The sequence below is a fragment of the Artemia franciscana genome, chromosome 9, assembly GCF_032884065.1.
Source record: "Artemia franciscana chromosome 9, ASM3288406v1, whole genome shotgun sequence".
NCBI lineage: Eukaryota > Metazoa > Arthropoda > Branchiopoda > Anostraca > Artemiidae > Artemia > Artemia franciscana.
In genome coordinates, this window is record NC_088871.1 from 18991428 (window position 1) to 19093872 (window position 102445).

Consider the following 102445-nt stretch of genomic DNA (forward strand, 5'->3'; position numbering starts at 1 on the left):
CTCTCTCTTTGTGTCTAACAGGATGTTTGCTTATTTTTATGTCTGTCTTTGTGCGTTTTTATATGTGTTTTTGTCTCTATCTGTGCCTGCATGTCTGAGCGAGTTTTTGCCTGTTTCTTTCTCTCTCTCTCCCTGTACCTATATATCTGAGCTGGATGTTTAAGTGTCTCTGTTTGTGTCTTTGTGTGTTTGTGGGTCTGACTTGTTTGTTTGTATGTGTTTCCCTCTCTCTTTCTCTCTCTCTCTCTCTCTCTCTCTCTCTCTTTGTCTCTCTCCCTCTCTCTATACTTGTGTGTCTGAGTGGCTGTTTGCTTGTTTCTTTGTCTGTCTTTGTGTGTTTGTATGTCTGACTCTATGTGCCTTTTAGGTGTTTTTGTCTTTCTCGTTCTCTGTGCCTCTCTCTCTGTCTCCTTCTGTCTTTTTGTGTTTGTGGGTCTGACTTTGTGGGTTTGTAGGCGTTACTCCCTCTCATTCTCTCACTCTCTCTCGCTCTCTCTCTTTATCTTTATCTCTCTCTCTCTCTCTCTCTCTCTCTCTCTCTCTCTCTCTCTCTCTCTCTCTCTCTCTTTCTGTATCTTCATCGAGCTATGTGCAGAACAGAGTACAAAACATTTTGAGCCACACATTTGACTCAAAGAAGCGTATCTTCATTGGGTTTTGTGCAAATCAGAGCAAAAATATTTGAACCACGCATTTCATTCAAAGAAGTGTATCTTCATCGAGCTTTAGGAAAACAGATCAAAAAACATCTTGAACCATACATCTGATTCAAAGAACCATCTTTATCGAGCTTCGTATAAAAGAGGATAGAAAACCCTTTGAGCCACATATTTTATTCAAAGAAGTGTGTTTCATCGAGCTCTAGTCAAGACAGAGCACAAAACATTTAATTTAAAGAAGCGTATCTTCATCGAGCTTTGTGCAAAACAAATGTGTGCAGAACCATACATTTGTTTCAATGAAGTCTATCTTCATTTGGCCTTGTGCAAAACAGAGTACAAAACATTTCGAACCACATTTTTGATTCTAAGAAGCGTATCTTCATCGAGCTTCGGGTAAAACAGAGCACAAAACATTTTGAAAGTGTCCAGTCAAATAAAATATCACAAGATGATTTTTTCAAGCCAATAGCAAAAGAAATTCACTTGTGATATTTTTGAAATACAAAATGAAAATGGTATACAAATGTTATTCGTGGTTTTTCGTATTAAAAAAGTAATATTTGTATTGGAATTTTCTTACTTAGTATTTTATTTATTTTTTCATTAATTTTTGGATTTATTTTTTATTTTTGTATTTCAGTGTTATTAAAATTCTATTCTCGGTGCCTTCTAATATAATACATTTAAAATTTCGCTTTATATTCACTTAATGTATGATTCTTATAAAAATGTAAACCGGTTTCATTCAACCCAAATAAAAAACTTATTTATATAACTGTCATTGGATTAACCTTGTTAATCATGCCCAGGCAGGAATATGTAAATGAGATGCCGACTGGATTATACTAATGATGAATATCTTTGGTAGTATGGTTGTGTAAGTTGATAAATGACCCATCTATAGGTAATCTTTAGAGCCTCAGGCGTGACTTCAGTAGCGTTACTTCAGTGGTGCCTATAGCAATACAACTGTAATTATAATAATATGAAGAATAACAAGAAGAAAAAAAGTCAAACTTGGAGGTTTTGTCCTCAAAAATCTTTTCTTATTGTTTTAACCGAAAGTATAACTAATATTAAAAAATGATTAACACAGGATAATTGGTTGCTTCCAAGCTTTCCACAGGAAGGCTTGGCTGCAAAATGTCAGATAACGGTATTGTCGTGAACCCTCGAATCAATAAAAATAATAGTGGTACGAGTAAAACAGATATAACAAGAATATAATTATGATAATAAAATCAACAATGATAAGATCTTCGACAGTTTAAGGGGCATGACCATCGCGAGTAACATTTCCCTTATCACCGTGATAAGGCCGAAATTAAATACCCTTTTCATAACTATAGGCGTAAAGAAAAAAATGTTCTCATGATAGTAAGAACAGACAATCTAGAACTATAGACCAAATGGCCTATATAGAAATTATTACTGAAAAAGAGAAACATTTTACATTAAGGAGATACCAACTTGATCACTGAAGTCGAACTTGCAATGAACAGACTTTATCACAAATGAAGGTAATGTTGCCATCACTCAAACTGCTATAAACCCAGAGTCATCTGTGGTTAACTATAAATTAAAAAAATTGTTCGAATATAACATTTAATTTTAGACATTTATTTTCCCGGTTCTTCTTGAGATTTGACATATTTGTATGACCCTGATTTCAGCAATGCATGTAATGTCCACCCTTTTTAAAAACTGTATCAAAAAGGTGAGGTGGTTCTGGACCTCTTGATGCTGCCTAATTGGCCTCGGATCTCTATTCAGCAAGCTCAGAAGCCTTGCGTGACAAATTTTAATGATTAAGAGTGCTGGAGGGGTACGGGTCTAAGGACATAAGTTTATGCCCTTTAATACTACAGACTTGAGATCTATATATAACTGATTTCAATTAGACGCGTGTCCAATTTTCTATTTAAATATATATGTGAAGTCTCTGTTGTATAGAGGCTCCTTGCATTCATACTGGAAGTTCGAGGGACTTCTTCCTGTCCGGTTCTAAGCCGGCTTAAGTACTTTGGTGTACATTTGAGAAGATGTATATGTCCATCCTCCATCTTGCACTGGTATCTGGGACCATTGCTTTTCCCGAGGCAAAAATAATACAAATGATTTAAAGAATATGAAAATTGCAACTTGGAATGCTACGACGGAAAAAAAATAACTATCGTATCGATATTTTGACTTAGGAATACACAGGATTCAAGCTGGACGTACTAGGAATTTCAGAAAGTCATATACCAGGGGCATGAAGCTTGAAATTAGGTGAAACAGAATTTATTTACTCAGGCAGGAAAGATGGGGTAAAAAGACAGGGAGTAGGGCTCATGATGAATAGGAAGCTGCTAAGTATTGCTTAGGCAGGGAAGGTGTTAATAATAGAATACTAATTTCTCATTTTTTGACTATACAGTGGACGGTATCAGTTATAGTAATAAATACCCCTTTAGAGCCGACTGAAGGAGATAGTAGTGACTGAGATGAAGTTTACTTACAATTATAGGAACAAATATACAGGGGCCCAAGTAGAAATACGGAAAAGAAAACGGTAATGGATACGCCCTACTGCTATTTTGTAGGTATAGCTATCTAGTGATAACCAATACAGTATTTGGTCCATAAGTTAACATTGACTGTAAAATAACCCACAAGTTAACATGGCATTCACAAGATGGTAATACAGCTAATCTTATTGATTATGTTGTTGTAAACTGAAGATTGGCTGAGGAGTTCTGTTACTGTTGTTAAAGTTAATGATTTCACTGAAATTTCAGAAGGATAAGGCTGAAATTTTAGAAGGATAACGACCTTCTGGGAAGTTATGACGTTGGTAGACTCCAGAATAAGAATTTGAGAGAAGGTTTCCAGGAATAGTTAAATATTAAACTTGTGAGTTCAAAAACTGACAGTAAGTAGAAGATGGATGGAATAATCTTAGGTAAATAATTTATGAAAAGTACTGATGGTGTCTTAGGAAAGAAATTTAAGAACACAGCTAGGAATACTAGTGAAAAAGCTTTATGTTTAATTGATAGGAGAAAGGGCTTGTATAAGAATTATATAAGAGATAGATTTTATGAAAATAAGATGAATGTAAAGAAAACGGAGAAAGAATTAGAATAATGCCTCAGAGGGCGTGAAGTGGAGAACACGGAAAATTACTGATGGTCTTGAAGATGTAGCTAGACGGTATAATAGTAAAATATTGTACTGGCATGTTAATAAATTGAGAGGGAGTAGTCAATCCGGACTTGTCCTAGTTAAAGACAGGAACAGGGCCACAATTAGTGATAAGGAAAGAGTTGGGCAGAACATTTTGAGACTGAGCTTAACCTGGATAGAGTTGCAGGAAAAGATACAGAGGAAAATGGAGATGGGGCAGTACGTAGTGATTTTAAGAAAACCCTAATTATATCACTGCCTGTATAAGAAAGGTGATAAGAATGAGTGTGTTAATAATAGAGGAATTAGATGGGTCTCTGTAGGTAGCAAATTACTTAATAGTATGCTACTTTTTAGACTTAGAGATGCTGTAGACAAAGTTTTAAGAGAAAAACTGTTGAGTTTTAGGAAGGGTAGAGGATGTAATGACTAAATTTCCGCTGTTAGATTACTAATTGAAACATGCCTGAGATATCAAGCGCACTTAGTCTTCATTTTTATAGATTACGTGCAAGCGTTTGATTCTGCTGCTTGAAGAGCCTTAGCTCTACAAGGAGAGTCTTGTCCTTGTATGGTATACTAGACAAATACATTAAAGTGGTTAGTGCTATGTACGAGAATAATACTGCTGTGGTGAAGATAGGAAATGAGGTTAGCAGTTTCGTATCAAATCAGGATTTAAACAGGGTTGTGTTCTACCCCCCTCCCTCTCTTTATATAGATCATTTTGATGGACTTTGTCTTAAAAAGCACAGGAAATAAAATTGTGAAACATGGAATCAAACAGAGAGGAAAAACATTCCTGGACCTGAATTATGCTGATGATCAAGGCATCCTAGATGAAAGTGATAGCAAAATGAATAAACTGTTAGAGGTTTTGCGAGTTCAGAATGCTATAATGGGTTTGAAAATTAATGTTAATTTCTTAAGTTAAGTCACTTACTTCATTAAGTCGCTAAAGCTGGGACTAACTGAAGATGAAAAAGTAAATTGGGTAACGAAAAGATTGTTCAAGTTGAAAGCATAACTTACCTTGATAGTATTATTAGCAAAGACGGTGGGAGCAGTGAAGATGTTAAAAGTAGAATAGCCAAGACTCTGGGTGTTTTTTCGTAGTGGAAAAAAGTTTGGAACAATAGGAAGATAAGTTTGCGAACCCATATTAAATTATTGGAAGCTACAGTGATGACATTGGTCGAACGTGGCTCTGAAGCATTGGCATTCCAAAAAGTGAACGAAGATTTGCTATATGTTTTCCACAGAAATTACCTACGGATTGTTTTATATACCCAGCTGACTAATTCCAGCTGACTAATTGTATTTTAAACAGTAGGCTGTACAAAAAGGGTGGTTCAATTGCGCCTTTTAGGGCTACAGTGAGAAAAGGTTTAGATGGCTTGGGCACGTTCTGCAGATAAATGCAGATAAAGACAGGTTGTCGAAGATTGTCCTTTTCAGCCAAACGTCTCAGCCAACCGTCTAGGGATAAACGGAAAGCAGGTTATCCACAGTTGTGGTGGGGGCGTAGTATGTCGTAAGGAATGATTTAAGAGAAATGGGAAATTCCTGGGAGGATTTTCCCATTTCTCTGGGATTGAATAGACTGGGATGGAGGAGGAGCGTGCGCAACTGTGTTGGCCTCAGGCAGCTTGGTATTGTGGTGACTTGTTAGTAGTAGCAGTAGTAGTAGTAGTAGAGATCTCTATTTATTCAACGCCACTGCGTCGACTTCGCTTTTTCTTAGTGCAGTGCACATAAAAAGAATCCATGTGATAACTAATCCTCCCCACTGTTTATTCCGTAGGTTCTACCTTTCGTTTTAACTTTATTTTTAACAAACCAACAGAAGAGATTATACTGACTATGTTGTTTTTGTAACTTTTCAGAAGCTGACAAGCTCTTTCCCAACATAAAAACAGCCTCAAACTGAAACTGCCAATTAAAGTTTTAACTTGCACCACCAGCTTCCGCTTTATAACTTGGCCCCCTAACATCCTATGAAAATTTTTAATCAATTCCCCAAACCATTCATGATATATGCAGATCTGTTTATTTTGATAACCTTGGTCCACATGGCTTCTTTCGGTCTATCTTGCCACTGCACTGGAAATAATTTCTAGTCCGTCAACGCCTCCTAGTGTCAAAACTTTTAAACAAATTTTAGAACAAATCTTTAATCCCATACTCTTTACCATCTAAACGTAAGTCAAAGCTCTATTTTCATTTCTTTCCGTCACAAACCTCCCAGAAAGTTTCAACTTGATCCCAAAAGTCATTCACATGATGTTGCAGCTATGCCTTTTTAATCATCTGAGAACATACAGTGTCTTTTGATTTACCTCGCTACTTAACAGTGAGTAGATTGTAGGTCAAATCGAGGTTTATAGCGGGAAAACGTTTAGGCGGATCAAAAAAGCAGCCCCGTGCCCTCCCGTCTAATCTCTCCTCTGAAGGCAGAAATTGAGGTCCACTTAACCCCGTAACACTCTTTAAAAGGTTCAACTTATACTCCGAGTAATTTCAGTTATATTGTAATTATACTATTTTGATAACATTTCGCCACATGTTGTCTTTTGATTTACCTCCCTACTATGTAGTGAAACATTCAATTGACAAAGGGAACTATAGTTGAAACTGTTCACCTGGATCAGAGATATAGCATTTTTTAGCTGCTCCCACAAAGGACACGATTTTAAAGTCCCTCTGCCCATCTCCATTTTATTCATCTACACTACCTGAAAATTTCAACTCCATATTCTGATCTGTTTCCAAGACGTCTAAGATATGGTATTCAGAAAACCAAGATGCACACAGAGTCTTGTGATTTAGCTCAACCCTCTCCTCTAAGCCATACATAAGGTTTTGCCAACCTCCTCCCCAAAATTTCCTGAAAGTTTCAGCTTGACAACCCAAACCGCTCCCGAGAGATTTATTCAGTCACATCGTTTTTGATAACCTGAAAACGCATAGAGTCTTTTGATTTACATTGCTATGTTTCTGTGCAGATATTATAAGTCCCATAGGAGCTTATAGCGCAAAAGTGTTTTAGCGGATCAGGTGCAAAAATCTTTTACCCCATCTCCCTCTCCCTAACGGATAACAGTTCCCTAACACTACCATCCCCATTCTTTTTCCCAACAGTACCTGTATGTTTTAACTTTAAACCCCAGGCCCTTCTCAAAAAACCTCGGATATGCTGTTTTGATGATCTGGACACCTAAGTCATTAGTTCATTCTGAGTCATAATTTGGAATTGCCTTAACCCCTCTCCTCCAAAATTCACTGAAAGTTTCAACAAGATTCTCGAAGCAATTCCCAAGATAGCATCTACATCTAAACAATTATCAACCTGCATAATTCTTGATTCTTACCCCTGGAATTTTGATGGTCATGTCTTCGCTGGATCTCCATTTGTTGAACCTTTCGACTATTTTGACCAAAATAGCTATCTGAAAATTGTAATCAGATGTCTTGGGGGGTTGTGAGAGGGGGCGTAGCATAAGGTCACAAGTGAGGGGGATATTCAATCAATTTCGACTCATAAAAAGAGCACAAGAAATTTTAGTTACTTCCGCCCAGTCCTAATTGAATGTCAATTTGCCTCGTCAGCATTTCCTGAAAGTTTCAACTTAGTACTCTAGGGTTTTTCTAAGATATTACAGCTGCTCCATTTTGAGATCCTGGTAGGGTAAGTGCCTTGTTGATTTTGTTGCTACTTTACGGTGCATGAATTTTAAGTCCCATAGAAGCTTCGAGTGTGGAAACATAATTTTGGTGTTGATTGGAGATAAAATTTGTTAACCCCTTCCCCCAAAAGAAAACTGAGTTGTTCTTGCTCCACCATTCCTCCTTTCTTGTTGGAAAGATCCTGAAAGTTTCAGTTCCATCCCCCGAGGCGTTCTTAAGATATTGCAGACATTTTATAAACGATGAATGGATGCACATAGCGTTTTTTGGTTTACTTTTGTCCCCCACCAAAGTCAGAATTTAAAAATGGAAGGGACTGAGAGCGTTAAATCCAGGGAAGGTTACGGGGTTTGTCCCCTCGACCAAAATTTTTATCTGACTCGTAAAAACGTAACTAAATTGCACATAAACAAATTGTTGATGTAATTTTAAAGTTTTTTGCAACCCCCCCCCCCCCCAAAAAAAAAAATCTGAACATGCTCTTGGAAGCTTACATCTGATAGAAAAAATTTGTTGTTTTAGTAAAGCCCGAGATGGTAACACAGAGCCAATTTATTATAATACAGTTTTCTCTGTACGATAATACAGAAAAATACCCTACTTTACCCTGTGACAGCAGACTACTTCCATCTCATCAAATAATTTTATTTATCTGGTGCAAGTTTTTTTTTCATTTATGTTTTGACTATTTAATCGGTATTTTCTTTGTTTTTTTAATTTCCCTTTACAAAAGTCTCGATGTATTAAGCCGGCATACTCGGACATTTAATACTACGCATTCAAATTTCTCAATTTTAATTCTCTTGATGAAAAGTTTTACCGTTTATTGGACTTTTCCTGTAATTGAATAATAAATGGAAGACAGTGCAGGCATGTAAGGTTCCTAACCTAAAAATAAATTATAAAATGCTGAACATTATTCGAAAGCTCTATCAAAAATATTTCGTTTATTTGTTATATAAGCGTCAATGGCAATACGAAAGTATCAGCATACGGCTCTTCGACACTGATTCGTTTTATTTTTCTTCAGCATTGAGGTAGCTCCTTAAAAATCTATAATCCCACTAAAACATTGTAGCCTCTTCCAAACACTGCTATTTTTATAAGTCGTTTTCAAGCACTGGATTATCGTAAGTATATTTTTCTGGATTTACTGGTGCCTTTGTCTCTTCCTTGGGTGGAGGTGGTCGATAGAGCAGCGCCGCAGAAGTAAAGAAGAATATTGTTATGCCTTTAGTTATTAAAGTAATCAGCAACGTATTTCTGAAAAAAAATATTATTAGTTTCTTTTCAAAATACATTAAATTGGGACTTCAGCCCAAAAGCGATATCCTAGGGATCTACTCGTATTCAGAAAATTGTTATTAGTTGAATAATCAGGTCTATTAAAACTTAGAGAGGGATAATGACCAATAATTTTGAATAAGCTCAACTGTACCACAACACATAATCGCAATATGATAGCATAATACGACCACATCACCCAATTAGATCGTAATATATGAAATATTTAAGAGTTTAAAAGAATATAAAGTGAAATAATTCCAGATAGATCATGGCTAGACTCAGTCGGCTGCAGAGAATTTGGCAACTTTGCCTTAAGAGAGAGGGAAAGCTTGGTACTAAATTGCTCCAGTCATAGAACTTTTGGATATTCCAGCCCCTATAGAGGATAAACGGTATAAAGAACTACCCCTCATAAAGGGTTAGCATTTTTTTTTTTGTCGAACAATATTCGACATTTTTTGTCGAACAATGCACATTTTGCATGCGCATTTTACAACTTTAAATAGACTAGATTCCATAACTGACGGCTATGGACAAAGCGGCATCTGAAGGATTTCCGCAATGCTTATGGCTATCTAAACGGATTATTTCTAAGACTAGTGGCATATCACTCAGGAATTGATCAGGCCACAAATCCCGCTTTACGAAATACTGTAAACTGTCTTTTTATTTACCCACTTTTATTTGGTTTTATAGAGGGGAGGGAAAAATATAAAATTTGGAAAGGTTTTTATACTCTCAATTCCTGGAAAGAAGGGGAAATTTGCCCGAAGGCATTCATACACAGGACGCATACGCTTCGGGATATAGAAATGAAACTGAACGATTTTCCGTCCAGATGACTATTACCTTATAACTAAGCTACTACTGCCACATCTAAAAACTCATCGCAATGTTAAGGATCCTGAGAATGGCACAATTAGTAAAGAATCTCTCACTCTATTCGCAGTTATTATCAAATTCAGTTAAAATTAAATATAAGAGAAACAAAACTAAGAATGTACCTTCTTTTCAACCTTTTCTTCTTCTTTTTTTTGTAATTTCATATATTACAGCTGGATCAGTTTTCTAGTCAATTACCACTAAACTTCCCTTACTATTTAAATTAATACCTTCAAAATTTCAAATTGTCTTTCAAAATAGCAAAGAGCTTAATAATCCAAACATGTACGTCTGTGTCTCTTAAAATTTTGCGGTGAAAGTATCTAGACTTTCTGAAACAAAAAATTCCATGACAATGCATTGAAACAGCTTGTTATGACCAAAATTAAATTTGAAGTCCTATATACAGTGCATATTGGAGTTTTTCCTATTCATGGATTTTCATCTAAATAGGAACAAAACTGACTTTTTGTTTTTGAAAAAAGAATATTCTATAACTGTCTCGTGTTATGCCTGCTACTTTAAAACACTTTTTTTGTTATCTTCAACTTTTTCCAGATTGCTACTATTTTTCACGGATAGGGGGGATAAAACTGTAAATAGAACAAAAAAATAGACAAACTATACGGAAAATACAAGAAACATCAGGAAAGTCATACAGTCCAGGGATTTTGTGGGGTTTGAGTAGAACACAAGCCCCATCTGAGTATGTCCCTAGATTTGTATTCCAAATCAGAAAAATCTAAGAAATAAAATTAAAATAATGGACAGAAAAATGAAAATAAGATACAATAATTCAGCGTGTTGAAAACAAAATATCTTGAATGAAAATCGACAATCGGCCACTACATGTAAAAAAAATATGGATGTTAGCATAAGTAGGTACGTACGGGTGGTTTGATTTGAGGGAGGGAGCTCACAAAACTCGAAGAATTTATGTATCATGTGAAAACTTAAGAAGCTTTATTCTTTCAGGGTAATTCTTTCTCAAGCTAATTTTGTATTTTAGGTATAATTCTTTTAAACTAGATCACATTTTTAAGATACACATATGTCTAAAATCTAGTCTTAACTTACGAAGATAATCCGGCGTTGTCATACAGCAAACATGTAGATACATCACCACATCCTGAGTCCCAAAGGGTACATGACTGATCAATAGTCATACCATAAGCTAAGGGTCCTGGGATGGATCCTATTAATCGAATGGTCAACCATTGAAGTCCAAGTGCAAAACTCCTTTGATCTGCTTTAACGCATCTGTGAATAAATATGTTATGAAAATGTTAAATTAAAAACGCAAGTCTTTTCAAATAGAGTTGAACAACGACATTGAGTTTAAGAAGAAGAGAGATTATCGTATACATAAAGGGAGCCAACCTCCTTTTCTTTAAACTAATGTTTAGTTACCACTTTTCTGTAAGAATTCTAGAAAACAAGAATTGGTGCGACCTGGTATATAGTGAGATATATTTAAGAACGAAACGACATCAGACAACAAATACAACTACGGATCTTTAAAAGCTCCATGGCCTCTAATAGAGGGAGAAGTTTTGCATGCTTTTTAAACACTAGCTCATATACAAAAAAGGAGAAACAGGGAGAAAGAAAAGAGCCTGGGAAAAATATTCAGTGCTATTGTGCATTTGAATACAAAAAATTGGCTACAACATGTTTTACGGGTAAAAATGACAAAATGTCAAAAAATTGTTTTTTCTTTGGAAAATCCAACTGGAGACAAGCAAACATTAGGATGATCTCGGACAGGGGTCTAGGTTTCCTCCCTCCATAATATTCACTCCTCGTGGGAAATTTACCCTGTGGAAAAAGAATCGACTTTTCGGGGAAATTTCCCCGATAGATACATAAAAAGAATCGACTTATTATGCTGATTCCAAATACATAAGCTTTATTAAGTTTAGTGTTGCACATCAAAGGCTACAAGCCCGAGTAAATTTGCCTGATTTTCCAAAAAGGGAAAAATATCCCCCTAAAAGTCGAAGAAACTTAATGAAATCACACCATCAGATTTAGCGCATTAGAGAACCTTATTTCAGAGGTTTTAACCTCCATTCTGCAAAAATGGGGAATTTATATTCTTTTGCTGGAAGAAAGATCACGGAATTGTGCTTATTTTTTTTTCCACAGCTGATCGTATCGACCCAGTGGCCCTAGAATATCAAGATAGGGCTCATTCAAGCAAGAATTAAATGTCCTAGGGCCCTTTTATAGTGACCAATAATATTTGAGGGGGACTAGGCCCCCTCCCGTCCCTTTTTTCCCAAAACCGTCCGATCATGTTTTGAGATAGCCATTTTGTTCATTATAATTGAAACACCCGATAACTATGCCTTTGGATATAACATAAGGCCCCCCCCCATAACTCCAGGGAAAAGATCTTTAAGTTATAAGATTCGCCCATTGTTTACGCTTAGTATTTGTTATTGGGAAGTATGCATACATTTTGTGGGGGGGGGGTGAATTTTCTCCTAGGGGAATTTCCACGGTGGATTTTCCATTGGGAAGGAAGTTTCCATTGGGTGAGCTTGTCAAGGGATATTTTGCACTGGGGGAATTTTCCAGAATTCCTATACAAAGTTATTAATATTCGTATTGCTTCCTTTTTTCCGTCTCTGTTTAGCGCTTGGAGGGGTTAAGGGTAATTGTCCAGGGTAAATTTTTACCGGGCTTGAATTCCCCAAAAGATATTTCGTATGTGTATTTATTTCTGAAATGGGGATTTCTCCGTAGAGGTGGGGCCATATTTCTTAACATTGTTTAAAAAACGATCGGAAATTAAATAAGAAAAAACAAGTTTGTTTTATCCGAAAGTAAGAAGCAACATTAAAACTTAAAACGATCAGAAATTATTACGTATATGAACGGAGTTGCCCACACCTCAACACCTCGCTCTTTACGCTAAAGTTTGAATTTTGACCCTATTCTTTAAGAACAACTCCTGAAACCAAAGAGTCGTTTAATTAGAGCAATAAAAAGTTTCTTTTAAGAGTACTAAAAAACTTTAGTGTAAAGAGCGAAGGTTTGAGGAGGGGGCAATCCCCTTCATATAGTTAATAATTTCTGTTTGTTTTAAGTTTTAATGTTGCTCCTTACTTTGAGGTTAAAAAACTTGTTTCCTTATTCAATTTATCTGGAAGCTCAATGAGAGTTGGGATGTTTTGGTATTAAAATGCATCCTATGAGGTATATCCCTCCCTCTGTAACTAGACGAAATATTTCCAAAGTCTGACGAAATTTCACTGTCTTAGGTAAATTCCCTGTCGTTTTAAGATTAATTTAAATAAAATGAAAAAGAAACTTCTCAAAGAAAAGTAAAGGTCATATCAAATTGAAGATCAGAAGAAATACAAAACCTACAATAATTCAATTCAAAACGACCAGATATTACTATTTAAGAATAAATGAACCCAATACAATAAGAAATTAAAAAAAAACAGTCATAGCAAACAAACATACAACAGGTACTAATATAAATAAATAAATAAATCTTTAAATAAGTAAAACTTAAGTTGAATGTGCAAATCAAGCTTTAAAAAAAAAAGAAATACTACAAACAAGCGTTTGCGTACTTCCTCCTTCCCTAACTGTAAAAGTTCTAAACCTACTGTGTCATTGGCGCTTTACTGAATTAAATAAATAAAGAAAGCTTTTTTAACTGCAAGTAAGGAGTGACATTAAAACTTCAAACGAACATAAATTATTCCGTATATGAAAGGGTTTGTCCCCTCCTATACGCCACGCTCTTACGCTAAAGTTTGACTCTTTCCCACAACTCTACTTTTTAAAACAATAAATATATGATTTTGGCTCACCACATATGAACAATTAAAACAAAATTTACATGTTATTTTTTTTTTTAGCTAAATAGCCTTCTCAGAGTTTTGACCGGAGAGATTTCGATAAAAAAGAGGGCGGAGGAGCAGGCCTAGTTGCTCCCTAATTTCTGGTTACTTAAAAAGGCAACTGGAATTTGTTTTAACGAAAGTTTTTATTAGTTATAAATATATGTAATATACGAATTAACTTGTAACGAATTTCTATATTTGTATATTTTTATTACGTATATGAGGGGGTTTGTATCCTCGTCAATACCTTGCTCTTTGCACTCTTTGCACTAAAACTTGAATTTTGTCCCAATTCTTTGAGAATGACCCCTGAATCACAAAGCCGTAGAATAATAGTTGAAATTACTAAAAGTACGTTAGCGTAAAGAGCAAAGTATTACGGAAGAGAAGAACCCCCTAATATACTTAATAATTTCTGTTTGTTTTAGGATTTAATGGTGCTCCTTACTTCCAGCTGAAAAAACTTTTTTTCATTTATTTTCTCATTGTTTTTTTTTAAAATAATGCTACAAAATCCAAGGTCCACCTCATGGAAATTCTCTTTCCTCATTATAAATCCCTCCATGGAAAGATCCTCCCATGTAACCCCCTCTCCCAACCACCCCCTCAACGCGAAAAAGTTCCCCTGAAAACGTCTGTACACTTCCCAAAAAAATTACTATATGTAAACAATGGTCAAAGTTTGCAACTTGCAACCCCTCTCCCGGGAACTATGGGGGATTAGGTCGTCCCAAAAGACATAATTATTTATGTTATTCTACTTTGCTGAACAAAATGGCTTTCTCAAAATTTTGATCCGGTGATTTTTTGAAAAAATGAGCGTGGGAGGGGGCCTACGTGCCCTCCACTGTTTTGGTCACCTAAAAAGGGCACTAGAAAGTTTATTTCCGTTAGAATGAGCATTCTTGCGACATTCTAGGACTAATGGATCGATACGATCAACCCTGAAAAAAAACAAAAAAAAAAACAAACAAATAAACACACATCCGTGATCTGTCTTCTGGCAAAAAATACACAATTCCACATATTTGTAGATAGGAACTTGAAACTTCTAAAGTAGGGTTCTCTGATACTTTGAATCTAATGGTGTGATTTTCGCTAAGATTCTATGACTTTTACGGGGTGTTTCCCCCTTCTTTCTAAAATAAGGCAAATTTTCTCAGGCTCGTAACTTTTGATGGGTAAGACTAAACTTGATGAAACTTATATATTTAAAATCAGCATAAAATGCTATTTTTTTTATGTAACTATTGGTATCAAAATTCCATTTTTTTTTTTCGATTACTATTGAGCTGGGTCGCTTCGTTATCACGAACTGTTTGAAACGGTATGTGTCTTGAACAGGCTTGGAAACAACTAATAAAATCCAACTGAATATTTGATATATAATGATATTAATTGTTGAAAGAACTCGTCAATTCAAGATTTCGCTTCGCTGGAATTTTTATTTTCATGTTCAATGCTGCACTAGCTGGAAAAGAAAATATTTGTGATACAATCCGTTTTCAGTTTAGCTCCAGTTTAGCAAATTAAATATACTCTTTTTATATATAATGATATTAATATATGAAAGTTCATCAGTTAAAAAATTTAAATTTACCGTAATTTTTATTTTCAATGTTGTAATAAATACAAAAGAAAATATTTGCAATATAACTCGTTTTCAGTAAAGCACGATTGACAAAGTAAGTTTTAGATTTTTACAGTCAGGGAAAGAGGCAGCACCAAACTCTTGTTTGTAATGATTTTTGTTCTTTCTCAGCTTGATTTGCTTATTAAATTTGAGAATTACTTGTTAACATTTTTTTTCTTTTGTATTATTACATGTTGTATGTGTGTTTGATATGATTGTTTGTTTAATTTCTGAGGGTTAGGGTTTCATTTGTTCTTTATTAGTAATATATGGTCGTTTTGACTTTGAATTCTTGTAGGTTTCTATTTTTTTCGATCTTAGGCTTAATATGGCCTTTGCTTTTCCTTGAAAAACTTATTTTTTGGGAAGTTGTTTAATTGATATCCGTTCGTTTTTTATTGCCAACGTTTAAAGATTTTCAAAATTCCCAATGATCCAACCCATGATCCAACAATCCTGCATATTAAAAAGGGACAAAATTGGATAATTACAGTGATTGAGTGGAATGAGAAAAAGAAAGTCGATAAATATACCAGAGGGTTCGTAACTGTGATTCTTTGATTTAATCCACTTGTGACTTAGAAGGGAGAAGATCGCTTGGATTTGACCATTATTGGATTTATTGCTATATTGCCGAAACTATTTTAACATTTAGCGCAAATTAAGTATTTAGACTAATTTCAAGCATGGCTGTTGTACGAGAGACTAAGATTTTGAACTGATGAGCTGTTGGCAATGATTGCGCCTGTGCAATACCAAAACTTCCAAACAGTTTTTTGGTGCTAGACGTATTTCCCTCAGAAAACTCCCCTGGAATAGCCCCCCACGTTAAATCCCCACCTCATGAATAAATCCCCACATGAATCCCCCCGAAGAACTCCCGCGGATGAATCCACTCTGAAAAATCGCACTCCTTTATATGAATAAGTGAGCAGCCACAGAGAAAGTATTACTAATAAAAGTAATGAAAAAATGGCGAATTTTGGTATGTTCTACCAATATTCCAAAGTTAGGGTATGGTTTGGGCAATGGAGGGCCAGGGGTCAGCTCCCAGAAGTTTTGGAGTAAAATATAATCACACAAATTTTGGCGAGAAGGGGGCCGGGTCATGGAGGGCCAAGGGTAAGCTTCCATGAGTTTTGGTATAAAATATTGTTAATATTTTTTCAGGGGAAAGAAGGGGGGTCGGTCAGGCCAGGTCAGGTATGGCCAGGGGTTCACTCCCATAAGCTTGGAATAAGAGATCGTTGATATTTTTTAGGAGGAGGCCTACGGAGGGCCAAGAGTCAGCTCCCATAAGTTTTGGATTAAAATGCTGTTAATTTATTGGGAGGGGGACTCGGGCCGTAAAGGGCTAGGGACTAGCTCCCATAAGTTTCGGAATAAGATATCGTTAATATTTTAATTTCTTTGGGGTGCGGGCTATGGATGCTAGGGATCAGCTGGAATAAGTTCTGGAATAAAATACCGTTAAAAAAGTTCTTTTGGGGGTGGGATTGGGCCATGGAGAATCAGGGGTTAGCTCCAATAAGTTTTGGAATAAAATATCGTTGATATATTATCTTCCTTTTTTTCCAGGGGGGGGGGGTTGGGGATTGGGGGAACTGGGGTCAGCTTCAAGAGTTTATGGAAGCAAATTTCGTAAATATTTTTAGGGGAGGAGGGAGGTCGGGCCAGAGAGGGCTATGTGTCAGCTCCCAAAGATTTTAGAATTAATTATTGTTTATAATTAGTTTTGTCGAGGGGGGGATTGGACCTTGGAAGGCCGTGGTCAGCTTCCATACCTGATGGAATAAAATATTGCTAATAAGTTTTTTTTCTATGGGGGCATCGGGCGATGAAGGGCCAAGGGCCAGTTCCCATAAGTTTTGGATCAAAACATCGTTAATATTTTTTTGGGGGGCGGACCATTGAGGGAGGGCCAGGGGTTAGCTTCCTTAAGTTTTTGGAAAAACTATCGTTAATAAGTTTTTTAGTGGGAGGGAGGTAGGCCTTTTCTGATCTTTGAACTATTTTAAAACCCTTTCATAAAAACTTTATGCCCCGAAGCATAACTTACAACATCGACCCCCAGACTCTGGAGGGTTGTATGGACCCTAGTAGCCCTCCGATAACTTTTGACTCTTAAAAAAACTTTTGACTTTTTTTTACTCAAAAAATTAATGAGATATTAAAAATGTGAAATTGATACTTAATCCAAGATGTCTAGGATTGTTTTTGGTCTACGCTGTTATTAAGAAAACAAAGAGTAACATTAAACCCCAAAATCAGCAGAATTTATTTTGTATAGGAGGGGGCTGCCCCTTCCTCATCCCCACCTCCGCCTCGTGGTTGTAGAAAGTTCGGACGGTGCTCATTACGTCAGAAATTGAGGGTTCTAGTTCTTTTTTATAAGTCAAAAGGGATTGGAAACCAACCAGTTGCAGGGGGAGGGGTATTTTCTGAAGGAGTATTTTCGGGGATGGATATTTTTCGTGAGGGAGGGTATTTTCTGGGAAGGGGGGAGGCATTTTCCGCGGGGAGTATTTTCAACGGTGGATATTTTCCGGGAGTATTTTCGCAGGGAGTATTTTCTGGGGGGTTCCTGGCTTTTGTACTCTGTCTTTAGCTTCTTCATTTTGTGTGTGGGTGAATTTTTCTGGGGGAGAATTTTTCACGGGGAAACTGTTTGTGGGATGGAATTTTCCAGAAGAAATTTTCCAAGGGGAAAACACTAGCTGTCTCTTGGCAGGGTGAAGGAAGATACTAAGAGTGGAATCAAAGTAATTGGGAATTTTGTGGGAAAGGGAACAGAGTGAAGCTTTGATTAAAACGGTTTGGAGGAGAAACTTGTGCAGTTGTGTTGACCTCATATAAATTCATACTGCCATGATTTTTAGCAGCAATAAATTTCAAAAAAAAACACTAATAGAGAAAATAAGGATCAGAAGAAGCACTATACTAATAATTGACTAGTTACCTTAAAGTGGCTGAGAGTGCAGGCATGATGCTCATCACCGTAACAAAGAGGAGAAGGAACAAAATAGCCAGGAAAAAATCAAGTGAATCACAATCGTTGAAACATTTTCCAGCTTTAGCAATCCCTTGGATAGTAATATTTTCATTTATCGTGTAATTTCTTGGCGACGAAGTAACACAAGAACAGTCTGTGTAAATCTAAAAAACGGATATGCAGTAAACTAGCGTTTGGAATCGTGTTACAGATCACTAAATTTAAAATTAAACTAATGTATCCCTGGTAAAACTGAAGAATCGTACAAAAACCCAAACTAAACAGGGAATAATAACTTATGGATAAAACCCGTAGCAGTAAATATTTTAAAATATTAAAACTGTAAAATACCTATAGAATAGTTATTAGGGTATACAATCAGGCGCAACTGAACAGAAATTGAAATAAATTGAAAATACCAAATATTTTCAAGAAATTGAAAATTGAAAATACCTTAAAAGAAGTTTAATAACAATAAAAATATAAACAGTGGTAAACAAAGAGAACACTAAATTACAAATACAAACTGAAATTTGATTTTTCTTTTTTTTTAACTACAAAAGAAAAATGTAAACCATGATGTATGACCGAGCTCAAACTCTAAAGCTTTACGGATATTTTAGGTCCTTGAATGATGCACAAAAGCAGATCAAATTCGTTGAATTTAATATATATCAGACTTCATCTTATACTCCTATGTGTGAAACGGAACAAAACTGCGGTACTGGTTTTGTGCGTATGTGTGAATACATTTTTGCATTCACGGTTTTAACGGTTTTAATGGTTTTTATTAACGGTTTTGTGCAAGGACTTTCTTTATTTTATTTGTTTTTCTTAGGTTTTTCAGTTTTCACGCAAAAAAAGATCAAAGATGGCCGTTTAAGCACTCTCAGTGAGAGAAATATTATGGTTGCAAATGGAGAAAAAGCTTATGAATGTGCGTTGTATTTTAGAATTGAGCTAAAACATTTAATTTGTCCGGCTGTGTGGTAAGGTTTATAATTTAGTTGTGCATGCCCAGTTTCACAATGTGATTAATTGTTCTAGCATCTATAGTTTTCACATGATAAGCGGTGTGTTTCTGGATTTAAATAAGAGATTAAAATTTAAAACCTTTTTCTTATATGGGAACAGGATGCAGGAAAAATACTCTTAAGTTTAAAAGATTTATGGTGATTTTTTAGAAAGAGCCTTTTCTTGTAGCTTGTAGCGTAAAAAAAACAAACAAACCAAAACTGTTTAAGCTAACAGAAATTGCCAAACTCAAGTGGAAAAAATTTAATTATCTATTTTAGCATCTCAAAATGCGATTTTGTACCTCTTATAGATACACCCCAATTCATATATCATCGGAAAGGAGAGGCTTTCTCGGAATCTAATCATCGGCATAAGACAGAGGAAATTAGTTAGTCGGATTTTAATTAAACTTAATAGAATGTGAAAAATGGTATCTTATGTGCGCCTTTTTGGGGCCTTACTGGATCCTAACTCTGCGAATGATAGATGTCTAAATTTTTGTCACTGAGACAGCTGTCAGAGCTAGCTGTTGGATACCAATGGAAATGTGATGGAAATGCTAAGCTTCTGTTGAAAACAGTCTTCAATGTCTCTATTTGATTATTAGTTTTTGCAATTACCTAAATCATTGGCGTTTTAAGCATAATTTTGTAGTAATTTTTTACCCTTTTAAGGATAATTCCTAAAATAATTATTATAGCCCAAAATAAAAAACACCAAGTTTCGGCATCCAACACTAATTAGTATTTTCTAAGCCCAGTTTAATAAAGTTTGTACTAAAATATATTTTGATACATTTTTCATTGTCCAGCACATACCTCAAAATACTGATATTTTTATACCAAATGTTTGTTAAATTTTAATCTAATCTACAACTAAGGTTACTGTGTACTTTTTTCTTCTATTTTTTTTTTTTTTTTTTTTTTTTTTTTTTTTTTTTTTTTTTTAGAGTTACCCGACTCGGCTTCTTTAGATCACCAGTCATCTGAATAAATTCGGAAAAAGTCCTGAGAAGAACTGTTCAAGAGGAAATGACAAAGTTCTTTAGACTGCTTTCCCATCTCTCTCTCTCTCTCTCTCTCTCTTTCTTCTTTTTTACACTCTTTTTGTTACCACAGTGCAAGGTCGTATCCACGGGTGGGGAGTACTGAGTTTGACTCTCCTTCCCAAAATTTTTGTCCGACTCGTAAAAAAGTGACAAAATGCTTATAAACAAGTTTCTGATGTGCTGTTTAAGATTTTTTTGTTACCCCCCTCCCCCGAGAAAAGTCCTGGATGCAGCCCTATCACACTGCATATACAAATTTTTATTTTATTAGACATGTCTTTTTTCAAACAAAATCTTTAGAATCTGTCAGTTTAAAATAAAGTGTTTTTCACAATCTCTGTAGATATTTTATCATTATTTCTCTTACTTCCAGTGGGTCCTGGCTCCAAGGCTCCATCTCTTACGTATATGCCTTATAAAAGTAATAAAAAATAATAAACTTACACCTGATTCTGGAGAAGATGTACACCCAGCAAAACAAGGAGAAAAATATAGCACGTCATCAGAACTGCATATTGGATCATACAAAGCCGACGAGCAGGAACAGTCATTGTTGCACATAAAGTTGAACTGCGGCTCATCCAGAGTGTAAGCTCTTTAAAAAAACAGAACAAGAAGGTTAGTAAAAGAAGTCATAGTTTAAGAAGTGAAGGTATTCTAGAGCATCATCATGTGCGTACGCATGATTTAATTTGAGGAAGGGGGATGAGGAAATTAATTGACAACAAATCTTTTAAATTCTTAAAAATATTCTGTAAAGTCATATGAAAAAAAGCTGTGTTTACAGTCTTAGCCAAAATTATTATGGTTATTACAGTCTCTTTTATTATCTAGCCAGATCATTAGTTCCAGATTTCATCTTTTCGGAATATTAAATGAAAAAATGATGGCTCCACTGAAAGTAAGGAGCAAGATTCAAACTTAAATGAAAAGAAATTATTCCGTATATGAAGGGGATTGTCCCTTCCTCAATGCTCCTCTCTTCATGCTTCAATTTTTTAAGTACTTTTAAAAATGGTTCTGATTTTGATTAAACGACCCTTGTGTTTCAGGAGTCGTTCGTATAAAATTAGGACACACAAGGTGAAACTTTAGCATAAAGAGTGGGATACTGAGAAGGGGGCAGCTCACCTCATAATTATATGGAATAATTTCTGTTCGTTTTGAACTTTAATGTTGTTTCGTACTTTCAGTGGAAAAATCTATTTTAATTTGATTCCCGATCGTGTTTCAAATAGCCCCTTTGAATCCAGCCCCTCCTTTGAAAATTCTCCTTGAAAATTACCCCCCGACAATTCCATCTTTCCTGCGAATTCCTCCCGGAAAATTTCTTGCCTATGATTCCGGAGAAAAAATACTCTGTAGAATTCTTTCATTTGAAGATCATTTGAGGACCATTACTCAGGTCGTGGAGAAACCCGCCCCCCTCCTGCGTTGAAAATATTTCCTGGAAATTCCCCCAGTGGAAAGTTTCTACGGCGGAACATGTCCTTCCCAAGTAAAAATCACCCAGAAAATTTCTAAACCAATGAAAAATTTTCTCGGATACTTCCCCAAGAGCATCTCCACATATGATATGGGGTTACCAACAAAGAAGTAAGAGAAATAAAGCAAATTTCTCATATTAGTTCTGGCGACTTACTCCCTTGCAAAATTTTCCCTGGAAAGTGCACGCCCAAAAACTGCCATCCCTATTGAAAGATTTCCCCGTAGAAAATTTATCCCAAGACCCCCTCCCCCCTAAGAAATGTTGTTATACTTCACAATAACAAATACTATATTAAATTTCTTGCGATCCTTCTTCCGGTGACTCTGGGGGGCTGTGCCATACACAAAGACATACTTATTGGAACTTTCAACTATGCTGAGCAAAATGTTTATCTCGAAGTTTTAATCGGACAACTTTGAGGGAAAAATGGCGCGAAACGGGGGATAGTTACAGTTAAGTTATTGACTTACAAATGATCATTCACTGTGTTTTTTCTTTTTCGTTGTTGTTTTTGCCATTTTTCATGTAATCATATGATTTATCGACTCCAAAGTTCAATTTTGGCCCTCTGTGGGCTTGTGATAGTGATTTTAAAAAGAATAAATATCTTATCTATTTAATATGTTCTGTCACCTAAAAGGGCCACTAGACTTTTTATTTCGGTTAAAATAAACTCTCTCCCAGTCTTCTAGGACTAGTGGTTCGACACGATGGCCCCTGGGTAGAACAAAAAATAAAAAAATAATCGAACACACATCCGTGATCTTTCTTCTGGCAAAAAATACAAAGGTCCACACTTTTAAAGATAGGAGCTTGAAAACTCTATAGTAGGAGTTCACTGATATGCTGAACCTGAAGATGCAATTTTCAATAAGATTTCTTCACTTCTGGTGGGTGTTTCACCCCTTTTTGAGACCGGACATATTTTCTAAGGCTCGTAATTTTTGAGTGGTAGCATTAAACTTAATGAATGTTACAAATTTAAAATCAGCATAAACCGCGAAATCTTTTGATGTATCTATTGTTTATTCAAATTCTGTTTTTTTTTAGTTTTGGTCACATTGGGCCGAGTTACTCCTACTTACAGTTCGTTACCACGAACTATTTGACTCTCTTTTAGTTTGATAAAATTCCGGCTTTCTCCGTTTTACGTGCCTATCTGTATTGTCTTGGAGATAACATTCACGATGTATACAAAGAAGATACTACTTGACTTAGTTGGTATTTTGCATTTTCCGTTAAAAACTTTCGTTTATGAAGCTTCAATTTGTACTGTGAAGTTGTGAATTTATGAAGTTGTAAAAACTGTTAAGATGTGAAATATTATAATGTGAACTTTCGACTTTCATTCTTTTCATTCTCTTTGCTGGACTGTTGCTTAAATGGAATTGAAGAACACTTCTTAACTTTGCAGTGCAGGAGAGCATACAGTCTTTTTCACTTTGATATAACTGTGCCACTTCCCGATTTTCTAAGCTCTACATATTAAAGTGTCAATGAAATATTAATTCAAAGATGTATATTCTTGAAATGTTTTGTCTCTGGGTGCATTACAATTTACAAATTTATTTGTTTGTTGTGGCCCCTAGTTTCAATGCACTGATCTATCAACTTATACATATTTAATCTGCTTCACATAAGTTAAAATTTTAAAGGGATCAATAGCCTTAAATGTTGTTGAACTTCTGAGCATTAGATATTTTTGGCCATCTTACCGCAAAAAAAAAAATGGTTCTTACCCGTCTGGAAATCTGTTTAATCCAAACATGACTGGATTCGGGCATCTTAGAAGGAAAATGAAACAGCTACAAAATGCTATGACAGCAAGAATGATGCAGTAATTTAACATGCCACGACATTTTAACTTCAATTTCTTGACAATAAAACCACCTAGAAAAGTTCCAATGACGCCTGCCGGTACGAAAATGATACCTATAAAAAATAGAATTATTCAGAAAGGTCTAGATGTATTTCTCTATTTTAAAAAGAAGCTCAAATAAATAAGGAATAAAGATAAATCAACAAGATGCATTATGCTTGATAATGCATCTTTCAGCATAATGCTTTAGTCATCTTTCAGCGGGCTACAGTATTCCTCGTTCACACAAAAATGAATAATTTCCTAAGTGAGCGAAACATTTCCAAAGGCGTTTAATCACAGCCAAATCAAATGTTAGAAAGTCCCATGTCTATTTGTGACAGACTATTTGTAAAATAGTCTGAAACGCATAAAAAAAAAAAGATAATTTCAGATCGAAATGAAGTTTATCATTGGAATTGCCATGATTGAAAACCTTTTAGAGGAGAGTTACAGCACCTTACCTTGAATGACAAGGAAAATTACTTTTTGCATGCGAAGCGCCTCTTTTTTTATTCTTCTTCTTCTTTTTTTATCTTTCTTCACCACTAGTGGGGCACAGGTGGGCCTCATTATCATGTCAAACTAATCAGATACACACTGTTATTGTTACACATATTTTCTTGTTCAAATCATACAACAAAGTTGTCTAGGGTATTTAGTATTAGTCCAGACAATGTGTAACTATTATGACAATCTGTCACTTTTCATTTTTGCTTAGATTAAATCAGTATTACTATAAAAATAAGATTAGACAATATTTAGAATGATATGGCCTCATTTGAAAGATTTTTTTTATAGAATTCCAGGAACACTGGGAAATATTACACGCCATGCTATTTGAAATAACTTTTAAAAAACATGGTGCATAAACTGCGAAGTGGTAATTTATTCGTTTTTCAACTAGGTTTTGAATTTCATCAGAATTTTTTTTTCAATTAATTATTGAAAGATATTTTTTGACAACCTTCAAAAGCTATTTGGGGTTAAATAGGAATGATGCGTTATCACACCCACCGAGCTCCCCCGACATTGAAGGGTTAGAGAGCTTGTTTGATAACCGTCAAAAGCTATTTGGGGTTAAATAAGAATGATGTGTTATCACACTCACCGAGATCTTCTGACCTTGAACCGTAGGAGAGCTCGTTTGACAACCATCTAAAACTATTTGGGCTTAAATAAAAATGATAATGCTATCACATCCATCGAGCTCCCCTTACCTCGGACGGTCAGAGAGCTTGTTTGACAACCGTCAAAAGCTATTTGGGGTTACATAGGAATGATGCGTCATCACACCCACCGAGCTCCCCCGACATTGAACCGTCAGAGAGCTTGTTTGACAACCATCAATGGCTATTTGGGGTTAAATAAGAATGATGTGTTCTGTTCCCGACATTGAACCGTCAGAGAGCTTGTTTGACAACCGTCAAAAGCTATTTGAGGTTAAATAAGAATGATGTTTTATCACACTCACCGACATTTTCTTACCTTAAACCGTCAGAGAGCTCGTTTGACAACCATCTAAAGCTATTTGGGCTTAAATAAAATGGTAATGATATCACATCCACTGAGCTCCCCTTACCTCGAACGGTCAGAGAGCTTGTTTGACAACCGTCAAAAGCTATTTGGGGTTAAATAAGAATGATGTGTTCTGTTCCCGACATTGAACCGTCAGAGAGCTTGTTTGACAATCGTAAAAAGCTATTTGAGGTTAAATAAGAACGATGTTTTATCACACTCACCGACATTTTCTTACCTTAAACCGTCAGAGAGCTCGTTTGACAACCATCTAAAGCTATTTGGGCTTAAATAAAATGGTAATGCTATCACATCCACTGAGCTCCCCTTACCTCGAACGGTCAGAGAGCTTGTTTGACAACCGTCAAAAGCTATTTGGGGTTAAATAAGAATGATGTGTTCTGTTCCCGACATTGAACCGTCAGAGAGCTTGTTTGACAACCGTCAAAAGCTATTTGGGGTTAAATAAGAATGATGTGTTCTGTTCCCGACATTGAACCGTCAGAGAGCTTGTTTGACAACCGTCAAAAGCTATTTGAGGTTAAATAAGAATGATGTTTTATCACACTCACCGACATTTTCTTACCTTAAACCGTCAGAGAGCTCGTTTGACAACCATCTAAAGCTATTTGGGCTTAAATAAAATGGTAATGCTATCCCATCCACCGAGCTCCCCTAACCTCAAACGGTCCGAGAGCTTGTTTGACAACCGTCAAAAGCTATTTGGGGTTAAATAAGAATGATGTGTTCTGTTCCCGACATTGAACCGTCAGAGAGCTTGTTTGACAACCGTCAAAGCTATTTGAGGTTAAATAAGAATGATGTTTTATCACACTCACCGACATTTTCTTACCTTAAACCGTCAGAGAGCTCGTTTGACAACCATCTAAAGCTATTTTGGCTTAAATAAAATGGTAATGCTATCACATCCACTGAGCTCCCCTTACCTCGAACGGTCAGAGAGCTTGTTTGACAACCGTCAAAAGCTATTTGGGGTTAAATAAGAATGATGTTTTATCACACTCACCGAGGTCTTCTGACCTTGAACCGTCAGAGAGCTTGTTTGACAACCATCTAAAGCTATTTTGGCTTAAATTAAATGGTAATTCTATCACATCCACCGAGCTCCTATTACCTCGAACGGTCAGAGAGCTTGTTTGACAACCGTCAAATGCTAGTTTGGCTTAAATAAGAATGATGTGTTATTTTCCCTCCCCCTCCCCCCAAGCTCACCTGACCTTGTACCGTCAGATGTTATGCTTCTAACTTTGATAGCTATTTTGAAAGTTCTCTTGGTTTATAAAAAGTTTGCTTCATATTAGATTTCAAATCATCACCTGGTTCAGTTTTATCCTGACAAAGACATTTCTTTTTATGAACGAGTTATAAAAACAAATTATCAAAAATGGCGAAGCTATTGGGTTTGACCGAGGAGAAAAATCATTGATTGACAGGTAGTTCTTTTATGGCTAGCTAATCTTCTTTTAAATATGTACCTGTGATTCTTTTCAGTCCTATCCTTCTGGGCCTTTAACAAAATACTTATTGAAACATTTTTGAGGTGGATTTAAGTGTCTCCTGTTTTAGTAAGGCAGATTTTTTTTTTGTACTAAACTATTTAGAACAAGGAGGTTGGATATAGCTACTTTGGATGAAAGTTATTTTTATGTAGTTACATATACTTTTCTCTAGTATCATTTACTGGCATAATACTAGCGTGCCTCAAGCTATGTAGCATTTTTAAGCCTTTAAAATACGCTAAAAGTCTTAATTGACCTCTATGATATGTATACCATATGCAGGACCTACGAGACAAAAGCCTTAGTCCTCTTCAAAAATACCCCTACCATAATATGTTTGTCCTTTTTTTGCAGTCATAGGCAGTGGAAACGAATATGATAGGTCATACCATGAATATCAGGTATTGGAAGGAAAGGAGTAGCACTCCCCGACACTCTTCTCCAATTACTCAGTTGGATAATAAAGAGCTAATATTTTCACTGGTGGATCTAGGAATCGGAAAGACCCCAGGACCCCTACAAGATTTTTCTGGCGCCTTCATTCCTTCTTTTACTCTTTTATTAGAATAAATTTGTCTATTTGGTAAATTATTGGTCCCTTTGTCACATTACCCTCACCCGAAAAGATGCTCATTGACACCCATGTCACATTGGGCCTCTCCTAAGATTTTGCTCTAGATCCGCCCCTGGGCATTCTAAAATATTTAATAACAAATCCCAGTTGATTTTCAATTTACTATTAGGTAGATAAAAGTAGATATAAAAATTTATAAAATAGAATTTAAAAAAAACTAGTTCAATGAAAAAAAACTATTAAACTGGTACAGCAGCGTCCAACGCTATTCAGAATGGCGTTTCTGCACAGCAGCCCAGAATGGCGTTTCTTGATGGCTAGGGCCCCAAGAATTGTGCTCTTTTCTACCTTCCACTCTTAGCAGCCCATGGCATGTTTTAAACAGTTTTATCATAGTTCAAGTAAGCTTTTTACAATTCATATAAGCTCAAAAAGGAACAGGACAAGGAAAGCTCAGATTCTGGGTACTTCTGCTAAGAATGCTTCACCTTGACTCACAAGATGCTCAACTGGTTATATTAGTGTTTTATGCTGTACTATTGTAATTCTAAATATTGTCTAATCTTATTCTTATAGTAACACTGAAATAATCTAAGCAAAAATGAAAAGTGACAGATTGTCACAATAATTACATATTGTCTGGACCAATACTAAATACCCAAAACCACTTTGTTGTATGATTTGAACAAGAAAATATGTGCAACAATAACAGTTTATACCTATGTTGCATATTATTATAGTAAGGGTTTTGACACAGTCATAGTGTTGACCAAGCGCCACCGTTCCCATTCCCGGTCATCCCCATTCCCGTTGGATTAAATATCAAACAGTTCGTGGTAACGAACTGTAGTAAGGAGCGACCCGGCTCAATAGAAACTAAAACTCTAAAAAATGGAATTTTGAGAATAATAGCTACATCAAAAGAATCGCATTTTAATGCTGATTTTAAATATATAAGCTCATCAAGTTTAGTCTTACGCTCCAAAAGTTACGAGCCTGAGAAAATTTGTGTTATTTTAGAAAATAGGGGAAACACCCCCTAAAATTCATAGAATCTTAACGAAAATTACACCATCAGATTCAGCGTATCAGAGAACCCTACTGTAGAAGTATCAAGCTCCTATCTACAAAAATGTGGAATTTTGTATTTTTTGCCAGAAGGCAGATCACGGATGCGTGTTTATTTGTTTGTTGTTTTTTTTTGTTTTTTGTTTTTTTCTTTTTCCAAGGGGTGATCGTATCGACACAGTTGTCCTAGAATGTTGCGATAGGGCTCATTCTAACGGAAATGAAAAGTTCTAGTGCCCTTTTTAAGTGACCAAAAAAATTGGAGGGCACCTAGGCCCCCTCCCACGCTAATTATGTTCCCAAAGTCAACGGATCAAAATTCGGAGATAGCCATTTTATTCATCGTAGTCAAAAAACCTTATAACTATGTCTTTGGGGACGACTTACTCCTCCACAGTCCCCGCGGGAGGGGCTACAAGTTACAAACTTTGACCAGTGCTTACATATAGTAATGGTTATTGGGAAGTGTACAGGTGTTTTCAGGAGGATTTCAAAGAGGGGGATATACTGGGAGAACTTTCCATCGAGGAATTTGTCATGGGGAATAAAATTTCCATGAAGGGAGCGCAGGATTTACTAGCATTATTTTGAAAAAAAAAACAATGAAAAAATAAATAGGGAAAAGTTTTTTTCAGCTGGAAGTAAGGAGCAGCATTAAAACTTAAAACGAACAGAAATTATTACCCATATGAGAGGCTCACCTCCTCCTAATACCTCGCTCTTTGCGCTAAAGTATTTTTAGTAATGTCAACTATTTATTCTGCGGCTTTTGTGATTCAGGGGTCATTCTTAATGAATTGGGCCAAAATTTAAGATTTAGTGTAAAGAGAGAGGTACTGACGAGGGGGCCAACCCTCTCATATGTGTAATAAAAACATGAGAATAAAAAATTCTTTACGTAAGCTAGTTTATAAGTTACGTATATGTTTTACTAATAAAAAGATTCGTAAAAAATTAAAAGTTCTAGTTGCCTTTTTTATTAACCAAAAAATTGGAGGGCAACAAGGCTTCCTCTCCCGCTCTTTTTTTCTCAAAATCATTCGATCGAAATTATGAGAAAGCCATTTAGCCAAAAAAAAAAAATGCAAATTTCGTTTTAATTATTTCTCTGTGGAGAGCCAAAATCAAAACATGCATTGATTCAAAAACGTTCAGAAATTAAATAAAAAAACAAGTTTTTTCAACTGAAAGTAAGGAGCGACATTAAAACTTAAAACGAACAGAATTTACTTCGTATATGAAAGGGGCTGCTTCCTCATCAACGCCCCGCTCTTTACGCTAAAGTTTTTTACTGTTTTAAAAAGAAGAGTTGAGAGAAAGAGTCAAACTTTAGCGTAAAGAGCGGGACGTTGATGAGGAAGCAGCCCCTTTCATATACGAAGTAATTTCTGTTTGTTTTAAGTTTTAATGTCGCTCCTTACTTTCAGTTGAAAAAACTTGTTTTTTTTATTTAAGTGTCTCTAAAATACGACACCGGGTAAATAGAGGGATATTTCTTATTTTCAAGCATATAGATAAAAAGAAGACTAAAATGTATTCACTTTTTGGGGACATCAAAGCACTGGAAACAAAAATAAAGAAAACAATCTCTGGAGTCAAGAGTTAAACAAATAGATTAGTTAAAGAGGAGAGTTTTATCTATTTTTCGTTTTCTTCTTTTTTGTTTGAATGAAAAAGAAGTGTGGTTTAAAAATTTTTGATTGCGACCACAAGAAGTAGAGCATACAGAACACCTGAACAAGCTGTTCAGATGTTCGAAAAACCTTGTTAGAAAATGCTAGAAAAAACCTCTGAATCAGGAAAAGGATCTATAATAACTAAACAATATCAAAAATTTTAATTACCAATTAATAGTGCAGCCTGTCCAGCAGGAACAAGGTATTGACTTTCTAAAATCTTTTGAGCAAATCCTGATATTCCAGCAACAAGAAAGCCTTCACTTGCACCAGCCAGACTGATCGCTACGAAGGTTGGATTTGAAAATATTGCTATGACATTTTTGGGCAAGTCCTTCAAACCTCCTCCATCAGCTCCAACAGCATTGTCATCATCATCTTCGCAAACCTCCCCCTTTTTCTTTCTCTGATACGCCTGAGAAACTTTCTGAGCGGCAATCGCTTTCGCACCTGAAATAAAGTTTAACACAATTTTAGGACAATGGAAGACGTCTGCAATAGTTATCTTGGGTAATATCACCATAATTCTGAAATTGGCATCCATGGCACGTCTTGACATTACCTATATAAAGTTATATCTTACCTTCCCTTTTCCCAAATACTCCCAACATACATAGGCATCAATCTTTACAAATGTTGCAATCAACTTTTACCTTAGACAAAATGAATGAACAAGTACAAAACTAACCGTAAAAGCCTCACTTTAATGATGAAGGAAATCCCTTAAAGAGCAAACAAAAATGGCCAGCAGGATTAAGATCGTTTACCTTTATCTTCTAAAAAACGCCGTTCTTTTTAAATTCAATTACTTGACTAAAAATCAGTTCCTACTGCTGGTCCATAGAGTCTTATTTTCACAAAAGATTTTCTAAAACCTCTACTAATAAGTTTTGTGTTTCGAATTGATTTTTCTTATTAACACTGCAGCAAATACTACATCTCACAAAAACCCCAGTATATGTTTTTTTTAATCGCACAATAAATTTGAATGTGACTAGTAAGAAAAAAATAGTTTGGTTGATACCAATCATCTTTTGCGAAAAAATAAGTTATGTGTTCTTCGCAACAAACTAAAATAATATTGTGGTGAAAAAGTCCTCCATTTTCTTCTAGGCTGCTAATAAAGCTGGCCCACTAAGACAAACGAAAAATCGATGACAAAAATTAATAGTAAAAATTGTCTTTTTTATAAAGGCACCTAATCAGACAAAGAGGAAACAGAAATTCAACTGTTAAGAAAATTCAGGCAAAACTGAACATAACTAACGCCTAACTGAACACATCCATTATCAAGAAGAGCTGTGGAACGGGTCTCTCGAAAACGGGCCTAGCCGTTCATGGCATCCTTCAAAACAGGTTTCTTGCGGCCATGCCAATTTGATTAAAAAAGGTACAAATATGGAATCCAGGCACGTTTAAGACCTGACATCACAAAACTTGTTTTGCTTCATAAGCTTCCCTGTGGAACTAAGTATTTCGGATAGTTTTTAATCATTAGCCTACCCATTTTTGGAAAGTCACCAAAAAACCACTAGCTTACGAATAAAGGTATGTAGTAACACCTGTGGGAAAAAGGGACAAAATTGATACGGTATCAACCGTACCAATTAAAAAAAAAACATGCGATTAAAACAAATTTAAAAAATTTGTGAGATGCAATATTTGCTACAGTGTTAGCAAAAAAAAAAATTCAATTCGAATATAAAGTACTTATATAAAAATTGTATAAAAATAATTATTCTCACTTCTTGATGATTTTCTATCGTCCCAGGGAAGAACTGAGCAAATAGTCATTCAATAAGGATAATTTATATTGTCTGTCAGTTCTGTGAGCCGTTTGATGGCAATTGGAGACCAAAAATGATTCAAAGATTCATGACCCAAAAAATTCAGGCAAAACTGAATATATCTAACGCTTAACTGCACACATCAATTATCAAAAAGAGCTATGGAACTAGGGGCTTCGGCTGTTTTTTAATCATTGACCTATCTTTTTTTGAAAAGACACCAAATACCAATAGCTCATGAATAAAGTCAAATAGTAACACCTGTGGATGAAAAAAAAGGACAAAATTGATACGGTATGTACTTCTCTTTGATCTTAACACCATGTTACTAGTGTTCCTAGTAAGCGAGAAGCTGGTTTCAAAAATTGTGTCAACACTTGTTTGTCCTCGACTATTGTACTATTAAGTATGTTAACTAATTTGTACTATGACTTCATACCTTTTACCAGATTCATCTTAAGTATAGGGAAACTAATTTGTACTATGACTTTATACCGTTTACCAGATTCTTCTTAAGTATAGGGACACTAATTTGTACTATGACTTTATATCTTTTACCAGATTCATCTTAAGTATAGGGAAACATCTGTTCAAAAATTTCCAGCTTGTTTTAACTTCAACAAACTGTGACTTAAATCTTTGCTTATAGTGACGAATCACAAATATTACGCGTGTAATATAAAGAACGTTCAACTTGACAAATTATGAACAGGATACATAGCTGTAGCTATAGTCCTGCGTAATTTTGATTTTATCCAATATGAACATTATGTGGGTTGGGTATTGATTTTGCAGTATCCATATATAAGGAGCCTTACATCTGGAGAGTAAGATAAAACAAGATAGCAAATTGCTCAGAGATAACAAATCACCCAATAGCATGAGCCTGATTCGTGGATATACATATGGACCCTTAACAAATCTTCAAGAAACTGCATGAAAGCTTCAGTAAGAATTACCATTTTGAAGATCTCTTTAGAATTTTAGGGACCTAAATCTCTCCTGGCCCTTGAATTTAATAGAAATTACCACAAAAACTTAATTTTGAAATGTGCTAAAAAAAAATCGACCTGTGTTTGTGGTAATATATGTCCAAACACAAAAATTGTTTCATAGTTGTGACGAATGAATAAGCTATGTCATTTCTTTTTTTTCCTGTTATTTTAGTTATGGCTCCTGTAATTTCTTGGGCTCCCATTTAACTATGGGCACCTATACTGATTTTTACTAAGAGCAAACATCTTTGACCTTCCGTGTGGCAACGTTGCTGCAGGATTCTTCGCAGCAATCCTTGTAATACGAATTTGCTAGTATATTTTCTGCACAAACTATGTCATTTCTTTTTTTCCTGTTATTTTTTAGTTATTACTCCTGTAATTTCTTGTACTCCCATTTAACTATGGTCCCAACCTAGTATTGAGCACCTATACTGATTTTTACTAAGAGCATACAGCTTTGACCTTCCGTGTGGCAACGTTGCTGCAGGATTCTTCGCAGCAATCCTTGTAATACGAATTTGCTAGTATATTTTCTGCACAAACGTATTATGTCATTTCTTTTTTTCCTGTTATTTTTTAGTTATGACTCCTGTAATTTCTTGTACTCCCATTTAACTATGGTCCCAACCTAGTATTGAGCACCTATACTGATTTTTACCAAGAGCAAATTAGCTTTGACCTTCCGTGTGGCAACGTTGCTGCAGGATTCTTCGCAGTAATCCTTGTAATACGAATTTGCTAGCATATTTTCTGCACAAACGTATTATGTCATTTCTTTTTTTCCTGTTATTTTTTAGTTATGACTCCTGTAATTTCTTGTACTCCCATTTAACTATGGTCCCAACCTAGTATTGAGCACCTATACTGATTTTTACCAAGAGCAAATTTGCTTTGACCTTCCGTGTCGCAACGTTGCTGCAGGATTCTTCGCAGCAATCCTTGTAATACGAATTTGCTAGCATATTTTCTGCACAAACGTATTGAGAAACTGCTGCCAAATAATTACTTATGGTGGTGAAAACGCTCGAACTACTTTTTACCCGAAAGAAAGAAGAAAGTAAGAAAAAAACATTCACAGTACGCATTACATATCATTTCAACTATAAAACCAACCAAATCCAATAACTTGATGTAAAAAAAAACTTACCATTCTTGTCCATATTTCCTGCTATAACCCTGCTATAATTCGTGCCAATAAAGATGATGGCGCATTCTAATATCTTAACTAAATAGTTAAATACTTAAATAATTTAATAGTTAAAGCGATTTAAACTGATAGGTGAAAACTCATTAAACATTAAATTCATTATTCAGCGATAACGTTCAAGACCAAAATATTATTAGTTTGAATTATCTGTAGCTTATAATTATCATACCTGGTAATTTAGAAGGAAACGCGAGGAGAAGCCACCCAATTATCAGTGCAAATAAGCCGCAAAAAAGGAAGCCAATCCACCAAGCTCCAACAAAATTCGTTGCTACAACTTCGGGTGGAACCCTATAAATAAACAACATGTTAGCAATGGCGTCTTCAATCGCTATGTGAAACCTTTCTGAATGTCTTAAGTGCCTTAAATGACCTTTCAAACCAAAATTTTACGTTACGGTGATCTTACTCTAATCACCATATTACAGTAAACAGAGGATTGTGCAACTTACTGACTAAACTATGCTAAAATAAAGCATTTCAATACAAATTTACTACATTCAAGAAGCAATGTTCTGCTATTTACAATGAGAGACAAATGGTTTGCAAAAGAGTAAAAAAGAAACTGGAGTATTTACAGGAAGTGCCTACTTTGGAAATTCGAAAAAGATCCAAGATTTTTTTTTTTAATTTAAATACTGCTTGATTACTTTAGCTTCTATCTCTCTTCGGGATAGGCGTGGAGTGGGTGCCCGCTGTCTCCAATCATTTTTCAAATAGTATCTATTCATTGCCTCAGCTCAGTCCATCATTCTCAGTCAATTTCATTTTTCACTAATTTTTCATCTATAGTGACCTCCTCATATAAGGTCTGTGGATTATCGGCAGGGATTTCGGTTACAAATTTTTAATTTTAATTAATGAAAATTATCCTTTTTTTCCTCAGCTGCCTTCTCTGAGGTAATACCATTTTACTGTTTATCTGGGTATTTTTTTGGTAAAACTACCTGAGCTTGTGAAAAAGCCTAGACAGTCAAACCCAAGATACGAGCAAAAACAGTTGAATTTTTTGTCAGCCCAACTGTCTTAGCTTATAATTGCAAGTTCCATTGCACAATATTCGAGGCAGATAGGAGGCCTTTGTAGGCTTTGGACTCTTATTCCCCTTTGCAATTTTAGTCAACTTGTTGTTCAACTAACATTAAATTTTTTTTTATTAGTCTAGCAAATGTCTAAGTTTATAAATTGAATCAATTGCCTTGCCTGACACTCATTACAGAATGGCCCCATTTTGACTTTAGACCCTTGTTTGCCTCTGTTTCTAGGCATATTAACGGTCTCATGTTTCAATTCTAAATTCTTGGTTCAACCTGCCTAAGATCAGAGGTAAGCGTCCCTTGTTTACCTCTTATTCCAGGCAATCTAAAGGTCTCATGTCAATTTTAACTTCTTGGTCAACCTTCCTGAGACTGGCAGGCGTTACTTGCTATAAGATAACAAAACGTATATTGGTCCAATAAGAGAGGCACCCGCATACTCCCGCCGTTTATCCAAGCCAAATTAACCAAACACTTGGAAAACCTTAAGTTCTATCACTATCTTAGCTCTATGACTTATTTACCTTGGTTCTACAATCAGCCATGGCTTGATGCCCACAACTACTCCATTTTATTTCAATCGATAAAAGTAAAAACAATTTTCTCCTATTAAAATTAAAAAGACAAATCTTAAAACCATACGAGACATAAAAGAAAAAGTCATTTCTGAAGCATTGTTAAATGGCAAGTGAATAAAAACGCGATGTCATATGGCAGTTTGTTAGAATCAGGATCGAATCAGAGTTTTCAATCAGATTGTGAAATATGATAGTGTGAAAAATGCGAAAGATGATTAGCCAGTGTCGTTTCAGAAGTTATTTATTCCCATGATCTCTGCCTTTTAAACAAATTACTTTAAAATGTATTAGATCAGCAATTGCTAGATTATTCATTGATTCGTCTATTCAAAATATCGCTGTGGACTTACGTATTATGCGAGAAATACTCGAGGCATTATCCGGTTTTCATTCCTGTTAGTTTGCAATGTATGTCGACAAAATATATTGTCTGATCATGGATACCTATATTTCCATTAAGTATAGTTCGTATTATGGTTAGGTTATGTCAGACTAGGTTTGTTTAGGTTACGTATTTAATATACGCTATGCTCTACCCTTCACTCCCAAATGTGCAAATATGTAGCCCAAATTTATTTCTGAACTATTATATTTGATCTTACTTAGGATTCTTTCATTAGCATTAACCAAACTTCACTTCTCGAGTGTTTCTCCCATAATACTTAAGTTCTGAGTTCTTTATTTATCAATAAATTTCATAAATGAAAATTACTTCAAGACAATCTCGCCCATAAGGCTCCTTAGCCGGGAAAGAGCAGGGGAGAAAAAAATACTAACGCAAAAATTTTAACAGTCGCCCATCTTAATAATCCCCAAAAATGACAAGCTAGGCAGGGGGTAGCACATGATTTAAGCAACTCAATTAAATATCCAACTCAATCCAAAGGCATCAACTCCAAGGGAAACCAGAATACATAAAAATATTTACTAGCTAGAAAATCTCTAACATAATTTTTTAACATACCAAACGAGTGGCAGCTTCATACAAACTCTGGGAGTGTGCTCTAGATCCCTTTAACAAACTAGACAGATTTCTTCAAAAAAAAAAAGATGTATATTCATGATATTCACGATGCAATGCAGCAATTGCTAGATTATTTATTGATTTATCTATTTAAAATATCGCTTTAACAGAATAAACAGATTTCTTCAAAATTGCTGCTAAATATTCTATAAGCTTGATACCAGCTTAGATACCATTATTGGTATCTAAGCTGTGTTGAGAAGGCATATCATTTCTCAACTTGCGAATACAATAAACAAACGTAAATATTTTTGGCAGCTAAAGATTATTTTCAAGGCAGTAAATTAAGTTGACGAGCCCACAATTTTGTTAATCTAATAAATAGTTTTTTTTTTTACTTCCTGTAATGTCTTTTAAGCTGATTCTTCTTGCTTTTTTTTTATCTAATTTTTTACTGAAGCTGTTTGGGCAAATGAAAACTTCAATGTTAAAAATACGCATCCTTTTCAGTAGTAAGCGAATACCACTCCAGCCTTTAAAAGTATTTTAGGGGGGATAGGCAGTCAGACTCTTGATTGTGGTAGCTCTCATTTCTAACATTTATTATCCTTGTTATATTAATTTCTTGTTGTATTGTGTTGTTGTCGAGGCTACGACAAATGAAAAACCCGATGTCTAAAACACATGTCGTTTTCAAAAGAGCACATAATTGCTTCCTCTGGTATTTAGAAGGTTTCAGTGGTTGGTCGCTCTACTATTATTTGTGATAATTTCTGTTCATTTTAATTTGAATTGATTCATTTTAATTCCTATTCGCTTAATATATATATATATATATATATATATATATATATATATATATATATATATATATATATATATATATATATATATATATATATATATATATATATATATATATATATATATATATATCATTTATAGTAATATCTGCTCTCTTTTTGCCTAATGTCATAACTTGTTTAATTTATATTCGTTATAGCCTTGATTTTGTTCGTCTTTTTTATGTTTGTTTTACCTTTGGATTAACATATGACTTTATTTCTGCTCCTTTTAGGTTTTATTATGGCTCTTCACTTTTCTTTAAAAAGTATCTTTGTAGAATGAAATTTTTCTAATTAATTAAGTAAAGCAACAATATGCAACGACATTAGATTCATATGAGAATGACATTAGACTTTTCATTGAGTAAAATGAATGGGTAGTAACATCAGCAACAACAAATCAAAGCTCAAAGATCTCGATGAAAAGCAGTCTAAGCTAACGACGAAACAGAAATCCATAAATATAATTTAAGTGCCGGTATGATTTCAGAGGTATCCTTGAAATCGAACAGAAGTAATGACCTCTAGGGGATTAGAAAATAATGATTTGGAAAAAGTTCAGGCACATTGTTGAACTGTTGCTTGACCATTCATATTAAGTGATTATTGATCACTTTAACTGTCCTTTTTTGTTTTTTTCTTTTAGTTTTTCTCAATTATTTTTGATTATTTAGTGATCACTTGATATTTTCGCCACTGAGTCCTTTTTTAATTAAATTAAAAAAAAGTTTCTAGCTGAAAGTAAGGAGCGACATTAAAACTTAAAACGAACAGAAATTACTCTGTATATGAAAGGGGCATTTCCTCCTCAACGTCCCGCTCTTTACACTAAAGCTTGACTCTTTCTCTTAACTTTAATTTTTAAAACAGTAGAAACGTTTTAAAAAACTTGTTTTTTTTAATTTCTGAACGTTTTTTAATTATGCATGTTTTGATTTTGACTCCACGCACATATATAATTAAAATAAAATTTGCATATTATTTTTCTTTTGGCGTCATGGCTTTTTCATAGTTTTCATCGGAAGATTTTGAGAAAAAAGGAGCGGAAGAGGAGGCCTAGTTGCCCCCCAATTTTTTGATTGCTTAAACAGGCAACTAAAACTTAAATTTTTTACGAACGTTTTTATTGGTAAAAATATACGTAACTTATGAATTAACTTAAGTAACAAACTTCTATATTTGTATATTTTTATTACGTATATGAGGGGGGCTCACCCCCTGTTCAATACCTCGCTCTTTACACTAAAACTTAAATTTTCTCCCAATCCCTTAAGAATGACCCCTGAATCACAAACGCCGTAGAATAAATAGTTGAAATTACTAAGATACTTTAGCGTAAGGAGCAAGTATTACGAGGAGGTGAACCCCTCATATGCGTAATAATTTCTGTTCAATGAAATCATAAATGAAAAAAATTTTCATTTTTTTTTCATTGTTTTTTAAATAATGTTAGAAAGTCCTGCACCCCCTTCATTGAAATTTTCTTCCCCCATTATAAATTACTCCATGGAACGTCTGTACACTTCCCAAAAGCTGATGGTCAAAGTTTGTAACTTGCAGCCCCTCCCACAGGGACTCTGGGGGAGTAAGTAGTCCTCAAAGACAAAGTTATTAGGTTTTTCGACTGTGGTGAATAAAAATGGCAATCTTAGAATTTTGATCTTGTGACTTTGGGGGAAAATGAGCGTGGGAGGGGGCCTAGGCACCCTCCAATTTTTGGTCACTTAAAAAGGGAACTAGAGCTTTTAATTTGTGTTAGAATGAGCCTTCTCGCGACACTCTAGGTCTACTGAGTCAATACGATCACCCCTGGGAAAAAAACAACAAAATACCAAAAACAAATAAACGCAGATCCGTGATCTGTCTTCTGGCAAAAAAAAAAATGCGAAATTCCACATTTTTATAGATAAGAGCTTGAAACTACAACAATAGAGTTTTCTGCTACGTTGAGCCTGATGGTGCGATTTTCGTTAAGATTGTATTACTTTTAGGGGATGTTTCCCCTATTTCCTAAAGTAAGGAAAATTTTCTCAGGCTCGTAACTTTTGATGGGTAAGACTAAACTTGATGAAACATATATATATATATATATATATATATATATATATATATATATATATATATATATATATATATATATATATATATATATATATATATACATATATATATATATATATATATATATATATATGTATATATATATATATATATATATATATATATATATATATATATATATATATATATATATATATATATATATATATATATATCCCACATACCCCCGTCCCTCAACTTCTCCCCCCCCCAGACCAAAAAAATCCTCCTTAAAGCGTCTGTACACTTCCCAAAAGCCGATGGTCAAAGTTTGTAACTTGCAGCCCCTCCCACAGGGACCCTGGGGGAGTAAGTAGTCCTCAAAGACAAAGTTATTAGGTTTTTTGACTGTGGTGAATAAAAATGGCTATCTTAGATTTTGATCTTGTGACTTTGGGGGAAAATGAGCGTCGGAGGGGGCCTAGGTGCCCTCCAATTTTTGGTCACTTAAAAAGGGCATTAGAGCTTTTAATTTGTGTTAGAATGAGCCTTCTCGCGACACTCTAGGTCTACTGAGTCAATACGATCACCCCTGGGAAAAAAAACAACAAAATACCAAAAACAAATAAACGCAGATCCGTGATCTGTCTTCTGGCAAAAAAAAAATGCGAAATTCCACATTTTTATAGATAAGAGCTTGAAACTACAACAATAGAGTTTTCTGCTACGTTGAACCTGATGGTGCGATTTTCGTTAAGATTGTATTACTTTTAGGGGATGTTTCCCCTATTTCCTAAAATAAGGGAAATTTTCTCAGGCTCGTAACTTTTGATGGGTAAGTCTAAACTTGATGAAACATATATATATATATATATATATATATATATATATATATATATATATATATATATATATATATATATATATATATATATATATATATATATATATATATATATATATATATATATATATATATATATATATATATATATATATATATATATATATATATATATATATATATATATATATATATATATATATATATATATATATATATATATATATATATATATATATATATATATATATATATATATATATATATATATATATATATATTTAAAATCAACATTAAAATGCAGTTCTTACGATGTAAGAACTATTGGTATTAAAATTCCGTTTTTTAAAGTTTCAGTTACTATTGAGCCGGATCGCTCCTAACTACAGTTACCACAAACTGTTTGATCTGCTTTTACGCTTCACTAATTGGATGATCTGAAAAAATATGTAATCTTAAAAACCAATCAATACAAGAGCTAAGAGCTCATATGACACTTGTGACGAGGCGAGAAGAGCTAAGAGCCAAGAGATCATATGGTATGAGCTCTAACAAAATTCTATGAATCAATAGATTGATTTAAAAAGGAAAAAAGAGGCTTAATGCCGGTCAAGATTTAAAATAAGAGCTCTGAGTCACAAAGTCCTTCTAAATATCAAAATTCATTAAGATCCGATCACCCACTCGTAAGTTATAAATACCTAATTTTTTCTAATTTTGCCTCTCCCTTTTGCCCCCCAGATGGTCGAATCTAGGAAAACGACTTTACCAAGTCAAATTGTGCAGCTCCCTGAAACGCCTACCAATTTTCATCGCCCTAGGACGTCCAGAAGCACCGAACTCGCCAAATCACTGAACCCCTCCCCCCAACTCCCCCAAAGAGAGCGAATCCAGTACGATTCTCTCAATCACGTATCAAGGACGTTTGTTTATTCTATCCACCAAGCTTCATCCCGATTCCTCCACTCCAAGTGTTTTTCCAAGATTTCCCCCTCCAACTCCCCCAATGTCAAAAGATCTGGTCGGGATTTGAAATAAGAGCTCTGAGACATGGATTCCTTTTAAAAATCAAATTTCATTATGATCCGATCATCTATTCGTAAGATATAAATACCCCAATTTTCATGATTTCCAAGAATTCCGGTTTCCCCCTCCAACTCCCCCGAATGTCACGGGATCTGGTCGGAATTTGAAATTAAAACTTTAAAGCACAAGATCCTTCTAAATATTAAATTTCATTAGGATCTGGCCACCCTTTCGTAAGTTACAAATACCTCAATTTTCAAAATTACCCCCCCCCCAATTCCACCAAAGAGAGCAGATCCGGTCCAGTTATGCCAGTCGCGTATCTTAGACAGGTTTCTATTCTTCCTATCCAGTTTCATCCTGATCTCACCGCTTTAAGTATTTTCTAAGATTTCCGGCCCCCCAACTGCCCCCCCCCAATTACGCTTGATCCGGTTGAGATTTAAAATAAGATATCTGAGTTACGAGGTCCTTCTAAATATGAAGTTTCATGAATATCCGATCACTCCTTCGTAAGTTAAAAATACGTCATTTTTTCTTATTTTTCAGAATTATCCCCCCCCCCCACAATTGAGCGGATCCGTGACAATTATGTAAATCACGTATGCAAGGCTTCTATTTATTTTTCCAACCAAGTTTCATCCCAATCCCTCCAATCTAAGCGCTTTCCATCATTTTAGGTTTCCCCACCCCAAACTTCCCCCAATGTCTCCAGATCCGGTCAGGATTTAAAATAAGAGCTTTCAGACATAATATCCTTTTAAATATCAAATTTCATGGAGATCAGATCACCCGTTCGTAAGTTAGAAATACCTCATTTTTTTTTAATTTTTCAGAATTACCCCCCCCCCCCCCAAATACCCCAAAGAGAGCGGATCCGTTCTGGATATGTCAATCATGTATCTAAGACTCGTATTTTTTTTCACCAAGTTTCATCCCGATCCCTCCACTCTAAGTGTTTTCCAAGTTTTAGGTTTCCCCCTCCCAACTCCCCGCCCCCGTCACCAGATCCGGTCGGGATTTAAATAAGAGCTCTAAGACACGATATCCTTCTAAAAATCAAACTTCATTGAGATCCCATCACCCGTTCGTAAGTTGAAAATACCTCATTTTTTCTAATTTTTAAGAATTACTCCCCCCCAACTACCCCAAAGAGATCGAATCAGTTCCGATTATGTCAATCATGTATCTGGGACTTGCGCTTATTTTTCCCATCAAGTTTCATCCCGATCCCTCCACTCTAAGTGTTTTCCAAGATTTTAGGCTCCCCCCTCCAAATCCCCCCAATGTCATCAGATCCGGTCGGGATTCAAAATAAGAGCTCTGAGACACAATACCATTCCAAACATCAAATTTCATTAAGATCCAATCTGCCGCTCATAAGTTAAAAATGCTTCATTTTTTCTATTTTTTCCGAATTAACCGGCCCCCACTCCCCCCCCCCCCGATGGTCAAATCGGAAAAACGACTATTTCTAATTTAATCTGGCCCGATCCCTGATACGCTTGCAAAATTTCATCGTCTTAGCTTACCTGGAATTGCCTAAAGTAGCAAAACCGGGACTTTAGGTTTTCCCCCTCCAACTCCCCCCAATGTCATCAGATCCGGTCGGGATTTAAAATAAGGATTCTGAGACACAGTATAATTCCAAACATCAAATTTCATTAAGATTCACTATCACTGAACCCCTCCCCCCAACTCCCCCAAAGAGAGCGAATCCAGTACGATTCTCTCAATCACGTATCAAGGACGTTTGTTTATTCTATCCACCAAGCTTCATCCCGATTCCTCCACTCCAAGTGTTTTTCCACGATTTCCCCCTCCAACTCCCCCAATGTCAAAAGATCTGGTCGGGATTTGAAATAAGAGCTCTGAGACATGGATTCCTTTTAAAAATCAAATTTCATTATGATCCGATCATCTATTCGTAAGATATAAATACCCCAATTTTCATGATTTCCAAGAATTCCGGTTTCCCCCTCCAACTCCCCCGAATGTCACGGGATCTGGTCGGAATTTGAAATTAAAACTTTAAAGCACAAGATCCTTCTAAATATTAAATTTCATTAGGATCTGGCCACCCTTTCGTAAGTTACAAATACCTCAATTTTCAAAATTACCCCCCCCCCCCAATTCCACCAAAGAGAGCAGATCCGGTCCAGTTATGCCAGTCGCGTATCTTAGACAGGTTTCTATTCTTCCTATCCAGTTTCATCCTGATCTCACCGCTTTAAGTATTTTCTAAGATTTCCGGCCCCCCAACTGCCCCCCCCAATTACGCTTGATCCGGTTGAGATTTAAAATAAGATATCTGAGTTACGAGGTCCTTCTAAATATGAAGTTTCATGAATATCCGATCCCTCCTTCGTAAGTTAAAATACGTCATTTTTTCTTATTTTTCAGAATTATCCCTCCCCCCACAATTGAGCGGATCCGTGACAATTATGTAAATCACGTATGCAAGGCTTCTACTTATTTTTCCAACCAAGTTTCATCCCAATCCCTCCAATCTAAGCGTTTTCCATCATTTTAGGTTTCCCCACCCCAAACTTCCCCCAATGTCTCCAGATCCGGTCAGGATTTAAAATAAGAGCTTTCAGACATAATATCCTTTTAAATATCAAATTTCATGGAGATCAGATCACCCGTTCGTAAGTTAGAAATACCTCATTTTTTTTTAATTTTTCAGAATTATATATATATATATATATATATATATATATATATATATATATATATATATATATATATATATATATTATATATATATATATATATATATATATATATATATATATTTAAAATCAACATTAAAATGCAGTTCTTACGATGTAAGAACTATTGGTATTAAAATTCCGTTTTTTAAAGTTTCAGTTACTATTGAGCCGGATCGCTCCTAACTACAGTTACCACAAACTGTTTGATCTGCTTTTACGCTTCACTAATTGGATGATCTGAAAAAATATGTAATCTTAAAAACCAATCAATACAAGAGCTAAGAGCTCATATGACACTTGTGACGAGGCGAGAAGAGCTAAGAGCCAAGAGATCATATGGTATGAGCTCTAACAAAATTCTATGAATCAATAGATTGATTTAAAAAGGAAAAAAGAGGCTTAATGCCGGTCAAGATTTAAAATAAGAGCTCTGAGTCACAAAGTCCTTCTAAATATCAAAATTCATTAAGATCCGATCACCCACTCGTAAGTTATAAATACCTAATTTTTTCTAATTTTGCCTCTCCCTTTTGCCCCCCAGATGGTCGAATCTAGGAAAACGACTTTACCAAGTCAAATTGTGCAGCTCCCTGAAACGCCTACCAATTTTCATCGCCCTAGGACGTCCAGAAGCACCGAACTCGCCAAATCACTGAACCCCTCCCCCCAACTCCCCCAAAGAGAGCGAATCCAGTACGATTCTCTCAATCACGTATCAAGGACGTTTGTTTATTCTATCCACCAAGCTTCATCCCGATTCCTCCACTCCAAGTGTTTTTCCACGATTTCCCCCTCCAACTCCCCCAATGTCAAAAGATCTGGTCGGGATTTGAAATAGAGCTCTGAGACATGGATTCCTTTTAAAAATCAAATTTCATTATGATCCGATCATCTATTCGTAAGATATAAATACCCCAATTTTCATGATTTCCAAGAATTCCGGTTTCCCCCTCCAACTCCCCCGAATGTCACGGGATCTGGTCGGAATTTGAAATTAAAACTTTAAAGCACAAGATCCTTCTAAATATTAAATTTCATTAGGATCTGGTCACCCTTTCGTAAGTTACAAATACCTCAATTTTCAAAATTACCCCCCCCCCCCAATTCCACCAAAGAGAGCAGATCCGGTCCAGTTATGCCAGTCGCGTATCTTAGACAGGTTTCTATTCTTCCTATCCAGTTTCATCCTGATCTCACCGCTTTAAGTATTTTCTAAGATTTCCGGCCCCCCAACTGCCCCCCCCCCAATTACGCTTGATCCGGTTGAGATTTAAAATAAGATATCTGAGTTACGAGGTCCTTCTAAATATGAAGTTTCATGAATATCCGATCACTCCTTCGTAAGTTAAAAATACGTCATTTTTTCTTATTTTTCAGAATTATCCCCCCCCCCCCACAATTGAGCGGATCCGTGACAATTATGTAAATCACGTATGCAAGGCTTCTATTTATTTTTCCAACCAAGTTTCATCCCAATCCCTCCAATCTAAGCGCTTTCCATCATTTTAGGTTTCCCCACCCCAAACTTCCCCCAATGTCTCCAGATCCGGTCAGGATTTAAAATAAGAGCTTTCAGACATAATATCCTTTTAAATATCAAATTTCATGGAGATCAGATCACCCGTTCGTAAGTTAGAAATACCTCATTTTTTTTTAATTTTTCAGAATTACCCCCCCCCCCAAATACCCCAAAGAGAGCGGATCCGTTCTGGATATGTCAATCATGTATCTAAGACTCGTGTTTTTTTTTCACCAAGTTTCATCCCGATCCCTCCACTCTAAGTGTTTTCCAAGTTTTAGGTTTCCCCCTCCCAACTCCCCGCCCCCGTCACCAGATCCGGTCGGGATTTAAATAAGAGCTCTAAGACACGATATCCTTCTAAAAATCAAACTTCATTGAGATCCCATCACCCGTTCGTAAGTTGAAAATACCTCATTTTTTCTAATTTTTAAGAATTACTCCCCCCCAACTACCCCAAAGAGATCGAATCAGTTCCGATTATGTCAATCATGTATCTGGGACTTGCGCTTATTTTTCCCATCAAGTTTCATCCCGATCCCTCCACTCTAAGTGTTTTCCAAGATTTTAGGCTCCCCCCTCCAAATCCCCCCAATGTCATCAGATCCGGTCGGGATTCAAAATAAGAGCTCTGAGACACAATACCATTCCAAACATCAAATTTCATTAAGATCCAATCTGCCGCTCATAAGTTAAAAATGCTTCATTTTTTCTATTTTTTCCGAATTAACCGGCCCCCCACTCCCCCCCCCCGATGGTCAAATCGGAAAAACGACTATTTCTAATTTAATCTGGCCCGATCCCTGATACGCTTGCAAAATTTCATCGTCTTAGCTTACCTGGAATTGCCTAAAGTAGCAAAACCGGGACTTTAGGTTTTCCCCCTCCAACTCCCCCCAATGTCATCAGATCCGGTCGGGATTTAAAATAAGGATTCTGAGACACAGTATAATTCCAAACATCAAATTTCATTAAGATTCAATCACCCGCTCATAAGTTAAAAATACTTCATTTTTTCTATTTTTGCGAATTAACTGGCCCCCCACTCCGCCCCCCACCCCGGATGGTCAAATCGGGAAAACGGGGCTATACGAGGCTATTTGTAATTTAATATGGTCCGGTCCCTGATACGCTTGCCAAATTTCATCGTCCTAGCTTACCTGGAAGTGCCTAAAGTAGCAAAACCGGGACCGACTGACCGACAGACAGACAGACCGACAGAATTTGCGATTGTTATATGTCACTTGGTTAATACCAAGTGCCATAAAAATCTTTAAAGAACAAATATATTTTAAAAACTTACGGATCTGGATAATCGACAAAAATCCGAAGTAATTCACTACCGAGAAGATAACCAACTGCAGGACCAAGAGCAACGAACACATAAAAGATGCCTGAAAAATAATTTGGTGGTATCAATTCAAACCAACAAAGCTTACTTTTTGAGAGAGTTCCCAATGAATAACACTTTATTATTTTTACTCAAATGTTGTCTCAATTTGTATTTTTTTTTTTTTTTTGGCTTTTCTTATTATGGAAAAATCGCTCCTTACCTCTGTTAAATAAAAAAAAAAACAAGTTTTTTTATAATTTTCTAAATTTTTATTTTTTATTTTTCTATAGAAATTTTGCTCAAATAGACCCCAGATCATATAAAAATATTCCGGGGATAGTAGAGCCCCCAAACCTCGGGGACAGATATTGTAAATTTATCCGCCGGAGATGTATAAAGTTTGTATGGAAGGGATGGTAGTATAAACTTTGGTGGGGGCTCATTCAATTGCAATTTGAGTTTTAAAAGTCATAATTGATCGGAGTGCAAATAGCCCCCCCCCACCTCCAAAAGCCCTCTGTTCAACCAAAAGCATCAGACTAAAATTTTTAGATAGCCATTTTGTTTAAAATAGTATAAAGATCAAATAACAAGACTCTGGGATCGACCATACCTCCAAAACCTGGGAGCTAGTGTCGTAAGTTATGCCCCAGGGGCATATAAGGTTCCTATTATTATTATTAATTTATTACACGTCAAAAACGGAAAAGACGGAGTACAAGAAAAAATAATAAATACACTTCAACCACAAAAATTATAAAATAACACTAGTCCAGGGGTGGCTGGCTCTTAAAACATTGGCACTAAATTTGGAGGTTCTTCTCTCTATGGCCATAGAAGAGTTGGTGACCTTGTATTTCATGGAAATGTCGCCATTGCTGTGTCACAGAGGGAGACGCAGGAGAAATTTGGCATATCTGTAGAATGCTCTACAAATGGCTTTCTTTTCGGTAGCTGTGAATATTTTCCAGAAGGGAGCCAGGGCAAGCAGATGGGTTAAATACCTCGCTGAAGGGTTTGGAGCAGGATATGGCCATGGATGCCAGAATTGAAGGCTCTACTAACATCAAGCGCTCCAAAAGGAGAAAATCACCATTTTTATCTCCATCAACAAGAAGATTTGCACGAACACTGTGAACGTGTTTTCCGTCCTGAGTGCTTTTTGATCCCGAACTGGTCGTCCGGAGTAATGCCTCGAAGTACAATTTCCATCAAAAATAAGGGATTCAAATAGCTTACAAAAAGTAGTTGAAACAGTGATCGGACGATATGAACCACTCTGGCCAGCTGGTTTACCTTTTCTAAGAATAGGATGGACCAATCCAACACCAAAGCTGTCTGGAACGATGCCAGTAACAAAAACCACTTGCAATAGCAGAAAAAGGTGCTCGAGGAGAAGATTGCTGGCAAAGCCTAAATAGATGCCAGATATACCATCAATGCCCTTAGATTTCTTTTTTTTTTTTTAGCTTAACAATTTTAGAACGCATCAAAGACGGAGTGACCAGGAAGCCAATATCCTTAACTGCAAAATGGAGCTCCTTATCGAGGGCCTGGCAAAATGTGTTGTCTAGGTAGGAATTAGAGCCTGAAAATTAGTCTCTGAAGTAGTCGCACAAGTTTTTTTTTCTGGGATGTAGGGTGAGCCATTGGAAAATTTGTTCTTAGCTCGAAGACGCCATAAATAGGGCTGAAGTATAAACTTCAGATATTCCTCAATTGGATGGAAATTAAAATTTCTAGTTACCTTTTTAGTAGTCAAAAGTGATTGGAGGATATATACCCCTCCCCCGCCCACACAAAATCTCTTTTCCTCAAATGAGTCCAGTCAAAGTTTTGAGAAAGACATTGTGTTTAAGATAGGCCAAAGATAAGATAACAAAATCTTTGGGGACAGCATCACCCCCCTCAAGAGCCTTGGGTAGGTATTGCACCTTATTCTCCGGGGCTATAAAAGGTTCTTATAGAAGAGGACTTACATGATTAGAAATTGAAAGTTATAGTTTCCGGTTTAGGATTCAAAAGTGATCTGATGGCAACTATCCCCCCCCCCAACAAACCACTTTTCCCCCGATACATTTGATCGAATTTTAAAGATATTTATTATGTGTAAAACAGACAAAAGATCTTATTATAAAACTCGAGGCTTACACAATCCCCTAGAACCCGGGGCAAGTGTTATAAATTATGCCCCGGGGCCATATAAGGTTTTGTATGGAAGGGAGGGATGGTCCTATAAACTTCAGAAGGGGCTCATTGTATTGAAAAGTGAAACTTCTAGTTCCCTATTTAAGAGTCAAAAGAGAATAGAGGGCAACTCGCTCCTTCTGCCCTTTTTACTCCAATCTATCCGATAATATTTTTTTGATAGCTGTTTTGTTCAGAGTCCAAAGATCAGATAAAAAAAAGTCAACACAACCCTAAGACTCCGGGGGCAAGTGTTGTATGTTAGGCCCTGGGGGAATATAAGGTTATATGCGAGGGCTTTAAAATAGTTCAAAGATCAGACAAGCCCCATCCAAACCTAAGAAGCTTAACAACGATGTTTTTTGGTAGAACTAAAGGGAGTTAACCTCTGGTCCTCCCTGCATGGCACGACCCCCTCCTCCAAAAAACAGCTTATTAACAATATTTACTCAAAAATTTATAAGGCGTACCCTTTGATACTCTATAGTCCGATCCCCCCCGAAAATATATCAATTATAAATCCCGGAAGCTAATCCCTGGGCCACCCTTCATGGCCCGAAATCCCCTCCAAAAAATATATATATTTACGATAATTCATTCCTAAAATCATGGGAGCTGACCCTTGACTTCATCCATGGCCTAATCCCCCCCTCAAAAAAATCATCGACCATATTTTATTACAAAAATCATTGGAACTGATCCTTAGCCCTCCTTCCCTGGTATAACCTCCATCTTCCTCTGAAAAAATTACAAATAATCTATTCAAAAAATCGAAAGATCTGACCCTTGGCTCTCCCTCTTTGGTCGATCCCCCGTCCCCAAAAAGAAAATAGCGATATTTTATTTTGAAAAACATGGGAAATTACCTCCGTTCCTCTTTACATGATCCAACCCTCCCCCCCCCCAAAAAAAAAAACTTGTTAACGATATTCTGTTCCAAAAATTATTGGAGGTGACCCCTGACCCTCCCACCATTTCTCGACTCGGCCCCCTCTCCTCTACTAAAAAAAACATTAATTAACGATATTTTATTCTAATTACCATAAAAATTCAGTTTGATTCTGTTAGATCTCTCCAAAAGTGTTCAAGACACATATAGTCTACACTACAAACCAAAAGTTTGGCTTCTTCCCATTTCCTAGCGGATAAAACGTAAGGCCGACTGCGCATTCGGCACTTTATGATATTACAAGTATTTTCTTTTGCACTTATTACAACAAAAAATATAAAATGAAAATTGTAGCATAACCAGGCTAGGATTTACCCATAGACCCACTAGGCCCTGTGGGTTTCACTATCGTTGAATTTTAGGGTGTTTCCCCAAATATCTTGCAAGAATAGAGCGGTAAAAACGTTTGGGTTTAAACATCCTAGCTTTAAATTCGGCCCTGGTTGGAATAAATCCTGAGCTTATGAGCTTTCAGCAATTATTATCATATATAATATTCAGTTTAATTCTATTATTTCTTGCCAAGATTGTTAACTTATTTTGGAGTAAAAAATTGGTTGAAATAAGGAATTTTGAAAAACCTGAAACCTTGGCAATCAAAAAAGAACAGAAATGAATTTAAAAGAAAACCTTTCCGAGAAATTTTTTTAGAGAAAAGTAAAGGCCATATTAAACTTAAGATCAGAAAAAACAGAAGCCTAAGATAACTCAAAATCAAAATGACCAGGAATTATTATTAAAGAAATGACACCCAAAATCAACAAAAATTAAATAAACAATCCAAGCAAAAACGTACAACAGGTACTTTTGTAAGCGAATAAATAAATCTTAAAACGAGTACAGCTGAAATTGAATATGCAATTCAAGCTTAAAACGGACAAAAGTATTTTGCTATTGAAGTATAAGTGAAACCCAAAACGAACCGAAATTAGTAAGAATGGTTGTTGTACTTCCTGACACATCAGGCTATTCAGAACCTGCGATTCCTTCTTTGGCAGGTCCTTCCTGTGACAAATCCTATGGAAAACGTGGTGCGATTCCTTTTGGAAGGTACTTCCTGTGGCAAATCCTACTCAGAATGTGGTGTGATTCCTTTTAGGTAGGTCCTTTTTTGGATTCCTTTTTGGTTTGGTAGCGGACACATTACCCTTTTCAGAACCTAGTGCGATTTCTTTTTTGGTTGGTAGTTCCTGACACATTGAATAGGGAACATACAGACACGCTCCATTGAAAGATAGGGGGCACACTGGCGCATTCTATTGAGGGATAGGGAAATATGATGACACTCCATAAAGAGTTAGAGCATTCCTTGCAACATTATGCAGACTATCTCTTCGACACGGGATAGAGTATTCCTGAGAGGCAAAGCCTTGACGGTATCAGACCTTTAATCTAGTTCTAAGCCCACTTAAGTAGCATTCAAACTTCCCACAAACAAAATCAAATGGCTAGTACGTTCTTAAATTTTCCGTGATTTGTTTTTCTTAGAAATCCAGGAAATCAACCTTTGCCGGGTGCTTTGGGGGAGAGCGCTCCTGAAGGTTGTAATCGGCAGGGTCTTATCCACATTTTTTTATTGTTTGGGGAGGGAGGTTTTTTTTGGGGGGAGGAGGTACCAAAAAACCATTTCAAAATACAACAAAATTTGTCAACACTCAGAGTAATTTACAAGGTTTTCTCAAAGATTCTTGGCTATCTCTCAGTTTTAGAAGGCCTTTAAGGTCAAATATCCATGAATTAGGATCTTTGATTTATATTTCTGGGGGTTCAACTGGTTTTTTTTTAGATTTCTTTCATATTTTTATTATTTTCTCTGGTTCATGCATTTGATACACAGGGTATGTCACAGGTTCTTTTCGAGAGGCCTTCGCTGTAGGTCAGTTTCAAAAGGTTTTTAAGTTCATCTTTCTTTGAATTAGGCTAATTACTTTATATTTTCATGGTTTTAACCAAATCTTTTCTATATTCTTAAGATTTGTTTAATTAACTTATTATTTTCTCAGGTTTATGCACATGCCACAAAGGGTACTTCACGGGTTCTTTTTCGAGAAATCTTGGCTGTCACTCAATTTCAGTACGCTTTTAACCTGAGCTTTTTTTGAATTAAGCCAATTTACTTTGTATTTGTATATTTTTAACAAAATTTCTGATATGTCTTTCAAATTTTTTCATATTTTCATTATTTTCTTGGGTTTATGCTTATCTCACATAAGGTATTTCACAGGTTCTTTCTAAGAGCCCTTGACTCTCAGTCCCTTTCAGAAGGCTTTTAAGTTCAACCATCTTCGAATTAGGGCATGTTACTTCATATTTTAATGGTTTTAAAAGATTTTTTCATATCTTCGTAAGATTCGTTTTATATTTTTATTATTTTCTCTGGTTTATGCTTATCCCACACAGGGTATTTTACAGGTTCTTTTCGAGAGCCTTTCGCTGCAAGTCAATTTCAGAAGGCTTTTAAGTTCAACTTTCTTTGAATGAGTCCTTCTGCTTTATATTTCGATGGTTTCAACCAATTTGTTTTCTGTATTCTTAAGGTTTGTTTCGTATTTTATTATTTTCTTGGATTTTCGCACTACATTTCCAAAGGATTTGCCGCAGACTTACCAAAAGACCTACCAAAAAGTAATCGCACCACGTTTTCCGTAGGATTTGCCGCAGGAAGGACCTACGAAACAAGGAATTGCAAGTTTTGAATAGCCAGATGTGTGACGAACTGCAATAACCATCTCTACTGAAATTAAATAACCAATGATAGCAAACAAATATGCAACAAATACTAATATAAATGAATAAATAAATCTTGAAACGAGTGAAACTGAAATTAAACTTGCAAATCAAGCTTAAAACGAACAAAAATTGCTACAAACAAGAGCTAAGGTTTCGTCTCCTTCTCTCACGGTAAATGTCTAAAACCTACTGCAACATTGGCGATTCACTTACAACTACATGTGTCTTGAACAATCTTAGAAAGTTAAAATAAAATCAAACTGAATATTTGATATATAATGATGTTAATTTTTGAAAGATTTTCAGTTCAAGATTTTATTTCACTGTAATTTTATTTTTATTTTCAATCCACAATCTACAAAGAAAAAATTTGTAATATAATTCGTTTCCAGTGAAGCACCAATAACGCAGAAGACTTTGAAGTTCATCGCTAGTAAGCTTCCCTCCCCATGGAATATTATCTCCGTAGAAACTCCCCCTGCAGCACCCCACCCCCCTCTGAAAAATGTCTGTATACTTCCCAATAAGAAATATTATACGTAATCAATGGGTAAATTTCATGACTTACGTACCTTTCCATAAGGGCTGTAGGGGTTTACCTTATCCTCAAAGACATTATTACTTGACCTTTCAACTATGCTGAGCAAAATGGCTATCACACAATTTTTTATCAGATGACTCTTAGGAAAAAAGATGGGCAAAATGAAGGTAAGCTGCCTGCCAATCTTTCTTGTCACTTACGAAAGGCACTATATTCAAGGATTATTGGCTCGATACGATACTCTAGGACTATGGGTTCGATACGATATTATAGGACTATTGGTTCGATATGATAAAAAAAAACAAATAAAAAACAAATTAACACGCATCTGTGATCTTTCTTCTGGCAAAAAAAAATACAAAATTCCATATTTTTGCAGCTGGAAGCTTGAAGCTTTTATAATTGGGTTTTCGGATATGCTTAATCTGACGGTATAATTTTCATCAAGATTCCTTGACTCTAAGGGGTTTTCCCCACTTTTTTTAAAATCAGGCAAATTTTCTCAAGGCTCGTATTTTTTGATAAGAAGCACTAAACTTAATGAATTTTATATAATTGGAATTAACAACATAATATCAACTCTTTATATATGTACATTGATATCAAGAGTCTGATATTTAGAGTATCGGTTACTATTGAGCCACGTTACTCCTAATTTTCATTTGAAAAAAAAAAGATTGTAAAGGTCAATTGACTTGATTTCTGCTAAAATATTTCAATAGTCATATGTTATATATAACATCATATTTCGCATTAATATTTACTATGACTGATTAGGAGCGTGAATTTGCTAGACTTTTTATGGCTAAAAACTCTAAATCATTTTTAAGCACTTAAAAAATGATTCCCACCAAAACAAAATTAGATTTTGAGCTAATTCGGCATATGCCTACTTTTGTCGATTTTGGATGTGTTTCTCACCCCAGGTATATTCTTCATCTTCCAAAGTGCAAAGTGAGACTTTTGCTACTATTAAATATAGATACGGTTTGGAGTCATCAGAGGCAATGTTTTAGTGTTGCCTGCAGTAAAGAGCCAGAAGTTTTCAATGTATAATTATATTGATCGCAAAACTCTGGATTGGGCTTGTTTAAATGGAAATTAAAAGTTTTAGAGCCCGTTTTGTGAGTCAAAAGGATTCGGAAGGAAATCCTTGCCCTTTTTTGTTAGCCTGCCTTTTGTAATCTTAAAGACATTTTATCAAAATTACAAGATAATAATTTCGTCAAAATAGTAGAAAGACCCAATAAATATGTTTTTCTCGGATGGCATAGCCTCAACAGGTTCTGTGGTAATGACCGAGAATAATGTATATTGCATATAATTATAAACATGAATATTGTAAAACTGTAAAGCGGGCTTGTGCTATATCTCAGGGAAGGCTAAGGACATTTAGTTGAAGCTTTCAGGGGATGTTTGGGGTATATTTAACTAAATTTAAAGACACTAACCAAATTCTGGTTTTCAGAAGGTTGTATACTCATAGATTTAGGAAGTGGTATATATATTGCATTAAACCAGAAAAATTGGGCTTGAACAATATTTCAGGGAGGTCTAAGGACATTAAGTTGAAACTATCAAGGAATATTAACGGGAATAAAGAACTAGCTCGAAAAATGTAAGAGATTGTCAAAAGATGGTATTTCCTCAGCTTCGCTAACCTTGAATTTTAGTTCCTCAACTTTTTTGAACGTATCAGTTCAAATCAAAAAGTGTAACAGTTGACAAAGTATTATGGACTAATTTTAGATTTTATAGTGACTTGCGTTGGTTCTGACATAAATTGACACGTCATTGTCAAAGCCTGTGTATCAATATTTAAAGAAAAATCCAAGACAATATCTAAAAATAACCTGTGTAAAAAGGCTGATCCTGGGTATTAACATTTTCATCCAAATAAGTTATACCAAGTGAAAATACAGGGGAGGCACCGATGCCATGGAGAAAATGAGCCAGAAAAAAGATCCATTTATAGTTGCCAGCAGTCACAACAGAGCTATCAGTGTCAGATTCAGCTATGGAACATACATCTGTATCATTTAACCCGTTGCATTCTGTAGAGAATTGATTGCTCAGTGGCTGCAAATAGGAAAATAATATATTATAAAGTGTTTTGCCACTCTAATTCATATGTAATTTTCCTCAAGAGGATACTATTTCCCTTTTTGGGAATAGGAGACGGTCTTAGAAGGCAAAGGGCATGGGAATCGTCAATGAGCTTTACAGAACATACACATGAACTGCAATTTTTTTTAATTTAGCTGCAGGATTGCTAAGTACATTCAACTGCAGTTTATAATTATTATATTTTATTATGAAATTTCCTGCAACGTTAGATAAATTTCTGGGTACTTTCTGCTCCAATCAATCAACTTTTGACTTTTTTGTTGGAGCAGGTTGTCAGCAGGCTCATCGCGTACTAAATAATGTGCTGCTTGCTGCTACTAAGAAAGGATTTGAACTACATCTGTGCAATCTGGATCTCTCCAAGGTGTTTGATCCCACAACCCATTTTCAGGCTATTTCTTCACCTTTTTAGTCACAGTATCAATATTTCAGTAATGTGTCTTCTTAGATTTCGGTATTCAAAGTCTTTTTTGCAGATTGAAAAAAAATAGAAAAGTTTAAGAAAGTAAAATACAGTGCAATGGTCCGGCAAAGAGCAGTCCTTTCCCCCTTCCTAATTAAACTTTGTATTCTGTCTTTTTTTTTCTTCTACTTTCCTTTTTGATCTAGAAAATATTTCTCATCTAGCTCCTGCAGATAATACAATTTTGATTACCAGGACTAAAAAGTGGTTTTCTGTCTATTTGGACTGCGGGCTCCAAGCTCACTTGCAAACTTCCCCACTGTACCTAAAAGTATCTGCCCACCCATAATGTTCTTTCGAGTTTGTTTGTCTTTTTCTCCCATTGTTTGTTTATTGTCTTTTTATTTCTTTGCTTTATTTTTTGGGAGCAGGTTATAAAAAATTTTCAATTATTGCATTTTACGGTATGTGAATCTTTAAATTTTTGCTTACTACCCTAATGTTGTTCAATTAATGGAAATATTTTCCAAATCAAAGCAAAATTAACTTCTATAGTAAAGATAGAGAAGAGGAAGAAAAGAGAATAACCGATAAATAAAGAAGAGATATGAAGCAGAAGAGATAAGAAACAGGCAAATAATTACCTCGTATTTTCCAGTTATCCAGTGTGGCAAGGTAAACAAAAATGCTCCAATACCCATGATGATAGCTCCCCATCCCAGCCATCTTGGCTTAGAAGCTCCTACCCTGCCACCTAAGTATGTCACAGGTATTATACAAAGCAAAGAGGAAATCTCGTAGAAGCTCAAAACCAGCCCAGTTTCTGATGATTGGAGGCTATACCGTCTTTCAATGGAGGTGATTGAAACATTGACAAAGCCATTGACCAAACCACCTGAAATAACAATTTTTAGTTACTCCTAATCAGTTAAGAGCTACCATTGTCTACCTGAGAAAAGATTATCTTACTTTTAAAACAGGCTTATTTTTGTGAAGTTTCCAAAGTTTGGTTCAGATTTTTTGTTCTTAATTTTGTCAAAAAGGTTAAACTCTTAAGATGATACGAGTATCTGAGCTCATTCAACTTTAATGATATCATCTTATTATATTAGTACAATTCATTTGTATATTTTTTTTTTATAGCTTGTGTTTTTTTTAATTTCACCTACAACAAACTATAGGCCTCCAAACAAAATATTTTTGCGCAAATACAAACCTTCTGGTGACACAAATGTATTTTATGTGTAAAACTGACTTTATTTTTAATATTATTATTTCTTTTACGTATGCTGAGACCTATCCATGATAAGCTGGGGGACAAATCTGGGGGACATGAGAAGTATTTCCATATATTTCACCAAAATACAGCCAACTAAACAGCAAAATGGGCGAATTAAAAACTAACTTACTGTGTAGTTAGCACTACTCATTTGTTGTCAATTATTGATATGTGAAGAAAAACCAAGATCTACTTTTAGTCTCATTTCCTTCAAGTTTATCGTAATATTTCAAAATAGGTTCCTGTTTGTATTGATCTACTGTTTGTACTGGGATGTGGGATGGATTGATACAGACCTGCGTTTTAAATGAACATGGAGTGAGACGTCAGTGCATGTAACCAAATTCTTAACGAAAATGTTGCATTCTAATGCTATCTCAATATTGAAAATAATTACCTTGTATAAAACCAAGGGCACAAAACAGAAGAAGATAGAATTTAATGCTCCTCAGGGGCTTCAAAAATTTTGGCTTGAAACAGAGCCATCCGCAGTTCCCTCCTTCGTCATTTTCCAGCATTTCCTTTACTGGCAATGTGTCAACGTCAGGCTTAAAAAACAAAAGTGTAAAAATTATATTTCACAGAAACATAAATTAAAGCTATTACTAGACAATTAGATAGTTCACCTTTGACTCCCCATCACACAGCTTACCCTACTCCGGTAGTATCTCCATAGGCACTTTCACTGGGGCTCTATCAGTAGTAAAGTAATTGCCGATTCTGCCTCACCTAGATCCTATTGACTCCCCTTCACACAGCTTACCCTACTCCAGTAATATCCCCATAGGTACTTTTACCGAGGTTCTATCAGTAGCACAATAATTGTTGATTCTGTCTCACCTAGATCACCCCATCAATTTACATAATTTTCAGCCCATTTTAGATAATTTTAAGATCAGTAATTGCACATTTTCATCCCTGTATTCAAAATGAAAACTGGTGCTTGGAAATCAAATTTCGTCCCTCTTTTATACTTTTCACAATGTGAATGCGGGTTCATTACCCCACCTAGATCACCAAAACAATTCACCCTTTTCAATTTACACTGTTTTAAAATAAGATTTCCGGACCACTTCTGAACCGCTCCATTAATTTCATTTGGGCCACTAATTAAAATTTCTGGAACAATCATCAAATTAATTCAGTTTACCCCTTTCTCAATTCAATTTGCACTATTTTAAACCAAAATATCCAGTATTTCTTGCAATTTTTATCCCTACATTCAAAATGAAAACAGGTCCTTGGAAATCAAATTTAGTCTCATTTCTATACTTTTTCACAATGCGGACACGAGTTCTAGGTCCCAACTAGATTACCCTATCAATTTATCCGATTTCCAATTGAATTCACACCGTTTTAATGAAAAGAGCTCCTTGGAAATGAAATTTGGTCTGATTTTTATGCTTTTTCACAATTTGAACACGGGATCTAGGCTCAACCTAGGTCACCCCATCAATTTATCGCATTTTCAATTGAATCCACACTATTTTAATGAAAAAAGGTTCTTGGAAAGTAAATATGGTCTCATTTTTATACTTTTTCACAACGTGCACATTGGCCCCACCTAGATCACCCCATCAATTTATCCCACTTTCAGTTGAATTCGAACCATTTCAATGAAAATAGGACCTTGTAAATCAAATTTCGTCTCATTTTCGAACTTTTTCACAATGTGAACACGGGCTCAAGGCCCAACCTAGCATACCCCATCAACTTATTCCATTTTCAATTCAATTCACACCATTTTAATAAAAACAGATACTTGGAAATCAAATTTGGTCTCATTTTCATACTTTTTCACAATGTGAACACGGGTTATAGGTCCCACCTATATCACCGCATCAATTTATCCCATCTTCAATTGAATTCAAATGATTTTAGTTGAAGATTCACAATATTTTATAATTTCCCATTATAATCCTAAGATCAAAATATGTCTTATGAAATGAAAATATGACGAATTAGTGAAATAAGAGTTAAATTATATTCCATTTTCCCTGTACTACTGATAAAATGCAATAATTTAATATTTAGTGGATACTTGGATATCAATATCCAAATAATTTATATTATCTAAATTTTTTCTTTCAAAACCTTTAAAATCCAACCTGTATCTAATTTTTTTAATTTACTTCAAGATGAGCTGCTTTAGAGTCGAAAGACTTTGGCGCAAATGGATCAATCAATTCACCTTAAAATCTATAATCATAACAAATTAAATTCAGTAATCGTGTATTCCATTCCAATAATTAAATCTTCTTTCCTAATAGTTCGATTATATTTATTTTCCATTTTAATTTCGCTGAAAAGTTTCTCCATTTAATAGTTGCTAATTTCATTTAACAAAATTTCTGAATCTGAAATAGTTTTTCTTTTAATTAACTCTGGCTTTCTTCCCAAGAATCCTTCATTGGATGAAAGAATTATGCGAAGAAATCCAAACACGTGTCAGACGACTGTTGAATGAAACAAAAAAGAATTATAAAAGACGTCCTTACAGGCTAGCATGGTCGAGCTGGTAAAGCGATTGGCTGATCATCGGTTGCGATCCAACATTTCAACTCTCACTGTTACCTCGTGTAGCAGATGATAATGTCAAGACGACCGGGCCAATGGCCCAGATCAAGGTTTAAGAAAAAGAGGAGCTTCCCTCCAAATAAAAACCCTGCAGGGTTTGCCCCAGGACCAGGCCGACATAAAAAAAATCGATAACAGCCAAGGATATGAGTTTTGCAAAAAAAATTATTTGTTTCTATTTAATTTTTAGTTTATGTAAATTCTATTGGTTTATATATTGAAACACGTAAAGATGAATCCAATAATTTTAAAGTATTATTTGAATAAATGCTTGGATTGTCTTTTTACCATACCCAATATTTCATCAGTTTTTTTAATTTTTACTGTATTATAGATAAATTATTTATATTATTTCCTGTATCTACGTTTTGGGTTCTTATCAATAAAACTAATACATAAATTAATAATCAAATAAAAAATAAATAACATGAATATTTTAATCATTGTTTTGCTGTACTTAAATTATCCAAATAATTACAGACTGAATCTTCAAGAAATGTGCAATGAAATTGATTTCGAACCATTTTGGTTCGAAATTTGAAAAGAAAGAATATACGACTATTTGTAATGGTAGGATAAAGCAAGTAGAAAATAAGCCTAAATAGAGCGATTCATAAAAGAAGTAATATTAGCAGATGGAAATTAAGAAGTGATTTATTTATGCGTTAAATTTTACAGACTTCGCGGAATATTTATAACCAATTAACCATTTAATGCTGTTTTGCATAATTCATCTTCTAATTTAATTATTTCTTCATTAATTCACCTAATTTATTGCAAGCAATTCTAAATAGAATAAAAAGGCAGTTTTATATTCAGCCTTTCTGTCTGCTATTCCTAGATATTTTTCAAATATTTCAACTATAACTGCCCCAAGACTTAAAGAAGCAAGGGGTAAAATAGAAAAAGCAGATAAACGAAACACTAAACATAAATTTGGGTACTAAAAAAAAGCATCGCTAGCATTTCCAGAAAATTCAAAACTTTTACGATAATCAAAAAATTTCTTTTCTGGTTCTTCTTCTATTTATATTTGGAAATAAACTTTAAATAAAGTTTTGTGGATCCATTCCCTTCTTTTTTTGTAACCAAAACACAAATGACCACAATTCAAATCGTTAATTTTTTGCCTTGATGAGAATGATAGGCAATGTGCTTATTCGACATCTTTAAGTGGTTGAAATTTCATTTCTAGGTTGGATTCCAAAAATGTCTTAACATCCTTCAAATGAGTACCTAGAATCACTGGAATAACAAGTCCAATGCTTCCCAGAAGATCCCATATAGTCATAATTCATCAAACCACATTCTTATTTCTTTGTTTTACCTAGCAAGTCATCTCGTGAACAAACACCTTGAGAATAAGGACCTAATTACACCTAAATATGAATGAAATGTAATGAAAAAAATTAGAGATATTATTATACCTAACAATTAAGGACCTTAATATGACCTAATTAATTGAATATGTCAATATTTGTCAACAATATCATGTATTTTTTTTAATTTTCTGACGTTTTCCGTATTTTTTAGCGAGCATTTTTTGAATTGCGAAATCTCAGCTTCAGCAACTTTTCTGGATCTTTCCCGCTGTTTAGTACTTTAGCACTTTTACTCGTATTTTCTTGGTTACCACGTTTTCTGAGAGCTTCAATTGTAAACCTCGACCTTTCGGTAAAGTCTCCGGTAATGTTAAACCTTCACCTTTAGCATTTGAAGAATAAGTAACTTTATCAACAATTTTCTTTCCAGCACATAGACCTAATGCAGCTGCACCGCTTGTTAGAGCAGCTTTACCTATTGCAGTTGCTAATGGTATTAAAAATGGACGTAAGCCACCATTTTGAATTAGTTGATGATACAATACAGTTATATAGACATCTTTCTTTTTCGTTACTCAATTTGTTCAATTTGTTTTCTTTAAAGCAACAACTTAGCACATTCTTACGCAACAATAATATTTTCTGTCCGAATTCGGCAATTTTCTTTTTTCTCAAAACATCGGTTTATTTTTACTTTTTTAAGATGGGATAAATGTGTTCTGTATCCAATAAAGTCAGCTTTTCTATTGATCTTAAATGTATCAAGATATAAAAAGAACGATAATCTTGAATGATTTTAAAGTAGTTGTTTGTAGGTTAATTCAATATCACATCCTTTATTTTTATTTTTATATTTTTATATTAGTCACCTGTCTTTTATGAAGTAATAGTTTAACAGGTTCTTGTTCATTCACTTTTATATGCGTTCATCGCACTTTATATTTTTGTTTTGCATTGAAACGAGTTTTAACTTTTTGTTTTTGAATTGTGTACTCTTCCATTTATTAGAGAATAATCTTTCATAGATAATTTCCAAGGTAAAGATTTTTGTAATACTCCTTTCAAAAAACTTCATAGGCTTGATTTTTACTTCAGCCTTCCTTTCATTCTCTTTTGACATGCTTCATCGGGATCTTTTTCAAGGATATTTATTATGGCATTTTCGAAATTGGCTGAAAGTGCAGGTAACTGCTTAAAGCCTCTCGAGTATACCAATAAAGTTGAAAAATTAACTGTATGTGAACCATTTTTTGGGCTTGCAACTTTTCTAATTCTTATATTTTGTGCATTAATATCTTCTTTTGTTACTTTTAAGGTATTTATACTAATAGTCCTTTGTCATCAACTCTAGTCAATATACTAAATTTTAGTTAATCTATTAATATCCTCACTTAAATATTTATTAGTAAGAATTTGCTGATTAACAACTTCACCCTTGAAATAGTTTAAAATAATTTTCATATTTGTAAATTCATAGCTTCTTTCTCTGATTTTGGATCACCTAGTAAATCATTTCAATTGTAAATCAAGATTACCATCATCATCCAGTAATCTGCTTTCGTTACTTGTATACTTCTGATATTTACTTCCTAAGCTTCCAAACATGTTCATTTAGTATATACAAAGTTTATTAAGCGAATTTTCAAGTTCTTTCTTTATGTGAAAGACCCATCATTTGTTTTTATATCAATGAGTAAAAATCCATGATTCTTTGTTGCTTCATTAAAGTAGTTGATAAATTTTCTTTTTTCAAGTCAGATGCATGGTTTTATCTGATTCTATCAAGTTCTTTGGGATTACAACTCTTGAAAAATGGCGAATAGTTACAGTTTAATCGTATAACTTTATGTGTATTAAAATAGCTCTAAGAGATAATGATTATTGATGTATTTCGTTTTCTACTTCTCACGAATAGATCTTCAGTTTTCTTCTGATCTTATTCTGTTACAAAATTGTCAAAGATAACTAAATTTTGACAGTTGTGATCTAGATCATCTACACCAATGATATCGCTTTTATCATTTCTTGCAACCAAGAGATCCATCTCTGATTTCATTCAAAGACATTCATTTTAATCTTTAAATCATTATATGTATCTTCTTCAAGATCTTTATCATACGGACAATTTTTTGAAAGTATATGTAAGCATAAATCAATTTCAAAAGTAAATTGTCTTTACCACATACAGATTTACCACAAATCAATAGTCAAAACGGTCATTCAGGTGACAGCAAATGTTTATTTTTAAAACGATCTGTATTTTTGCCATATTCAAATATTTTAATAGGGGTTTTTTTATCCATTTACTTGGTTGATTTTTTGCTAATTGAAATTCATCTATGAGGCATATAGCTTTGAAGCTTATAGCTTGTAGCTTTGAAGCTCATAGCATACAGTTATGAAGCTTATAGTTTTGAATCTTATAGTTTATAGTTTTGATGCTTATACCTTATAGCTTTCAAGCTTATGCTACAAGCCTCAAAGCTATAAGTTTCAAATCTACAAGCTTCAAAGTTATAGGCTTCAAAACTATAAGCTTTAAAGCTAACAAACAAGTTCGAACAAAGATGGTGTATACAGATTGCTTTTCTGCACAACAAAAAAATGACACAGCAATTTCTCGCACGTTTCTTGAAGATTCAGTCTGTATTCAACTCGAAGAATTTATGTCATTTGCTTATTATTTCATTATTAATTTATGGATTAGTTTTATAAATAAAAACCCGAAATGTAGGTAAAGGAAATAGTATAAATGATTTATCTTTAATAAAATAAAAAATTAAAAGCCAGAATAATTATTATGTATGGTAAAAAAAGGGATCCAAATATTTATTCAAATAATACTTTAAAATTATTAGATTCAAACATTACTTTGAAATTATTGGATTCATCATTACGTTTTTCAATAGATAAACTAATAGAATATACATAAACTAAAACTTAAATAAATAAAATAACTTTGCAAAACCCCTCCCCAGGCTCTTATCCATTTTTATCTTTTTATTGATTTCAATAAATTCTTTTCGTTTTTCAACAGACAAATTAATAGAATATACATAAAATAAAAATTAAATAAAGATATTTTTTAATTATGGTAAAACCCCTCCCTGGGCTATTATCCATTTTAATTTTTTATTTTATTTTGGATATTTGTGATCTCACATCAGCCTGGGTTCTGAGGCAAATCTTGCAGGTTTTTTTGGAGGGATGCTCCTTTGCTTCTTACTCCTTGATCTGGGCCAGTAACCCCATCGTATTAACATCATCAACTGCTACACGAGGTAACAGTGAGAGTTGGGCTGTAGGATAGCAACCGAGGATCAGTCAATCGCTTAATCAACTCAGCAATGCTGGCCTGTAATGTATACAATCTTTTCGTGTTTCATTTAACAGGCTTCTGACGCATGTTTAGATTTCTTCCAAAAAATCTTTCATAGAACGAAGTCCTCTTGGGAAGAAAGCTAGAGGTAATTAAAAGAAAAACTAATTAAAAAGACTAAGTCACTAAGGCTAGGAATAAGTGAAGATGAAAAGTTGACGTTGTTTAACAAAAAGATTGATCAGGTGGACAGATTCACTTACCTTGGTAGTATCATAGGCAGCGCAATAATTCTGTCGAAGTAAAGAGTGATGTGGGTGCAATGTATTATATTTCCTTTTTGACCAGGGCACTTCGTAGAATCTTCGAAAAGGGCTTATTTTATTGGAAATTGAAAGGGCTAGTTTGACAACCACCCTCCTGTGCCTACCATTTCCCCAACCATATCTAATCATAATGTTGAGATACCCATTTTTTTGAGCGTAGTTAAAAGGTTCGGGAATTACGTCGACAACCCCCCATAACCCCCAGAGCAAGGGTTTTAAATTATACCCTGGAGGCATTGAAGTTTTCGGTGGTCATATGAATTTCAGAGGGGGCTAATTGGATTAGTGATTAGAAGTTTTAGTGCCCTTTTTAAGATTCAAAATTATCAGAGGGTGGATATTTCTCCACACCTTATATTTTCCCGAAATACAACTGATAGAAATTTTTAGATGGCCATTTGTTGTAGTGGAAACTTTGAAAAGGGCTCAATGAATTGGAAATTGAAAGGGTTAGTGCCCTTCTTTAATAGTCAAAAGTAACTGGAGGGCAACCGATCCCCTCCCACGCCTACCATTTCCCCAAACACATCCAATCAAAATTTTGATATAGCCACTTTGTTCAGCATCGTGTAAAGATCCGTAAACTATGTTTATGTGGATGACAAACCTCCCCCTCCCCTACATCCCTCAGAGCAAGGGTTGTAAGTTATGGTCTTAGGGCATATAAGGTTATTATAGAAAGGGTGCTCGTATGAACTTTGGTGGGGGGGGGGCTCTTTGGATTGGTAATCAGAAGTAATAGTGCCCTTTTTTCAGATTCAAATTGATTGGACGTTGGATAACCCCCACACACACCTTGTATTTTCTCGAAGTACACCTAATAGAAATTTTGAGATGACCATTTGTTGTCATAGAAACATCAAAAAAGGCTATATCCGATTGAAAATTGAAAGGGCTAATACCCATTTTAATAGTCAAAATTGATTGGAGGGAAACTCCCCCCCATGCTCATACATTCCCGAAACACATCTAATCAAATTTTGAAATAACCATTTTGTTCTACATAGTTGAAAGGCCTGGAAATTATGTCTTTGAGGATGATACCCTGCTTCTCCACTGCCCTTACTGTAAGTGTTGTAAATTAATGCCCCGAGGGTGTATAAGGTTTTATGGAAAGATAGGTCTTATAAACTTCAGAGGCGGCTCATTGTATTGGAAATCAGATGTTCTAGTGCCTTTTTTAAGGTTCAAAGTGATCGGGGGGCAGCCGCTACCCCGCACGTCATATTCTCCCCAAATGCCTCCAATAGAAACTTTGACAAAGTCATTTGTTCAAGAGCTATTCCAAAGATCACATAACAAGGCCTTTGGGGTTGATGGAATTCCCCATAGTCTGGTGGTGGGGGTTGTAAGTTATGCCCGCGGGGCATATAAGGTTCTTATGGAAAGGAGGGTCGTCAAACATGGTGGAGAGTAAATAGCCCCCCTTCGTCCCTGACATTATCTTTTTCCGAAACGCATTCAATTTTAATTGTGAGCTGGCCATTTTGTTACCAATAGTCAAAAGTCATATAATAATATTTGGATCGGATGGAGCTCATTTGAATGGAGCTCGAAAGTTTTAGTGCCCTTTTTAAGAATAAAAGATGAATGGAGGGTAATAAGCTTCTCCCCACGCCTTTCATCCCCCAAAACATATCTGATCGAAATTTTTAGTGGAGAGTGTTGAACTAATAAAAACACGATATGTGAATACAAATTTTCAAAAGGGTTTATACGGTATATTAATTTGGAAAATTCAAGAAATAGTAATGGAGATGATAGAAAGGCTATATTTGCATGCTACCAATACTACTATAATGAAAAAAAATAACCAGTGCAACGGCACAAACATAAAAAAAAAGATGACAGAAGGAGAAAATGAAGACTGTTTTCCTACATTAGTAAATGATATAGATCAGCACTTGAATGAGGTCTTAACCCTACTCATCCATACAATTATAGAGGTTAAATAGCATAGCCATACACAATCAACCATAAAGAAAAATCCATGGGCAGGCAGTCGTGTCGTAAGTAAGTATAAGTCGTCATACCAAATATTAAAAACAGTAAAGAAAAAAATAATTCAGAGGCAACAACCCAACACAAGGGCTCATCAGGAGAATACACACTTTCCTATAGGGTTTCGGCACTACTACCACACTATTCCATTTAAAGTGTTAAGGAAAAATTTGAATTAAATCAAAAGATGCTATATGCATTAACATTGTCAAAATAGCATATCTCAAGTATTGATTTAGGTATTAAGTTGGAAATTTAAGAGGATGCTTAAGAGGAAGATGTTCTCACAGAAAGGCAATATGTGCACATTACTGCTAATTCTACTGTTACTGCTACATTTACTATTACTTCTACTACTACTACTACTACTACTACGACTACTACTCCTACTACTACTACTACTACTACTACTACTACTGCTACTACTACTACTATTACTACTACCACTACTGCTACTACTATTGCAACTATTTGTAATACTAAGAACATTGTGGTGAGAATTTTAAGAAGTAAATGAGCATACAGATTATCAAAAGAACATATCAGCAATGTCATAGCAATGGCTAATTGCATTGTCGAACTTCCAGGACTTGATGAGAGGGATGTTCTACTGACCAAAAGGCAATATGTTAATGCTACTAGTGCTAGCCGTACTACCGCTTTTCAATACTATTACTGGTAATATAAATGCTACTACTGTGACTACTATTACAACTATGCCTAAGGATATGAAGCTGAAATCATGAAGGAATTTTGAGGGGGGAGATGAACTGAGATACAACAAGTCGTATGTATAGCAGTAGTCACAACTTTTAAGCCATGAAAAAAGAAAAACAGTCAGATCATCATAAGTGGTTCATAATCTGGGGCCTTTTGTGTGGAATAGTCTGCCGGCAAGCATCAGGGAGTCTGTCAGTTTATGCGGGTTTAAAGATAAATTGAAAATATTTTATTTAACAAATAGATTTTGAAGGGCGGGCGGTTTTTGATGTCTTCATCAGTTTCATGGGGTGGGATGGGGGCTGAAACCGGTAAATAATATTTAATAGAATTATTTTGTTGCATTGTGTTCATGTGTATGTGTTGTTGTTTTATATATATAAGATAAGCTATGTGGATAATCATGAGATGTTATGTGTAGATATGTATTTATAAAATATTAATCATAATATGAAATTGCAGCACAAGTCCTTAGGATTTTCTTTTTGCTGCAATAATTTATTAGTGTTGTCATTTTATTTACATTTATTTTGTGGATAAAAATAAAACCTACCTACCTACCGATCTACCTACCTATGCAGGTTGTAAGAAGGGTGCAACAGCAACATCTTGAGAACGCTTTGGTGTGTGAAGTTCAAACTAACAGGGCTTGCTGTGATGGATTTTGAAATAACCAAAAAAAAAAATATGCATCCTAATGCTACTACTTCTACTCATACTGCTACCACTGTTACTACTATTTCTACTTCTATTACTACTGTCACTAATGCTTAGGCTACTACTATTAATTCTGCTGCTACAACTACTACTACTGCTGTTAAGACTAAAGGTATTAAGGCGAAAAAATGGGATATATAAAAACTGTATGGAACTAACTCGAAATACTCAATGCCCACACAGGTTGTCATGCGGACACATCAGAAATGCTTCAGTTTCGGTTGATGGTATTTAGCTGAAACTTTCAGCTTGTGTTAGAGATGATGTTCAAGAAACCAAAAGTGCTGAGTGCATACTTCTACTAATGCTGCTAAGACAATTACTACTGCACAAGCCAAGGGTATTAAGATGAGCTTTTAACGAATATGTAGGTGGATGTTGAACTAAATCAAAACAAGCTATGAGCATGTGGACTTTCAAAAATGTGACAAAGCAATATCTGAGAAACAGTTTATATTAATAATTAAGACCTTTAAGGGTAAGTTGTTGGGGATTTTGAACTATCCAGAAGGCATTATGTGCTTACTTTTGATACTACATTTACAGTCATTGTAACTAATGACGCTAATGGTATTAAGGTGAAACTTTTAGGTAACACTCGGGACGAGTTTGAATTAAACGAAAGAACTGTATGTATGGAGGCTTTAAAAAGGGTATATAAGCAATATCATGGGTAAAACCGCTCTATAATAGCTAGAAACATCATTGAACAGCCATTCTGTCAAACCCGCTCATTTTCCAAACGCATCTAGTCAGTCATTGAAACAGTCATTTTGTTCAGCATAGTAAAACGATCCAGTAATTATGTCCTTAGGGATATAGGGCATGTCAACCCCCCCCCCACAATTGTGCAATCGAACCATTATGCTTTAAAACTTGGTGTTGTTTTAAACTAAATCGAAAGGTATTGTGTTTATGGTTGCCAATAAGACACCTCAGCAACATATGGAGAATGACTGGAGTATTAAGTTGAAACTTTAATTGAAACCCAAAACGAACAGAAATTACAATAAACAGCCGAGTCAAACTCAAAACAAGCAAAAATTACATGAGTAGGGCTGATAACCCCCAAGTCTTCTCGAGACCAGAATATAATTTGCACTTTACTGAAAACAAAATGCATTTTAAATGTTCTCCCTTTTTTGCTTTCATAAATAAAAATTATCAAAACTTCAAGGAATAAATATCAGTAGGCTATATGTCAATTAAACTGACAATCCACGGTCATTTTTTTGTTTTTTTTTGTTGTTCTTTTTTTTTTATTAAAATGCAAGTTATCTGGTCCCAAGAAGGCATTGGGCTTATCAACCCTACTCATGCTCACCTTTGGTCGTTTAGATTTTGACTCAGCTTGATTTTTATTTATTTATTGACAATAATGTGTGGTAGTTTTACGCTTGGAAGGTTATGTGACTTTATTTTTGCTCATTTTGTGCTAAATGGAGCTCTTTACTTTTCTGTAAAAAACTTTTTTTCTGGAAAAAGTATTGTAAATTAATCGAACAGTTCGTAGTAACAAACTGTAGTAAGGAGCGACCGGGCTCAATAGTAACGGAAACTCTAAAAATTTGAATTTTGATACCAGTAGACACATCAAAAGAATTGTAATTTAATGCTGATTTTAAATATATAAATTTCATCAAATTTACTTTTACCCCTCAAAAGTTACGAGCCTGAGAAAATTTACCTTATTTTAGAAAATATGGGAAACACCCCCTAAAAGTCAAACAATCTTAACGAAAATCACACCATCAGATTCAGCGTATCAAAGAATTCTATTGTAGAAGCTTCAAACTCCCATCTACAAAAATGTGGAATTTCGCATCTTTTGTCAGAAGATTGCCACAGATGCGTGTTTATTTGTTTTTTTGTTGTTTAGTTCCCAGGGGTGATCGTATCGACTCATTGGTCCTAAAATGTCGCGAGAGGTCTCATTCTAACATAAATTAAAAGTTCTAGAGATCTTTTTAAGTGACCAAAAAGTTGGAGGGCACCTAGGCCCCCTCCCATGCTCATTTTTTCCCAAAGTCACCAGATCAAAATTCTGCGATAGCCATTTTACTCTGTCTTTGGGGACGACTTAATCCCCCACAGTCCCCGCGGGAGGGGTTGCAAGTTACAAACTTTTACCAGTGTTTAATTATAGTAAAGGTTAAGTAGAATAGTCAAGGCTCAGGGTGTTTTTTCAGAGTTACTAAAACGTTTGGGAGAATAGGATATTAAGTGAGCAAGCCAAGATTATAATAGTGCTACAGTGAACAGCTACAGAAGCTACAGTGATGACTGTGGTTAAATCTGGTTTCGAAGCATGGGTGCTCCGAAAATCGGATGAAGATTTTCTAGATGTTTTCTAGAGAAATTACCTAAGGATTGTTCCCCTGCTGACTGACCATATTTCAAACAGCAGGCTGTACGAAAAGTGATGTTCGATCCCGCTTTTTTGGGCAAATAAATAAAAAAAAATGTTTTTTTTAGCTGAATGTAAGGAGCGACATTAAAAACTAAAACAAACCGAAATTACGCCGTATATGAAAGGGGATTTTCCTCCTCAACGCCCTGCTCCTTACGCTAAAGTTTTTTACTGTTTTAAGTAGAGTTAAGAGAAAGAGTCAAACTTTATCGTAAAGAGTTGGGCGTTGAAGAGGAAAAGCCCCTTTCGTATACAAAGTAATTTCTGTTCGTTTTAAGCTTTAATGTCGTTCCTTACTTTCAGTTAAAATAAAAAAAAATTTAATTTCTTTTTTGAACATTTTTGAATTAATGCATGTTTTGATTTTAGCTCTTCCCACATAAATAATTCAAACGAAACTTGTATATTATTTTGTTTTTTTGCTAAATGGCTTTCTCATAGTTTTAATTGGAAGATTTTGAGAAAAAGGAGCGGGGGAGGAGGCCTAGTTGCCTTCCAATTTTTTGATTACTTTAAAAGGCAATTAGAACTTCTAATTTCTTACGAACGCTTTCACTAGTAAAAAATATAAGTAAATTACGAATTAACTTACGTAACGAACTTGTATATTCGTATGTTTTTAAAACGTAAACACAGGTCAAAAGTTGTAACTTGCAGTCCCTCCTACAGGGACTGTGGGGGAGTAAGTCGTCCCCAAAGACATAGTTATTAGGTTTTTTACTATGGTTAATAAAATGGGTATCTCATAAATTGGATCCGGTGACTTTGGGAAAAAATGAGCGTGCGAGGGGGCCTAGTTGCCTTCCAATTTTTTGGTCGCTTAAAAAGAGTACTAGAACCTTTAATTCCCGTTAGAATTAGCCCTCTTGCAACATTCTAGGACCACTGGGTCGATACGATCATCCCCTGGGAAAAAGAAAAAAAGCAAATAAACACGCACCCACACAAAAACACACAAATAAACACAAAGATAGAAGCCTGAAACTTCTACAATGAAGTTGTCTGATACGCTGAATGCGATGGTGCGATTATCGTTAAGATTGTATGACTTTTAGGGGGTGTTTCCCCCAATTTTCTAAAATAAGACAAATTTTCTCAGGCTCGTAACTTTTAATGGGTAAGACTAAACTTGATTAAACTTTATATATTTAGAATCAGCATTAATATGCAATTCTTTTGATGTAAATATTGGTATGAAAGTTCCAATTTTTTACAGTTACGGTTACTATGAAGCCGGATCGCTCCTTACTACAGCTCGTTACCACGATTTGCTTGATAACGAGAAAAAGGTTCAGATGGCTAGAGCACATTCTGTGGATGAAGGATGACAGATTGCAGAAGATTGTCTTTTTCGGCCAAAGGTCTAGTGCGAAACGGAAATCAGGTTGTCTGCTGTTGGGGTTGGAGTATATCATAAAGAAAGACTTAAAGGAAATGGGTACTTCTTGGGAGGATGTAAAGAGGAAGGCTTTAAATAGATTTGGATGGAAGAGGAGCGTGCGCAGCTGTGTCAACCTCAGATGGTGGTAGGTAGGTGGTTAGTAGTAGTAGTAGATGCTATGACAAAAAAAAAAAACAAATAGAGCTGAAAATAGACGTTATTTTTAGTAAAGCGCAAATGATGCTATCCTTTCTCCCAAAAGATGTTGAAAAGATTTAAGATCTTGATTTGTAATGGAAAATTGGATATTTTATTTAATTTTACATCTGCCCTCTCCAATTTGAAAAGAAATTAATTTGAATTGAAAAGATTTAAGATCTTGATTTGTAATGGAAAATTGGATATTTTATTTAATTACCCTCCACACTTGAACGGAGAGGTTTTTCTTTCATTTTAGTGGTTGTTTCTAACGTTTCTTATTTATTTTGAGGTTGTTTGTTTTTTTACAATCGGTTTTTATTTTTACACTGAGGACGGTTGAGCGGAGGTCTTTGCCGAAACATTTGCATTGTATGCTGGAAATATCCTCACTGAGTGGAAATATCCTCCTTTTCTTCATTACGAGTGTGTTTTTCTCATTTTATTGTATTTTAAAAAATCAGTCTGATTTCGTTAGTTTTGAACAATAATCGTTAATAATCTTCTTTCTTATTATTGGAATCCCCATTGTAAAGACTACATATTGTTTTTAATAAGATGCAAATGACGCTCAAGCGGTTTAGAGGGTTGCAGAGGGAAGGAGTGGATCACTTTTTTTTGTATCAACATTGAAATATTATGTTTTCATCGTGTTCACACATTGTTTGAAGTACAAATCGCTATTAAAAAAACAAAAATCCCGCTTTGACCTTTAGAAGGTTTAGGGGGCGATAGTTCTACTCCTGTCAGTGGTACTTTTTGTTCCTTTTAAGTTTGACTCGATTATTTATTTTTAATTTCTTTTCATTTTAGGATTCATTAATTCATCTCTAACAGAAACCAATTTGTGGGCTTTATGTTTGATGTTATTATTAATTTAATACTGCATTTCGCGTTGGTTCCTTTCATTCACTGATGGTTCCTGTTACTTTTGAGTTTAATTATTATAACAGGCTAGTTAAACATATTTTTAATGATACTTCGGGATAGGAGGAAGGATTTGTCGCCAAACCAGATGAAGAATATATTAGACCGTGCAGGGCTAGGTAATCGTTGGAATGAGGGAAAAGGGATGCAGGGAAGGTGGGGACTATATACATATTAGTTGTTAATAGGCTAGAGTCTCGGAAAGTTGAGATTTGGACATTTTTAGTAGGGAGGTCGAGGGGGGAGGGGATTGGATTTCAGAAATTTTGTACAATAGGTGTTATTTAGGTATAAATAATATTTAAAGGTTTGTTCGGGTAGGTATGAGGCATCGCGAAGGTTTTCCTGAATAGTCAGTTTTAGTGTTTTGTGATTTTACGTTTTATTTTTGTATCTTTTTTTGTGTGTGTATGAGTGACCATGGCCCACAAGGGCTTTCATGTGAATAAATCTACCTGCATACCTATGCTACTTTACTTCTTTTATTGTTTCAGGTTTTGATATGGCTCTTTACTTTTTTGAAACACTTCTTTCTAGGGAAATTCTTTTTCATTAACACTAACAAAAAAGCTATTTCTGTTGGCTTTAGCTGGCACTAATATGGCTTGTCGGCTTCTGTTGCCTTCTTCTACTTAATATAGCCTTAATTTTTGCAAATATTTATAGGTTTTGATGTGGCTCTTTATTTTTCTTTGAAAAATTTCTTTTTAGAGGACGTTCTTTTTTATTAACACTAACAAAAAAGCCAGTTCTTTCGGCTCTTAGCTGGCACAAAGATGGCTTGTCGGCTTTTGTTGCCTCCTTTCACTTCCCTAATGACGGCAGATGTTCATAGGTTCAAATATGGCTCTTTACTTTTCTTTGAAAAATTTCTTTTTAGGAAAAGTTCTTTTTCATTAACACTGACAAAAAAGCCAGTTCTGTTAAATTTAGCTGGCAAAAAGATGGCTTTTCGGCTTTTGTCGCCTTCTTCTACTTAATTTAGTATTAATTTTTGCCAATATTTATAGATTTTAATATGGCTCTTTATTATTCTTTGAAAAACTTCTTTTTAGAAAAAGTTCTGTCTTTATTAACACTAACAAAAAATAAAAGTTCTGTTGGCTCTTAGCTGGCACAAAGATAGATTGTTGGCTTTTGTTGCCTCCTTCCACTTAATATAGCCTTAATGTTTGCAAATATTTATAAGTTTCAATATGGCTCTTTAATTTTCTTTGAAAACTTCTTTTAAGGGAAAGTTCTTTTGTACAAATACTAACAAAAAAGGCTGTTCTGTCGGCCATTAGCTGACATAAGGACGGCTTGTCGGCTTTTGTTGCCTCCTTCTGCCTTAATATAGCCTTAATGTTTGAGAATGCAGCCACGAATATGCTTTTTCATGATGTCACACTTCTAACTTGCAGATTGTTTTTATTTCACTGTAGATTTCTATTTTCGTGGTTTAGGGTCATTTGCAGAAAGGTTTTATTATATCTTGAATAATGTAGCTACAAATCAATGAACAGACTGAATAGAAAAACAGACGCTTTCAGATATATAAACAGATTGGTTAAGGAGCCTGTTTTAAATACGTTTAAATATGGGGACTAACTCAACTGATAGTAAAAAAAAAATACCATCAAGTTAGAACACGAAAGTAGAAAGACAAGGTCAATTTTAATTGCTTTACCACAAAAACTTAAAAAAAAACTGAAGGCAATCGATCTGGCTTTAGAAAAGCTCAGTCGAAAATCTAAAATTTCTATAAAATAAAGTTTTTATAATATTGGGGAAAATTTTTTATAATAGGGGGGCTTACCCTTTGTTATTGGTCAAAGCTGTTGCCATAAGCATTTCATCAAAGAATTTGGCCATAACTTCGGAGCTGTTTTTTGCTCTAAGGGAAGATTGTTTTTAGCTCCTGGGATCAAGTGGGCATTCACACAAAATCTCACGTTTTTTTGCCTCACAAGCAATGCGTTAAATTTGGTGCATGAAAATCAGAGAACTTTTTTGTTTCTGCTCAATCTCAAATTTTGATTGTGTAAGTTTCTCCTATGTTTTGTGCAATATACCAAATTTAAGTCTTGTGAACACCAGAATTTTCTTAGCGTACCCCGAGGTGCAACACCAACACATTAATCAAAACTTTTGACGCACCAATGTAATCCTAAGATAACACCTGGTGTTGAAGTGTCAGAATTAGAGGAAACTTTAATTTACTTACTTCTTTTTTCGGCTGGGGTTCATCATAAGCTGGTAAAGGGGGCTCGGATAATCCTTGAGGTAACATTTTAGGCAACCAGCTTTTCTTGCATGAAATTTCTCGGAAATACTAAAAAAGAATAATCGTTTAGCTCACTTATTAAGATACAAAAATGAAGGAAAAACCAAAGCTAATTAACAAACTGCTAATTAACTGCACCGTTCCTCATTTACAGATAAGGATTATGGAACAATTAAGTTATATTATTTGGTGCTATAAAACCTCACCGTTCTTTTTAACCAATGGGATACTTTTTTTTCGATTTTTTCCCATTTATTTTTCGTCGGTATCTTCTATCATTTATTATATTGCTTGGAATTTTAGTTTATTGAAACGGTTGTTTAATTGCTTCAAATCATAAAAGATTTCATGCGTAATTTTGCTTGGTACCGTTAATTATGAAGTCGGAAAACAGGAAATCGCCTTTTAAAAGACTATTGTAGTAAAAAAAACGCAACAGTAAGTAAAGTTTGGACTTGATTCTAAATCTGAAAATCCCGTTCCGCAGAACAAATAAGAGCAATAATATAAATTTTAAAGTTAAGTATGTCTTTCAATGTTAAGTTTTAGAACTGTGATAACAAGGAAAAGTTTTTATGTTTCGCGTCAGACACCATAATATGTAATTGATTGTATTAAAATTCAAGGTTTACTACGACTTACCTATTTCTGTAAGCCTGAAATCGTCTACAAATAGTCTCGAAACTATGAATAGGATTGTGGAGAGCTAAATTCTTGGAGATTTCAAACGAATAAAAAGAATCAAGAATAATCCGCTGGCACTTGTATCAGGATTTTGACCCTCTCCACTATATGACCCACTCCACTACTACTTTGACCCATACTCCAGTTCAAATCACCAGACGGCAGTAGTACCTAAAAATAATGAAAGGTTTGCAGTGCTTAATATACAATTGACTACCTGGGGGAATCGAGGGGCTTTTTGCAAGGGCCTTGGACCCAAAGTCGGCACAATAAATGAAAGACTCATTCTCATGTGTCGGAAAAACTGAGGTGCCACAGAGTTTGTGCTTGCTTTTTATTGTTATTTATTTAAGGTGTTAAGATTCATTTAAATAGTTTTTGTAAAAATAAATCTTTTTATACCACTAGTAACTACTCGCTCTTAGCTTTCAGGAAGCTGGTTGATTTTGGGCCAAAACAACCATGCATTTTGTAAGGAAATCCCCAAGTTGACCTAGCTTTTAATATCCTCACAGGAGTGGAAGGATTTCTTGGATAGGCCATCGATAGAAAAGGTGGTAATTAGAAGGATTGAAGAATAAGGTGTATGTAGCAGGACATCGAATCTAAGCCCCTCTGAAGTTTCCTTGATTCTTTAAAAATTTTGGCCAATATTTGTTTTGCTTTAAATTCAATTGGCAAAATCAGACAGTTTCGTCTCCCCGCTTTACTAAGGTGGGTTGCTTTATTTTGATTATACTTCTCAGCGATTGGTTTGTTGGTTGAGAGCACCTTCTAATACAAAAAGAGCTAAGAGCTCATATGGTATGAGCTCTTGCAAAATTCTAAGAATCAATAGATTGATTTAAAAGGAAAATCAGAGGCTTAATGCCGGTCGGGATTTAAAATAAGAGCTCTGAGCCACGATGTCCTTCTAAATATCAAACTTCATTAAGATCCGATCACCCACTCGTAAGTTATAAATACCTTAATGTTTCTAATTTTTCCTCTCCCTTTAGCCCCCAGATGGTCAAATCGGGGAAAACGACCTTATCAAGTCAATTTGTGCAGCTCCCTGACACACCTACCAATTTTCATCGCCCTAGCACGTCCGGAAGCACCTAACTAGCCAAAACACTGAACCCCACCCCCTAACTCCCCCAAAGAGAGTCAATCCAGTACGGTTACGTCAGTACGTATCTATAATATTTGCTTATACTACCCACCAAGTTTCATCCCAATTCCTCTACTCTAATTGTTTTCCAAGATTTCTGATTTCCCCCTCCAACTCCCCCGAATGTCAACAGATCTAGTCGGGATTTGCAATAAGAGCTCTGAAACATGAGTTCCTTCAAAATTCTAAAAACAACAAAAAAGGAAAAACTAAAAAAGAAAAACTAAAAAAGAAAAAAACTTAAAAAAAGAAGAAAAAAAAGAAAACAAATTAATAAAAGAAGAAACTAAAAAAAAGAAAAACTAAACAAGAAAATCTAAGAAAAGAAAAAACTAAAGTGCCGGTGTCCCGGTCGTCATTTGTGTAGTATTAACACAAAAGAAGGAAAAAAAACTAAAAAAGATAAAAACTACAAAAAAACTAAAAAGAAAATACTAAAAAACTAAAAAAGCTAAAAAACTAAAAAAAACTAAAAAAAGGTAAAAAACTAAAAACTAAAAAAGAAAAAAAAACTAAAAAGAACTAAAAAAAAGGCAAAAACTACAAAAAAACAAAAAGAAAAAAAACTAAAAAATTATAAAAAAAACTAAAAAAACTAAAAAAACTAAAAACTGAAAAAGAAAAAGAAACTAAAAAAAGGAAAAAAAAACTAAAGGAGAAAAAGAAAACTAAAAAAATAAAAATAAAAATAAAAAACTAAAAAAGGTTAAAAACTACAAAAAAACAAAAAAAAAGAACAAAACTAAAAAATCTAAAAAAAAGGTAAAAACCAAAAAAAACTAAAAAGAAAAAAGGAAAAAAACTATAAACTAAAAAGAAAACACTAAAAAAAAACTAAAAAAGCTAAGACTAAAAAAAATTAAGAAAAAGGTAAAAAACTAAAAACTAAAACAGAAAAAAACTAAAAATAAAAAAAATAAAAACTAATAAAAAAACTAAATAAACTAAAAACTGAGAAAGAAAAAAAACTAAAAAAAGGAAAAAAACTGAAAAATAAAGGAGAAAATGAAAACTAAAAAAATAAAAACAAAAAATAAAAAAAACTAAAAAAGGTAAAAACTACAAATAAAACCTAAAAAGAAAAAAGAAAAAAAACTAAAAAAGCTAAAAAAAGGTAAAAACCAAAAAAAAACTAAAAAGAAAAAAAGGACAAAAAAGAAAATACTAACAAAACTAAAAAAGCTAAAAAAACTAAAAAAAGGGTACAAAACTAAAAACTAAAAAAAAAAAACTTAAAAACTAAAAAAAAAGAAAAAAAAAAAACAAAAAAAGAAAAAAACTAAAAATAAAAACTGAAAAAGAAAAAAACTAAAAAAAAAAAAATGAAAAATAAAGGAAAAAAAAAACTAAAAAAAAAATAAAAAGACTAAAAAAACTAAAAAAAAAGGTAAAAAACTAAAAACAAAAACAGAAAAAAATAAAAAAACTGAAAAAAGGTAAAAATGACAAAAAAAAACTAAAAGGAAAAAAACACTAAAAACTAATACAAAAACTAAAAACTGAAAAAGAAAAAAAACTAAAAAAGGAAAAAAACCGAAAAATAAAAGAGAAAAAGAAAACTAAAAAAAATAAAAAAAAATAAAAAAGGTAAAACCTACAAAAGAAAACTAAAAAGAAAAGAAAAAACTAAAAAAGATATAAAAAAGGTAAAAACAAAAAAAAACAATAAAAATGAAAAAAGGAAAAAAAAATACTAACAAAACTAAAAAAGCTAAGAAACTAAGAAAAAACTAAAAAAAAGGTAAAAAACTAAAAAAAACAAAACTAAAAAAACTAAAAAAAGGGAAAAACTACAAAAAACAGAAAAAGAAAAAAACTAAAAACTAATAAAAAAAACTAAAAACTGAAAAAGAAAAAAAACTAAAAAAGTGGAAAAAACTGCAAAATAAAGGAGAAAAATAAAACTAAAAAATAAAATAAAAATAAAATAAAAACTAAAAAAGGTAAAAACTACAAAAAAAACTAAAAACAAAAAATAAAAAAAAAATAAAAAAGCTAAAAAAAGGTAAAAACCAAAAAAAACTAATAAGAAAAAAAGGAAAAAAAGCAAAAATTTATTTCATCATATACCAATTCAAAAACGAATATATATACAGACCGGGACCAAGGGAATATAAATGACAACCGGGACACTCAAAGAGAAATTACAGACTGGAACAACGGGACACAAATGACGACTTGGACGTGTGTGTCGACTGACGTCATGTTTGTGTGTCGACTAACGTCATGTTTGTTGACTGACGTCATTATAAGGATTGAGCTGTATGTCGTCATGAAGTTGTTTGTCGACTGACGAAATTACAGACTGGGAAACAAATGACGACCGGGACACAGGGAATATAAATGACGACCGGGACACAAAGAGATATTACAGACTGGGACACCGGGGGATATATAAATGGGGGAAAAAACCGGACACCGGGGGATATGGGGCACAGGGGGGATATATAAATGACGGTGGGGACACAGGGAATGTTTTATAAAATGTCGATAAGGGGTTACATGATATTATTGTAAAAAATATGATACATGGACCTTGCGGTGCACTGAACGAAAATTCACCATGCATGGCCAAAGGAAGGTGTAAAACATTTAATGCAAACATAAACGTTGAATACTGTAACTCCGTAAAGGCAATCAAATACATATGTAAATACGTCAACAAAGGCAGTGACATGGCAGTTTTTGGCTTGCAGTCCCAAATCAAAGATTTCGATGAAATCGTAAAATATCAGGCTGGAAGATACATAAGCAGTAATGAAGCTGTTTGGCGAATTCTTTCATTTCCGATACATGAACGTAGTCCAGCTGTTGTTCACTTAGCGGTACATTTACAGAATGGTCAACGTGTTTATTTCACGGAAACCAACGTGCAACAAAGAGTCCTGAATCCACCGGATACAACATTAACAGCTTTTTTTCGCTTTGCAAAAATGATTCTTTTGCAAAAAAACTGCTGTATACTGAAGTGCCTTCGTATTACACTTGGAATACTAAAAATAAAGTATTTGAACGTCGAAAACAGGATAAGTCAGTCGACGGCCAACCTACCATCTTCAAAGATACCACGATAGGAAGACTCTACACCGTTCACCCCAATCAACATGAATGCTTCTTTCTACCCCTGCTTTTGGTGAATGTACCCGGTTCGACATCCTTTGAGTATTTGAGGACTGTAAATGGTACTATACATGACACTTACCGTAGTGCATCCCAAGCTCTGAATTTATTGGAGAATGACCAACACTGGGATAACTGCATCAATGACGCGTGCGAAACGTCAACCCCAAGTCAAATTCGTGCATTGTTTGGCATCATTTTAACAACTTGTTCTCCATCAGCTCCTACAGAGTTATGGGAAAAATATAAGTCAAAAATGTCCGAAGATATACTTCATCGAAAACAGTTAGAAACGTCAGATATGACTTTTGATTTTACATCAGAAATTTATAACTACACTTTAGTTGTTATAGAAGATTTGTGCGTAAGTATGGCAAACAAACCTCTTCAGGATTTGGGAATGCCTTCACCTAACCGTATCGCTGCTGTTTCGACATGTGTAGAATTGGATCGTGAACAAAGTTACAGTACGAGTGATCTATTGTCGTATGTACAAAATAACATTTCCAAGTTAACGTCGGAACAAAAAGACATTTATGATACGATAATGCATTGTGTCGATAACAACGTTGGAGAAATTTTCTTTTTGGATGCGCCAGGAGGTACTGGTAAAACGTTTGTGATAAAACTGATTCTGGCATCAATTCGATCAAAAAATGATATAACGTTGGCAATTGCGTCGTCCGGAATAGCCGCAACATTGCTGCCTGGTGGAAGAACTGCTCATTCCGCTTTGAAATTGCCTCTGAACTTGCATTCTACAGAAACTCCCACGTGCAATATTTCCAAATCATCTGGGATGGGTAAAGTATTGCAGCAATGCAAACTTATTATTTGGGATGAGTGCACAATGGCACACAAAAAATCGCTCGAGGCTCTGGATCAATGCTTGAAAGATTTGCGAGGGAAGTCGAAACCCTTTGGCAGCACCTTAATTTTGCTTGCGGGAGATTTCAGGCAAACATTACCTATAATACCTAGATCAACTCCTGCAGACGAAATGAATGCTTGCCTGAAAAATTCTAATTTATGGGCACACGTAAAAACATTAAAATTAACTACAAATATGCGTGTCCGATTGCAAAACGATGACTCTGGTCAAACATTTTCAGATCAATTGCTGGCAATGGGAAACGGAAAGCTCCCAGTAGACTCAATTTCAGGACGTATACAACTACCTGCTGATTTCTGTAATTTAGTGACGTCCAAAAATGAATTGATTGAAAAAGTATTTCTGAATATTCTAAAAAATTATAAAAATAATAAATGGCTAAGTGAAAGAGCGATTCTCGCACCCAAAAATATAGACGTCCACGAAATCAACAATATTGTTTTGACCAAGATTCAAGACCAGGCAGTCCTTTACAAGTCAGTCGACACAGTTTTGGAACCAAATGAAGCGGTTAATTATCCATCTGAATTTTTAAATTCCATAGATCTTTCAGGGTTTCCACCACACGTGCTACAACTAAAAATAGGCGTACCAATAATACTTTTAAGAAATATAAACCCACCAAAGCTTTGCAATGGCACTCGACTTGCCGTAAAAAAAAACAATGGAAAACCTAATAGAGGCCACAATCTTGACAGGGCCTTTTGAGGGTGAGGCTGTTCTTATTCCTCGCATTCCCATGATTCCAATGGATCTGCCTTTTCAATTTAAAAGATTGCAATTCCCAATTCGATTAGCATTTGCAATCACCATTAACAAAGCTCAAGGTCAATCATTAGAAAAATGTGGTATTGATCTTAATACTGATTGTTTTTCCCATGGATAATTGTACGTTGCATGTTCGAGGGTCGGTAAACCTGACAATCTATTTATATGCAGCGACAATTGGACAGCGAAGAATGTTGTATATTCGCAAGTTTTACGCAGTTAATTTGTATTTTGGAACCAAATGAAGCGGTTAATTATCCATCTGAATTTTTAAATTCCATAGATCCTTCAGGGTTTCCACCACACGTGCTACAACTAAAAATAGGCATACCAATAATACTTTTAAGAAATATCAACCCACCAAAGCTTTGCAATGGCACGCGACTTGCCGTAAAAAAAACAATGGAAAACCTAATAGAGGCCACAATCTTGACAGGGCCTTATGAGGGTGAGGCTGTTCTTATTCCTCGCATTCCTATGATTCCAACGGATCTGCTTTTTCAATTTAAAAGATTGCAATTCCCAATTCGATTAGCATTTGCAACCACCATCAACAAAGCTCAAGGGCAATCACTAGAAAAATTCGGTATAGATCTTAATACAGATTGCTTTACCAATGTACAATTGTATGTTGCATCTTTGAGGGTCGGTAAACCTGACAATCTATTTATACGCACAGACAATGGGACAGCGAAGACTGTTGTATATTCACAAGTTTTACGTAGTTAATTTGTATTGGATCTATCTATCTATCTATCTATATAAAAACGAGTTGTGTGTATGCATGTTTGTTTGTTTGTAAAAAGAACGTTTGCATATGACGTCATTATTAGTACATACGGCTTTGTATATGGACAGACAATGGGAAAGCCAAGAATGTTGTATATTCGCAATTTTTACGTAGTTTGAAACACATATATAAATCTATCTATATTCACAGGTGGGACACAGGGACACAACTACAATGGCGCGTAACTAATATGGCGCGTAACGACTTACGCGCGCGGGGGGCTTGGGGGGCGCGAAGCGCCCCACCAACTAGGTGTTGGGGTGGCGCGAAGCGCCACCCCAACAGCTAGTATATATATATATATATATATATATATATATATATATATATATATATATATATATATATATATATATATATATATTCAGTGGTGGGACACAGGGACACAACTACAATGGCGCGTAGCTAATATGGAAAAAAAAAAAGAAAAAAGAAAAAACTAAAAAAAAGAAAGAAAAGAAAACAAATTAATAAAAGAAGAAACTAAAAAAAAGAAAAACTAAAAAAGAAAAAAAAACTAAGAAAAGACAAAACTAAAAAAGAAACTATCTACATATATAAAAATAAGTTGTAGGTATGCAGGTTTGTTTGTTTTTTCTCAAGATATTATTCTTCATAAGCGAAACGCTCAAACCTGACAACCCTTACATACTTATAATGACGTCATATACAAACATACAAATACATACATGACGTCTTTATTTTCGATCCTTATAATGACGTCTGTCCTCAAACAGACATACAACTCATTTATATATATATATATATATATATATATATATATATATATATATATATATATATATATATATATATATATACTAGCTGTTGAGGTGGCGCTTCACGCCGCCCCAACACTTAGCTGGTGGGGGCACTTCGCACCCCCCCACCCAAGCCTCCCCTCGCGCTCAATTCCTTACGCGCCATATAGTTACGCGCCATTGTAGTTGTGTCCCTGTGTACTACCTGTGAATATAGATAGATATATATGTATGTTTTAACTACGTAAGACATGCAAATATACAACATTCTTCGCTGTCCCATTGTCTGTACATATAAATAGATTGTCAGGTTTACCGACTCTTGAACATACAACATATAATTGTCCATGGGAAAAATAATCCGTATTCAGATCTGTACCTCATTATTCTAATGATTGCCCATGAGCTTTGTTGATGGTGATTGCTAATAAAACATTCCCTGTGTCCCACCTGTCATTTATATATCCCCCTGTGCCCCATATCCCCCGGTGTCTGGTTTTTTCCCCCATTTATATATCCCCCGGTGTCCCAGTCTGTAATATCTCTTTGTGTCCCGGTCGTCATTTATATTCCCTGTCTCCCGGTCGTCATTTGTTTCCCAGTCTGTAATTTCGTCAGTCGACAAACAACTTCATGACGACATACAGCTCAATCCTTATAATGACGTCAGTCAACAAACATGACGTTAGTCAACACACAAACATGACGTCAGTCGACACACACGTCCAAGTCGTCATTTGTGTCCCGTTGTTCCAGTCTGTAATTTCTCTTTGAGTGTCCCGGTTGTCATTTATATTCCCTTGGTCCCGGTCTGTATATATATTCGTTTTTGAATTGGTATATGATGAAATAAATTTTTGCTTTTTTTCCTTTTTTTCTTATTAGTTTTTTTTTGGTTTTTACCTTTTTTTAGCTTTTTTATTTTTTTTTTATTTTTTATTTTTAGTTTTTTTGTAGTTTTTACCTTTTTTAGTTTTTATTTTATTTTTATTTTATTTTTTAGTTTTATTTTTCTCCTTTATTTTGAAGTTTTTTCCACTTTTTTAGTTTTTTTTCTTTTTCAGTTTTTAGTTTTTTTTTATTAGTTTTTAGTTTTTTTTCTTTTTCTGTTTTTTGTAGTTTTTCCCTTTTTTTAGTTTTTTTAGTTTTGTTTTTTTTTAGTTTTTAGTTTTTTACCTTTTTTTTAGTTTTTTCTTAGTTTCTTAGCTTTTTTAGTTTTGTTAGTATTTTTTTTCCTTTTTTCATTTTTATTGTTTTTTTTTTGTTTTTACCTTTTTTATATCTTTTTTAGTTTTTTTCTTTTCTTTTTAGTTTTATTTTGTAGGTTTTACCTTTTTTATTTTATTTTTTTTTTAGTTTTCTTTTTCTCTTTTATTTTTCGGTTTTTTTCCTTTTTTAGTTTTTTTCTTTTTCAGTTTTTAGTTTTTGTACTAGTTTTTAGTGTTTTTTTTTCTTTTTAGTTTTTTTTGTCATTTTTACCTTTTTTCAGTTTTTTTATTTTTCCTGTTTTTGTTTTTAGTTTTTTACCTTTTTTTAGTTTTTTTAGTCTTAGCTTTTTTAGTTTTTTTTTCTTTTTATTTTTTTTTAAGTTTTCTTTTTCTCCTTTATTTTTCATTTTTTCCTTTTTTTAGTTTTTTTCTTTTTCAGTTTTTAGTTTTTTTAGTTTTTTATCAGTTTTTTGTGTTTTTTTTTCTTTCTTTTTTTGTAGTTTTTAACTGTTTTTTCTTTTTTAGTTTTTAGTTTTTTACCCTTTTTTTTAGTTTTTTAGCTTTTTTAGTTTTGTTTGTATTTTCTTTTTTGTCCTTTTTTTCTTTTTAGTTTTTTTTGGTTTTTACCTTTTTTTTAGCTTTTTTAGTTTTTTTTCTTTTTTCTTTTTAGGTTTTATTTGTAGTTTTTACCTTTTTTAGTTTTTTTTATTTTTTGTTTTTATTTTTTTAGTTTTCATTTTCTCCTTTATTTTTCAGTTTTTTTCCTTTTTTTAGTTTTTTTTCTTTCTCAGTTTTTAGTTTATTTAGTTTTTTTATTAGTTTTTATTTTTTTTATTTTTTGTTTTTTTGTAGTTTTTACCTTTTTCTTAGTTTTTTTTAGTTTTTTTCTGTTTTAGTTTTTAGTTTTTTACCTTTTTCTTAATTTTTTTTAGTCTTAGCTTTTTTGTTTTTTTTAGTGTTTTCTTTTTAGTTTATAGTTTTTTTCCTTTTTTTCTTTTTAGTTTTTTTTGGTTTTTACCTTTTTTTTAGATTTTTTAGTTTTGTTCTTTTTTTTTGTTTTTTTGTAGTTTTTAACCTTTTTTAGTTTTTTATTTTTATTTTTATTTTTTTAGTTTTCTTTTTCTCCTTTAGTTTTTTTTCCTTTTTGTAGTTTCTTTTTCTTTTTCAGTTTTTAGTTTTTTTAGTTTTTTTAGTTTTTTTATAATTTTTTAGTTTTTTTTTCTTTTTGTTTTTTTTGTAGTTTTTACCTTTTTTAGTTCTTTTTAGTTTTTTTCCTTTTTTAGTTTTTAGTTTTTTACCTTTTTTTAGTTTTTTTTAGTTTTTTAGCTTTTTTAGTTTTTTAGTATTTTCTTTTTAGTTTTTTTGTAGTTTTTACCTTTTTTAGTTTTTTTTCCTTCTTTTGTGTTAATACTAAAGCCAAGGTTCGAACTTTGAACCTCTCGGACCTAGAACCTGGAACATAACGCTTTACCAGCTCAGCTACTTTGGCTTGAATACATTCGTTTTTGAATTGGTATATGATGAAATATTTCAGACGTCATATGCGGACACACAGACAGACAGACATAACACATATATAACTTATTTTTATATGTATAGATATATAAAACTAAAATAAGTTGTATGTATGCATGATTGTTTGTTTGTGGGTTTGAATATGACGTCATTATAAGTATATAAGGCTTTGCATATGACGTCATTATAAGATGACACTACAGACCGGGACACCGGGACACAAACAACGACCAGGACACAAATGACGACCGGGACACAGGGAATATAAATGATGACCGGGACACTCAAAGATAAATTACAGACCGGGACACGAATGACGACTGGGACACCAGGACACAGGGAATGTAAATGACGACCGGGACACAGGGACACAACTACAACAGGGACGCCGGGGGCACAGGGGGGATATATAAATGATGACCGGGACACAGGGAATGTTCGATTAGCAATCACCATCAACAAAGCTCAAGGTCAATCATTAGAATAATGAGGTATAGATCTGAATACGGATTGTTTTTCCCATGGAAAATTATATGTTGCATGTTCAAGAGTCGGTAACCCTGACTATCTATTTATATGCACACACAATGGGACAGCGAAGAATGTTGTATATTCGCAAGTTTTACTTAGTTAAAAACATATATATATATATATATATATATATATATATATATATATATATATATATATATATATATATATATATATATATATATATATATATATATATATATATATATATATATATATATCTATATATATAAAAATAAGTTGTCTGTTGATCTGTGGATCGTGGATCAGGTGACGTCACCTGAAAAAACTGGATCAGGTGAGGTCAAAACTGAAAAAACTAAAAAAAGGCAAAAACTACAAAAAAACTAAAAACTAATAAAAAAAATAAAAAAGCTAAAAAACTAAAAAAACTAAAAAAAGGCAAAAACTACAAAAAAAAACTATAAACTAATAAAAAAGCTAAAAAACTAAAAAAACTAAAAAAAAAGGCAAAAACTACAAAAAAAACTAAAAACTAATAAAAAAAATAAAAAAGCTAAAAAACTAAAAAAACTAAACAAACTAAAAAAAGGTAAAAAACTAAAAAAACTGAAAACTAAAAAAAACTAAAAAAAAAGGAAAAAACTGAAAAATAAGCTAAAATAAAGGTAAAAACCAATAAAAAACTAAAAAAAAAACTGAAAAAACTAAAAAAAGGCAAAAACTACAAAAAAACTAAAAACTAATAAAAAAAGTAAAAAAGCTAAAAAACTAAAAAAACTAAAAAAACTAAAAAAAGGTAAAAAACTAAAAAAAACAAAAAATAAAAAAAAACTAAAAAAAGGAAAAAACTGAAAAATAAGCTAAAATAAAGGTAAAAACCAATAAAAAACTAAAAAGAAAAAAAGGAAAAAACTAAAAAAATTTTCATCTAAAAAACTAAAAAAAACTAAAAAAGGTAAAAACTAAAAGAACTAAAAAAGAAAAAAATAAATGACGACACTCAAAGAGAAAGCGACCAGGACAAAAGGAATGTTCGATTAGCAATCAACAAAGCACCGGGACACAGGGAGTATAAATGACGACCAGGACATAAGTAAAAAAAAAACTAACAAAACTAAAAAGAAGGTAAAAACTACAAAAAAACTAAAAAGAAAAAAAAACTAAAAACTAATAAAAAAAACTAAAAAATCTAAAAATCTAAATAAACTAAAAAAGAAAAAAAAAGGAAAAAAATAAAGGAGAAAAACAAAACTAAAAAACGAATGTATATACAGACCGGGACACCGGGATACAAATGACGACCGGGACACAGGGAATATAAATGACGACCGGGACACAGGGACACAACTACAACGGGGACACCGGGGGAAACAGGGGGATATAAATGACGACCGGGACACCGGGACAGGGAATGGTCGATTAGCAATCACCATCAACAAAGCTCAAGGGCAATCATTAGAATCATGAGGTATAGATCTGAATACAGATTGTTTTCCCATGGACCATTATATGTTGCATGTTCAAGAGTCGGTAAACCTGACAATCTATTTATATGCAAAGACAATGGGACAGCAAAGAATGTTGTATATTCGCAAGTTTTACGTAGTTAAAACCATATATATATATATATATATATATATATATATATATATATATATATATATATATATATATATATATATATATATATATATATATATATCTATCTACCTATATTCACAGGTGGGACATAGGGACACAACTACAATGGCGCGTAACTATTATGGCGCGTAACGACTTACGCGCGCGGGGGGGGGGCTTGGGGCCCCCCATATATATATATATATATATATATATATATATATATATATATATATATATATATATATATATATATATATATATATATATATATATATATATATATATATATATATATATATATATATGTCAAGCCTGGCCAGGCCCCTTTTTGGTGTACCTTTTTATTTTTTTTTATTTTCTCTTTTTAGTTTTTTTTTTAGTAATATTTTCTATCTTTTTTAGTTTTGTTTTTTTAAGATGTTTTTTTAGTTTCTTCCTTTTTTTAGTTCTTTTCTTTTTTTGTTTTTTTATTTTTAATTTTTTTCTTTATTTAGTTTTTTAGTTGCTGAAAAGCAACTAGTCAATATATGCTGGTGTTGTATTCAACAGATACTTTTGTTGTGTTAGCTTTGAGTTTCTATAGACTGTTGGTTGTTCTTTACTAAGTTCACATTATCTATCTCTGTAGCCTTGATAGCCTTATAGACCTTACTTGATGTGAAACTAATTACAATATATTGTCTTAAACTTTGATTCCCCTTGCCCAAAGTATAGAGTCAAATATTCATGTTTAATGTGCTATATAGTAGCCTAATACCACAGCACCAAGCCACCTGACGCGGGTTGGTAATAATAACATGAAATATCATATACAAGATTGTACATAATTATTAATACCTTGTGATGGTAAAGTGGATCAGACCTTGTGCTAAATGCATAGGTATTCAGGTTCAAATCTTACCGTTGCAAGGAATTATACTTCGTATATATACGTCCTATAAATGTAAACTACCTAGCCATTACATCATATACATTATACATAATTTTTTTAAACGCGGTTGCAAAGGATTTGTGCCAAACAATAAGTATTGCAATCTTTTAAATTGGAAAACAAATCCGTTGGAATAATGGGAATGCGAGGAATAATAATTGATCGTTTTGCAATCGGGCAGAAATAAAACTCAGGTGTCCAAATGACGTCGTTTGGTGCCCAAATCGAAAATCAAGATCAAATTATGCCTGCTTTCAAAGTAAAAGGGCAAAATTATCATAAAGTAGGGTCCCTTCTACCATTCTTAGGTGAGAATAATAAATTTTTACAACTCTACTTCATCAGTGATAGCAATTCTGAATTGAATGCACGTTGCGAAATTTCTCCCGACGTTGAAAGGACTATCGTTTCCCAATTCCAACATCTTTTCCACGAAAATAATGATTTAGTGCACCTGTTCAAAACAGCTATCGATTTGATGCCTACTGATGCGCATAAAATTGTTATTTCCGCTGACAAAACGCCTAGAAAAGAAAAAAACTAAAAAAAGAAAAACTAAGAAAGGAGAAAAAACTAAAAATTAAAGAAGAAAAAGAAAACTAAAAATTAAACAAACTAAAAGTAAGAAGAAGAAAAAAACAAAAAAAAACTAAAAAAGGTAAAACTAAAAAAAAACTAAAAAGCAAAAAAGAAAGAAAACTAAAAAATAAAAAAATTTAAAATAAATAAAAATAAGAAAAAAACTAAAAAAGAATACAAATTAAAAAAAGAAGAAACTAAAAAAATAAAAAAAAAACAAAAAAAATAAAAAAAGAAAAAAAAATAGAAAAAAACTAAAAACTAAATATCTAAAAAAGAAAAAACTAAAAAACTAAAAAATTAAAAAAAAGAATAAAAATAAAAAAGACAAAAACTAGAGAAAAAGAAAAAAAGAAAAAGAAAAAACTAAAATTAAAAAAGAAAAAACTAAAAAAGAAAAAAATAAAAAAAAATAAAAAATAAAAAACTGAAAAAAGGAAAAAGGAAAAAGGAAAAAGGAAAAAACTAATCACAATGGCAATCATTTTAAAAAACTAAAAAAAAAGATTTCAGTTCTTTTTCATTTTCTCTCACTATCTTAATCAAGTATTCAAATTGTGGCTCTTTCAATTTTATTAAATTGCTTAGAATGCGAGCGATAAGAACAGCCTCGCCCTCAACTACAACGGCGCGTAACTGATATGGCACGTAACGACTTACGCGCGTGGGGGGCTTGGGGGGGGGGCGAAGCGCCCCCACCAACTAGGTGTTTGGGTGGCGCGAAGCGCCACCCCAAATATATATATATATAAAAATAAGTTGTCTGTGGATCTGTGGATCGTGGATCAGGTGACGTCACCTGAAAAAACTGGATCAGGTGACGTCAAAACTGAAAAAACTAAAAAAAGGCAAAAACTACAAAAAAAAACTAAAAACTAATAAAAAAAATAAAAAAGCTAAAAAACTAAAAAAACTAATAAAAGGCAAAAACAACAAAAAAAACTAAAAACTAATTAAAAAGCTAAAAAACTAAAAAAAACTAAAAAAAGGTAAAAACTACAAAAAAAACTAAAAACTAATAAAAAAAATAAAAAAGCTAAAAAACTAAAAAAACTAAAAAAACTAAAAAAAGGTAAAAAACTAAAAAAACTAAAAACTAAAAAAAAGTAAAAAAAAGGAAAAAACTGAAAAATAAGCTAAAATAAAGGTAAAAACCAATAAAAAACTAAAAAAAAAACTGAAAAAACTAAAAAAAAGGCAAAAACTACAAAAAAACTAAAAACTAATAAAAAAAAAGTAAAAAAGCTAAAAAACTAAAAAAACTAAAAAAACTAAAAAAAGGTAAAAAACTAAAAAAAATAAAAAATAAAAAAAAAATAAAAAAAGGAAAAAACTGAAAAATAAGCTAAAATAAAGGTAAAAACCAATAAAAAACTAAAAAGAAAAAAAGCAAAAAACTAAAAAAAATTTTCATCTAAAAAACTAAAAAAAACTAAAAAAGGTAAAAACTAAAAGAACTAAAAAAGAAAAAAATAAATGACGACACTCAAAGAGAAAGCGACCAGGACAAAAGGAATGTTCGATTAGCAATCAACAAAGCACCGGGACACAGGGAGTATAAATGACGACCAGGACATAAGTAAAAAAAAAAACTAACAAAACTAAAAAGAAGGTAAAAACTACAAAAAAACTAAAAAGAAAAAAAAACTAAAAACTAATAAAAAAACTAAAAAATCTAAAAATCCAAATAAACTAAAAAAGAAAAAAAAAAGGAAAAAAATAAAGGAGAAAAACAAAACTTAAAAAAAGGCAAAAACTACAAAAAAAACTAAAAACTAATAAAAAAAGTAAAAAAGCTAAAAAACTAAAAAAACTAAAAAAACTAAAAAAAGGTAAAAAACTAAAAAAAATAAAAAATAAAAAAAAAAATAAAAAAAAGGAAAAAACTGAAAAATAAGCTAAAATAAAGGTAAAAACCAATAAAAAACTAAAAAGAAAAAAAGGAAACAACTAAAAAAAAATTTTCATCTAAAAAACTAAAAAAAACTAAAACAGGTAAAAACTAAAAGAACTAATAAAGAAAAAAATAAATGACGACACTCAAAGAGAAAGCGACCAGGACAAAAGGAATGTTCGATTAGCAATCAACAAAGCACCGGGACACAGGGAGTATAAATGACGACCAGGACATAAGTAAAAAAAAACTAACAAAACTAAAAAGAAGGTAAAAACTACAAAAAAACTAAAAAGAAAAAAAAAACTAAAAACTAATAAAAAAACTAAAAAATCTAAAAATCTAAATAAACTAAAAAAGAAAAAAAAAGGAAAAAAATAAAGGAGAAAAACAAAACTAAAAAACGAATGTATATACAGACCGGGACACCGGGATACAAATGACGACCGGGACACAGGGAATATAAATGACGACCGGGACACAGGGACACAACTACAACGGGGACACCGGGGGAAACAGGGGGATATAAATGACGACCGGGACACCGGGACAGGGAATGGTCGATTAGCAATCACCATCAACAAAGCTCAAGGGCAATCATTAGAATCATGAGGTATAGATCTGAATACAGATTGTTTTCCCATGGATCATTATATGTTGCATGTTCAAGAGTCGGTAAACCTGACAATCTTTTTATATGCAAAGACAATGGGACAGCAAAGAATGTTGTATATTCGCAAGTTTTACGTAGTTAAAACCATATATATATATATATATATATATATATATATATATATATATATATATATATATATATATATATATATATATATATATATATATATATATATATATATATATATATATATATATATATATATATATATATATATATATATATATATATATATATATATATATATATATATATATATATATATATCTATATTCACAGGTGGGACATAGGGACACAACTACAATGGCGCGTAACTATTATGGCGCGTAACGACTTACGCGCGCGGGGGGGCTTGGGGGGGGGGGGCGCGAAGTGCCCCCACCAACAAGGTGTTGGGGTGGCGCGAAGCGCCACCCCAACAGCTAGTATATATATAAAAATATAAGTTGTCTGTCTGTCAGTGGATCAGGTGACGTCATGTTTCTGTGTCGACTGACGTCATGTTTTCGACTGACGAAATTACAGACCGGGACATCGGGACACAAATGACGACCGGGACACCGGCACATCTATCTTCTATATATATAAAAATAAGTTGTCTGTCTGTGGATCTGTGGATCAGGTGACGTCATGTTTCTGTGTTTGCAACATCTTTTCCACGAAAATAATAATTTAGTGCGTCTGTTCAAAACAGCCATCGATTTGATGCCTACTGATACGCACTGCATTTCTTATTCATTTCTTTGTTAGTGGCTGGATTCATCAATTTAATATTAAAGTGATAGCCGTCGGCTCCATCCCAAAAAATGATAGGATATTGTAGGGCATCGTAGCATCGATGAGTTTCAGCAATTCTTAACAACTGAGCGTTTCGCTTATGAAGAATAATATCTAGAGGTAAAAACTGATCACCGACCAAAACGATTGCCACTTCGTCGATAGTCGGAGCATTGTATCTACGCACATGTTGGCCAGGAGGCGTTTTGTCAGCGGAAATAACAATTTTATGCGATATATCCGCCTGAATCAGACCAAGCTCCGCTCTGAACAATACATTCATTTGCGAGATGCAGTTATAAATGACGGTAATACCACAAACGTTGGAAGATTAACAATTTTACCTTCGTCATATGCTGGCAGTCCCCGTCATATGCATGAATATGCTCAAGATGCTATTGCGTATGTTCGTCTCTATGGTAGTCCAGATTTATTTATTACATTTACATGTAATCAATCTTGGGACGAGATACTGCAGCTTTTACTTCAAGGACAATCGGCGGTTCATAGGCATGACATTACGGCACGTGTCTTCCAGCAAAAGTTGAAATCACTGATAAACTATCTTGTAAAACATGAAGTGTTTGGGTCAGTACGATGCTGGATGTACTCAGTGGAATGGCGAAAACGAGGTTTGCCACACGCACATATACTAATCTGGCTACATAAAAAAATTACTTCGAACGAAATTGATGATGTGATTTCCGCTGAAATACCTGATAAAAATGTCGATAAGGGGTTACATGATATTATTGTAAAAAATATGATACATGGAACTTGCGGTGCACTGAACGAAAATTCACCATGCAAGGCCAAAGGAAGGTGCACAAAGCAATATCCTCGACTTTTAGTACCCAAAACAATTACTGGCAATGATGGTTACCCACAATATAGAAGAATATCTACTGAAGATGGCGGTAAAACAGCAATAATAAAGAAGCGTAACGGTACCACCATTGAAGTAGATAACCAGTGGGTTGTTCCATATTCCCCATTATTATCAAAAACATTTAATGCACACATAAACGTTGAATACTGTAACTCCGTAAAGGCAATCAAATACATATGTAAATACGTCAACAAAGGCAGTGACATGACAGTTTTTGGCTTGCAGTCCGAAATCAAAGATTTCGATGAAATCGTAGAATATCAGGCTGGAAGATACATAAGCAGTAATGAAGCTGTTTGGCGAATTCTTTCATTTCCGATACATGAACGTAGTCCAGCTGTTGTTCACTTAGCGGTACATTTACAGAATGGTCAACGTGTTTATTTCACGGAAACCAACGTGCAACAAAGAGTCCTGAATCCACCGGATACAACATTAACAGCTTTTTTTTCGCTTTGCAAAAATGATTCTTTTGCAAAAAAAACTGCTGTATACTGAAGTGCCTTCGTATTACACGTGGAATACTAAAAATAAAGTATTTGAACGTCGAAAACAGGGTAAGTCAGTCGACGGCCAACCTACCATCTTCAAAGATACCACGATAGGAAAACTCTACACCGTTCACCCCAATCAACATGAATGCTTCTTTCTACGCCTGCTTTTGGTGAATGTACCCGGTCCGACATCCTTTGAGTATTTGAGGACTGTAAATGGTACTATACATGACACTTACCGTAGTGCATGCCAAGCTCTGAATTTATTGGAGAATGACCAACACTGGGATAACTGCATCAATGACGCGTGCGAAACGTCAACCCCAAGTCAAATTCGTGCATTGTTTGGCATCATTTTAACAACTTGCTCTCCATCAGCTCCTACAGAGTTATGGGAAAAATATAAGTCAAAAATTTCCGAAGATATACTTCATCGAAAACAGTTAGAGACGTCAGATATGACTTTTGATTTTACATCAGAAATTTATAACTGCACTTTAGTTGTTATAGAAGATTTGTGCGTAAGTATGGCAAACAAACCTCTTCAGGATTTGGGAATGCCTTCACCTAACCGTATCGCTGCTGTTTCGACATGTGTAGAATTGGATCGTGAACAAAGTTACAGTACGAGTGATCTATTGTCGTATGTACAAAATAACATTTTCAAGTTAACGTCGGAACAAAAAGACATTTATGATACGATAATGCATTGTGTCGATAACAACGTTGGAGAAATTTTCTTTTTGGATGCGCCAGGAGGTACTGGTAAAACGTTTGTGATAAAACTGATTCTGGCATCAATTCGATCAAAAAATTATATAGCGTTGGCAATTGCGTCGTCCGGAATAGCCGCAACATTGCTGCCTGGTGGAAGAACTGCTCATTCCGCTTTGAAATTGCCTCTGAACTTGCATTCTACAGAAACTCCCACGTGCAATATTTCCAAATCATCTGGGATGGGTAAAGTATTGCAGCAATGCAAACTTATTATTTGGGATGAGTGCACAATGGCACACAAAAAATCGTTCGAGGCTCTGGATCAATGCTTGAAAGATTGCGAGGGAAGTCGAAACCCTTTGCAGTACCTTAATATTGCTTGCGGGAGATTTCAGGCAAACATTACCTATAATACCTAGATCAACTCCTGCAGACGAAATGAATGCTTGCCTGAAAAATTCTAATTTATGGGCACACGTAAAAACATTAAAATTAACTACAAATATGCGTGTCCGATTGCAAAACGATGACTCTGGTCAAACATTTTCAGATCAATTGCTGGCAATGGGAAACGGAAAGCTCCCAGTAGACTCAATTTCAGGACGTATACAACTACCCGCTGATTTCTGTAATTTAGTGACGTCCGAAAATGATTAGATTGAAAAAGTATTTCCGAATATTCTAAAAAATTATAAAAATAATAAATGGCTAAGTGAAAGAGCGATTCTCGCACCCAAAAATATAGACGTCCACGAAATCAACAATATTGTTTTGACCAAGATTCAAGACCAGGCAGTCCTTTACAAGTCAGTCGACACAGTTTTGGAACCAAATGAAGCGGTTAATTATCCATCTGAATTTTTAAATTCCATAGATCTTTCAGGGTTTCCACCACACGCGCTACAACTAAAAATAGGCGTACCAATAATACTTTTAAGAAATATAAACCCACCAAAGCTTTGCAATGGCACTCGACTTGCCGTAAAAAAAAAACAATGGAAAATCTAATAGAGGCCACAATCTTGAAAGGGCCTTTTGAGGGTGAGGCTGTTCTTATTCCTCGCATTCCCATGATTCCAACGGATCTGCCTTTTCAATTTAAAAGATTGCAATTCCCAATTCGATTACCATTTGCAATCACCATTAACATATTGATCTTAATACTGATTGTTTTTCCCATGGACAATTGTATGTTGCATGTTCGAGGGTCGGTTAACCTGACAATCTATTTATATGCAGCGACAATTGGACAGCGAAGAATGTTGTATATTCGCAAGTTTTACGCAGTATATTTGTATTTTGGAACCAAATGAAGCGGTTAATTATCCATCTGAATTTTTAAATTCCATAGATCCTTCAGGGTTTCCACCACACGTGCTACAACTAAAAATAGGCGTACCAATAATACTTTTAAGAAATATCAACCCACCAAAGCTTTGCAATGGCACGCGACTTGCCGTAAAAAAAACAATGGAAAACCTAATAGAGGCCACAATCTTGACAGGGCCTTATGAGGGTGAGGCTGTTCTTATTCCTCGCATTCCCATGATTCCAACGGATCTGCTTTTTCAATTTAAAAGATTGCAATTCCCAATTCGATTAGCATTTGCAACCACCATCAACAAAGCTCAAGGGCAATCACTAGAAAAATGCGGTATAGATCTTAAAACAGATTGCTTTACCAATGTACAATTGTATGTTGCATCTTTGAGGGTCGGTAAACCTGACAATCTATTTATACGCACAGACAATGGGACAGCGAAGACTGTTGTATATTCACAAGTTTTACGTAGTTAATTTGTATTGTATCTATCTATCTATCTATCTATATAAAAACGAGTTGTGTGTATGCATGTTTGTTTGTTTGTAAAAAGAGCGTTTGCATATGACGTCATTATTAGTACATACGGCTTTGTATATGGACAGACAATGGGAAAGCCAAGAATGTTGTATATTCGCAATTTTTACGTAGTTTGAAACACATATATAAATCTATCTATATTCACAGGTGGGACACAGGGACACAACTACAATGGCGCGTAACTAATATGGCGCGTAACGACTTACGCGCGCGGGGGGGCTTGGGGGGGGGGCGCGAAGCGCCCCACCAACTAGGTGTTGGGGTGCACCCCAACAGCTAGTATATATATAAATAAGTTGTCTGTCTGTCTGTGGATCAGGTGACGTCATGTTTCTGTGTCGACTGACGTCATGAAATTAGTTGTCGTCATTTGTCGGCTAAAGAACGCAAAACCGCGCAGTTAGATGAAAATCCACCTGGAAAGCGAGAGTCAAAACATATCAAAACTGAAAATGATAGCGATGATGATTGGGTTTGGGATTTTGACTTGGATAAGGTCATCAATGCCTACCAGATTTAAGTTAAAAAACAAAGGTTCGGCGATATGTACTTCATAGTGACGCTGAAAAATAAAGAAAAGATAAAGAAAAATAAAGAAGAAAAAAAACTGAAAAAATGTAAAAAACTAAAAAAACTAAAAAGAAAAAACACTCAAAGATAAATTACAAGACCGGGACACAAATGACGACCGACACAGAGGGAATATAAATGACGACCAGGAACCTCAAAGAAAAATTACAGACTGGGACACCCGGACACAAATCACGACCGGGAATATAAATGACGACCGGGAAGCAGGGAAACAACTACAACGGGGACGCCGGGGGCACAGGCAGGATATATAATTGACGACTGAGACACAGGGATTGTTTGAATAGAAATTAAAGACCGGGACACAAATGACAACCGGGACACTGGGACACAGGGAATATAAATGACGACCGGGACACTCAAAGAGAAAATACAAACTGGGACACTAGGACACAAATGACGACCGGGACACAAGGAATATAAATGCTATTTATATGCACAGACAATGGGACAGCGAAGAATGTTGTATATTTTCATGTTTTACGTAGTTAAAAATATATATTTATATATATCTCTATTCACAGGTGGGACACAGCTACAATGGCGCGTAACTAATGTGGCGCGTAACGACTTACGCGCGCGGGGGGGCTTGGGGGGAGCGTGAAGCGCCCCACCAACTTGGTGTTGGGGTGGCGCGAAGCGAGTTGTGTGTATGCATGTTTGTTTGTTTGTAAAAAGAGCGTTTGCATATGACGTCATTATTAGTACATAAGGCTTTGTATATGCACAGACATATAAATATAAATGCTATTTATATGCAGAGACAATGGGACAGCGAAGAATGTTGTATATTCGCATGTTTTACGTAGTTAAAAATATATATTTATATCTATCTCTATTCACAGGTGGGACACAGGGACACAGCTACAATGGCGCGTAACTAATATGGCGCGTAACGACTTACGCACGAGCGGGGGGGGCTTGGGGGGGGGGGCGCGAAGCGCCCCCCCACCAACTAGGTGTTGGGGTGGCGCGAAGCGCCACCCCCAACAGCTAGCAGGGAATATAAATGACGCCCGGGACACAAGGAATGTTCGATTAGCAATCACCATCAACAAAGCACCGGGACACAAATGACGACCGGGACACAGGGAGTATAAATGACGACCAGGAAATAAGTAAAAAAAATTAAAAACTAAAAAAAAAGGTAAAAACTACAAAAAAACTAAAAAGAAAAAAAAAACTAAAAACTAATAAAAAACTAAAAAAGCTAAAACGCTAAAAAAAACTAAAAAAGAAAATAAAATGATAAAGGAAAAAGAATTAAAAAATAAAGGAGAAAAACAAAACTAAAAAAAAGAAAAAAAAACTAAAAAAAGGTAAAAAACTAAAACCTAAAAAAAGACCAATTCAAAAACGAATGTATATACAGATCGTGACACAAATGACGACCGGGACACCGGGACATGACGACCGGGACAGAGGGACACAACTACAATAGGGACGCCGGGTGGCTCAGGGGGATATATAAATGACGATGGCGACACAGGGAATCGTCGATTAGCAATCACCATCAACAAAGCTCAAGGGCAATCATTAGAATCATGAGGTATAGATCTGAATACGGATTGTTTTCCCATGGACCATTATATGTTGCATGTTCAAGAGTCGTTAAACCTGACATTCTATTTATATGCACAGACAATGGGACAGCAAAGAATGTTGTATATTCGCAAGTTTTACGTAGTTAAAAACATATATATATATATATATATATATATATATATATATATATATATATATATATATATATATATAATATATATATATATATATATATATATATATATATATATATATATATATACTAGCTGTTGGGGTGGCGCTTCGCGCCCCCCAAGCCCCCCCGCGCGCGTAAGTCGTTACGCGCCATAATAGTTACGCGCCATTGTAGTTGTGTCCCTATGTCCCACCTGTGAATATAGATAGATATATATATATATATATATATATATATATATATATATATATATATATATATATATATATATATATATATATAATATATATATATATATATATATATATATATATATATATATGGTTTTAACTACGTAAAACTTGCGAATATACAACATTCTTTGTTGTCCCATTGTCTTTGCATATAAATAGATTGTCAGGTTACCGACTCTTGAACATGCAACATATAATGGTCCATGGAAAACAATCTATATTCAGATCTATACCTCATGATTCTAATGACTGCCCTAGAGCTTTGTTGATGGTGATTGCTAATCGACCATTCCCTGTCCCGGTGTCCCGGTCGTCATTTACATCCCCCTGTTTCCCCCGGTGTCCCCGTTGTAGTTGTGTCCCTGTGTCCCGGTCGTCATTTATATTCCCTGTGTCCCGGTCGTCATTTGTATCCCGGTGTCCGGTCTGTATATACATTCGTTTTTTAGTTTTGTTTTTCTCCTTTATTTTTTTCCTTTTTTTTTTCTTTTTTAGCTTATTCAGATTTTTAGATTTTTTAGTTTTTTTATTAGTTTTTAGTTTTTTTTTTCTTTTTAGTTTTTTTGTCCGGTCGTCATTTATATCCCCCTGTTTCCCCCGGTGTCCCCGTTGTAGTTGTGTCCCTGTGTCCCGGTCGTCATTTATATTCCCTGTGTCCCGGTCGTCATTTGTATCCCGGTGTACCGGTCTGTATATACATTCGTTTTTTAGTTTTGTTTTTCTCCTTTATTTTTTTCCTTTTTTTTTCTTTTTTAGTTTATTTAGATTTTTAGATTTTTTAGTTTTTTTATTAGTTTTTAGTTTTTTTTTCTTTTTAGTTTTTTTGTAGTTTTTACCTTCTTTTTAGTTTTGTTAATTTTTTTTTTTACTTGTGTCCTGGTCGTCATTTATACTCCCTGTGTCCCGGTGCTTTGTTGATTGCTAATCGAACATTCCTTTTGTCCTGGTCGCTTTCTCTTTGAGTGTCGTCATTTATTTTTTTCTTTTTTAGTTCTTTTAGTTTTTACCTTTTTTAGTTTTTTTTAGTTTTTTAGATGAAAATTTTTTTTAGTTTTTTCCTTTTTTTCTTTTAGTTTTTTATTGGTTTTTACCTTTATGTTAGCTTATTTTTCAGTTTTTTCCTTTTTTTTAGTTTTTTTTTTATTTTTTATTTTTTTTTTAGTTTTTTACCTTTTTTAGTTTTTTTAGTTTTTTAGTTTTTTTAGTTTTTTAGCTTTTTTACTTTTTTTATTAGTTTTTAGTTTTTTTGTAGTTTTTGCCTTTTTTTAGTTTTTTCAGTTTTTTTTTTAGTTTTTTATTGGTTTTTACCTTTATTTTAGCTTATTTTTCAGTTTTTTCCTTTTTTTTAATTTTTTTTAGTTTTAGTTTTTTTAGTTTTTTACCTTTTTTAGTTTTTTTAGTTTTTTTAGTTTTTTAGCTTTTTTATTTTTTTTATTAGTTTTTAGTTTTTTTTGTAGTTTTTGCCTTTTTTTAGTTTTTTTAGTTTTTAGATTTTTTATTAGTTTTTAGTTTTTTTTGTAGTTCTTGCCTTTTTTTAGTTTTTTTAGTTTTTTAGCTTTTTATTTTTTTATTAGTTTTTAGTTTTTTGTAGTTTTTGCCTTTTTTTAGTTTTTTCAGTTTTGACGTCACCTGATCCAGTTTTTCAGGTGACGTCACCTGATCCACGATCCACAGATCCACAGACAACTTATCTTTATATATATAGATAGTTTTTTTTTACTTATGTCCTGGTCGTCATTTATACTCCCTGTGTCCCGGTGCTTTGTTGATTGCTAATCGAACATTCCTTTTGTCCTGGTCGCTTTCTCTTTGAGTTTCGTCATTTATTTTTTTCTTTTTTAGTTCTTTTAGTTTTTACCTTTTTTAGTTTTTTTTAGTTTTTTAGATGAAAATTTTTTTTAGTTTTTTCCTTTTTTCTTTTTAGTTTTTTATTGGTTTTTACCTTTATTTTAGCTTATTTTTCAGTTTTTTCCTTTTTTTTAGTTTTTTTTTATTTTTTATTTTTTTTAGTTTTTTACCTTTTTTAGTTTTTTTAGTTTTTTTAGTTTTTTAGCTTTTTTACTTTTTTTATTAGTTTTTAGGTTTTTTTTGTAGTTTTTGCCTTTTTTTAGTTTTTTCAGTTTTTTTTTTTAGTTTTTTATTGGTTATTACCTTTATTTTAGCTTATTTTTCAGTTTTTTCCTTTTTTTTTAGTTTTTTTTAGTTTTAGTTTTTTTAGTTTTTACCTTTTTTTAGTTTTTTTAGTTTTTTTAGTTTTTTAGCTTTTTTATTTTTTTTATTAGTTTTTATTTTTTTTGTAGTTTTTGCCTTTTTTTAGTTTTTTTAGTTTTTTAGCTTTTTTATTAGTTTTTAGTTTTTTTTGTAGTTTTTGCCTTTTTTTAGTTTTTTTAGTTTTTTAGCTTTTTTATTTTTTTTATTAGTTTTTAGTTTTTTTTGTAGTTTTTGCCTTTTTTTAGTTTTTTCAGTTTTGACGTCACCTGATCCAGTTTTTTCAGGTGACGTCACCTGATCCATCCACAGACAGACAGACAACTTATTTTTATATATATAGAAGATATATATATATATATATATATATATATATATATATATATATATATATATATATATATATATATATATATATATATATATATATATATATATATATATATAAATATATATATATATATATATATATATATATATATATATATATATATATATATATATATATATATATACTAGCTGTTGGGTGGCGCTTCGCGCCACCCCAACACCTAGTTGGTGGGGGCGCTTCGCGCCCCCCCCAAGCCCCCCCGCGCGCGTAAGTCGTTACGCGCCATAATAGTTACGCGCCATTGTAGTTGTGTCC

General features: G+C 34.1%; 1 protein-coding gene across 1 annotated transcript; it reads right to left on the bottom strand.

Annotated features, from left to right (window-relative positions):
- Positions 1 to 8445: 8445 nt before the first annotated feature.
- LOC136031104 (solute carrier organic anion transporter family member 4A1-like) lies at positions 8446 to 75880 on the bottom strand. Its single transcript, XM_065710408.1, has 13 exons — positions 75863 to 75880; positions 75161 to 75268; positions 57454 to 57604; positions 56422 to 56672; positions 55101 to 55326; positions 46811 to 46901; positions 34107 to 34228; positions 30114 to 30395; positions 23471 to 23663; positions 20687 to 20837; positions 18145 to 18341; positions 10764 to 10946; positions 8446 to 8780 (listed from the first exon to the last, which is right to left on the bottom strand). The coding sequence occupies exons 2-13, from the start codon at positions 75224 to 75226 to the stop codon at positions 8618 to 8620; spliced, it is 2076 nt and encodes a 691-aa protein (XP_065566480.1). The 5' UTR covers positions 75227 to 75268; positions 75863 to 75880; the 3' UTR covers positions 8446 to 8617.
- Between the last annotated feature and the right edge of the window lie 26565 nt (positions 75881 to 102445).

What these genes read in the sequence shown, in the direction of transcription:
- LOC136031104 (XM_065710408.1), bottom strand. Translation starts at nt 75,226, where the DNA reads ATGTTACCTCAAGGATTATCCGAGCCCCCTTTACCAGCTTATGATGAA. An exon ending in GGATCAGCCTTTTTACACAG is followed by an intron (nt 46,902 to 55,100) that starts GTTATTTTTAGA and finishes ATTATTTTTCAG; the next exon opens with GCATCTTTTATGTGTTCGTT. An exon ending in GTTTCCTTCTAAATTACCAG is followed by an intron (nt 30,396 to 34,106) that starts GTATGATAATTA and finishes ACTTTATTTCAG; the next exon opens with GTGCGAAAGCGATTGCCGCT.